Genomic DNA, 144,179 nt, shown 5'->3' on the forward strand with positions numbered 1-144,179 from the left:
GCCAGGAGCCTGCTTCTCTCTCTCCCTCTGCCCCTCCTCCTGCTCCTGATTTCTCCCTCTCTCTCTAATAAATAAAATCTTAAAAAAAAAAAAAAAAAAAGACTAGAGTGGGGTGCCTGAGTGGCTCAGACAGTTAAGCATCTGCCTTTGGCTCAGGTCATGACCCCGGAGTCCTGAGATTGAGCACCACATCAGGCTCCCTGCTCAGTGCAGAGCCTGCTTCTCACTCTGACCCACTTTTGCTTGTCTTTCTCTCACTCTCTCTCTCTCTCTCAAATAAATATATTACAAAAAATAATAAAAATAAAAAAGACTAGAGAAACAATAGAAAATATCTATAAAACTAAGTTGGCTTTTTGAAAAAATAAAATTGATAAATATTTATCTAGATTGAGAAAAAAAGATGACTCAATAAAAATAAATGAAAGAAGAGACATCACAACTGATACCACACAAATTCTAAAGATCATAAGAGACAACTGTGGTCCATTATATGCCAACAAATTAGATAATTTAGGAGAAATTGATAAATTCCTAGAAACACATTACCTACCAAGACTGAATTATGAAGTAACAGAAAATTTGAGGAGACCAATAACAAGCAAAGAGGTTGAATTAGTGATCAAAAATCTCCCAACAGATAAAAGCTCAGGACCAGATGCCTTCACAGGTGAACTCTACCAAACATTTAAAAATTAATACCAATCAATTTCAAACTCTTCGAAAAAATTGCAGAATAAGGAACACTTCCAAACTCATTTTATGAAGCCAGCCTGATACTGAAGGCAGACAAGGATACCACAAGCAAAGAAAATTACAGGCAATTATCCCTGATGAACCCAAATGCAAAAATCCTCAACAAATACTAGCAAACCAAATTCAGAAACGCATTAAATGATCACACACCATGATCAAGAGGGATTCATCCATGGGATGCAAGGGTTGTTGAACACAAGCAAATCAATAAATGTGATACACCGTATTAACAAAACAAAGGATAACAATCATGTGATTTTAATAGATGCAGAAAAAGCACCTGACAAAAATTCAATATCCTTTCATAATAAAAAAATTCTCAATAAATTAGGTATAGGAGAAATGTTCCTCAGCATAATAGAAGTCATATATGACAAGCTGACAGCTACATCATATACAATGGTGAAAAGTTAAAAGCCTTTCCTCTAAGATCAGGAATAAGACGGGGATGCCCACTCTCACCATTTCCATTCAACATTGTACTGGAAGTCCTAGCCACAGCTATTAGAGAAGAAAAAGAAATAAAGACATCCAAATCAGAAAGGAAGATGTAAATTACTTGTTTACAGATTACATGATCTTATACACAGAAAACCCCAAAGACTCTACCAAAAATATGTTAGCACTAATCAATAAGTTCAGTAAAGAAGCAGAATACAAAATAAACATACAGAAATCCATTCCGTATCTATATATTAATAACAAAATGCCTGAAAGACAAATAAGAAAGTAATCCCACTTAAAACAACATCAAAAACAATAAAATACATAGGAATAAATTTAACCAAGTAGATGAAGGACCTGTACACTGAAAACTATGACACTGATCAAAGAGACTAAAGAAGACACAAATAAAGAAGACACAAATAAAGATATTCAATGTTTATGGATTTAAAAAATTAATACTGTGAAGAGGCTCATACTACCCAAAGTGATCTATAGATTCAAACCCTATCAAAATATGACTAGCATCTTTCACAGAAATAGAAGAAGAAAAAAAACTAAAAAATTGTATGGAATCACAAAATCCCAAATAGCTAAAGTGGTCCTCTAAAAAAGGAACAAAGTTGGAGGCATGGCACTTCCTGATTTCAAGCTATACTACAAAGCTAGAGTAATCAGAATAGTATGGTACTCGCCTAAAAACCATCACATGGAAGAGAACAGAGATCCCAGACATAAATCCACACATACATGTTCAACTAAATTTTGACAAGGCCACCAAGAACACACAAAGGGGTCTCTTCAATAAATGGTGCAAGGAAAACTAGATATCCACATGCAAAACAGTAAAACTGGACCCCTATCTTATACCATTCACAAAAATTAACTCAAAACAGAAAAAAGATTCAAATGTAAGACCTGAAACCATAAAACTCCTAGAAGAAAACATAGGAAAAAAGATCCTTGACATGGGTCTTACCAATGATTTCTTGGATAAGACATCAAAAGTACAGGTAACAACTCTTGTTCAACATAGTATTAGAAGTCCTAGCAACAGGGGCACCTGGGTGGCTCAGTGGATTAAGCCGCTGCCTTCGGCTCGGGTCGTGATCTCGGGGTCCTGGGATCGAGCCCCGCATCGGGCTCTCTGCTCCGCGGGGAGCCTGCTTCCTCCTCTCTCTCTGCCTGCCTCTCTGCCTACTTGTGATCTCTCTCTCTGTCAAATAAATAAATAAAATCTTTAAAAAAAAAAAAAAAAAAGAAGTCCTAGCAACAGCAATCAGACAACAAAGAGAAATAAAAGGTTTCCAAATTGGCAATGAAGAAGTCAACCTCTCTCTCCTCACAGATGACATGATTCTTTATATGGAAAACCCAAAAGATTCCACCCCCAAACTACTAGAACCCATACAGCAATTCAGTAATGTGGCAGGATACAAAGTCAATGTACAGAAATCAGTGGCTTTCTTATACACTAACCACGAAAATACAGAAAGGGAAATTAGAGAATCGATTCCATTTACTATAGCACCAAGAACCATAAGATACCTGGGAATAAACCTAACCAAAGAGGTAAAGGATCTATACTTGAGGAACTACAGAACACTCATGAAAGAAATTGAAGAAGACAGAAAAAGATGGAAGATCATCCCATGCTCTTGGATCAGAAGAATAAACATTGTTAAAATGTCTATACTGCCTACAGCAATCTTGTAATGCCTTTCTGATCAAAATTCACTGGAATTTTTCAAAGAGCTGGAGCAAATAATCCTAAAATTTGTATGGAATCAGAAGAGACCCCGAATTGCTAAGGAAATGTTGAAAAACAAAAATAAAACTGGCGGCATCACATTGCCTGATTTTAAGCTTTACGACAAAGCTGTGATCACCAAGACAGCATGGTACTGGAATTAAAACAGACACATAGACCAGTGGAACAGAGTAGAGGACCCAGACATGGACCCTCAACCCTATGGTCAAATAATCTTCGACAAATCAGGAAAAAATGTACAGTGGAAAAAAGACAGTCTCTTCAATAAATGGTGCTGGGAAAATTGGATAGCTATATACAGAAGAATGAAACTTGACCATTCTCTTATACCGTACACAAAGATAAACTTGAAATGGATAAAAGACCTCAACGTGAGACAGGAATCCATCAGAATCCTAGAGGTTACATAGGCAGTAACCTCTTTGATATCAGCCACAGCAACTTCTTTCAAGATATGTCTCCAAAGGTAAAGGAAAAAAAAGTGAAAATGAACTTTTGGGACTTCATCAAGATCAAAAGCTTCTGCACAGCAAAGGAAATAGTCAACAAAACAAAGAGGCAACCCATGGAATGGGAGAAGATATTTGCAAATGACAGTACAGACAAAAGGTTGATATCCAGGATCTACAAAGAACTTCTCAAACTCAACACACAAAAAGCAGATAATCATATCAAAAAATGGGCAGAAGATATCAGACACTTCTCCAATGAAGACATACAAATGGCTATCAGACACATGAAAAAATGCTCATCATCACTAGCCATCAGGGAGATTCAAATTAAAACCACATTGAGATACCACCTCACATCAGTTAGAATGGCCAAAATTAGCAAGACAGGAAACAACATGTGTTGGAGAGGATGTGGAGAAAGGGGGACCCTCTTGCACTGTTGGTGGGAATGCAGGTTGGTGCAGCCACTTTGGAGAACAGTGTGGAGGAGCTAGGTGGTGGGTATTAAGGAGGGCACGTATTGCATGGAGCACTGGGTGTTGTACAAAAACAATGAATTCTGTTATGCTGAAAAGAAAAAAAATAAAAATAAAAACAAACAAAAAATAGTACAGGTAACAAAAGCTAAAATAAACAAGTGGGACTGCTTCAAACTACAGAGATTCTGTACAACAAGAAACAATCGATGAATTGAAAAAACAGCCTGTAGAATGTGTAAAAACATTTGCAAACTGTGTTATGATAACAGGTTAATATCCAAAATATACAAAGAACTCATACAATTCAATAGCAAGAAAAGCAAATAATAAGATTTTAAAATGGGCATAGGACCTGAATAGACGGTTTTCAAAAAAAAAAAAAAAAGACATACAAAAGATATATGAAAAGATGCTTAACATCACTAATCATCAGGAAAATACAAATCAAAACCACAATAAGATAACATCTAGTAGGATGCCTATTACCAAAAAGACCAGAGATCTTGATGTTGGTGAGGATGTGGAGAAAAAGGACACTTGGACACTGTTGGTGGTAGTATACTGGTATGACCACTACGGAAAGCAGTATTAACAGTTCCACAAAAAATTTAAAATTGAATTACCATATGATCCAGCAATCCCACTTCTGGGCATATATCCAAAGGAATTGAAGTCAGTATCTCAAAGAGATATCTGCACACCCACATTCATTACAGCATTATTCAAAATAGTCAAGATACTGGCACAATGTAAAGTGTGCTTCAACCAATGAATGGGTAAAGAAAATGTGGTACATATATACAATGGAATATTATTCAGCCATTAAAAAAGGAAATCCTGCCACATGCAACTACATGGATCAGTCTGGAAGGCATTTTGCTAAGAGAAATAAGCCAGACTGAGAAAGACAAATACTGTATGATATTACCTATGTGGAATATTAAGTCGGGGGGAGCTAGTTTCATACAAATGGAGAATAGAATAGGTTGCCAGGGGCTGGAAGGATGGGAAAATGGAGCTGCATTGATCAAAGGGTACAGTTTTTCAGCTGTAAGAAGAGTAAGTTCAGAGGAACTCATGCACAGCATGGTGACTAGTTAATGCTACGGTACTATTTACTTGAAAGTCACTGAGAGCAAACCATAAGCACTCCCACCACAGAAAGAAAATAAAAGTTAACTACGTTAACTTTGTGAGCTGATGAATATGTTCGTCATCTTGATCTCAGTAATCATTCTATAATGTGTATGTGTATCAAATCATCATGTGTACATTTTAAGTTTATACAAATATATTTGTCAATTATTCCTCAATAAAGTTTTTTAAAATGCATCACATGTGGTTCCCATGAACAGCTAAGGCTTGGCATGGCTGCTGCTACCCTTACTATCTGAGGCTTGGGAGGACCCTGGAAGCAAAGATCTAAACTGCCTGCAACAAACACACCCTTACACTTGACCCCCATCGTGAGTGACATCCTGAATTCCCTTTTATTGCAAACCTTTTGAAGTTTCCCTGCATGACAAGGGAAAACTTAGAACTGGAATTTATTACTAACCTAATAACTACTGGACTACTGTACTAATAACTACTGCAAAGTCCTGGTTTTTGCCTTATCTTCTGACTCTAGGCACCAGCAGAAGGCTTTTAAGTGCCCATCGCCAGAGCTGCGTCACCAGACAGGGACCCCTGAGATCAAAAGGAGAGCCTGCCACCATCAGGACAAATTCCTATGCAATGGGAGAAGGCTGCCTTTCAGGATCACTCACCCTTTCTCACTCCTCTGCCCTTTGCGGGATGTGGGTGTCACAGTGACAGGGAAAGGGTTTGTAAAACTGAAAACCACGAGGAGAGGGCTTGGCCCCCAGGGACGCCAGGGCAGGCTCTCCTCCTCGCACCTGGGTGCTGCTTGTTCCCTTTTGCCAGTCTGCCCAATGAGGTTGTTTTGTCTCATGATGAGACAAAATGAGACAATGAGACAAACTAATGAGACAAAACAAACTGATGTAAGGGGGTCTACCCCCACCATACACTGTAGGCTGCCTATTTTGGAAACAGAAATAGCTATAGACTGGCAAGTGATAGACTTGAATTCAGGGACTCCTGGGTTCGAATCCCAACTGTATGATGTGGATGGGTCCCATGACCCCTCTGTCCCTCAGTTTCTTCATCTCCGGTAAAACATGGAATACTTGCCCCACAGAGCTACTGTGAAATGAGATGGGAAAATCGGATGAGAACGTGAAGGCCAGTGCAGGGAGGGGCTCTGCTCCTGTTAGTCCCTTCCTGAGCTGGAGCTACCACTTCCCTTTCTCCTCCCACTGCCTCACTTCCACTGATTCTTCTATAGAAGAATGCAGTTTGGGGAGTCCATTGGGGAGACCGTCTAGGTCTCACACTATGGAAGGAGAATGCAGGCCAGGGTGATGTCTGCTAGAATCACAAAGAAAACATGGATTCTGATAGGCCAAATCCGGGGTCTGGAGAAAGCTCCTCAGCCTTTCAAGGCTTCCACCACAAAATGAGGGGGTCTGAGTGGATCATCTCAAGGCCCTCTGTCACCCCAACCCTCTGGCGGGACCTGTATTCAGAGGCCCAGCCTCGGAGTCACAGAATCTGGGGTGTGCCTAATATTTCACACATTAAGAGTCATGAGATGACCAACTAAAATCCGGGGGCCAGCACCTCAGAGGGCACTCCTCCATCAGAATCTCTAGATCAGTGGTTCACAAAGGGCACTGACATCACCTGGGGCCTCAGTGAAAATACATATTCCTGGACCTACCCTCAGAGATTCTGTGGGTCTGGGATGGGCTCGTAGAACCTGGCAGTATCTGATGCCACGGTCAGGGGCCCACATCCTGACAAGCAATAATAAAAGTTTCAACTTCCTGTGACTCAGGTAGCTCCACTCCCACCCATTGCAGCTCTGGGCTCACACTGAATACCCTTGGCCCCAGTACTTCCCTTCTCTGAGCCGGTTTGCTCTTCTGGAAAATGTGGCTGGTAACACCCTCTCTCAGGGACTGGGGTATCGTTTTTGAAGATGAGTTCCCTGGGCCATGAGTCTGCTCTTCAACATATTAAGGGGTCTCTTTGCTTATCAAAAGTGCCAGGAGAGGGGCGCCTGGGTGGCTCAGTTGTTATTAAGTGTCGTTATTAAGCGTCTGCCTTCCACTCAGGTCATGATCCCAGGGTCTTGGAATCGAGCCCCGCATTGGACTCCCTGCTCCCTCTCTCACTCCTCCTGCTTGTGTTCCCTCTCTTGCTGTGCCTCTGCCAAATACATAAATACGATCTTAAAAAAACAAAAAGTGCCAAGAGTACAGATTTAAACAGGTAAGACTGTAGCATTTCAACCCTCCAAATGTTCTTCCAAGAATGACCAATCCAGCTACAGAGCCCTGATCAGGTGAGATCAGGAGCCTCCGTACACCTGTGTGTGCCGCCTTCCACAAACACAATCTTTGCTGTATGAACATCACAAGCATGGCGTCTGGAGGCTGACTGAGGTTTGAATCCCAGCTCTGCCCCTCAGCAGCTGTGTGACCTCAGCAATAACTTAACATTTACGTTTACAAAAAGCAGGAAAACACTTCCTCATCAGATCACGGTAAGGATTAACAAGATGACAAATGCAATGCCTGGGTATTTACTGACATTGTCAGACTGACAGCCTCTGGCCTTCCTGGAAAAAGTGTTAGCTGCAGGTGAGAAGAGGGGTAGAATCCTAATTAGGCACTAACCCTATTTGTTTAAAAAAACAGGTATACTGACATCTAGCTCATAGGCCATGTCACTGACCCATTTAAAATGTACAATCTGGGGCGCCTGGGTGGCTCAGTGAGTCCCAGGGTCCTGGGATCGAGCCCCACGTCGGGCTGTCTGCTCCACAGGGAGCCTGCTTCCATTCCTCTCTCTCTGCCTACTTGTGATCTCTGTCAAATAAATAAATAAAATCTTTAAAAAAGTAAAATAAAATAAAATGTACAATCCAATGGGCCTCAGAATTCCTGCTGAACCCCGCAGCCATCACAACTCGAGAGCACTTCTGCCACTGCAGAGGGAGACCCTGCACTCTAGCCCTTGCCACCCAATCCCGGCAGTGCCCCAGCCTGCCCCAGGGAACCACTAATCTACTTCCCATTGCTCTAGACTTGCCAATTCTGCACATTTCATATAAATACTATTACATGTGGTTTTTGTGATTGGGTTCTTTCATTTAGCATGTCTTTAAGGCTCATCCGTGTTGTGCCATGTATGAGTATTTTGCTCCTTTCCGTGCCTGAATAATATTCCATTTTATGGAAAAAATCTCATTTTATGTATCCATTCATCCACAGATGAACCTTTGGATTGGGGCTGTTATGAACAAGTGCTATACAAACTACTATGAACATTCATGTTCAAGCTTTTGTTTTTGGGTGGACGTGTTTTCAGATCTTGGGTATATATACCTAGGAGGGGAATTGCTGGGTCATAAACTCTGGACCACACCTTTGGAGGAACTGCCAGACTGTTGTTCAAAGCAGCTACACCGCTGGACTTCTCTCTCAGCAGTGTAAGAGGATATTCCAATTTCTCTACATCCTCAACGTTTGTCCTTTTTATAGCTGTCCTCGTGGGTGTGAAGTGGTAACCTTGCATTTTTATTAAGTTCTACTGCACTTCTGTGAGTTTTTTTTTAATTGATTTTTTTAAATATTTTTAAGATTTTATTTATTTGACCAGAGGGAGAGAGAAAGCGCGCACGTACAAGTAGGCAGAGCGGCAGGCAGAGAGAGAGGAATAAGAATCCCACCAAGCAGAGAGCCCAATGTGGGGCTCGATCCCAGGACCCTGGGACCATGACCCCAGCTGAAGGCAGCCGCTTAACTGACTGAGCCACCCAGGTGCCCCCTTCTGTGAGTTTTTAAAGAATTTACTCGCAGACTCATGTTAAAACTTAACTATAGAATAGGAGGAAATTAAACAAGAAAATATCCCCTCAGGGAAAGGTTACAACAGAATGATGAAGGCAGAAAGGTGCCCTCTGAAAGGTGAGACAGAACAGCACGAGAGAGCGTACACGGCATTGTGGTGTGTGGTGGCTGGCACGTTTCATATTGGCTTGTTGTATGTGGTGCACTGGCAGGGTTAAAGAAAAATGCTTCAGGCCTATTTCTTCCCCCCTACTGTAACGTTCCCCTTAATTCACAAATGACTTTCTGGATCTGTTAAAAACAAATAAATAAATAAAAATAAAAAATCCAAGATGGCAGAGAAGTAGCAGGCTGAGACTACATCAGGTAGCAGGAGATCAGCTCAATAGCTTATCTAAACATTGCAAACACCTACAAATCCAACGGGAGATCGAAGAGAAGAACAGCAATTCTAGAAACAGAAAATCAACCACTTTCTGAAAGGTAGGACTGGCGGAGAAGTGAATCTAAAACGACGGGAAGATAGACCGCGGGGGAGGGGCCGGCTCCCGGCAAGCGGCGGAGGAACGGAGCACAAAATCAGGACTTTTAAAAGTCTGTTCCACTGAGGGACATTGCTCCAGAGACTAAACCAGGGTGAAGCCCATGCGGAGTCAGCGTGGCCCCAGGTCCCGCAGGGTCATAGAAGGATCGGGGGTGTCAGAGTGTCGCAGAGCTCGCAGGTATTAGAACGGAGAAGCCAGCTACAGAGACAGAGCCGAGGACTGAACTCTCAGCTCGGGGTTACCTTGAACTGGTCGTGGGCTGGGTGAGCTCGGAGCGCGGCTGGAGACTGGGGATACGGGAGTGATTGGGTGCTGTCCTCTGGGGGCGCACTGAGGAGTGGGGCCCCGGGCTCTCGGCTCCTCCGGGCCGGAGACTAGGAGGCCGCCATTTTCATTCCCGTCCTCCGGAACTCTACGGAAAGCGTTCAGGGAACAGAAGCTCCCAAAAGCGAACCCGAGCCGATTACTTCGTCCGGCCCCCGGTAAGGGCGGTGCAATCCCGCCTCGGGCAAAGACACTTGAGAGTCACTACAACAGGCCCCTCCCCCAGAAGATCAACAAAATATCCAGCCAGGACAAAGTTCATCTATCAAGGAAAGCAGGTTCAATTCCTAAGACAGTAGTGGAATTCCAGAGGAGGAGAAAGCAAAGCACGGAACTCATGGCTTTCTCCCCATGATTCATTAGTCTTGCGGTTAATTCAATTTTTTTTTTCTTTTATCAATTTTTTTTCTTTCTTTTTTCTTCTTCTGTTAAATTTTTTAAAACTTTACCCTTTTCTTTTTTAACGTTTTTTGACTAGTTTATCTAAATATATATATTTTTTCTTTTTATATTTTTTCTTTGTTTTCTTTTTTTTATTTTTTTTTTCTGAACCTCTTTTTATCCCTCCCCCCCCCCCCACAATTTGGGGTCTCTTCTCATTTGGTTACAGCGCATTTTTCTGGGGTCTTTGCCATCCTTTTAGTATTTTATTTGATTCTTCATATCCTCTTATCTGGACAAAATGACAAGGCGGAAAAATCACCACAAACAAAAGAACAAGAGGCAGTACCGAAGGCTAGGGACCTAATCAACACAGACATTGGTAATATGTCAGATCAAGAGGTCAGAATGACGATTCTGAATGTTCTAGCCGGGCTCGAAAAAGGCATGGAAGATATTAGAGAAACCCTCTCTGGAGATATTAAAGCCCTTTCTGGAGAAATTAAAGAACTAAAATCTAACCAAGTTGAAATCAAAAAAGCTATTAATGAGGTGCAATCAAAAATGGAGGCTCTCACTGCTAGGATAAATGAAGCAGAAGAAAGAATTAGTGATATAGAAGACCAAATGACAGAGAATAAAGAAGCCAAGCAAAAGAGGGACAAACAGCTACTGGACCACGAGGGGAGAATTCGAGAGATAAGTGACACAATAAGACAAAACAATATTAGAATAATTGGGATTCCAGAAGAAGAAGAGAGAGGGGAGCAGAAGGTCTATTGGAGAGAATTATTGGAGAGAATTTCCCTAATATGGCAAAGGAAACAAGCATCAAAGTCCAGGAGATGCAGAGAACCCCCCCTCAAAGTCAACAAAAATAGGTCCACACCCCGTCACCTAATAGGAAAATTTACAAGTCTTAGTGACAAAGAGAAAATCCTGAAAGCAGCCCGGGAAAAGAAGTCTATAACATACAATGGTAAAAATATTAGATTGGCAGCAGACTTATCCACAGAGACCTGGCAGGCCAGAAAGAGCTGGCATGATATATTCAGAGCATTGAACAAATGCTACCAGGGCAAACCCAAGCAGATTGCTTAGCCTGGCCCCTGGCAAGGGTGGTGCAATTTCACCTAGGGCAAAGACATTTGCGAATCACTGCAACAGGCCCCTCCCCAAGAAGATCAGCAAGAACATCCAGCCAGGACCAAGCTCACCAATCAAGAAGAACAGCAGAAATCCAGAGCTAGGGGAAAGCAACACATAGAATTCATGGCTTTTATCCCATGATCCTTTAATCTTTGAAAGTTAAATTTTTTTAATTTTATTTCTTTCTTATTCTATTTTAGTTTTTCCTCTTTCCTATTCTAATGTTTCTTAACTATTTTATCTCATCAATATCTTCTTAAAAATCCTCTTTAACTTCATTTAGTCATATTTTATCCCTTCATTGTAAATGCCCTTATTATTTGTATACATATAGGGTTTTTTTTTTCCTTTAAAACTGTGGCATACAATTTCTTCTAATAGATCAAAATACACCCTGAATCTAGTGCATAGCTTTATTCTAGTCTCCAGCCTCATCACAGTCTTTCCCTTTTTTTTTCAACCAACTGCTTATCAATTCCTTTTTTAGAATCCTTTTTAATTTTCATCTTTAGAGTCATATTCCATACCTTCATTATGTTCACCCTTATTTTTATATATATATGTTTTTCTACCTTTGAAATTTTGGAAGGTAGCTTCTTCTAACAGACCAAAATACAACCAAAATCAAGTGTGTGGCTCTGTTCTATTCCCCAGTTTTTATATGTGTGTATATTATATATTATATAATATCTATAAATATCTATATATCTATTATATAGATATATCGATATCTAGATACATAATATCTAGATATATATCAATATATATTATATATATAATAGATATATGATATATATGTATCTAGAAATCGATATATCTATATATTGATATACATCTATATATTATAGATATATCTAGATATATATCTCTAGATATATAGATATATATAAATTATATATGTAATATATATAAAATATATATTATATATAAGATATACAATATATATAATATATATTATAATAGATATATATCGATATATCTAGATATATAGATATCTATTATATAATAGATACACAATATATAATTATATATATTATATAATATATATCTAGATATATAATAGCTATGTAATAGATGTATTATATAATAGATCTATTATATAGCTATTATATATCTAGGTATATTATATTATATAATATAATGTATATTATATTATATAATATAATTTATATTATATAAAAGTGTGTGTGTTTTATATTATATATTATGGATATATAATAGACCTATAATATAGATCTATTATATGATTATATTTATTCTATTATTGATAATATATATTTATATTATATATAATATATACAATATATAATACCAATATAATATGATATGTATAATATTTATATTATATTATATTATTATATTTATTCTATTATATAATTTATATCTATTATATAATTATATCTATTATATAATTATATAATCTATATTATATATAGATCTATTTATATAATAGATCTATATAATAGATCTATTTATATAATAGATCTATATAATAGATCTATTATATATCTATTATATAATATGTAATACACACACACACACACACACACACACACACACACTTTTTTTTATTTCCCCCCTTTTTTCTCCCCCCCAGTTTCAGGTCTCTTCTGATTTGATTAGTGGTTATTTTTCTAAGGTTGCTGCTACTCTTTTAGCATTTTGTTCTCATTCATATATTTTATCTGGATAAAATGACAAGGCAGAAAAACTCAACACAAGAAAAAGAACAAGAGGCATTACCAACAACTAGGGACCTAATCAATATGGACATTAATAATATGTCAGAACTAGAGTTGAGAATGACGATTACCAAGGTGCTAGCTGGGCTTGGTAAAAGCAAGGAAGATATTAGAGAATCCCTTTCTGGAGAAATAAAAGAACTAAAATCTAACTAAACTGAAATCAAAAATGCTATTAATGAGATGCAATAAAAATAGAGGCTCTTACTGCTAGGATACATGAGGCAGAAGAGAAAACTGATAGAGGGTAGAGAAGCTGAGCAAAAGAGACACAACTACTGGACAACAAGGGGAGAATTCAAGAGATAAGTGACACCATAAGATGAAACAATATTAGAATAATTGGGATCTCAGAAGGAGAGAGAGAGAGAGGGAGCAGAAGGTATAATGGAAAAAATTATAGCAGAGAATTTCACTAATATGGCAAAGGGAACAAGCATCAAAATCCAGAAGGCAAAGAGAATCCCCCTCAAACTCAGTAAAAATAGGTCCACACCCCCATCATCTAATAGTAAAACTTACAAGTCTCAGTGACAAAATGAAAATCCTGAAAGCAGCTCGGGACAAGAGGTCTGTAACATCCAACAGTAGAAATATTAGACGGGCAGCAGACCTATCCACAGAGACCTGGCAGGCCAGAAAGGACTGCCATGATATATTCAGAACACTAAACAAGAAAAATATGCAGCCAATACTATATATGTCCGGCTAGACTGTCACTGAAAATAGAAGGAAAGATAAAGGGCTTCCAGGACAAACAAAAATTAAAAGAATTTTCAACCACCAAAGCAGCCCTACAGGAAATATTGAAAGGGGTCCTCTAAGCAAAGAGAGACCCTAAAAGTAGTAGACCAGAAAGGAACAGAGACAATATACAGTAACAGTCACCTTACAGGCAATACAATGGCACTAAATTCATATCTCTCAATAGTTACCCTGAATGTAAATGGGCTGAGTGCCCCAATCAAAAGACACAGGGTATCAGAATGGATAAAAAAAACCAAGACCCATTGATATGCTGTCTACAAGAAACTCACTTTAGACCCAAAGACACCTCCAGATTGAAAGTGAGGGGGTGGGAAACAATTTACCATGCTAATGGACATCAAAAGAAAGCTGGGGTGGCAATCATTATAAAAGATAAATGAGATTTTAAGCCAAAGACTATAATAAGAGATAAAGAAGGACACTATATCCTACTTACAGGGTCTGTCCAACAAGAAGATCTAAAAATTTTAAATATCTATGCCCCTAACATGGAAGCAGCCAATTACATAAACCAATTAATGACAAAATTAAAGAAACACACCGGCAATAATACAATAATAGTAGGGGACTTTAACACCCCCCCCCACACTGAAATGGACAAATCATCTAAGCAAATGATCAACAAGGAAATAAAAGTGTTAAATGACACACTGGACCAATGGACATCGTGTAGATATATTAAGAACATTCCATCCAAAAAACAATAGAATACACATTCTTCTCTAGTGCCCATGGAACATTCTCCAGAATAGATCACATCCTGGGTCACAAATCAAAAGATTGGGATCATTCCCTGCATATTTTCAGACCACAATGCTCTGAAGCTAGAACTCAATCACAAGAGAAACATTGGAAAGAACTCAAATACATGGAAGCTAAAGAGCATCCTACTAAAGAATGAATGAGTCAACCAGGAAATTAAAGAAGAATTTAAAAAAATTCATGGAAACAGGTGAAAATGAAAACACAACTGTTCAAAATCTGTGCGGGCACATCAAAGGCAGTTCTGAGAGGAAAGTATATAGCAATATAAGCCTTTCTCAAGAAACAAGAAAGGTCTCAAGTACACAACCTATGCCTAAACACCTACACAACCCTACACCTAAAGAAGCTGGAGAAGGAACAGCAGAGAAAGCTTAAACCCAGCAGGAAAAGAGAAATAATAAAGATCGGAGCAGAAATCAATGAAATAGAAACCAAAAGAACAGTAGAACATATCAATGAAACTAGGAGCTGGTTCTTTGAAAGAATTAATAAATGATAAACCCCTGGCCAGACTTATCAAAAAGAAGAGAAAGTACCCAAATTAATTAAAATCATGAATGAAGAGGAGAGATCACAACCAACACCAAAGAAATATAAACAATTATAAGAACATACTATGGGCAACTATATGCCAGCAAATCTGACAATCTGGAAGCAATGGATACATTCCTAGAGACATAGAAACTACCAAAACTGAACCAGGAAGAAATAGAAAACCTGAACAGACCCATAACCAGTAAGGAGATTGAAGCAGCTACCAAAAATCTCCCAACAAACAAGAGCCCAGGGCCAGACGGCTTCCCAGGCAATTCTACCAAACATTTAAAGAAGAATTAATACCTAGCCTCCTGAAACTGTTCCAAAAAATAGAAATGGAAGGAAAAATTGCTAACTCATTTGATGAGGCCAGCATTACCTTGATCCCAAAACCAGACAAAGACCCCATCAAAAAGGAGAATTACAGACCAATATCATTCATGAACATGAATGCAAAAATTCTCACCAAAATACTAACCAATAGGATCCAACAGTACATTAAAAGGATTATTCACCATGACTAAGTGGGATTTCTTCCCGGGCTGCAAGGTTGGTTCAACATCCACAAATCAATTGATGTGACACAATACATTAGTAAAAGAAATAACAAGAACCGTATGATACTCTCAATAGATGCAAAAATGTATTTGACAAAGTACAGCATCCTTTCTTGATCAAAACTCTTCACGGTGTAGGCATACAGGGTATATACCTCAGCATCATAAAAGCCATCCATGAAAAACCCACAGAGAATATCACTCTCAAGGGGCAAAAACTGAAAGCTTTCCCCTAAGGTCAGGAACATGGCAGGGATGTCCACTATCACCACTGTTATTCAACATAGTACTAGAAGTCCTAGCCTCAGCAATCAGACAACAAAAAGAAATTAAAGGCATCTGAATCAGCAAAGAAGAAGTCAAACTCTAGCTCTTTGTGGATGATATGATACTTTATGTGGAAAACCCAAAAGACTCCACTCCAAAACTGCTAGAACTCATACAGGAATTCAGTAAAGTGTCAGGATATAAAATCAATACACAGAAATCAGTTGTGTTTCTATACATAAACAGCAAGACAGAAGAAAGAGAAATTAAGGAATCAATCCCATTCACAATTGCACCCAAAACCATAAGATACCGAGGAATAAACCTAACCAAAGAGGCAAAGATCTATACTCATAAAACTATAAAGTACTCATGAAAGAAACTGAGGAAAACACAAAGAAATGGAAAAACGTTCCATGCTCATGGATTGGAAGAACAAATATTGTGAAAATGTCTATGCTACCTAAAGCAATCTACACATTTAATGCAATCCTATCAAAATACCGTCAATTTAAAAACAAAAAACTTTTAGGGTCTAATAGAATATTCCAAGGGTGAAAAACAAAACTAAACAAAATACCATCAATTTTTTTCAAAGAAATGGAACAAATAATCCTAAAATTCACATGAAACCAGAAAAGACCCCAAATAGTCAGAGGAATGCTGAAAAAGAAAACCAAAGTTGGTGGCATCAAAATTCCAGACTTTAGGCTCTATTACAAAGCTGTCATCATCAAGACAGCAGGGTACTGGCACTAAAACAGACACATAGATCAATGGAATAGGCTAGAGAGCTAATCTTCGACAAAGCAGGAAAGAATGTCCAATGGAAAAAAGACAGCCTCTTCAACAAATGATACGGGGAAAATTGGACAGCCACATCCAGAAGAATGAAACTGGACCATTTCTTTACACCAGACACAAAAATAGGCTCAAAATGGATGAAAGACCTCAATGTGAGACAGGAATTCATCAAAATCCTTGAGGAAAACACAGGCAGCAACCTCTCCGACCTCAGCCACAGCAAATTCTTCCTAGAAATATCACCAAAGGCAGGGAAACAAGGGCAAAAATGAACTATTGGGACTTCATCAAGATCAAAAGCTTTTGCACAGCAAAGGACACAGTCAACAAAGCCAAAAGACAACTGACAGAATGGAAGAAAATATTTGCAAATGACATATCGGATAAAGAGCTAGTATCCAAGACCTATAAAGAACTTATCAAACTCAACACCCAAAGAACAAATAATCCAATCAAGAAATGGGCAGAAGACATCCAAATGGCCAAAAGACACACGAAAGTGCTCAACATCACTTGGCATCAGAGAAATACAAATCAAAACCACAATGAGGTACCACCTCATACCAGTCAGAATGGCTAAAATTAAGAAGTCGGAAATGTTGGCAAGGATGCGGAGAAAGGGGAACCCTCCTACGCTGTTGGTGGGAATGCAAGCTGGGGCAGCCACTCTGGAAAACAGTATGGGGCTCCTCAAAAAGTTGAAAATAGAGCTACCCTATGACCCAGCAATCGCACTACTATTAACCCTAAAGATACAAATGTGGTGATCCAAAGGGGACATGTGCACCTGAATGTTTATAACAGCAATGTCCACAATAGCCAAACTATGGAAAGAACCTTGATTCCATCAACAGATGAATGGATAAAGAAGATGTGGTATGTATATACAATGGAATACTATGCAGCCATCAAAAGAAATGAAATCCTGCCATTTACAACAACATGGATAGAACTAGAGCGTATCATGCTGAGCAAAGTAAGTCAATCAGAGAAAGACAATCATCATGTGATCTCTGTGATATGAGGAATGTGAGAGGCAGAATGAGGGATTTGGTGGTAGGGAAGGAAAAAATAAAAGAAGATGGGATCAAGAGGGAGACAAACCATAAGAGACTCTTAATCTCATGAAACAAACTGAGGTTTGCTGGGGGTAGAGGGTAGGGGGTAGGGATAGGGTGGCTGGGTGATGGACACTGGGGAGGGTATGTACTATGATGAGTGCTGTGAAATGTGTAAGCCTGATGATTCACAGATCTGTACCCCTGGAGTAAATAATACATGTTAATTAAAAAAAAAAAAAAGACAAGATTAAGGATGGAAGTTCACATATAACCACGGCTGTAAGGCAGTTTACCTACACAGAAGCCCAGAATCAAGCACACTTCCCCACTGAGGTGGAGCTGTGCCAGGCTCCCCGACTGGTACACTGATGCCCACTGAAATGGAGGTGACAGGCCCATAGGTGTAAACCAGATCCCCATGTCAGGACAGCACGGTACACCCTGGACAAAAACACACCAACCTGTGGACCCTGGTCCCTCTGAGGGCAGGGTGTGTGGGCATTTTCACTGTAGCACACACTAGACATAGCATCTTAGGCAATTTCTTCAGGATAACTATGAGGCTTAAATAAAACACTGCACACCAAGGCCTGAGCACATCGCCTCACATCCAGCAATGCTAGTATTTAATAAATGTTATTGTCTTATGTTTCAATCGTAGTCCAGTTTTATGACAGGTACGTATTTGCTTCTGTGATATATAACACCAGCTGACTTCCTCACAGTGGTCCTGAATGTTCACTGACAGACATGAGAACACTAGGAAAAGTGTAAATACTAAGCCAAGATCTAAAAAGTACTATTTAGTACACGTTTCTATATCAAAACCATTCTTGGAGGGAAGTTGATAGCCTAAAATTTTTTTTTTTTAAAGATTTATTTATTTGACAGATAGAGATTACAAGTAGGCAGAGAGGCAGGCAGAGAGAGAGAGAGGAGGAAGCAGGTTCTGCGCTAAGCAGAGAGCCCGATGCGGGGCTCGATCCCAGGACCCTGGGATCATGACCTGAGCTGAAGGCAGAGGCTTTAACCCGCTGAGCCACCCAGGCGCCCCAGCCTAAAATATTTTTAAAGGAAATAAAGGGCGGGGTAAAGACTCTTAATTAAAAATGACCAACTGAGCCCAAAAATTCATCTCCTATTCCTCCCAAACTCCCAATAAAATGACAGAAAAGCAGCAGAATAAGCGTTAAACACCCACAAGAAAGAGAGTGGATACGGGACATACCTAATAAGAGATTCGAACACATACTGGAAAACTGCCAACAGAGGGAGGTCTGTTAAGGCAGGCCCCACTCTCTCCAGTATTTAATGACTGAACTTTCATTTTGTAAAAAATCAGAGATAGTGCCCCAACTGTCCCTCCCACTACTGACTCCCTGGTTCCTAGTAAGTGAGGCCAACAAGGGGAAAGGCAGCATCTCCTGGGGCCCTGCGGACATGTGTCCCAGCCCCTTAGCCCTTCCACTGGGTCGGGGGTCAGGGCTGATACGCAGGGCGTCCACCCCCATTCGTGCCCAACAATCTCCTTTCCAGACTGGAAATCAGAACCGAAAAACATGGTGTGGTTTGCTCCCGCTCAGTGCAGCTGGGGGTAAAGCCCAGCTGAGACCCAGGCCAGCCCTGAATTCCCCTTATTCCTCATCCAAAGCCACCCACCGCCAGCTGATAAACCTGATTGTATCAGAACATAATAAACATACAATTTCTTGCCCTTTTACAGGTGCTGAGGCAGAGGGGAAGTAGGACACCGAGTGAAAGGCCACACACAGAGCCCCTCACAGGCCCCTCTCTCCTCACAGTGCAGTGTCTTCCTCCTCCTTCTTCCTGCAGGACTGTGGTCCGCTTTGAGCATATCAGAGGTGCTGCAAGTACGGCACATCCATCTCCACGTACAGCTCCAGAATCCGCAGAGCCTGCCCTGGCCCCCAACTCCCCCCAGGCCCTCCCAACCCCTCCCCAGATACCCTTTAATGCCTGAGGAGCAGCCACCGCTCCACCCCACAAAGAAAGAAAGCAAAAGGAGTAGGATTCAGTAAACAATTGTTTAATAGAAACCATTCACTGACTATAAATGATTCTATACAAAATAAATCTTTGTTTGAACTGTTTAAGAAGTCACACCCACCACAGGAGGTGACCAAATGCATTAGGTGAAGTTACCTAAAAGGCGTTTGCAAACTGTTTAGAATCTCAGCAGAGGCCTGCAGAATCTTTAGCTCTTCTGTCCACAATGTTTCTACCAAAGTTAGTTGGTTTATCAAAGCCACCTCTTCATCTTTCATATGAGAAACCTGGAAAGTATTTTAAAATTAAATTTCTTTCTACTGTAGTAAAATACAAACAAACACAGGATTTACCATTATGACCACTTTTCCGTGTACAGTTCAATGGCATTAAATACGCTCTAAGTGTCATGTAACTGTCACCACTAAGTGTCCCCAGGATTCCTTCATCATCTCTAACAGAAACTTTGCACCCATTATACACAAACTCCCCACTTCCCTCATCCTCAGCCCCTGATAACCTCTACTCCACTTTCTGTCTCTCTGAGTTTGCCTATGCTGGACAGTGGAATCATACAACACTCGTCTTCTTGTATTCTGGTTTATTTTACTTAGCCTTATGTCTTGAAGGTTCATTAAAATTATTTTTCAATCCCAGTAATGTTTTCATTAAAATGAGCTGGTTTCTCAGGGCACCTGGGTGGCTCAGTTGGTTAAACATCTGCCTGCCTTCAGCTTTGATCATGATCCCAGAGTCCTGGGATCAAGCTCCACTAGGGCTCCCTGCTCAGCAGGGAGTCTGCTTCTCCCTCTGCTCCTCCCCCTGTTCATTCTCTCTCTCCCTATCTCAAATAAATAAAATCTTTTTTAAAAAAGGTTTTTAGGGGCGCCTGGGTGGCTCAGTGGGTTGAGCCGCTGCCTTCGGCTCGGGTCATGATCTCAGGGTCCTGGGATCAAGTCCCGCATCGGGCTCTCTGCTCAGCAGCGAGCCTGCTTCCCTCTCTCTCTCTCTGCCTGCCTCTCTACTTGTGATCTCTCTCTGGCAAATAAATAAATAAAATCTTTAAAAATAAATAAATAAATAAAAAAGGTTTTTAAAAATATTTTAAAATTAAAATTAATTTAAATTTAAATATAAATTAACTCTTTTTGAAAAAAATATTTCCCATTTAATGAAAACAACTACTAAATAGAAATATTTTAAAAAGTACTTGAAAATTCATGCAACAATTTTACCTACTGAATCTATAAGCACAATGTTAACAGTCAAAAAACCCAGAAATTACATCAACATTCATCTATTTAAGGCATCAAAAGAATCCAATGTTCTAGAAACATACCTTTTGCAGCATAGCATTGGTTTCCTCTATGAAATAATGGCATATTTTCTGGGCTATGACCAAACTTTTCTTCTCATTTGTATCTGAAATGATTTCCCCAAGAAGTATTTTTTTCCAGCATGTACTAAAACCAAATTGTTCAGTAAGATAATGTCAGCAGGCTCTCAAAAGGTAGAGAAGGCTTTTTACACTTCAACATAACCCTTCTCCTGTTTTTCCAGAAGCCTAATAAACTCATTCCATTAGCACATTCCCTAAAAGCTCCTACCACATGCAGCTCCTGTCGCAGCAGACAAGGTACAGAAGAAGGAGAAACAACTGATAATAAGAATCAAGGGGACTGACGCTCTCTGTAGGGAGGGACTGAATCTGATTATCACTGCAATTCTGTGTCCGGCACGTAAGTGAGTGCTGTCATGTCCGCCAGGCATGGAAACAGAGCAGAAGACGGACAGCAAGGTGACTCCCAGGCAAAAGGACTAAGGGCTGAGGAGCAAAGACAGTAGAACTTTCCTTCTCTTCAAGTGACAGTCGTTTCTAAACTATGGCAAACTGAAGAGAACACGTTTCACAAGGTAAAAGTCTCTGGAGATGGAAAGAAGAATCGACGGGGAAGGCCTTCTGTGCATGCAGGTCATTCCCACGTTACACTGTGAAAACAGGCAGGACGTGGGGTTCCGGGGCACGTGGAGCCAACTCCCTTCAGGCAGAGGAGTAGAAGTGTTGCAGGGTAAGCGAGAGGGAGCCACAGCAAGATGCTGGGCCAGACGGGGGCAGAGCCAAAACCACGTGCTGGCAAGAAGCACGAAGCAGAGAAGAGGGTGAAGGACTAAATTCTGGATGCCAAGAATCCAAAGCAGATGGCTTAGGAGGGGAAAGATAAGGTAAAAACTGCCACATTAGAGTGGAAGTATACAGATGCCACTTAGAAATTCAGGACCGCTCACATGCCATGGAAAAGTGTTACAAGCCTTCAGCTTCAGAAGCAACCACGAAAACCTCAGGAATAGCTAAGTTCTCAGGGAAGAAAAGAAGGAAATCACAATACGCTAGGCACAGTGTTTCATATAAAACAATTATCTACTTAAATCTTCATAATTACCTAGTAAAGAAAGCATTTAGTATTCCTATGCTAGACACAAACTAAGAGCTGGGAATGGTAAAGAACTCGCCCCAGGTGACAAAGCTAAGGAGAGGTAGAAACCGCATGCAAACAACATTCGGCCAATCTGCACCTATTCTGCCACATCACTCCAGACCGTTAGGGGTAACTCAGAGGGAGGAAAAGAGGCGTCGGGGTGTCCTCTAAGACCTTTTGCCATGAAGGATTTACAGAAGCTTACGAGGGGACACGCAAGATGAAATACAAGGTTAAGATGAATGGACAGTGAAAACAAGACAAAAGGAAAGGTGAAAGGAGGAAGGATAAGATACAACCAGGATAAACTGTGTGCCTTAAAATCCTGCACATTTGGACAGGCCACAAATCTGCCAGAGTTTTCTAGCAAACAATAAAGAAAGCGTATCAGATACAGAACCGACAACGGCTGTAAGATAAAAACACGCCATCTGCTGAGAATAAACACAACCATTTCTGGGGTTGAAATGAGGAAGTAATTTTTACTCTGAGTCCTTACAGAAGAAGAGGTAAGCATTATCCCGACAGGAGTCACTCAATGAGCACCAAATACTTCGAGGCACTGTATCAAGGGCTATCTCTATGCATTAGCTCCTTCAGTCCTCCCAACTGCTGGAGGACGGGGTCAGTATCCTCAGCAAGTCCTCCCTTCCTATGGTTCCTCTCATGTGAGCCTTTGCTAAGCAATGCACCCAGGCTGAAGGAAGTCCCAGCACTGGGCAGTGGACAGTCCTTTCCATGCTGGGGGAGGGACCAGCAGCCTCAAGGTAACATTAAGGAGCCTAACCAAGACATTGTCTCCACCAGGGGTTCCCCTCTACCTGCCTTCCCCATGGAAATTTCCAGGCCTCTCCTTTAGCAGGGGGCTGGATCTGCACACTGGGGCAGAACCAGAGGGGAGGAACTGTTTGCCCCAAGGAAAAAACCACCTACTCCGGACTTTCCTTTGAACAGTGCCAAGACTCACATTTTTTAAATATTTACTCTAGGATATAAATATACATATATTTACTCTAGGGATGCCTGGGAGGTTCGGTCAGTTGGACATCTGACTGTTAATTTCAGCTCAGGTCATGAATGATCTCAGCATCTTGAGCTGAAGCTTGCGTCGAGCTCCACGCTGAGCACAGAGCCTCCTTGAGATTCTCTTTCTCCCTCTCCTTCCTCTCCTCCCCCACTCGCGCGTCACATGAGCATTCTCCCTCTCAAATAAATAAAATCTTTAAAAAAAAAAATTTACTCTAAACAACTAGTTGCAGGTCACCAGAGAAAAAAATTACCTGAAAATAAAAAGTTCTCAGGGTCATGTACTCCAATTTCGACTCTAAAACCAGATTCCAGAAATGGTCAAAACTTAGAAGTGAAACGCTCAGGGCATGGGCAAGTTCCATAAAGAATAAGCCTCCCATAAAAAGAGACACATAGACCAGTGGAACAGAGTAGAGAGCTCAGATAAGGACCCTCAACTCTATGGTCAAATAATCTTCGACAAAACGGGAAAAAATATACAGTGGGAAAAAGACAGTTTCTTCAATAAATGGTGTGGGAAAACTGGACAGCTATATGTAGAAGAATGAAACTCGACCATTCTCTTACACCATACACAAAGATAAACTCGAAATGGATAAAAGACCTCAACGTGAGGCAGGAATCCATCAGAATCCTAGAGGAGAACATAGGCAGTAACCTCTTCGATATCAGCCACAGCAACTTCTTTCAAGATATGTCTCCAAAGAGAAATTAAAGAACTAAAATCTAACCAAGTTGAAATAAAAAAAGCTATTAATGAGGTGCAATCAAAAATGGAGGCTCTCACTGCTAGGATAAATGAGACAGAAGAAAGAATTAGTGATATAGAAGACCAAATGACAGAGAATAAGGAAGCCGAGCAAAAGAGGGACAAACAGCTACTGGACCATGAGGGGAGAATTCGAGAGATAAGTGACACCATAAGACGAAACAACATTAGAATAATTGGGATTCCAGAAGAAGAAGAAACAGAGAGGGGAGCAGAAGGTCTATTGGAGAGAATCATTGGAGAGAATTTCCCTAATATGGCAAAGGGAACAAGCATCAAAATCCAGGAGATGCAGAGAACCCCCCTCAAAGTCAACAAGAATAGGTCCACACCCCGTCACCTAATAGTAAAATTGACAAGTCTTAGTGACAAAGAGAAAATCCTAAAAGCAGTCCGAGAAAAGAAGTCTGTAACATACAATGGTAAAAATATTAGATTGGCGGCAGACTTATCCACAGAGACCTGGCAGGCCAGAAAGAGCTGGCATGATATATTCAGAGCACTCAACGAGAAAAACATGCAGCCAAGAATACTCTATCCAGCTAGGCTATCATTGAAAATAGAAGGAGAGATCAAAAGCTTCCAGGACAAACAAAAACTGAAAGAATTTGCAAACACCAAACCAGCTCTACAGGAAATATTGAAAGGGGTCCTCTAAGCAAAGAGAGAGCCTAAAAGTAGTAGATCAGAAAGGTACAGAGACAATATACAGTAACAGTCACCTACAGGCTAATAATGGCACTAAATTCATATCTCTCAATAGTTACCCTGAATGTTAATGGGCTAAATGCCCCAATCAAAAGACACAGGGTATCAGAATGGATAAAAAAACAAAACCCATCAGTATGTTGCCTACAAGAAACTCATTTTAGACACGAAGACACCTCCAGATTTAAAGTGAGGGGGTGGAAAACAATTTACCATGCTAATGGGCATCAGAAGAAAGCTGGGGTGGCAATCCTTATATCAGATCAATTAGATTTTAAGCCAAAGACTATAATAAGAGATGAGGAAGGACACTATATCCTACTCAAAGGGTCTGTCCAACAAGAAGAACTAACAATTTTAAATATCTATGCCCCTAACGTGGGAGCAGCCAACTATATCAACCAATTAATAACAAAATCAAAGAAACACATCAATAATAATACAATAAGATCAACAAGGAAATAAAGGCCTTAAATGACACACTGGACCAGATGGACATCACAGATATATTCAGAACATTTCATCCCAAAGCAACAGAATACACATTCTTCTCTAGTGCACATGGAACATTCTCCAGAATAGATCACATCCTGGGTCACAAATCAGGTCTCAACCGGTATCAAAAGATTAGGATTATTCCCTGCATATTTTCAGACCACAATGTTCTGAAGCTAGAACTCAATCACAAGAGGAAAGCTGGAAAGAACCCAAATACATGGAGACTAGACAGCATCCTTCTAAAGAATGAATGGGTTAACCAGGAAATTAAAGAAGAATTGAAAAAATTCATGGAAACAAATGATAATGAAAACACAACAGTTCAAAATCTGTGGGACACAGCAAAGGCAGTCCTGAGAGGAAAATATATAGCGGTACAAGCCTTTCTCAAGAAACAAGAAAGGTCTCAAGTACACAACCTAACCCTACGCGTAAAGGAGCTGGAGAATGAACAAGAAGGAAACCCTAAACCCAGCAGGAGAAGAGAAATCATAAAGATCAGAGCAGAAATCAATGAAATAGAAACCAAAAAAACAATAGAAAAAATCAATGAAACTAGGAGCTGGTTCTTTGAAAGAATCAATAAGATTGATAAACCCCTGGCCAGACTCATCAAAAAGAAAAGAGAAAGGACCCAAATCAATAAAATCATGAATGAAAGAGGAGAGATCACAACGAACACCAAAGAAATACAGACAATTATAAGAACATACTATGAGCAACTCTACGCCAACAAATTGGACAATCTGGAAGAAATGGATGCATTCCTAGAGACATATAAACTACCACAACTGAACCAGGAAGAAATAGGAAACCTGAACAGGCCCATAACCAGTAAGGAGATTGAAACAGTCATCAAAAATCTCCAAACAAACAAAAGCCCTGGGCCAGACGGCTTCCCAGGGGAATTCTACCAAACATTTAAAGAAGAACTAATTCCTATTCTCCTGAAACTGTTCCAAAAAATAGAAACGGAAGGAAAACTTCCAAACTCATTTTATGAGGCCAGCATCACCTTGATCCCCAAACCAGACAAGGATCCCACCAAAAAAGAGAACTACAGACCAATATCCTTGATGAACACAGACACAAAAATTCTCGCCAAAATACTAGCCAATAGGATTCAACAGTACATTAAAAGGATTATTCACCACGATCAAGTGGGATTTATTCCAGGGCTGCAGGGTTGGTTCAACATCCGCAAATCAATCAATGTGATACAACACATTAATAAAAGAAAGAACAAGAACCATATGATACTCTCAATAGATGCTGAAAAAGCATTTGACAAAGTACAGCATCCCTTCCTGACCAAACTCTTCAAAGTGTAGGGATAGAGGGCACATACCTCAATATTATCAAAGCCATCTATGAAAAACCCACCGCAAATATCATTCTCAATGGAGAAAAACTGAAAGCTTTTCCATTAAGGTGAGGAACACAGCAGGGATGTCCATGATCACCACTGCTATTCAACATAGTACTAGAAGTCCTAGCCTCAGCAATCAGACAACAAAAAGAAATTAAAGGCATCCAAATTGGTAAAGAAGAAGTCAAACTATCACTCTTCGCAGATGATATGATACTATATGTGGAAAATCCAAAAGACTCCACTCCAAAACTGCTAGAACTTGTACAGGAATTCAGTAAAGTGTCAGGATATAAAATCAATGCACAGAAATCAGTTGCATTTCTGTACACCAACAACAAGACTGAAGAAAGAGAAATTAAGGAGTCAATCCCATTTACAATTGTACCCAAAACTATAAGATACCTAGGAATAAACCTAACCAAAGAGACTAAGAATCTATACACAGAAAATTATAAAGTACTCATGAAAGAAATTGAGGAAGACACAAAGAAATGGAAAAATGTTCCATGCTCCTGGATTGGAAGAATAAATATTGTGAAAATGTCTATGCTACCTAAAGCAATCTACACATTTAATGCAATCCCTATCAAAATACCATCCATTTTTTTCAAAGAAATGGAACAAATAATCCTAAAATTTATATGGAACCAGAAAAGACCTCGAATAGCCAAAGGAATACTGAAGAACAAAGCCAAAGTTGGTGGCATCACAATTCCGGACTTCAAGCTCTATTACAAAGCTGTCATCATCAAGACAGCATGGTACTGGCACAAAAACAGACACATAGATCAGTGGAACAGAATAGAGAGCCCAGAAATAGACCCTCAACTCTATGGTCAACTAATCTTCGACAAAGCAGGAAAGAATGTCCAATGGAAAAAAGACAGCCTCTTCAATAAATGGTGCTGGGAAAATTGGACAGCCACATGCAGAAAAATGAAATTGGACCACTTCCTTACACCACACACGAAAATAGACTCCAAATGGATGAAGGACCTCAATGGGAGAAAGGAATCCATCAAAATCCTTGAGGAGAATGCAGGCAGCAACCTCTTCGACCTCAGCCGTAGCAACATCTTCCTAGGAACAACGGCAAAGGCAAGGGAAGCAAGGGCAAAAATGAACTATCGAGATTTCATCAAGATCAAAAGCTTTTGTACAGCAAAGGAAACAGTTAACAAAACCAAAAGACAACTGACAGAATGGGAGAAGATATTTGCAAACGACATATCAGATAAAGGGCTAGTATCCAAAATCTATAAGGAACTTAGCAAACTCAACACCCAAAGAACAAACAATCCAATCAAGAAATGGGCAGAGGACATGAACAGACATTTCTGCAAAGAAGACATCCAGATGGCCAACAGACACATGAAAAGTGCTCCACGTCACTCGGCATCAGGGAAATACAAATCAAAACCACAATGAGATATCACCTCACACCAGTCAGAATGGCTAAAATGAACAAGTCAGGAAATGACAGATGCTGGAGAGGATGTGGAGAAAGGGGAACCCTCCTCCACTGTTGGTGGGAATGCAAGCTGGTCCAACCACTCTGGAAAACAGCATGGAGGTTCCTCAAAATGTTGAAAATAGAACTACCCTATGACCCAGCAATTGCACTACTGGGTATTTACCCTAAAGATACAAACATAGTGATCCGAAGGGGCACGTGTACCCGAATGTTTATAGCAGCAATGTCTACAATAGCCAGACTATGGAAAGAACCTAGATGTCCATCAACAGATGAATGGATAAAGAAGAGGTGGTATATATACACAATGGAATACTATGCAGCCATCAAAAGAAATGAAATCTTGCCATTTGCGACGACGTGGATGGAGCTAGAGCGTATCATGCTTAGTGAAATAAGTCAATCGGAGAAAGACAACTATCATATGATCTCCCTGATATGAGGACATGGAGAAGCAACATGGGGGGGTAGGGGGATAGGAGAAGAATAAATGAAACAAGATGGGATTGGGAGGGAGACAAACCATAAATGACTCTTAATCTCACAAAACAAACTGGGGGTTGCTGGGGGGAGGTGGGATTGGGAGAGGGGGAGCGGGCTATGGACATTGGGGAGGCGAGGCGAACCATAAGAGACTATGGACTCTGAAAAACAACCTGAGGGTTTTGAAGGGTCAGGGGTGGGAGGTTGGGGCAACCTGAGGGTTTTGAAGGGTCAGGGGTGGGAGGTTGGGGGAACAGGTGGTGGGTAATGGGGAGGGCACGTTTTGCATGGAGCACTGGGTGTTGTGCAAAAAGAATGAATACTGTTACGCTGAAAAAATAAATAAAATGGAAAGATATGTCTCCAAAGGCCAAGGAAACAAGAGCGAAAATGAACTTTTGGGACTTCATCAAGATCAAAAGCTTCCGCACAGCAAAGGAAACAGTCAATAAAACAAAAAGGCAACCCACTGAATGGGAGAAGATATTTGCAAATGACAGTACAGACAAAAGGCTGATATCTAGGATCTACAAAGAACTCCTCAAACTCAACACACACAAAACAGATAATCATATCAAAAAATGGGCAGAAGATATGAACAAACGCTTTTCCAACGAAGACATACAAATGGCTATCAGACACATGAAAAAATGGTCATCATCACTAGCCATCAGGGAGATTCAAATTAAAACCACATTGAGATACCACCTGACACCAGTTAGAATGGCCAAAATTAGCAAGACAGGAAACAACGTGTGTTGGAGAGGATGTGGAGAAAGGGGAACCCTCTTACACTATTGGTGGGAATGCAAGCTAGTACAGCCGCTTTGGAGAACAGTGTGGAGATTCCTGAAGAAATTAAAAATAGAGCTTCCCTATGACCCTGCAATTGCACTACTGGGTATTTACTCCAAAGATACAGATGTAGTGAAAAGAAGGGCCATCTGTACCCCAATGTTCATAGCAGCAATGGCCACGGTCGCCAAACTGTGGAAAGAACCAAGATGCCCTTCAACGGATGAATGGATAAGGAAGATGTGGTACATATACACGATGGAGTATTATGCCTCCATCAGAAAGGATGAACACCCAACTTTTGTAGCAACATGGACGGGACTGGAAGAGATTATGCTGAGCGAAATAAGTCAAGCAGAGAGAGTCAAGTATCATATGGTCTCACTTATTTGTGGAGCATAACAAAGAACATGGAGGACATGGGGAGATGGAGAGGAGAAGGGAGTTGAGGGAAACTGGAAGGGGAGGTGAACCATGAGAGACTATGGACTCTGAAAAACAACCTGAGGGTCTAGAAGGGGCGGTGGGGGGAGGTTGGGGGAAAAAGGTGGTGGGTATTAGTGAGAGCAGGTGTTGCATGGAGCACTGCCTGTGGTGCAAAAACAATGAACACTGTTATGCTGAAAAGAAATTAAAAAAAAAAAAAAAGAGAATAAGCCTCCCGTTACACAACAACATTCCTTTCTCCTCCCAGGCTGGGCATTTGAATGTAAGCCAAGAGAAGCCCCAGGGTTATACACAGGTTGTAACTACAGCTCACTACCAACACACACGACACTTACAATTCTTCGGCTTCCAGACATAGCAACTTAAGAGCTGTGAGTAACCTCCAAGATGGTCCATCCCATCCAAATGTTAAATTTCTAAAGCATAAAAACAAAGAACAACACACCGGTCATTTCAGTACTTCATGACACCATGGCAAATGGCTGAAGAGCCAAACACTTTCTGAAGGGCTAAACATTAGTAACTTGTGTCTTGGTCACAAAGGCAAAAGAGAAAAGTCAGTCGGCAAATACTTAAGAATAAAGCCAGAGCAGGGAAAAAAAAAATTATTTCTGTTTAAAAAGAAAATGTAGGGGCACCTGGGTGGCTCAGTGGGTTAAGCCTCTACCTTCGGCTCAGGTCATGATCTCAGGGTCCTGGGATCGAGCCCCGCATCAGGCTTTCTGCTCAGCAGGAAGCCTACTTCCCCCCCCCCGCTGCTCTGCCTACTTGTGATCTCTGTGTATCAAATAAATAAATAAAATCTTAAAAAAAAATATGTAAAAGGGGCGCTGGGGTGGCTCAGGTGATTAAGGGTCTGCCTTCAGCCCAGGTCATGATCCTGGGGAGTCCTGGGATTGAGCCTCCCATCGGCAGGCTCCCTGCTCAGTGGAGAGCCTGCCCCTCCCTCTGCGCCCTCTCCCTCTCTCTCTCTCAAATAAATAAGTCTTTAAATTTAAAAAAGGCGGGGGAGGGGGATAAAAAAACAACTTTCCCACTAATTTCGGTAAGGAGCTAAATCTGTTTGAGGAAGCCAGAGGAAGAGGGCCAGTGTCACAGGTCCCAGTGAGATGAAAGATGAAGCATCAAAGCTCCCTGAGCATCAAACAAATGGCAGCCACCACAACCAGAGTGCCCTCACACTGCTGCTGGACCATGTAAAACTTAAGAAGAAAATCTGAGAGAGCCTCCACTTGGCATGGAATCACACAGCCAGCAACCCCAGTCCCACACCCTGAGTGCCTACACCATGTTGCTGAGTGACTGACAGACAGCCAGCCTGGCCTGCAGGGGCCCAACGCCCTCCCACTGACCACGTGTTGGAGACAAACACTGGGCTACCAATCCATACAAACAGGGCTTTCTTTTAGTACAGTAATACTTCAAGTTTGTATCTTATGTCCCCAAGTAAGTTTCTTGAAAAGTATCGTACACCCTCTGTGTGCCCCACATGAAGCACAATTTACTACACATAGTAAATGCTCAATAAATACCTACCTGTCAACTGGTACAAGTCAGGAGTATCTCGTATCTCTAGAAATGCTACCTCAATTTTCTCACTAGTTTCCTGAAGAAATAATTTTAAGAGACAGAGAAAATACTTACTCTATAAAGTCATGTTCCTTCAAAATGGAAATCTTCTTGTTCATTTGTTTATCTGTTGATGGCAGATATTTAACAAGTAGATCTACAAAAAGAAAAAAAAAAGAAAGAAATTTAGGGTGTCATCAGACAAAAGTGTGGGCCTTCTACAATTACTGTCCCTTCCATCAACAATCAAGACATGCAATGGGTGCTGTGCATAACTGATGAACCACTGAACACTACATTAAAAACTAATGATGTGTTACACAGTGGCTAACTGAACATAATTTAAAAAAAAGAGTAAATAAAAATTTAAAAAAAAAAGACATGTGTAAACAGTTTCACCTAATTCACACCAAAAAGCTCCAATCAAGTCCAATTCAAGAAGATCTTTATTAGCCCCTGGAAAGCTACAGAATTTCAGGGCAGGGAAGAAAACATCCATAACCTCAACACACGTTCCCACTAAGCAAATTAATCCACAAAACCTGGTAATTAAGACAGTGACAGGATGCGGAAAGTTAAACCCACTACCCACTACAAACATGAAGAATTGTTTATAATGATGTTTCCAAGAGTCAGAATTCAAAACTGGGTATTAGTGATTATAATCATAAGCAATTGAAAGTGAACATGTAAAAATTAACAAAGCTTGCTGAAACAGCAGGGTAATGACTGATTTTTCTGTTTTTAAAATCTTTTATATATCTATGTTTTGTTTATAAATATAAAAATAACTAAAATGTAAATTTTGTCCAAACTTTGCAAATCAGTATTTTATGGTCAATAATATTAAAATTATTCTGATAACAGGAGGCTAATCTTAAAGCTAGTTGTCAAGAGACCCAGCAAGGCCCAGTTTTTGCTTTTAATTTCTACTTTGAGAAATAACATTATTATTCTGCCTATAGGACGGAGTAGTTTCACCTTGAACAAGTTTCTATTTCATACAGCTTATATTATACAGCCAGTAAATCTCTGGCCATATTTCTTGATGGCCTACAAACTACTCCTCTCCTACTTTAGGAGAAGGGGGAAAGAAACATTTTTCTATACTGTTATTAATACTATATTTGGAATTTCCACAGCATGAATTTAATAGCTGAATTCTTATTTTTAAAAATAGTAATACTGATGATGGCTAATTAGTAGGTCACATAAAAACGTAAATGAAATCAGTATTTCATCATGACATTAACCTCCAAGACAATAACTATGTAATATATTTATCCCTGTCACAGCACTTCACACAGTAAATGCTTAAACTGATAAGAAGATACTACACATGATCTTAGCCAAAAGGCCGAGAAGCGATCACACAGTAAATGCTTAAATTTAATTTTTCAGTTTTTTGTTTCTCCAATCTATCCTGTACTTAGTTACAGTGATAATGTCTCAGAACAAAAATTACCATTTCTTCCCATCTTTTTAATTAAAATATTATATTACTATGTTAATTGATTAGTAATATTAATATATCATATATTAAATGTTATATTATATTCATTTCCTCAGTGGTCTTTTCTCCCATCCTACTGTCTGACCTAATGCAACAACTTTTCTCAGTTCTTCCTTTCCTCAATAGTGACCAGAGCCTTGTTTTCACTTCAACATTCAAATCACATGGTCAGTGAGTGTCGTCCCCTACCTAGGGGAAAATAAATGATACACATTTTAAGGTTTTGCCATTTTTACTAAAACAAAAAACCCACATCCCCAGATGAGGTAAAAAAAAGAACTGTATTTTCTTTGTAAGAACAAAGCTGATTCCAACCTGCTGAGACATAAACACAAGCGTGAGGATTCTGGATGGACACGAATCCGTATTCCAGGAGCAGCCGCTGGTTATCATGAGGGCCATAGCAGATGAACACCTGTTCATGTTTCCTGCAGCCTGAAGCCGTTCTGACTTCATAACAGCGAGTTTCCTCATTAAATGCTGCTTTTACCTAGGCAGAAAAATCGTTAAAGATCTTTTTAAAGCCAAGCACAAAACTGAAAATATTAAGTTTACTGTATTAAAGTCAGATGCAGCTTTCAAACACTCATCATAGTGTAAATTCAACCACATGTGGGAACATGCCGGCCCTGCAATTGGGGCTCCTGGGTGCCTCCACGTCCCCACTTGGTGAGGGGGGCGTCCTGCCCAAGGGCTCTCAGGATGGCCAAATACAGGACACCTGAAAGCGGACAGGTACGCCAGAGAGTGGTTCACTAGTCACATATACAGCCTAGGTAAGGACACCCCAGCCACAACAGGGCTACACTTGGGAACTGTGGGACCTGCAGGAGCCACAGGAAGCAGGCTTGGGAGTAACAGGAAGTGACCCCGTCTCCTCGGGGAGATGTGAGCACTCGCATGAAGAGGCAAGCAGGAAGGAGAAACCGTTAGGCTGAGGGCGGGGTGATGGGGCCTTTCCTTCTGGGTGGGGGACATATCCAGGGAGAGCAGAGGAACTCACAGTCAGACCCCTGGGGCCCTGTGACGCCCAAAGATGTCAAGGCAACACATGAATTTCAGGCCTCACAATACACAGCAGGATACTGGTTGACACATGATACGGATTTTGCGACAGTTCTGTTAACAGATTAGAGAGGAAAGAACCAAGATAACCCACCTGCCCTCCACACTGAGGAGCGCGTACAAGAGCCGAGGCCGCCACACTACACAGTGAACCCCAGTGAGGACAAGGAGGAGGAACGGGGCTGAAGTTCTCAGCTTGCAGCATCAACAGATTAGGGCCACGGTTTCCAGTTACATGCCCAAAGCCAGCAGTAATGCGCTTTAGACCAAGGGTCAACAATCTTTTTTCCATAAAGAGGTAGCGAGCAAGTATTTTAGGTTCTGCCAGAGCCACTGGGCCACATACCCACAGGCTGCAGTTTGTGGGGCCCCTACAAAAGCCGTCAAATCACTGGCTTGGAGCACAAATGCACTAACAGCCCAATAAAAACAAAGTCACCCCAGTGAGGACTGACTCAGTCCTGTGTCCAGCACCCCTTTACAGGTATGGCCCCCGACATTAATTCATCAACATCAGCCACAGAAACAGCCATCAAACCTCCATCTCCTTTGCTGAATATTGTCAGAAACGCATCTTTCTACAACAGTAGCAAGCAGACAGGCAAGGAGATTGCCTCTGCCTGAGAAAGCACAGTAGGGGCCTCCCTATGCTCGCCTCGCACCAGTACGTGGGCTAGCCAGGGGCCATCCATCTTCTCCAGGTGGGGTGCAGTACGAGGAGAAGAGTGTGAGCAAGGGCCGAGCCACAGACCCTGTGTCTAAACAGTCTAAACAGACCCTGAACAGGTTACAGATGAGCTGACATAGGGACACCTTTGCCCTCAAAGCCAGGCACCTACCTCAGCGTGCCTACACATAAATAGTCACCTTTATGTGCCATAGCGGGAAAGGGCTGGAGACGAGATCTAGGACTATCTCCCAAAGAGGGATTCTTTAATTCCCAGACTCCTTTTCCCCCACAAATATTCATCCATTCAGTAAAGGTTTAATCAAGTCCTTACTAGGTGCCTGACCCTGCACTGGGTTACAAGGAGAAAAAAGGCATAGTCCCTCCCCATCCTTATACAGCTCAGAGACGGAGACAGCAAGTCAATCAGTGATCACAGCAAAGATAAATACTGACAGCGATACCACCAGGTGTAAAAAGGAAGGGGCAGGATAGCAGTCAGGACCCTAGTCCCCATACTAGCCAAGAGGAAAGAGAACTTTGCACCAAATCTGGTGGATGGGGGGGTGCTGCTGGTTAAGGCCTTATCAGGGCATACAGCACTGAGCTCTGCTGGCCTGGAAAGCAGAGCGGGAAAACAAAAGGACGGGATGCCAGAAAGGAAAAGGGGGCTGGGACAAAAGACAGAAAAATACCTGGCGGAGGTAGATTGACCTAAAGCCGGCAACACCTCCCTTTATGGTTTCAAGGTCAGGTTTGACATGTCAGAGTCCTTCCTATCAAACAGAACGTGTTTGTCTTGTGTCTCACCTGGACGTCTGGGCTGTGATTCAGCAGATCCAAGTACGGGGCGAGCGCGTAGGTGTCCGGCTCCATAGAAAAGCATTTCCTCTGCCCATGCTTCATGTACACAGCTCTGGTGTTGACCGTGCACCAAGCCCACAGGAGGGCACTGTAGCTAAAAATGTTCTCAACAGCCTCAGAAAACAGAGGCTGCAGGGAAGAGAAAAAGTCTCTGGAGGAAGAAAAGAACCCCCGTACACGGGCTCTCTGCTCTTCAGCCTTCGCCTTCAAAGGTTCAGGAAAAAGATTCACCACTTTTGGCTCCAAACACACTGGGCAGGTGTAGGCCTTCGGTAAAATCTCCAGGTAAGGCTTCCAGAGAGACTGGTCCCCAGCGTGCTTTTCTGAAACTAAAAAGGTGCACAGAGCCAGAAGAGGAGATGGAGGAGGCTGGCACCTTTTAAAAAAACACAAGCCAGATTAAAAAAATTACTTTTATTCAAAATATGGAATCAGCTAGAGACACAGATATCCTAGTAGTTCGTTCTGCTCCCAGAGGGACTGTGGCCAAACTGTCAGCGCACGCCAAGCTTACTCCGTGCACCAAGAGAGGGTTTTGCTTCCTCAAGACTTTCCAGAGCGCATCCCACTGTAAATGCCCTAAACAAGTCACACTGATAGTGACAAGAACTGTCTCACTACCCCCCAAGTTCCAGCTTTGTTTGCAAGAGAATCGTTTCTGCAAGCAACCCCTTTGTTTCCAACTTGGTTCTCCAATTTTAAAGCTTCTGCTCCAAGTTCACTTATTTCGCTTGGATAAAGGTATCAAACTTGGTGGGGGAAAAAACCGGTGGAAAAAGAACCTAGACCGGCCCCATCCAATACAGTAACCACTGGGTACATGTAGTTATTTCAGTTTTAGTTACTCAAAATTAAGTAATATTTAAAATTCAATTCCTCAGTCATGTAGGTCACTTTTCAAGGCTCAACAGGCGTATGTGGCTAACGGCCACCACAGTGGACAATGCAGAGTGAAACATTTCTACTGGGAAAGTTCTACTGTGTGACACTAACCTACACAGAAAACCGAATCACCTCACTATATATTTGCTACAGTTCTAAAGTTTTAACTCTTAAATTCACCCACTCTTGGGGCACCTGGGTGGCTCAGCGGGTTAAAGCCTCTGCCTTCAGCTCAGGTCATGATCCCAGGGTCCTGGGATTGAGCCCTACATCGGGCTCTCTGCTTGGCTGGGAGCCTGCTTCCTCCTCTCTCTCTCTCTCTCTGCCTACTTGTAATCTCTGTCAAATAAATAAATCTTTAAAAAAAAAATTTACCCACTCTATTAAAAATTACACACTGCAGTATTTTTATTTGTTACCAGTAAAAAGATCTCATGTTGCAGGAATCTTTTAGAAAAGTTTTCTTTAAACCTTCGAAGTCCAGATTCCTATACTGCGAAAATAGCCTGCTCAAAATTTCAGAATGACATAGAAAATGTTAATACTAAGAGCAACGCTGCTTTTACTCGAGCCAATAAAGATACAGCTGCCTTGGGGCGCCTGGGTGGCTCAGTGGGTTAAGCCGCTGCCTTCGGCCCAGGTCATGATCTCAGGGTCCTGGGATCGAGCCCCACATCGGGCTCTCTGCTCAGCGGTGAGCCTGTTTCCCTCTCTCTCTCTCTGCCTGCCTCTCTGTCTACTTGTGATCTCTCTTTCTGGCAAAAAAAAAAAAAAAAAAAAAAAGATACAGCTGCCTTCATAAAAACACGCCAAGGAGATTAAAAGTCCAGAACTTAGACTCTGAGAAGAAACAATACAATCTTACAACCCTCATAATTTAGAAACCTCTTCTGCTACGGACCCCATTCACGCTATCTTCAGAAAGTTCTGCAGAACAAAGGCCCACTATAACAAAAGCCAGAAAATAGTTCTCCTATTTTGGCCTCCTTTCTTCTACACTAAACAAAACTACACTCTCATAACATCAACAGCTCTTCATAGTGGAGGGAGAGTTCAAGCAAATACACTAGGGGTGTAAGAGTAACGTGTGGAGAACAGGCTAGGAGGAGTCAGGGCACTCAGAAGGATGGCCATCTATTCTCTCACTTTATCTTCATTTCCTAGTAAGGGAGAGATGAGGATTCAAACCCACACCCCAGGCAACCTATTAAAACCCTTAAAAATGCAGCTTAAAATGAATTAAGAACACAACTTCAAGAACAGAGTAAACCTGAATCATTTCAAACATGTATGAGGTATACAAAGGGGCTCATCCTAACAAACTATGCCTTACTTAGAGGACTTTACCTGTCAATGCTGCAGACTTTACAAGACAAGCACTTGTACAACATGAGCATGTGTATGTTCACTTACTTAGCAATGTACGTCCCTAAGTAGCTTCTAATCACTGTGTCCGTGGTGAGCAGGCAACTCTCAGGCAACGAAATAATCATCTGTCCCTCCTTACCAAAAAGAAAGTAAAGTTTAGAACACCTGCGCTTTGAGAAGGACCTGTGTCCTGCAGTCCACGATTATCTACTAAGAACCCAGGATAACCCAACCATAGACACCAAAGAGCCCACCAACCGTCTGGCTCCCAAGCCCGAGTCAACGGATGCAGGCAAGTCTGCTCCAACAGCAGGTACTACAACCCCAACAAGAATGAAAGGCTCTTTAGATGACTGACATCCACCTTCACCAGAAAGGAACATGGAAACACTCTTGACAGATCCTATCACTCCTTCACTTTCTTATACTAGGAAATAGTGTTATAGGAAATAGGCAGAAACCACTCAAAGTAACTATTTGGTGAAATCCATGTGTCCAGTGACTATTCCCAGCAAAGGCCTACTCTCCATACGACCTGTGCCAACTGGATAAGAAAAGGGCAGCCCAGCCAGCACAAGGGTCTCATTTTACCACCTGCAGAAGTAGAGTTTTCAGTTCCTCCCACTGAGAGAGAAACACAAAGAAAAATTAAGACGTCAAATCACAGACACCAGAAACAAACAGAGCATTAAGAAGCCTGGCCTCAATTAAGATCCCAGTTTCCATTATAACTGGCATCTAAGTTGGTTAAAAAATCTCAGCCAAAAATCTTCTGGGTTCAATTTCTGGTTTCCTCATGTGTGAATCAAGATCAAGCTGGACAATCACTACAGTCCCTTCCTGCTCCAACATTGCACAATTTTCTGATTTTAATAAAGCCACTTAATAAAATGTTCTATATCCTGACTACAGTAAATCTCTTGATCAACACTTACTAAACCAGATGCTTAAAATCTGAGCATTTCACCAGGCATAAAATATGTCCCAGTTTTCAAAAAGTTTAACCAAAGATCCTATTTGAAAGATATGAAGCTAACTGCCAGTTATCATTTCATAATCTAAACAAAGACTACCTACGCTTACTGCCATATACATGAGAAATATATCTCCCCTCCCGAACAGAACACGATTATACGTTCCCTCAAAAAATAAAATGCTTACATGACAGAACTTAATATTATTAGTTAGAGTATAGAACTGTACACTCTAAAATAGCTAAGATAGTAAATTTCATCATGTATGTTTTAAAATTATAAAGTTTTAGGGGTGCCTGGCTGGCTCAGTCGATAAAGCGGCTGCCTTCATGATTCCCGGGTCCTGGGATGGAGCCCTGCGGCTCCCTGCTCAGCAGAGAGCCTGCTTCCCTCTCTTCCTCTGCTTGCCGCTCTGCTTACTTGTGCTCTCTATCCCTCTGTCAAATTAATAAATAAAATCTTAAAAATAAATAATAAAGATTTAAATTTAAAAAGTAGCCTAAGAGAACTGCAACATTAAAAAGGACCATTCTTTAGGCTAAATGTGTATGTGCATAGATGGATTCCGAAGTTAAGAAACTAAAGGGGCAACTGGGTGGCTCAGTGGGTTAAAGCCTCTTCCTTCAGCTCAGGTCACGGTCCCAGGGTCCTGAGATGGAGCCCCGCATGGGGCTCTATGCTCAGCGGGGAGCCTGCTTCCCTGCGCCCCACCCCCACCCCGCTTCTCTGCCTACTTGTGATCTCTGTCAAATAAATAAATAAAATCTTTAAAAAAAAAAAGTTAAGGAACTAAAAATAAATTAAGGAATTCTAGCTTCACAGAAAATTTGCATTAGATATCCTTTAAATATCATAGAAAGAACTAAAATGGCCCTCGGAGATCATCTATGTCATTTACCTCCTCGTTTTCCAGGTGAGGAAACAAGCCGAGGGTTGGGGCTGGGGGTCCCCACCACCAGCTGAAGATAATCCTGGGACAGGCTCTGAGGCTCTGCCCACTGCTTACTCAGGCTTAAGCTTATTCAGGGCCTGTACTTGACATACCAAGCACACCCTCTCAGATGACAGCCGCTCCCTCCCCTGGCTCGTTTAAAATATGGTCTGTTTTATACAATTTGCCATGACAGAGGCGGCTAGTTGCCAACCCAACATGCCTTCTCTCCTGCCGTTAGTACAATTCTATCGGGAGGTCCCTGTGCAAGGAACCTCTCTCACAGCCAGGGGGACTGTGTACCCAGTCACTGGCAGATGTGATAGGACTGGAACTTTCTTAAAAGGAAACCTGCCCTTCCTCACCCCCTTGCTCCATCTTGCTGTTCAAGCTCCAGGAGCTATTTCCCTGGACCTGAGTATAAGGGACTTTCTTTAGAATGTGGACAGAGAGCTGGAAGGAGTCTGGGCCTCCCACGACCATGGATCACCACAGCAGCCCAAGTCTGCCCATCCAGGCTTGTTCACTTGAGAACAAAATTAACCTCCACTCTGTTACTTTGGGTTTGTCTCCTTTATGCAGCAAACTTAAAGCTAACTGACAAAATTATATTCAAACCTATCATTAGGTAAAAAATGGCTGTGTATCTGAAATATTTGTAATTTACTTGATTTTTATTTTTAAAGACTGTATTTATTTGCCAGAGAGAGAGAGAGAGAGAGAGAGAGAACACACAAGCAGGCAGAGATGCAGGCAGAGGCAGCAAGAGAAGCGGGCTCCCTGCCGAGCAAGGAGCCTGATGCTGGACTTGCTTCCAAGACCCTGGGATCATGACCTGAGCTGAAGGCAGTGGCTTAACCAACTGAGCCACCGAGGCATCCCAATTTACTTGATTTGAATCAAGAAAACACAAAGCAGCAAAATCTACATCAGGTTTCAAGGATTAGAGAAATTCTCACCTGCAGGGATGTTTTGCTCATCAGCCCTCTTCCTGTACCTAAGACACAAAGACAAAAAAAAAAAAAAAAAGGTAAAAATCCTACAATGTCCAAAAAATGAAAAACAAAAAAACTTATAATATCTTCAAGATCTTAAGGATATCATTTGAAATAAAAAATGCAACTGAACCGGGGTGCTCCGTGACTCAGTCAGTTAAGCCTCTGACTCCTGGTTTCAGCTCAGGTCATGATTTCATGATCATGGGATTGAGCCCCGCATCAGGCTCTGAGCTCAGTGGGGAGTCTGCTTGAAGATTCTCTCCCTCTGTACTCCCCCATCCTGCTCTGGCTCTCTCTCTCTCTCTTTCAAATAAGTAAATAAATCATTTTAAAAAATGCAACTGAACCTCAAAATTACACCAAGCTGAAGCTGGATCTCTCATCCTTCGACTCCCAGGGGAAAGAGAAGATCAAGAAGCTGTTCTAGAAAATGTCCTGACCTCTTTTCGGGTTTAGAACCCTTGAAGGGCAAAGAGTCAAGACCAAGAAGTCATCAACTTTATACACATCTGCTACTGGGAGTGTTCCCCAGTAGGACTGGGTGTCCTTCAAGCTGGACCCTCTCCCCCGGGGCCAGCCCACTGTGCTGGGGGCCTACTCCCCATGCCCACCCAACCTGAGAGGCTAAACCCTCAAACCACTTTTACCCACTACCAGAGACAGCTTTCCCAGTGATGATCTTGAGGCCTCTTTGACTGGCTGACCAGTAAACCCACCCATTTCCCACAAAGCTGAGAGGACTACACCCTCCCTTCCCTGACCATGAAAGCCACTGGACACTCCTTGACTGGGTGAGCTCAACAGGGGCGATCCAAGACCAGCCCTTCCCTGTGAGCCCACGCCTCGGCCAGAGCAGTCACAGCACATAACTTCACCAGCTACACTGTCAACACCACTACTGCCCAGAAATTTACCCTTCTAAGCCCAAGGCTCCTTTCCTGTAACAGTCAGCGCTCATCTGGCAGGCCTAGGTACACTATGACCTATAATTATACGGGGTACAGAATATTCACCTTTTCAAATTCATAGTCATTGATCTTTTTCTTTCTCTCTCAACTAGGAGGGAATATAATTCAGCAAACGTCAAGCCCTGCAGGACTACTGGGAGCTCCTAGTTCATGGAGGGAGCTCCTAGTTCATGGAGGGATCTCCTGCCTTGATCCTGGATCAGGTGTCTGGCAAGTCTGATTTGATGAGTCCTAACTCATCTATCCACCCAGAAGCATACTATCTGCTCAGACACATGGTTTTGGTTTCAAAAACCTATTTAATTTCTTCCATGTGTACCATAGTAGAGTTAATCATTCCTGTGGGCCAGACCCTTCCTGGAACGAGTTACTAATAGGAGGATTTTATTTCTATGGGGTCATTCTTTAAAAGACTCATGTGCTAAATTAAGTAGAAATTTCTCTTCAAACACATATATGAACAGAATGTGGCATGTGGAATAAATCTGGTAGATACTTCACCTGTATTTCTACATTACAGCATCCAGTATCAGAAAACAAATCACAGTAACCTGCACTTACCAAGGCAAGGTAGTAAGTGGCCATTAGGATCTTATAAAAGGAAAACTTATTATAGACTTTCCTGCACCTGAAAATTTCTACTATCGTAAGTCCACCTCGGAGACCCAGATTTGGCCAGTTCTTCTGGTGGCAAAAACAAATACTGGGGTCAATTCCCAAAGCATAAATCCTGCTTGCAACTTAGAAATCTTGCCTTGTCCCTCCACAAACGAAGATTAATTCCCCAGAATTTTGTACATTTTGAGATTCCCATAAATCCTCCCTCCTAACAGATTAAAGCTAAAGGTACATAAAGCATTTAGGAAAAATATGTTGAAATTCCAACCCACAATGTGATGACATTAGGAGGTAGGAACGTTTGGTAAATGTTTAGGTCATAAGGATAGAGCCTCATGAATGGGATTGAGTGCTTACTACAGCAGTAAGAGACCAGAAAGCTTGTCCAGCTCCCAGCTCTGTGTCATGTGAGGACCCAACTTGAAGATGGTAATTTGCAAATCTGTAATCAGTCCTCACCAGACCCTGAACTTGCCCGGCCCCCAACTGTGAGGAAGGAATTGGTCAAGTCACCCAGTCTATGGTAATTCGTTATAGCAGCCAAAACTGAGTAAGACAGAAGGTTCCCTGAGCCCAGAACTGTAACTAGTGGACTGTGATCATTACCAAACCATTGTACTTTAGCTGTTCTGTGACCATGAATCTGGAGGTGGGCCTGGAAAGAGTTGTTCCATTAAAAATGGTTAAGTCTTCATTGCTCCAAATTATAGATAGATAATCTCTTTTCAGGCATTCCACTTAAACATATGCCAGTCCCTGCCTGATAATTTTAATCCTATCCTTCTTAAGTCAAAGTGACACCTGAGGCATAAATCAGCCAAAGGCATAAGTCCACTCCTGACACGTGGCTTTTCCCGTTTTTGTGCTTCTTGGCACATAAAAACAGAAAGTTAAATATTCTGTTAGAGGCTGACAAAAATAGTTCACCATTTTAAAAAGGAGCAGCCCTAACAAGTAATGCCCTGAAGCAAGCGTTTTGGGCCAAAGTCCTCATAATGCGTACGGAACAACTTTAGACACATCACCTCACTCAACCACGGCCACACATGGTAAATCATTTATCCTGACAATGTATAATGAAGTTAACCTGCTCAAAACTAAATTACCTAATGGGTATTTAATCCTTTCAGTCTCGAAAAGGAGCAGAGAGGCGTAGGATTTAATTTTCTTTTTATTTTTTTTTTTTACTTGTCAGAGAGAGAGGGAGAGAGGGATCACAGGCAGACAGAGTGGCAGGCAGAGTCAGAGGGAGAAGCAGGCTCCCCGCCGAGCAAGGAGCCCGACGTGGGACTCGATCCCAGGACGCTGGTATCATGACCCGAGCCGAAGGCAGCCGCTTAACCAACTGAGCCACCCAGGCGTCCCTGGTTAGTACTTGGATGGGAGGATTTAATTTTCTATAGAAGATCCGCACCTGCCCTGTGCTGTAGAACTTCGAGGCTCTGACTGCACAACTGTCTAGGCTACAGCAGACCCGGAATCCCTTTGAAGGTCCTCCCCATGGTGACCTCAAGCCCACATCTGGACAGAACTGGGTGGTGCTGAATGCAGGCCCACACCCAGAGAATGTTCCAGAAGAAAATGCTAACCCGAACTCCAATGACAAGCTCCTCAATTCCAGAAAATTATGTTAATCTACCTCTGTTTAGGTGACTGCTTAAGCTAGGGCCACACAGAGGGCTCCTCTTCTAACACCTGGGGGGCACACCCGCAAACCGGCGGAGGGAGCAGTATCTGCTCAGGCCTCCCTAACGACATCTGTCCTCCAGCCACACCAGCAGAGAAAAGCACCTCCTTCCCTTGGAAAACAATTTTGACTCACCTGAGCTATGGGATAATCCCATCAGCCTGCAGGACTTGAAAAGACCACGAAATCACTATGAGTAGGACGATAAGGGTGTCACATTACAGAAGGGTCTTCCCTAAGAACACCCAATGAAGACATTTCCCTCAGGTCTAAGTCCCAGGAATACCTGCACTTCTGTGGAGTAAACAACTTAGTTTTGTTTATAGAATACAAAGACTCGGGGAACCGATCATATAAATGGACTTGCTATTGGAAAGGTAAGTTATAATTTGTGGTTGATCTTTGACAAGCATGCAAGATCTTAGAATCATGGCTTTTATATATTATCCTTATTCCTGCCTTCCTCTTATTTTTCTATTCTCATTTCCCTTTTTTTAATTTTTAGTATTATTTTACCATTTTGGAATTTCTCCCCAAAAGCCATTCAATTTATTTTTAGAACAAAGTAAGGTGTAAATCAATACTAGAGCTACCAAGGAGGCAGTCTGACACACAACAGAAGATGTGCTCCCAAAGAGAATACTGCCCACCTTCAAGAACTACCCCTGCTTTCCGATCACCGGAGCCCACATGTCTCTCGTATGACAAAGTCCTGAGAGTTTTTTTTTTTTTTTTTTTTTTTTTTCCCCCTTTTATTAATTTTTTCAGCGTAACAGTATTCATTCTTTTTGCACAACACCCAGTGCTCCATGCAAAACGTGCCCTCCCCATCACCCACCACCTGTTTCCCCAACCTCCCACCCCTGACCCTTCAAAACCCTCAGGTTGTTTTTCAGAGTCCATAGTCTCTTATGGTTCGCCTCCCCTCCCCAATGTCCATAGCCCGCTCCCCCTCTCCCAATCCCACCTCCCCCCAGCAACCCCCAGTTTGTTTTGTGAGATTAAGAGTCATTTATGGTTTGTCTCCCTCCCAATCCCATCTTGTTTCATTTATTCTTCTCCTATCTCCTACCCCCCCATGTTGCTTCTCCATGTCCTCATATCAGGGAGATCATATGATAGTTGTCTTTCTCCGATTGACTTATTTCACTAAGCATGATACGCTCTAGTTCCATCCACGTCGTCGCAAATGGCAAGATTTCATTTCTTTTGATGGCTGCATAGTATTCCATTGTGTATATATACCACATCTTCTTGATCCATTCATCTGTTGATGGACATCTAGGTTCTTTCCATAGTCTGGCTATTGTAGACATTGCTGCTATAAACATTCGGGTACACGTGCCCCTTCGGATCACTATGTTTGTATCTTTAGGGTAAATACCCAGTAGTGCAATTGCTGGGTCATAGGGTAGTTCTATTTTCAACATTTTGAGGAACCTCCATGCTGTTTTCCAGAGTGGTTGGACCAGCTTGCATTCCCACCAACAGTGGAGGAGGGTTCCCCTTTCTCCACATCCTCTCCAGCATCTGTCATTTCCTGACTTGTTAATTTTAGCCATTCTGACTGGTGTGAGGTGATATCTCATTGTGGTTTTGATTTGTATTTCCCTGATGCCGAGTGACGTGTTGATGCCAGACCTTACCTGGAAAACAAGCAGGTATTAAGTTTGTATCTTCAAACTTCCTGTCTTTCAGCCACTTCTTAAGCTCTATAAATTCAGGCTTGTAGCTCTCATTCACTAATCAAGAGAAGAAAGAAAAAATGGTGATTAAAATCACTACATAATCAGAGCACCATATATAAAAAGTAACTGTCTCAGGGGCACATGGGTGGCTCAGTCAGTTAAGCATCTGACTCTTGATTTCAGCTCAGGTCAGGATCTCAGAGTCGTGAGATCAAGCCCCACATCATGCTCCATGCTCGGCATGAAGCCTGCTTAAGATTCTCTCCCCCCACTCCCTCTGCTCCTCCCTATACCCCGCTTATGCTATCTCAAAAAAATTAAATAAATAACGAGTAAATATAAAGTAACTGTCTCGGACAGATGGTCATATCATAAAAGAGAATAAATAACATCTAAATAATGTAAAATGAAAGTGAAAAACCATGCAATCATCTCAAAGAAGCAGGAAAAGCATCTGATAAAATCTAATATTCATTCCTGATAAATAATGCCAACAAGCAAGGAAAGAAAAGAATTTCCTCAACCTGATAACGACTAGCTAACAAAAAATCTACAGCTGACATAATGATGAAAAATTGAGTGCTTTCCCCTTAAGATCAGAAACAAGCCAAGGAACAAGATGCTTCCAGTCACCACTGTACTAGTGGTTCTAGCCAGTATAAATGAAAGAAAAATAAATAAAAGGCATCAATTATGGATTGAAGTTTATACCCTCAAAATTCTGTGCTGAAGTCCTAATCACCAGTACTTCAGAATATGACTTTAGAGATACAGGGTCTTTATAAAAGTAATCAAGTTAAAATGTAGTCATTAGGGTGGCCCCTATTCCAATATGACTAGTGTCATTATAAAAAGGAAAAATTTGGACACAGGCATGCAAAGAGGGAAGATGATAGAAGAAATACGGGAAGACAATGTCTACAAGCCAAGGAGAGAGGCCTAGAACAGATGCTTCCCTCACAGCCCTGAAAAGAAACCATACCTGCTGACACCTTAATTTTGGACTTCTAGCCTTCAGAACTGTGAAACAGGGAAATATACAGTTATAAAGGCTTATTAGAGAAAAGAAGACCCAATTTAAAAAAAAAGGCAAAGAAAAAAAATTAAAATTAAAAATAAAAAAAAACAAGCAAAGGACTTGAAGAGACATTTCTCCAATGATAGTATACAAATGGTGAGTAAGTACATAAAAAAAGTTCAATATCATTAATCACTCGGGAAATGCAAATCAAAACTACAATATGTATCACCCCATATCCATTAGGATGGCTACCACCAAAAAAAAAACAACACAAAAAGTGCTGGCAAAGATGTGGAAAACCTGAAACTCTTGAGCACTGTTGGTGAGAATGTAAAATGGTATAGCTGCTATGGTGATTGCTCAAAAAATTAGTAGAAGTGACCCAGGAACCAATTCTGGGTATATATCCAGAATAGAAAGCAGGATCTTAAAGAGATAGCTGCCCATGTTCATAGCAGCATTATTCAAAAATAGCCAAGAGGTAGGAAAAAAAACAAGTATCTATCAACAGATAGATGGATAAAGAAAACGTGGTATATATACAATAGAATATTATTCAGCCTTAAAAAGGAAGGAAATTCTGACACATGCTACAACACAGATGAATCTTGAAGGCATTACGTTACATGAAATAAGCCAGTCACAAAAAGACAAATACTGTAAGATTCCACGTATATAAGCTATCCAGAATAAATTCACTGAAACAAAAGGTAGAATGGTAGCTGCTTGGGGCTAGGGAAAAGAAGGGAATGAGGAGTTACTATTTAATGGATATACAATCCCAGTTCTGCAAGATGAAAACAGTTCTGGAGATTCACTGGACAACAATGTGAATGTGCTTAACACTACTGGATTACACTTAAAAATAATTAAAATGGCATATTTTACATTATGTGTATTTTACCACAATTAAAATAAAAATTTTTTTAAAAGATCTCAAGTCGGGGGGCGCCTGGGTGGCTCAGTGGGTTAAAGCCTCTGCCTTTCGCTTGGGTCATGATCCCAGGGTCCTGGGATCGAGCCCCGCATCGGGCTCTCTGCTTGGCAGGGAGCCTGCTTCCTCCTCTCTCTCTCTCTCTCTGCCTGCCTCTCTCCTTACTTGTGATCTCTATCTGTCAAATAAATAAATATAAAATCTTTAAAAAAAAAAAAAAGATCTCAAGTCAGGACACCTGGTTGGCTTAGTGGGTTAAAGCCTCTGTCTTCAGCTCGGGTCATGATCTCGGGGTCCTGGGATCGAGCCCTGCGTTGGGCTCTCTGCTCGGCGGGAAGCCTGCTTCCTCCTCTCTCTGCCTGCCCCTCTGCCTACTCGTGATCTTTCTCTCTCTGTCAAATAAATAAATAAAATCTTTAAAAAAATTTTTAAAAAATAAATAAAAGATCTCAAGTCAATAACCTTAATAAATGGAGAAATAGACCTTCTTTATGGGTTGGAAAATTCTCCTCAAAGGTAGAAATAAGTTCAATATGATCCAAATAAATTTAAAGCAGGCTTTTTTGTTAAAAAATGACAAAATGATTCTAAAATCCATATGGAAATGCAAAGGGCCTACAATAGTCAAAAACACCTTGAAATACTGATTTCAAAACTTATTATAAAGCTATAGTAACTAAGATTATGTGACACTGTCATCAAGACTAACAAAGATGGGCACCTGGCTGTCAATCGGTTAAGTGACTCCCTTCAGCTCAGGTCATGATCCTGGAGTCCCAGGATCAAGTCCTCCATCAGGCTCCCTGCTCAGCAGGGAGTCTGCTTCTCCCTTTGACCCTCCCCCATCTCATGCTTGCTCTCTCTCTTTCTCTCTCTCAAATAAATTTTTAAAATCTTTAAAAAAAAAAAAAAAAGACTAACAAAGGAATCAATGAAACGGAACAGAAAGTCCAAAACAGACAGACATATACGAATAGTTGATTTTTTACAAAAGGACAGAAGTAATTCAATGGAAAAGGGATAGTTTTTTCAATAATTGCTGAAACAAGTGGACCTACCTAAGGAAAAAAAAATAATGATAATAATAATAATGAACTGGGGTTCCTGGGTAGCTCAGTGGGTTAAGCCTCTGCCTTTGGCTCAGGTCATGATCTCGGGGTCTTGGGATCGAGCCTTACATCGGGTTCTCTGCTCAACAGGGAGACTGCTTCCCTCTCTCTCTGCCTAATTGCGATCTCTATCAAATAAATAAATAAAATTTAAAAAAATGATAATAATAATGAACTATTCCTATCTTGTAGAATATATAATATTAATTCAAAATTAATCACAGACTTAAATGTAAAGCCTTAAACTATCAAACTGCTAGAAGAAAACATAGTAGAAAGTCTTTGCTACCTTGGGTTATGCAAATTTCTTAGGTACAACACAAAAGGAAGATCCTAAAACAACAAATTGATAAACAAGATTTTACCAAAATTTCAAATTTCTGTTCCTCAAAAGAAAGACACTGTTAAGGGCATTTAAAAAAAGCCAAAGAATGATTAAAAATACTTGCAAAACACCTATCTGATAAAATACATGTATCCACAATATCTAAAGAACTCTTGATAGTCAAGAAAAATAAAGGAGTCAAGAAAAATAAAACAAGAGGGGCATCGAGGTGGCTCAGTCGTTAAGCATCTGCCTTCCGCTCAGGTCATGATCCCAGGGTCCTGGGATCGAGCCCTGCATCGGGCTCCCTGCTCAGCCAGAAGCCTGCTTCTCACTCTCCCACTACCCCAGCTGTGTTCTCTCTCTCACTGCGTCTCTCTCTGTCAAAAAAAAATGAACAAAATCTTTAAAAAGAAAAAGAACAGACATTTTTCCAAAGAAGGCACACAGATGGCCAACAGACACATGAAAAGATGCTCAACATCAGTCATCATCAGGGAAATGCAAGTCAAAACCACAATGAGCTATTACTTCACACCTGTGAGAATGGCTAAAATCAAAAACACAAGAAACAACAAGTGCTGGAGAAGATGTGGAGAAAAAGAAACGCTTGCACACAGTTGGTAGGAATGCAAACTGGTACAGCCACTGCGGAAAACAGTTAAGGAGCTTCCTTAAAACATTAAAAATAGAATTATCATATCTTCCAGTAATTCCACTACTGGGTATTTACCCAAAGAATACAAAAACACAGGGCACCTGGCTGAATCGTTGGATGTCTGCCTTCAGCTCAAGTCCTGATCCCAGGGTCTTGGGATCGAGCCCTGCATTGGGCTCCCTGCTTGGCGGGGAGCCTGCTTCTCCATCTCCCACTCCCCCTGCTTGTGTTCCCACTCTCACTGTCTCTGTCAAATAAATAAAAATCTTTCAAAAAAATAAAAAATAAAGATATGTACACCCCTGTGTTTACTGCAGCATTATTTACAATAGCCAAGATATGAATGCTACCTGTTTCATCGAGAGATGAATGGAAGATTACTCAGCCAAAAAAAGAAAGAAATCTTGCCATTTACAACAATAGGGATGGATCCAGAGGGCATAATACTAAGTGAACTAAGTCAGTAAGAGAAAGACAAATACCCTATGATTTCACTCCTATGTGGAATTTAAGAAACAAACGAACAAAGAAAAAAGATTAAAATAAAACACAAACGCTCAGGGGCGCCTGGGTGGCTCAGCGGGTTAAAGCCTCCACCTTCGGCTCAGGTCACGATCCCAGGGTCCTGGCATCAAGTCCTGCATTGGGCTCTCTGCTTTGCAGGGAGCCTGCTTCCTCCTTTCTCTCTCTGCCTGCCCCTCTGCCTACTTGTAATCTCTGTCTGTCAAATAAAATAAAAAAATCTTAAAAAAAAAAAACACACAAACCCTCAAATTCAGAGAGCAAACCATGGTTGCCAAATGTGAAGTGTGTGAGGGGATGGGTAAAAGAGGTGAAGGAGATGAACAGTACGCTTATCCTGATGAGCACTGAGTAAGGCACAGAATTGTTCAATCACTATATTGCACACCCGAAACTAGTATAATACTGTACGTTAATTATACTGGAATTTTCAAAACTAAATGTCATAAATAAATAAAAATTAGCATTTTCAGCTCAAAATATAAAAGAATGAAGGTGCAAAAAATATATAGAAGAGAATTTATGCTAAGATAGTACAGTAAAAAACCAATGTGTAGAAATCAATAGCCACCACAAGTACAAACCTGAGCCAGTAAGAAGACGTAATGGAAAGTAATGCCTTACTTACCATGACCACAAAACAAAATTTTTAAAAAGAAAAAAATAAAAAATAAATAAAAAGGAAAAGGAAGAAAAAGAAAACCAGCTAATAGAAAATATAGGCAAAAGATGGAACTCTCATAAACTGTTGAAAGAAATGTGAAGTTATACAACCACTCTGAAAAACAGCTGGGTAGTTTCTTTAAAAGATAAACCTACGCCCACCATATATGATCCAGTCTTTCTAGTCCTAGGTATTTACCCAAGAGAAAAGAAGTCATGCATCCATGCAAAGACTTGTATGCAAATGCTCATAACAGCTAAAAATGAAAACAAGCCAAACGTCCATCAACAGAATAAACAAATCATGGAATATATTCAGCAATTTAAAAAACAAGGAGCAAAAAAATAAATAAAATAAAAAATAAAAAACAAGGAGCCATTGATACACACAATTATCTCAAAGTAAATATGCTAAGTACAAGAAGCCAAGTACTGTGTTATTATAATATCATTTGATATACTATATGATCATATAAACTATAAAATGCAAATAAATTGATAGTGACAGAAAGCAGATCAGTTGTAGCCTAGGTGCATGGGATAACAGCTAAAGAGGGACAAAAGGATTACAAGGGGAAACAAGGTAACTTCTTGAGATGGATGGATATGTTCATTATCTTGATTGTGGTGATAGTTTCCTGTGTGAACATACATGTCAAAATCTATCAAATTATACACCTTAATACTACATTCATTGTATGTCAATTATACCTCAATAAAACATTTTTAAAAACACGATTTTAAAAAATCCAAGATAAAAGCCTTCTAAAATACCCTACCATAAACTAGAGAAGAGATCTTACAGTAACAGCATTTAATCAGTGAGCATTTAATCAACAACTACTATAGACACAGCACCATGTTAACCACAGTAGGGAATGTTCAACATGTTCTTCAAATACAAAAGCTGACAACTTAGGTGGGAAATAAGACTTCCATAAGAAACAACTAAAAAACCAAGGGTCCTTAAGAATAACACCCAATAAGCATCGTAACAAAGGGTGATGTCAGTGAAAACTGAAAATGACATTACCAAAAATATAAGATCTCAGCTCAGTCTTAAAAGTTGGAGAAAGCCACACTAATCCAAAAGAAAAGAGCGAAAGCCCAAATTAATAAAATTATGAATGAAAAGGGAGAGATCACAACTAACACCAAGGAAATAGAAACAATCATCAGAAATTATTACCAACAGTTATATGCCAATAAGCTAAGCAACCTAGATGAAATGGATGCATTCCTGGAAAGCTACAAACTCCCAAAATTGAACCAGGAAGAAATTGACAACCTGAATAGACCGATATCTAGTAATGAGATTGAAGCAGTGATCAAAAACCTCCCAAAAAACAAGAGCCCAGGACCTGACGGATTCCCTGGGGAATTCTACCAAACTTTCAAAGAAGAAATAACACCAATTCTCCTGAAGCTGTTCCAAAAAATTGAAGCAGAAGGAAAACTTCCAGACTCTTTTTATGAAGCCAGCATTACCCTGATCCCCAAACCAGGCAAAGACCCTACCAAAAAGGAGAATTTCAGACCAATATCACTGATGAATATGGATGCAAAGATTCTCAACAAGATCCTAGCAAACAGGATCCAGCAGCACATTAAAAAGATTATCCACCATGACCAGGAGGGATTCATCCCTGGGTTGCAAGGTTGGTTCAACATTCGCAAATCAATCAGTGTGATAGAACACATCAATAAGAGAAGAGAGAAGAACCACATGGTCCTCTCAATTGATGCAGAAAAAGCATTTGACAAAATCCAGCATCCGTTCCTGATGAAAACGCTTCAAAGTATAGGGATAGAGGGAACATTCCTGAACTTCATAAAATCTATCTATGAAAGACCCACAACAAATATCATCTTCAATGGGAAAAAGCTTGCAGCCTTCCCGTTGAGATCAGGAACACGACAAGGATGCCCACTCTCACCACTCTTGTTCAACATAGTATTAGAAGTTCTAGCAACGGCAATCAGACAACAAAGAGAAATCAAAGGTATCCAAATTGGCAAGGAAGAAGTCAAACTCTCTCTCTTCGCAGATGATATGATTCTTTATATGGAAAACCCCAAAGACTCCACCCCCAAACTACTAGAACTCATACAGCAATTCAGTAACGTGGCAGGATACAAAGTCAATGTACAGAAATCAGTGGCTTTCTTATACACCAACAATGAAAATACAGAAAGGGAAATTAGAGAATCGATTCCATTTACTATAGCACCAAGAACCATAAGATACCTGGGCATAAACCTAACCAAAGAAGTAAAGGACCTGTACTCGAGGAACTACAGAACACTCATGAAAGAAATTGAAGAAGACACAAAAAGATGGAAGACTGTTCCATGCTCTTGGATTGGAAGAATAAACATTGTTAAAATGTCTATACTGCCTAGAGCAATCTATACTTTTAATGCCATTCCGATCAAAATTCCACCGATATTTTTCAAAGAGCTGGAGCAAATAATCCTAAAATTTGTATGGAGCAAGAAGAGACCCCGAATTGCTAAGGAAATGTTGAAAAACAAAAATAAAACTGGCGGCATCACGTTACCCGATTTCAAGCTTTACTACAAAGCTGTGATCACCAAGACAGTGTGGTACTGGCATAAAAACAGACACATAGACCAGTGGAACAGAGTGGAAAGCTCAGATATGGACCCTCAACTCTATGGTCAAATAATCTTCGACAAAACAGGAAAAAATATTCAATGGAAAAAAGACAGTCTCTTCAATAAATGGTGCTGGGAAAACTGGACAGCGATATGTAGAAGAATGAAACTTGACCATTCTCTTACACCGTACACAAAGATAAACTATAAAAGACCTCAACGTGAGACAGGAATCTATCAGAATCCTAGAGGAGAACATAGGCAGTAACCTCTTCGATATCAGCCACAGCAACTTCTTTCAAGATATGTCTCCAAAGGCCAAGGAAACAAAAGTAAAAATGAACTTTTGGGACTTCATCAAGATCAAAAGCTTCTGCACAGCAAAGGAAACAGTCAACAAAACAAAGAGGCAACCCACGGAATGGGAGAAGATATTTGCAAATGACAGTACAGACAAAAGGTTGATATTTGCAAATGACAGTACAGACAAAAGGTTGATATCCAGGATCTATAAAGAACTTCTCAAACTCAACACACACAAAACAGATAATCATATCAAAAAATGGGCAGAAGATATGAACAGACACTTCTCCAATGAAGACATACAAATGGCTATCAGACACATGAAAAAATGTTCATCATCACTAGCCATCAGGGAGATTCAAATTAAAACAACATTGAGATACCACCTAACACCAGTTAGAATGGCCAAAATTAGCAAGACAGGAAACAACGTGTGTTGGAGAGGATGTGGAGAAAGGGGAACCCTCTTACACTGTTGGTGGGAATGCAAGTTAGTGCAGCCACTTTGGAGAACAGTGTGGAGATTCCTCAAGAAATTAAAAATAGAGCTTCCCTATGACCCTGCAATTGCACTGCTGGGTATTTACCCCAAAGATACAGATGTAGTGAAAAGAGGGGCCATTTGTACCCCAATGTTTATTGCAGCAATGGCTATGGTCGCCAAACTGTGGAAAGAACCAAGATGCCCTTCAACGGACGAATGGATAAGGAAGATGTGGTCCATATACACAATGGAGTATTATGCCTCCATCAGAAAGGTCGAATACCCAACTTTTGTAGCAACATGGACGGGACTGGAAGAAATTATGCTGAGCGAAATAAGTCAAGCAGAGAGAGTCAAGTATCATATGGTCTCACTTATTTGTGGAGCATAACAAATAACATGGAGGACATGGGGAGCTGGAGAGGAGAGGGAGTTGAGGGAAACTGGAAGGGGAGATGAACCATGAGAGACTATGGACTCTGAAAAACAACCAGAGGGTTATGAAGGGGTGGCGGGGGGGGGGGGGGGGGGGTGGGAGGTTGAGGAACCAGGTGGTGGGTAATAGGGAGGACACGTACTGCATGGAGAACTGGGTGTGATGCCAAAACAATGAACACTGTTATGCTGTAAATAAACAAATAAAAATAAATTAATTAATTAATTAATTAATTTTAAAAAAAAAAGTTGGAGAAAAACCGAATAAGCAGGGAGAAGGAAAACAGGTGCTCTAGACTAAAGGATTATGAGGAATGGCATGGCAGAGGTAGACATGTGTGGTTTGTGCCCAGGGAGACGTTTGGAGAGAACATACTTCTGGTACAGGAGGGGCAGGATGGAGCCCACAGATACCATGTAAAAGGGAATGAAAATCCCTGGCTTTTAACCCAAAAAAGGCAACATATGAGTAGTTCCTTAGGAAAGTGAGACTCACGGCAACATATGGATACAAGCAAGGAAGAAAAACAAGGGCTTAAGTAAACCAGCAAAGAGTCACCTCAAATCATCTGCCAGTAGTGAAACAGAGAGGGAGAAGTTAACCTAAGAAAAACTAGATGATATTTAGTAGGACCTTGGCCACAGAGAGCAAAGGAGGAAATAGTAAAAAGACTCCGTCAGATGGTGCTGACAGGCTTGGGGTCAACTAGGAGTTTTACTAATTTTTCTGATAGGCTTGGAGTCATCTAGGAGGACTTTTATTAATTTTTATTAAAAATAACTGCATTTATATAGTACTTTCCAGCTCGCCAAGCATTTCCACATGCAATGTCTTGTTCATACTCCATTACACTGAATCTGAAATGACGAATTTATATCCAAACACTGATATTCTATGGATAGCTGGAGGTCAGAAGAAAGGTCAGGACTAGAAATAGAAACCTGGGAGTCATCCCTAGAGAAGACATAGTTGAAAGCAATGAGAAACGTATTCACAGTCCCACTAGGGTTTAAAAGTACATAACGGCACTATTAAAAAGAGTATTCTTTTAAGAAATATTCTCTTTGAACATTGCCCATGTGCCTTTGAAAAAAACTATGTGTATCGGTCAACACCACTCAACCTTCTTTGCACCACTGGCACCAAAAGATCAATACTGTACCTCCTCTTGATACAGAACTTCTGAAGAGTTTCTGTCTTCTGATCCGGCTTGTTCTTCCTCTTCCCCTCTTCATCCTAAAATTGCAAATTCTGTTCAGTTGTCCAATCTAAAACAAAAAGCACCTTCTTTACCTTCCTTTCCAATTGTATGACAAACACTATTCTTTGTACCTACAAGGATTTAAATACACAAACTTATATTATTTGGTAAACCATTTCTCTAAAAAGTGTTTTAGTACACAAACATTTATACTGTCAGCTAAATCATGATTCTTTGTGCAGTAAGGGAATGCCTAGTATAGCAGTCCTTCCAAAATGGTTTTATCTTGAGGTCCTACTAAATGCTGATTAATCATCAAAATCCTGGAAACTCATTTCCCAACTGCATGCTTTGGTGACTTACATACCTCCATTCTAATCAACATCTACTGAGCACCAACCCAACACACTTTTTGTTTGTTTTTAATTTTATTTATTTTTGTTTATTTACAGCATAACAGTGTTCATTGTTTTGGCATCACACCCAGTGCTCCATGCAGTACGTGCCCTCCCTATTACCCACCACCTGGTTCCTCAACCTCCCACCCCCCCCACCCTACCCCACCCCCCGCCGCCCCTTCATAACCCTCTGGTTGTTTTTCAGAGTCCATAGTCTCTCGTGGTTCATCTCCCCTTCCAGTTTCCCTCAACTCCCTCTCCTCTCCAGCTCCCCATGTCCTCCATGTTCTTTGTTATGCTCCACAAATAAGTGAGACCATATGATACTTGACTCTCTCTGCTTGACTTATTTCGCTCAGCATAATTTCTTCCAGTCCCGTCCATGTTGCTACAAAAGTTGGGTATTCGACCTTTCTGATGGAGGCATAATACTCCATTGTGTATATGGACCACATCTTCCTTATCCATTCGTCCGTTGAAGGGCATCTTGGTTCTTTCCACAGTTTGGCGACCATAGCCATTGCTGCAATAAACATTGGGGTACAAATGGCCCCTCTTTTCACTACATCTGTATCTTTGGGGTAAATACCCAGCAGTGCAATTGCAGGGTCATAGGGAAGCTCTATTTTTAATTTCTTGAGGAATCTCCACACTGTTCTCCAAAGTGGCTGCACTAACTTGCATTCCCACCAACAGTGTAAGAGGGTTCCCCTTTCTCCACATCCTCTCCAACACACGTTGTTTCCTGTCTTGCTAATTTTGGCCATTCTAACTGGTGTTAGGTGGTATCTCAATGTTGTTTTAATTTGAATCTCCCTGATGGCTAGTGATGATGAACATTTTTTCATGTGTCTGATAGCCATTTGTATGTCTTCGTTGGAGAAGTGTCTGTTCATATCTTCTGCCCATTTTTTGATATGATTATCTGTTTTGTGTGAACCCAACACACTTTTTAAAAAACAGTAGCCATGAAGCCCTCATCAGCCAGGAAGTCTTGGGGGGCGGGGAATCTTCTTTTAAAAAGATCCTCTTTTAATACGAAGGAAATAATGATTTGTTCTTAGAACGAGGATACTGAAATCAATCTAAGTAAGGGGGGGTTGCAACAGATTGGGGAGGGAATGGGGGCCATGAAAGCAGACAGAACAAAGGAATGATCATAAAATCTAAAATTACTATTTTAGTTTCTACATGCTACTTCTTTGGAAGCATAAAAAATGAAATACATTAACCACAGTAGAATGATACAGTCAATGGAGTGGAGTATTATGCAACCATTAATAGGAAAAAGGTATGTGCTAAAGCGTCCGAATGTTCAAGATACAGTAAATGAAAAAGATGCAGAACATTTAAAGATCCCTTTTGGGTTTGCTTTTGACACATTCAGTATGTTCATAAAACAAGAGAATTTAAGGAAGGATATTCAAAAACGTGCCTGAGGAGGGAGCTTTTACTATCACTTCTGTATCGTCCCATGCTGTGACTTATCTACGTATGAGCACATAAATCACATAACGTGAATACTACTGGTGTGCATATATGTGCATTTTAACCACACAACTGGTTTCAAAGTCTACTACTAATAAATAACGGGCAGAAATGAGTAACGGGCACCATCAACATCTCATGGCGGCAGTGGAAGGCTACCCAAAGGCTCGAGCTGGGTCCCGGAGCTAACCGCGACTCGCCCCCTCCGGTGTCCAGAACTTCGCCAGTACTAGGACGCCCGGTGACAGCACGGCTAACCCCCCGGCCTCGCTCCCACCAGCCTTGGGCTCGCACTTGAGGCTGAGCCTCCGGCCCTGGAGGGACCAACTCCCGGCCGCAGGCTCCTAAGCATCCCCCAGCGCGTCTCAACCGCGGCTTCTGGGGCGACGTCCGCTGAAGGACGCTCAGATGCCGGGGGAGTGGGCGGGGATTACTGCAGGGCGCAGCCGAACGCCAGGCCTGGTGGGCGTGGGCGAGCTGAGCGGCTCTTTTCACAACAAACAATGAAAACAGAAGGAAAGCTCCAGCACCACCCGCTCCGGGACCCGAGCACCCCGCGTCACCCCGCAAGTCCTTCCGGCTCACCTCGCGGCGAGGCGGCGGGCCCAGCGGCGTAGAAACCCAAAGAGGACCCCAGATGAACTCGAGTTAAAGAACGGGGGCAAGCAGAAGTGGTAAACGCCAAGCCCAGGAACGCCCGCCTCCAGTCTTCACCTCCCAAGTCCTCAGTCTCCACCCGGAAGTCACGCTACACTGTGCCACTGCCCCCGGGCGTGCGCGTGCGCCTGCGCCTAGTTTCCCGGAAGTGCCGCGGCCGCCCCTCCCAGCTAAGTACGGAGTAAATAAACCCCGGGGCACGGAGGCGGGGAAACTGCGTTCTGTAACGTCCGCCTGCCCAGTGTTATTTTTAGAAGAGAAGAGGGTCCTCCTGGGCGCGCAGCCTCACAAGGCCGGGCGGGTAAAGCAATCGGCTCCCCTCCTTCTCCTTCCGTATTTCGACCTCCGCCTCGCCCTGGGGCTCAAAGTCGGGCCCTCCCCGGCCGCCTTTGCCTCCGCCCCGCCCCTTCCTCGGTCGGCCGGGGCCTGGCGTCGCCCCAAGTGAGTTACTTGAGTCTCGCTACGCCAGTCCCAGCCTTGAAGAGTTCCTGGATATGGAGCTCAATTTCTGCCCACCGGCTCCGCACTGTACTTGGTGACTTGCTTCCCGGGAGTACAGTATGAAGACGGAAGAAAGTTAACTCCAGTGGAGAAACCTGGCAGACAGTGCCTTGGTCAGGTGATGAGAATTAACGGTGATAAATCATGTTGAAAGCGTGCTCCCCAAATATAGGAAGGGTACTTCACCTCTATGGTATTCCTCCCCAAAACCCATAACCCCAGTTCTTCTTGAGAAAAATATCAGACAAACCCAAAAACACCCAACCACGTACTTTGACAAAATCATGAAAAACAAGCAAACGCAGAATCTCTCATAAACAAACAAAAAAACTAAGGAGACATGACAGTTACATGTAATGGTGGTATTCTGGAGGGCGTCCTGGAATAGAAGAAAGATATTAGAGGGAAAGGTAGTAAAATCCAAATAAAGCACGCAACTTAGTTAATACTACTGTTGAATGTTGCTTTTTCACTTGTGACAAATAATAGATGTTAATTATAAGGCTAATATGATGAGGTATTCTCTACTACATATGCAAATTTTCAACAAATATATTCTGAAATTAAGTTTATTGAAAAGTAAATGGGGGGATAGGGACCAGCTGGATGGCTCAGTTAACCATCTGACGCTTGATTTTGGTTCAGGTCATGACATCAGGGATGTGAGATGCAGGAGCCCTACATTGGGCTCTGTGCTGAGCAGGGAGCCTGCTTAAGATTCTCTCTCTCCTTCTCCCTCTGCCCACCCCCCACCACTAAAGCACATGGTCTCTCTTTAGAAAAAAAAAAAAAAAAAAAAAAAAAAAACTAAGGAAAGAAAGAAAAATGAAGGGGGAACTGGAAATAGTTGGCTCCAGATTTGGACCTACGATTCAATGCCGTCATCAAGGATCAAGGCTCTAATTTCCCACAATGCCATTCTTGGGAAGTTAGCTCCTCTCCTATTAGTTTGTTTCTTCACAGTGTCAAGACAGTGTTGCTGCAGCTCCAAACCTCACATCCTGGAACAAATGATTTCAAGACAGGAAGAAAAAGATCCAAAGAGGCAATATTTCCTTTGATGAGGGAGGAAAATAATGCATATTCCCATTTCCTAGATAGGAATTGGCAAAAATTCTCTCCTTGAGCAAACTCTAGCCAAACTCTTCTGAGCCTTCCTCTGAACTAGACCTTGGTCTTGACCTATAAAATTTACACAGTACATTGATTTCATCCCCTCCCCCCCCACACACACATTAAAATTATATTTTTAAAAAGCAAACACTAACAGTTTCTGAGAGCTCAAAGCTGCATCCCTAAGATGACCCTAGCCCTCTTTAACTTACTCAAGGCTGCAAAAAAAGAATTTACTATTTGTTTTAGTCAACAACTGATAATAAGCCCTTCACTACCTTTTGTTAGAGCATTTACTTAAAAGGATTTACAATCTGACTCCTACTACTCAGTAGTGTCTTTCTCAAAGGACTTAAAAGCCATTCCTTTGAAATATAATCATCACAAAAGATAGGGCCTCTGTCTCCCAGTCTCTGCATAGCCCACACAGCTGGCTTAACGACATTTGCTCTGACCCACTCTATAATTTTTCATTTCTCCGACTCTACTCAAGCCCCTCCATTTCCCGTCCCTACTCCCTTGTTCTCTCTTAAACACTCAGCCACCTCTGTACAAATCCAAGTTGAGTTCAGTTCATGCTGGAACCACTTCCCTATTTCACTAGTGTATTACTGATGAACTCTGTCCTTACCACCTTAAATAGTATCCAGTGTTATTTATCTTTGACTAAATTAATTGCTGAGAGTTACATATCTACTAAGCATCTCTGCTACAGTTTGATCCTGCAAATCAAAACCATGCTCTACCCTTTTAAGAAGGCTTATTGAACATCCTAAACAAGGAAAATATGTAAGAAGAAAAGCCGGTGCCAGGTGGAGCTCTATCAGTGTAAATGATCACGGGCAAGGGAAGAGCCTGAGAGTTTAATAACTTGTCATTTAACAGTACTGTTTTCCTACATCTTTTATGTTAACAGACACCATAGAACTGGGTACTCGTAACCAAATAAAATGACTGCTTTCAACCAGTGGATGGTAAAGATGTGAGTTTATTCCACAAGTTAAAAGATGTGATAAACATTCCTTCTCCATATAGCAGCCAGGATGATCTCAGAGTTGACTCACAACTAAGCAGTATCTTCCAAGCTAGCTACAGAGATCTGGGGCCTCAACTTTTTTGTTTCATTTCTCAAGTTGTTCAGAAGTCAGACAAGGTGCTATGTATGGAAATTGGTAGGGGCTTCACAAACACAAAGCCAGGGTCAAGACCCAAATTTGACAGGGAGGGAAAAAATTAAATTAAAAGTTATCTGCTTAATTCACTGGCTTTAAATTAGCATGCTTTTCAAAAAAAGTTTCAGAACTTTGCTCAAATCTGTCCTTTCCTTTGTGATTCTTCCCATGTTCTTATGCTTACAAAGTCCTTCTCCCACAAATTTTCGTTATATTTTCTTTTATCTGTTTTATGGTTTCATTTATATAACTGTAAATTGAAAAAGTAAGAAAACACTTTTTTCTCATTTTAGAAATTAACTAACTAATGACTTTATGCAATTATCACTTCCTTTCCCCAGTACCATTTTTGGAATAATTTTTTGTTACTCCCATAGTTGTTAATACCACTTTCATCGTATGCTAAATTCTTACTTCTCCGTGATATTTTATGTGTTGTATTTTCTTAAGTGTCCTGCCTCATTGACCTGTAAAGTCTTGTGGGATCAGTACTAAAAGGATAAACAGATCAGGTAGAAGATATAATTCACGGCCCTTTTGGAATTTGCCTTTTGAAACAGCAGGCCCTCACCATGCCCAGTTTCCTGCATACTATATGCTATCTGTGAATGGCTCTCTTAGTGAATTTAATTCCTCCCACCTCCTTCTAACACTGGCTCAACCCAGCTATAGAAGAAAGCAGCACATAGTGTGGAGAGAGGCCAGCAAATGACCCACCAAGCACACTTTGATAAAAGAAAATCTAAAACAAAGATCTTAGTTATCCCAAGTTAAAAAAAAAAAAAAATCCCCAAAGGTTACCCTGCACAACGCCATCTATCTAACATTTTTAAAACAATTTTTAACATGAGGAAAAGGGGCACCTGACTGGCTCAGTAGATAGGGCATGTAACTCTCGATCTCAGGGGTGTGAGTTCAAGCCCCACATTGGGCACAGAGCTTACTTAAAAATAAATAAGTAAATAAAAATTGGGGGTGCCTGGGTGGCTCAGTGGGTTAAAGCCTCTGCCTTCAGCTCAGGTCATGATCTCAGAGTCCTGGGATCAAGCCCTGCATCGGGCTCTCTGCTCAGTGGGCAGCCTGCTTCCTCCTCTCTCTCTCTCTGTGCCTGCCTCTCTGCCTACTTGTGATCTCTGTCAAATAAATAAAATCTTGAAAAAAATAAAATGAGGAACAGATTACTGGTTCCCAGGCAATGGAGTGGGAGGGTGGGCAAGAGAGATATGTTTGGCTATAAAAAAGCAACACTGGGGGGTCCTTGTGCTGATAGAAATGTTTTATATCTGGACTACAGTGCTGGACAGACAAACCTACATCGATAAAATTGTACAGATCCAAATACACACACTAGTAAGTACAAATAACACTGAGGAAATCTGAACATGATTGGTGGGTTGTTTTGATGTCAGTATCCTCATTAGGATATTGTACTATACTGCTGCAAAACATTACCATAGAGGAAAACTGGGTAAAGTATAAGGAGTCTCTGTATTGTTTTTTACTACTGCAAGTGAATCTGCAATTATCTCAATAGAAATTTAGGTCAAAGAAAGCCAAGGTCTTTCCCAGATTGTTAGTTTTGTTTTGTCAGTTTTGTTTTTTGCAACTGCTTGGAAACCCACCTTGAAATTGCGCATAATTGGAATCTATCTAAAGCATTGCTTGTAACTTTCCGTTGTGATGGAAATACTGTAGATCTGCACTGTCCAATACAGCATCCGCTAACCCATGTGACTGCTCAGCACTTGAAATACAGCTGAGGCGACTAAAGACTGAATTTTAAATTGTATTATTTCGATTAAATTTACATTTAAATAGCCACTAGTGGCTGTGACTCCCTTACAGGGACAGTACAAAAACCAGATTTGATTTTTTTACAGTCCCCTATTCCTCTGGGTAAATAGGATAAAAGAGGAAGAAAAATTATTTCCCACCACTGAACTAATTCTCGAAGTTTCTGAGGATCCATTTCCTTTACTTTAAAACTGGGAAAATAAGATGAACCCTGACAAGTTAGAGTGTGAGAAAGGGCTTCAAACACCCCACCACCACCACCACCACCTATACCCTGCAGGACCTTGTAAGTAATTGGCCAAGTAACTTGATGAGCCTGCAAAGGACTAGGGAGGTAATCCTGTGACTAATCAGTGAACGCTCCCCACTATTATGTAAAAACCATACAAGGATTAACAAGATTTGCTTTCGCGTACTTAAGAAAGAAAACAACACACACAGGATCTCTTGCCATGCTACTCCTAGCTTATTCCATAACTATAATTCAAGACTTCAGTTGAGATTTTCTTTAAACATCAGAAAAAAAAAAAGAAAGAAAGAAAGTCTAGACAAAAACGCTATTTTTTCAAGTGCACACGCAAATAGTTTAATAGTTGGGAGAATACGAGGGAAAACTCATGGAGAACCAAGAACAAAGCTTTAGTTTAAATACAGTGACTCGGCGAAATAGAAGGATTACCCTCACTGCAGGGCGGGGCAACCGCCAGACGAGCCCGGGCACCCACCGCCAGTTTTGCAAATCAACTTAGTAGCCCTACCCATTCTCCACCTGCTTGGGGAAGGTCCCGGGAAGCCACGCCCTAAGGGGGGCGCGTCAGGCCCCGCAGCCCCTAGCAACCCCCGGCTTCGCGCAGGCGCGCCGAAGCCTGCCGGTGAAAGGGGCACCGCGCGGAACGAATTCCTTTTGACGGCTCTGCCGGCCAGTACTTCGTGCGCCCCCCACACAGCCATGTCGTCAGCCAACCGAGTGGCGCTGGTGACCGGGTCCAACAAGGGCATCGGCTTCGCCATCGTGCGTGACCTGTGCCGGCAGTTCTCCGGGGACGTGGTGCTCACCGCGCGAGAGGAGGCGCGGGGTCGCGCCGCCGTGCAGCAGCTGCAGGCGGAGGGCCTGAGTCCCCGCTTCCACCTGCTGGACATCGACGACCTGCAGAGCATCCGCGCCCTGCGCGACTTCGTGCGCAAGGAGTACGGGGGCCTGGACGTGCTGGTCAACAACGCGGGCATTGCTTTCAAGAGTAAGGGGATGCAAAAAAAAAAAAAAAAAAAAAGAGTAAGGGGATGCAGACTAGAAGGGGAGATGGACCCCTGGAGCTCCTCCTACCAGGTGGACTCCATCTGTTGGGGAATCCAGGCGATCTAGCTTTTAATGACTGTGGAATCCAAAATGGCTCCTTAGGGCAGCGGGAGGAATGGAGGGACAGCACTGGGACAGAGGCAAAGTCCAGCAGATATTGCCCCGCTTATCAGCTTATCAGCTGCCCTGCTTATCAGCCGCCTTGCTCATCAGCCTGAGTGACCTTTGTGTTTCGTCTGATTACTGGGGATTTTTTCCAAGTTGTCAGAAAGTTTCTGTCAGATCGGACTTTAGGGCAGTTTGGTTATTTTTACTGTATTTTGTAATAAACAAGAAAACTGCACAAATTGGTAAGGCGATCCTATGCCTTCCCCCAGCCTTCCCCAATGTGCTGTCTTATACCACTACAGCATTATCGAATATGAAAATTGTCAGTGGCAGGATACTGTTAACTCGATGCCAGCTTTACACAATTCGAAATATTTCACATGTACTTTTTTTTTTTTTAAAGATTTTATTTATTTATTTGACAGACAGAGATCACAAGTAGGCAGAGGGGCAGGCAGAGAGAGAGAGGAGGAAGCAGGCTCCCCACAGAGCAGAGAGCCCGATGTGGGGCTCGATCCCAGGACCCTGGGATCATGACCTGAGCCGAAGGCAGAGGCTTTAACCCACTGAGCCACCCAGGCGCCCCTCACATGTACTTTTTTAATATATAACATTTTCTGGAATTTTCCCACCAGGCTCCTACTAACGCTGCTTCTCTCTTTTTTCCCCCCCGGGAAGCTAATGATCCCACACCGTTTCATATTCAAGCAGAAGTGACCATGAAAACAAACTTCTTTGGTACCCGAGATGTGTGCACAGAACTCCTGCCTCTGATGAGACCCCAAGGTGAGCCTGATGAGGGGCCCAAGCTGTGGTGTTTCGGGAATGATCTGGCCCCGGCCTCTCTGACCTCTTGTACAGGACCCTGGCCCCTCTCCTTGCTCAGCCATACCGGCCTCCTTGCTGTGTCTCCAACTGGACTGGTGTCCCTCCGTCTCGGGACCCTTACACACTCAGCCCGCAGTCAGCAGTGGCCTCTGTCCCGCTGGTCCGTCACAACTGGCTCTGTCTTATCCTTCAAGTCTTCCTTCAGATCTCTCCTCACAGAGACCTTTTACTCCCTCAGGGCCACTCACAGTTCCCTAAGGACTCCTTCCTGGACCCATTCTTTCCCCCAGCCCTTTCACCCAGGATTTTACTACGACTGGTGGACTCCTCACTCTCCAAACTTCTCAGGCCCCCCTAACATCGGTCACCTGCCTAGAACATTCCCAGAGCTCCAGACACACGTATTTCTCTTCCTGCCTCTCCTTGTCCTCAGGAACAAGGGCCCTCCCGACCCTGTCCAGCCTGGGTGCAGACCCCTCCCCATGGCCACCAGGAGGCCATGAGGAGGCACACTCACATGTGCAGAGCTAACGATGGCCACAGGCCAGAGGTCGTCTCCGTGCAGGTGGAGCATCTGTGATACTGGATGTCTCTTGTTGCCTAAACCACAGTTCATGCCTTTATCCTCATTCCTCCCCCTCCCACCTGTCTCTTCCACCTGATATCCCATTCCCATTCACCTTTCAAAGAGACATCAAGTTCAGCCTCTGTGCTGGTCCTGACTACCTGCAATGGTACTAGTCCAAGGAGTGCCTTCCCTCCAGTCCGCTCCCATTCCTATAGGAGAAGGCTGCACAGGTCTAGAATGAGTGGATTGTTTCAACCGCGGCACAATGCAGCTATGTTCACTGTCCCTCCAGTTTTCCCAGATGGGGAAGGCACAATCCACTCCATTATGTCCTTAGGGATTCTGACATAGAAATTTAAAGCTACAGTTACATGGTTTCTTGATTAGAAATTATCCCCGCTTTCCATTCCCGTACTTGCACCCCTCGTCCTGGGAACATGGTAAGAGTAGGAAGAAAAGGAAGTTGAGATGATGTGGGGAAGAATGGTGAGGTCAAGTGAGCATCCACCCCTATACCCTCTCCCAGAATCCCCAGTGAAGCAGAAGAATCTGTCCAGTGGGGAATGTCCCTTGGCACCCACCCGCCTCATGTTGAGTGTGAGTACATGTTCATGAATGTGTCTAAGCCCCACACACCTTTATCTCATGTTGAAGACAACCAAGGATTCAGATGCCCGTTCCAGTTCTCTGTGGAACCACTTCTCTGCATGTGAAAATGTATTGCTCGGTCTGCAGAAATGATAACACCTTAGGACAAATTTGTGCAGCATCTTCTGCTCTCATCCTGCTATATTGCTTAAGCATTAGCATCTTCTTCTGGGTTTCTCCAAAGCTTGGTCCAGAAATAGTGCCTTGACTTGTCCAGACCACCTGTTTGGAGCCTCCCAAGCTACTACCTTCAACCTAACTTGCCACCTATGTGGAAGGCCTTCCCCTTGGGCAATCTCTCCCATAACTATCTCCAGTCTTTGTCTCTTTTGCTGAGAAATGGAAGAGTCCTTAGCATTTTGCCAGGGGAGAGTGGGGGGGGGCTCACAGGGAGCAGAGTCTATGTCAACAGTTACCCTAGCTCTGCGTTTCTGCAACTCTCCCATTTCCACTGCTCTCAGGGACCAGATGGCCATTTCATAAAGGCATACTAGGATATCCACTTCCTGGTTCCACTCCCATTCCAGTCCTAGAAGGGGTTCTTCTGAGGGGCACTGACTTGTCCAACTTTATTCTGCCCCCTAAATTGCCATAGGGACTTCCATAGGTCATGCCCTCTACGGGCTTCCTTCAGTCCCCCAGTTTTCCACTGTCCCTCTCCATGACTATATTCTCAGGCCATAACACACGTCCAAGTTCACATAAACTCTATCGTAGACAAATCACCGTGCAAGGCAGGCCACTAAACTAATTTGTTTTACCATCCTCAAACAGAGTAGCAGCCTTAAACCCAGATGGAACTGCCCTCCTTACACAGATCAGCTCCTTATTTGTACAGACCTATTTGAGACCACTCCCCAAGTGACCATGAGATCTTCAGGTGGTCCCAAAGGTGGCCGTAGGGAGAAAGAGGTAATCCACTCTTGAATGCAAGGAGTGTCTCCTTATATCCCCCTTAACCATGTTCTTCGTTACAGGATTTCCATTTTCCTATGGAACATGGGCTCAGTGCCCTCCTCCTAGCATTTCTCAGACTTCATCAGAGATGTTACCGGTATAACAAGTTCCAAGACCATATCATAGTCTTCACACATGCAGGCAGTCTTCATGGATATGCTCATAGCAAATTAATAAAGTCTCAAGTGGAAGTTTTCTGTACAAAATCTTGGTGAAATTGACATTTGTCATTCTTGAGCCTTTCGACATAACGTTGTGTATTGTTATTTCAGGCAGAGTGGTGAACGTGTCCAGCATGGTGAGTCTGCGGGCTCTGAAAAACTGCAGCCCAGAGCTGCAGCGGAAGTTTAGAAGTGAGACCATCACAGAGGAGGAGCTGGTGGGGCTCATGAATAAGTTCGTGGAAGACACGAAGAAAGGTGTGCACAGGAAGGAGGGCTGGCCTGATACTGCCTATGGAGTGACAAAAATCGGCGTCACGGTCCTCTCCAGAATCCATGCCAGGAACCTGAGTAAGCATAGGAAAGGGGACAAGATCCTCCTGAACGCCTGCTGCCCTGGGTGGGTGAGAACAGACATGGCAGGACCTAAAGCCACTAAAAGCCCAGAAGAAGGAGCAGAGACCCCTGTCTACTTGGCCCTTCTGCCCTCAGATGCTGAGGGGCCTCATGGGGCGTTTGTTACAGAGAAGAAAGTTGAACAATGGTGAACTGACTTCACAGCTCTGCGCACGGATGCCCTTAGGATGCCCCTCCTCTGACCAAAAGGACTCTTCCACCGTCAGTGAGATCCCTAACCACAGCCAAACAGGCGTGAAATATCCCTACTAAGTATTCAATTTCAGGAGGCTACTAATTCAGGGAAGGTTCTTTTGGTTTCTGCTGTGATAGAGGCACAATGAAATCAATGAGATAATGAACCACAGAGATGAATAAAGGTTCCTCTATAAATGCTGATTTGTGCAGACTCTTTGTGTGCTGAACCAGCTGAGACGTCGTCTACACTGAATAAGATCAAGAGAAGTTAAGAGTTTCACTCCAGGGTAAGCAAACATCATACAAAGAGGCAGATAGTAGTATGTTTAGCTTTGCAGGTGACACACTCCGGTCAGATCTCAGCTCTGCTGCTGCAGCATGAACGTAACCACAGACAATATACAAACCAATGAGCATGGTTGGCTGTGACGTGAAGCCTATTGTGCCAGCCTCTAGTATAGCATGAAGGGAAGATACCCCCTGTAGTCTCTGAATAGCAAACTCATTGGGGAAAAAACAATTTCCAAGTGTGAAATGACAGAGGGAACTTAGATACATCCATAGGGTGCTCTGAGACAATGAAGAAAATTGAATATGGGTTGGGTATGGACAATGAGTCCCCGGGAGTGAGGCCCAAGACACCAGTAAAACAAGAAGATTCTTACTGCCCCGTCCAAGCCTGGCTGCCTGTGGCCTCACTGAACCTCCACCACATGCCTCCCTTCACAAGAACATGCATGTTGGAAAGGGGCCTCTACTATACTAATTATTTTTCACTCTTCACCAAGGATTTTCAGCCTCACCCAAATGAAAGGTGGGAGACCCTAAAAGCAAGGGTAGGGTCCTTACTTTAAGTTCTTCCCCTCAGAAGGGCTGATAATGACCTCCCTGTTATTTTCCATTTAAGTGTATAAGAAAGCAACCCAATTTCTATGTATGGATTTTGTATCCTGCCACATTACTGAATATATGAGTTCCAGTAATCCGGGGATGGGGTCTTTCGGGTTCTCCACATAAAGTATCATGTCATCTACAAAGAGACAGAGTGTATGACTTCTTCTTTGCCAATTTGAATGTGTTTGTTGTTGTTGTTATCTGATTGCTGTTGCTAGGACTTCAAGTACTATGTTGAACAGTAGTGACCAGGGTGGGCATCCTTGTCATGTTCCTGATCTTAAGAGAAAGGCTCTCAGCTTTTCCCTATTGAGAATGGTATTTGCTGTGGGCTTTTCATAGATGGATTTTATGAAATTGAGGAATGTTCCCTCTATCCCTACACTCTGAAGAGTTTTAATCAGGAAAGGGTACAGTATTTTGTCAAATATCTTTTCTGCATCAGTTGAGAGGACCATGTAGTTCTTCTCTCTTCTCTTATTAATGTGTTCTGTCACATTGGTTGTGATAGAACAAATGTTGAACCACCCTTGCAACTCAGGTAAATCCCACCTGGTCATGATGGATCATCCTTTTATGTTTTTTTTTTGTTTTGTTTTGTTTTGTTTTTTTAAGATTTTTTTATTTTTATTTATTTGACAGAGACATAGAGCACAAGTAGGCAGAGTGGCAGGCAGAGGGAAAGGAAGAAGCAGGCTCTCCACTGAGCAGGGAGTCCGATGTGGGACTAGATCCCAGTATCATGGGATCATGACCTGAGTTGAAGGCAGCTGCTCAACCGACTGAGCCACCCAGGCGCCCCCTGGATCATCCTTTTAATGTACTGTTGGATCCTATTAGCTACTATCTTGTTGAGCATCTTGGCATCCACATTTATCAGGGATATTGGTCTCAAATTCTCCTTTTTGATGGGGTCTTTGCCTGGTTTTGGGATCAAGGTAATGGTGGCCTCAGAAAGAGTCTGGAATTTTTCCTTCTGCTTCTATATTTTGAAACAGCTTCAGGAGAATAGGTATGATTTCTTTTTCGAATGTTTGGTAGAATTCCCCAGGAACTCTTGTTTTTTGGAAGGTTTTTGATCATTGCTTCAATCTGATTACTGGTTATTTATCTACTCAGGTTACCAATTTCTTCCTGTTTCAGTCTTGGAAGTTTAGAGGTTTCTGGGAAGGCATCCATTTCTTCTAGGTTGCTTAACTTATTGGCATAATAGCTGTTTATAATAATTTCTGATGATTATTTCTATTTCCTTGGTGTTAGTCATGGTCTCTCCCCTTTCATTCATAATTTTATTAATTTAAGGCCTTTCTCTTTTCTTTTGGATAGGTCTGCCAGTGGTTTATCAATCTTACTAATTCTCTCAAAGAACCAGCTTCTAGTTTTGTTGATGTATCCTACTGTATTTCTGCTTTCTAATTCATTGATCTCTGCTCTAATCTTAATTATTTCCCTTTTCCTGCATGGGTTAGGTTAATTTGTTGTTGATTCTCCAGTTATTTAAGGTGTAAAGATAGTTTGTGTATCCAGGATTTTTCTTTTTTCTTTTTCTTTCCTTTTTTTTTTTTTTTTTTTTTTTTTTTTTTTTTTTTTGAGTGAGGCTTGGATGGCTATCTATTTCCCCCTTAGGATTGCCTTTGCCATATCCCATTGGTTTTGGACTGACTGTTACCATTCTCATTCGTTTCCATAAATTGTTTAAGTTCTTCTTTGATTTCCTGGTTGACCCAACCAGTCTTGAGCAGGATGGTCTTTAGCTTCCAAGTGTTTGAATTTCTTCCAAACTTTCCTTTTGTTGAGTTCGAGTTTCAAAGCACTGTGGTCTGAGAATATGCAGGGAATAATCTCAGTCTTTTGGTATCAGTTGAACCCTGATTTGCAACCCAGTATGTGGTCTATTCTGGAGAAAGTTCCATGTGTGCTCAAAAAGAATGAGTATTCTGTTGTTTTAGGGTGGAATGTTCTGTATATATCTATGAGGTCCATCAGGTCCAGTGTGTCATTCAATGCTCTTGTTTCTTTGTTGATTTTCTGCTTGGGTGATCTGTCTATTGCTGAGAGTGGAGTTAACATCTTCTACTATTAATGTATTATTATCAATATGTCTCTGTTTTGGTTTACAGTTGGCTTATGTAGTTGGCTACTATCATGTTAGAGGCATAGATATTTACAATTATTAGATCTTCTTATTGGATAGACCCTTTAAGAATGATATAGTGTCCTTCTGTATCTCTGACTACAGTCTTTAGCTTAAAATCTAATTTGTCTTATAAGAGGATTGCTACCCCAGCTTTCTTTTGCAATCCATTGGCATGAAAGATGTTGTCCATCCTTTCGGTTTCAGTCTGAATGTATGTTTAGGTTCAAAGTGAGTCTCTTGTAGACAGCATATGGATGGGTCCTGTCTTCTTATCCAATCTGCAAACCTGTGTTCTTTTATGGGAGAATTTAGGCTGTTCACGTTGAGAGTGATTATTGAAAGATACAATTTTGTTGTCATCATGTTGCCTGTGAAGTCCTTGTTTCTATAGATTATCTCTATATTTTTCTGTCCTATATCACTCTTGGAGTCTTTCTCCTTTTATAGAACCACCCCCCCCCCTTAATATTTCTTACAGTACCAGCTTAGTGGTCACATACTCTTTCAGTATCTGCTGGTACTGGAAGCTCCTTAGCTCTCCATCCATTCTGAATGACACCTTTGCCAGATAAAGAATTCTTGGCTGCATGTTCTTCTTATTTAGTACCATAAATATGTCTTGCCAGCCCATTCTGGCTTGCCATATCTCTGTGGACAGGTTTCACATTATTCTGATGTTCCTCCTTTTGCACATAAGGAATCTCTTCCCCTGACCTGCCCTTAAGATGATATCCTTGGTTCTAAGATTAGTGTTTTACTGCTACATGCCTGGGCATTGGTTTATTCTCCTTGATCTTGGGAAGTGTTCTCTCTGCCTCTAGGACATGAATGCTTATTTCATTCCCCAGATTAGGGAAGTTCTCGGCTAGGATTTGCTCAAATATATCTTCTAGTCCTCTCTCTCCACCCTCTCAGGGATCGCAATAATTCTGATTTTGGAATATTTCATGGCATCATTTATTTCTCTAATTCTGCTTTCATATATTTTAAGCTATTTATTCCAGGCCTTCTCCTGTTCCTTCCTTAATGTCAGTTTGTCTTCTAGATCACTAATTCATTCTTCTGTCTCATTTGCCCTAGCTGTCAGAGTATCTAGATTAGATTGGATCTCATTGATAGCATTTTTAAGTTATGCCAGATCAACTCTCATTTCTACCCTTAGAGAATCTATGTTGTCATTAATGGTTTTCTACATCCTAGCTATTGTCTGTATAACTATTACCCTGAAGTCTATTTCCAACATCTTGCTTATGTCCATATCCAATAGTCCTGTGGCAGAGGTCACAGTCTCTGAGTGTTTTCTATGTTGGGAGTTCCTCCTCTTAGCCAGTTTGTTGAGGGGTTGTTGAGGGAATGTACAGAGTCCAAATTATTGACCACAACCCAAGCAAGATGCACCTTTTTTATAGGGTCCTTAGGGTTGCTGGCTTCTTGTTCTTCCAGCCTGTCTTCTGGGGGAGGGGCCTGCCATGCTGTTATTCAGGCAACCCTGTTTGGGCAGAGTTGCCCTATGCCCTGTGGCGGGGATAGGCTCAGTGAAAATCAGGTTTTGGGGGCTTTTGTTCTCTGGTGACTTTCCCTGGAGGCTTTCCACATCTCTTCTGGGAGAGCAGAAATGACCATATCCAAACCTCTGTCTCAAAAGTCTGTTCTAGGGGCACTTGGGTGGCTCAGTGGGTTAAGCCTCTGCCTTTGACTCAGGTCATGATCTCAGGGTCCTGGGATTGAGCCCCACATCGGGCTCTCTGCTCAGTGGGGAGCCTGCTTCCCCCCTCTCTCTCTCTGCCTGCCTCTTTGCCTACTTGTGATCTCTGTCAAATAAATAAATAAAAATTTTCAAAGAAGTCTGTTCTACAGAGAGCTCTCCAGGCCACACTGTCTCCATTTCTGTCCTCGCTGCCAAAAACCACAGGGACCTGGGTTGTGCATCCCCACAGCAGCACTTCCAGCCCTTGCTTCCAGGTCCAGGCACATCATTCCCCTTTGTGCTTCTAAAAATACCAGCCATCCCCAGTTCACATTAATTTCCCAGAAACTCCAGGTTTCAGTGTTGGGGGTGGGAGGGGGGGCTGTCCTAAAGTACTTTCCCTGCCACTACCAGTCTGCAAGTCTGTGCCCATTCCCCAGCGTGGGAGACTTTTGAACTCCAGCAGCACAGAATTCCAGGGGCTCCCTCCCCCTTCTGTTTATCTTCCCATATCTGCCAGCAGATCACTGATCCCTGCATCACACCTCTAGACCAACTACCTGAGATATTCTGTTTGTAGAGATCAAGATATATCTTCTTACATCACAGGCTGATTTCATAGGTGTTCAGAATGGTCTGGTAGGTATCCAGTTCAATTCAGGATACTGGCTGAAATGGAGTTCCCTACTCCTCTGCCATCTTTGCATCCCCTTATTTGCATTTCTAACCTGACAAATAAGGAATATGGATGTCTACAAGAAGACATAGGATCTCCACTGCAAATTTGCAGAAATACTCTGAGGTCACATAGGTCTTTTTTTCCTTGATATTTTAAAACAACTAATTATATAAAATACTTTTAACTGTGACTTAAACTCAACCAAAAAGTACATACTTTAGCCAGATGGGATTATGTAACCATTAAATTAATCACGCCAATCATACCTTGGTCCATGGTGGCTTCATAAACATCCCCTGCCCACCAAACAAGTCTCAGAACAGTATTGAATGCTCTATTTCCCCCTCTTGAGTCTCTCCTAAGAAAGGAAGGGGACCTGTAGCTTCAGAAGCACTTTCCCTGTGCCAGATATTTCACTGCACTTTGGAAGAACCCAACCATTCCAATTCTGCAGAGGATGAACTCATTCCCAAGACAATCTATCTACTCCTTTTATTCCTTTTGAGGTTTTCCCAAAATTATTTTAGGTCAGCCACTGTGAATCTCTAGTTCCTTATGACCATCACCAACCACCTTTCTTTGGCGAGAATTTTAGTCCAAACCCAACCATTGTTTACCTCAGAGGAGGGACCCTAAGAGGGTAGAGTCTAGGTTGGGTTGAGAGTGCAGCTGCTGGAGGGACAAACCTAGTATTGTGTTATTAGGAAAACTTCTAAAACATTTGGCCGCTCCTTCAATGGGAGGACAGAGGCGGGGCCTTGGACCTACAGTGCTACAGCCTAGAATACACTTCTACTGGCATCTCTGACAGTGATAGACCCACAGCAAACTGACTCACCACACAGGGTACTGCTTACTCTCCATGCAGCCATGTCATTGTCCCCATGAGTGGCACTGGTGAAAGGGGCCAAAAAGGGCATCGGCTTTACCATTGTGCAGGGTCTATGCCAGCAGTTCTCAGGGGATGTGCTCATGGCATGGGATGAGGCACAGGGTCAGGTGGCAGTGAAACAGCCCAGACCAAGAGCCTGAATCCCCGCCTCCACCTTCTGGACATCAACGACCTGCAGAGCATCCACGCCCTGGGTCACTTCTTGATGCAATGGTTGGGGTTGGACTAAAATTCAAGGAGTACAGGGGTCCTAGACATGCTGGTCAACAATGCAGGCATTGCATTCAGGGGTAAGAACACAGGAGCACTTAGGGATGGAAACCTCCCTTATAGGACCTTCCAGTGTGGGCTGAATATGGTCTCTGAATGCTAGTGGAGGGCTTAAAGCTTCAGTAGGATCTATAAGGGACTGCCTAGGGGAAGAATCCAGACTGGAGGCACAGGGAGAGAAGAAGCCTCTGGGGGTGGCAAGACTTTAAAGCCAAAGGACCTTGGCATTGCCATGGATTAATCTCAGGGACCTGACAGAGATTTTTGCAAGTTTCATTCGGTGCGGACCAGAGCATTCGATGCATGTTTAACCTATTTCGTAATAAACACAAATACACAGAAATCCCACTGGGCACACTTCTCTTAGCCTCCTGGAATGATGCCAACTTACCAAGCTACACAGCATTAACACACCAGATACGACACACTGGGAAAACAGAGCTTGCTAACGCAGACATTAATGAGAATTCCCCAGATTGCATGTACAAAAAACAAATGTTACTGTCACTCATGGAATGTTCTCAGATGGCTATTATTTATTAATCCGTTCTCCTCCTCCCCTAACAGCTGGTGATCCCACACCCTTTCATATTCAAGCAGAAGTGATCATGAAAACAAACTTCTTTGGTACCCGAGATGTGTGCACAGAACTCCTGCCTCTGATGAGACCCCAAGGTGAGCCTGATGAGGGCCCCAAGCTGTGGTGTTTCGGGAATGATCTGGCCCCGGCCTCTCTGGCCTCATCTACAGATACTGGCTCCTCTCCAAGCTCAGCCACACCCACCTGATCACTGTGTACACCTGGACAGTGTACCTCTGCCTCAGGACTCTTACAGTCAGCAGTGTCCTCTGTCTCATTGGTCCTTCACAGCTGGCTCTGTCTTATCCTTCCAGTCATCATTCAAAACTCCTCAGAGAGATCTTTTACTCCCTCAGTGCACTCACAAAAGATCCCCGAGGATTCCTTTCTGAACACTTTCTTCTCCCTCTCCCTCTCTCCTAGGGATTTTATCCAGACTAGTGGACTCCACACTCTCCAAACTTCTCAGGCCGTGCTGATATCTGCCACCTACCTAAAACAATCCCAGAGTTCCAGACACACATAGTTCCCTTCCTGCCTCTCCTTCTCCTCAGGGTGCCCTCCGCCCCTCCCCAAATCCCACCCCTCCAGCACCCATCCTACACCGCCATCTAAACATCTCCATTTCCCAAAAAACACTTATCATTTCCCACACACAACCTGGGCGCAAACCCCATCACACACTCAGCTGTCATTTATGGATTATTTCAGCCTTCCTAAGACACTCTGCTTCTTCAGTCTTTTCCTCTCTGAGCATTCTCTGTACTCTCTGAGGGCTCCCTTACTCCCAAAAGATCTTCAGAGGCAAAGCCCAAGCCTGAGCATCACTTGTAGGCATCTCTGTCATCAGATCTGCCAAACTCCAGGCCCATCGACTCCCCTTCCCCTTGTTCAATGCTCTGCACAAAACAAACTGCCATAATTCCTTGGTTGTCAACTATTATAATACTTAACCCCATGAGAACGTGATGGGGGAAGCACAACCCTTTTACTATGCTCATTAAGAGGGAATTTGATTCTTTTAGGAAGATTAAGATTCTGGCTTGAATTAAAAACATGCGGGTACAGTTGACTCTCGGTTCTGCCCCCAATTCCTCTTCTGTCCTGGGAAGTTCTACAACTTCTTCTAACACTCACTGGCTTCACTGACACCTCAAAGGGCAGCTCTCAGATGCCACCTGACTCCTTTACTCACCACAACACTTGAGTGGGACGGAGTTCCTTGTGCCACCACACATCCTACAGGTATTCCCCTAGAAGGCAAAAGTGACTTCTGGCTGAGAAATTCTTCTCACCTACCGAGCAGTGTTGGTGCTTGCTGTGTGTTGACCTTGGACCAGAATGAGGAGGGAGTGCTCTTCTGTGTTTGCTAAGGCAGGCTCTAATCAAACAATTCTTGCCTCAGGGAAACTGGACTTCATGGACAGGGCAATGCAAGCTGCATTCTCAGTGTGAACGTAGGGTTTTCTTTGCTTTTTGAAACAGGGGAGTTCTTCCATTAGCTGGAAGATGCCAGCCACTGCAGTCATGTTACCAGGACTTTACCCTCTTTGGCGACACTATCTGGGAGAAATCCTAGCTAGGATAACCAAAAGCAAATACTGTCCCTTCTCTCCCATACTTCACAACCTAAGACATGAAGGACAATCTTGAATGACTTCCCCAGTTCTCTTTCGGTGCAGAACACATTCCAGAGCCCTGTGTTTGCTCTGTTTTTTTGGCATGGAAGGACAAAATGAAAGAGAATTGTGAGCCTAAGGACTATGCAGGATAGCAGATATTGATTCTTCTTCTTTTTAAATTCTTTCTTCAAAAAAGAAAGTTTTACTGGAATAATTGAGCCACAAAAAAGGAATAGTCAACAACAATGTGCCCACCATTGATCGTAACCAGACAATCAATATCTAGGCCATATATATATTCCATCTCACATTCCATGGATTTTCCTTCTCTTTCCCCTAAATTCATAATCTAGAATTTAAAGGATACATTCTCTAAAGTGATAAACTATTGTCCTTAAAATTATACTATAGATTTAAATTATTAAATTAATTAAATTAAATTATTAAATTAAATTATACTATAGATTTATAGATATACTATAGCATAAATTATACTATAGATTTATTTTGAAAAAGATATTAAAAATATGTACCTATTTAAATATAAAGACTATAAACAATTACTCATACATGTCAATATAAGTTCATTTCTATCAATACTAACTATATTTTCAAAAAAGAGCATATTTTCCAAAAAAGTGAGAACTGTGTCAATGCTTTACACTCTTAACAGCTTTGTTGAGATACAATTCACACATCCTACACTTCACCCATACAGGTATCCAGCTCGGTGGATTTTAGTAAGGGGCCGGGTTGTGGAACCATTATTGCTTTAAGATTAGCAGCACACTGTCATCAGCCCAGGGAGATCCTGGGCCCTTAGCTACCAGCCCTCTGTGCCCTCATTCCCCCTACCCCAAGCAACCATCAATCTATACTCTCTCCCTACATTTCCTTTTCCGGGCAGAGAATCACATAATGAGTGGTCTTTTGTGACTGGCTTTTTAATTTTGAATATTGCTGTCAGGGCTCATGCATGTTGTAGCACCAGTATCATTCCTTTAATAGCATGCATTTAACAGATTCGTTTTCCATGGCTCCATTCCATGACCATATTGCCAGGACATTAGTCACTCCTTCTGAGCCAGTAAAAACCCCAACAGGGAGAAAACCTGTATGCAATTCAGCCCACTGAGGTGACTCATTGTTACCTACCCAGAGCATACCAAACCTGATGCAGTCTGTACACCTTCAAGGGGCCCTCAGTTAAGTGATCAGCTCTTTGTTGTTCAGTAGACACTGGTTCATAGAGCACTGCCCAAGTAATCATAAGATCATCAGTTGTCCCAAAGACAACCAATGAGGAAAAGTTGCTTTCTACTCATGACTACAGAGTGCCTCCTATCACTCTGCTTAGCATGTTCCTCTATAAGGCACATTCTTATCTTTATGGAATATCTGGGCACTTCTCAGTCCCATTAAATCATTTCTCTGACATCATCTGAGACATTATGGGTAAAACAAAGTTCAAAACTGTATCATGTCCTTCAGTTACAGAGGCAGTCATCATTAATAGTGATAGCAAACTGATAATTGTCTCCCAAATGGACGAAATACAGAATTGCTACAGAATAGCAATTTTGGATTTCATCATCCTTATGCATGCCATTCTTTGTGACTCTTTGTGTTCTATTTTAGATAGAGTGGTGAATGTGTCTAGCATAATAAGCCTCATAGCCCTTAAAAAGTGCAGCCCAGACCTGCAGCAGAAGTTTAGAAGTGAGACCATCACAGAGGAGGAGCTGGTGGGGCTCATGAACAAGTTCGTCAAAGACACGAAGAAAGGTGTGCACAGGAAGGAGGGCTGGCCTGATATCGCCTGTTGAGTGACAAAAATCGTGTCACGGTCCTCTCGAGAATCCATGCCAGGAAACCGTGTGAGCAGAGGAAAGGGGACAAGATCCTCCTGAACACCTGCTGCCCTAGGTGGGTGAGAACAGACATTACCGAGCCTAAAGCCATCAAAAGCCCAGAAGAAGGAGGAGAGACCCTTGACTTCTTGGCCCTTTTTCCCTCGGATTCTGAGGAGCCTCATGGGGCGTTTGTTATGGAGAAGAAAGTTGAACAATGAGGACCTCTCTATCAGTTACCTTCATGGCTCCCATCTCAAATCCCACCATGACTGACCAAAGCAACTGTTATACTGTCAACAATATCCTTATCAAAAAAACAAAAACACTGCTTTCATTGTTTACCTGAAGCCTATTTTAGTGTGTACATCATTCACTGATCTTGTTCTATCTTCTTTTTATATTTTGTTGCCTCATTCCCTTAATCCTATCATATACAGCTTAAGAAACAAGGCCATGAAGACAAGTCTGGGGAAGCTGATCACCAGAAGACTCTTGATAAAGGAGAATATCCTTATTTTTCCCAAGACTTAGAGTGTTGTCTTTTTAATATCTGTTTAAATATAAGATTAATCTTCCTAGTTTGTTGTGAATCTGTACTTATCTCCAGAGTTACCTGGAACTATAGTAGTATTCCTTGACGAAATGGAGTTAAAAACACTGACTCATTAATGAAGCTGCATTTGGGTCTGAGAGAGCTTTGGAGCACTGTTAGAGAAAATGTGCATGTTCCGGTGCCCGGGTGGTCAGTGGGTTAAAGTCTCTGCCTTTGGCTCAGGTCATGATCCCAAAGTCCAGGGATTGAGCCCCGCATCAGGCTCTCTGCTCAGCCAGGAGCCTGCTTTCCCCCTTTCTCTCTGTCTGCCTCTCTGCCTACTTGTGATTTCTGTATGTCAAATAAATAAATAAAATCTTTTTTAAAATGAAAAAAAAAGAAACAAAAAAAGAATCACTATCCCTACCGAGTATTCACATTGAATTGGCTACTAATTCTGTGAAGTTTCTTGTGATTTCTTCTGTGATATGAGAGGAGAAAAAGTAGAATTGATGACAATAATTAATGGACATTACAGAACAAATAAACAATTCTAAGTAAATGTTCATGTCTGCAGAGTATACATGGCAACCATCCCAAAACTCATGATTTAGTACACTAAGTTCAAGGAACAGACCCTGAGATGGTCAAGAAAAGGACAGTTTAACTCAGAGGTTGCTAAACATTAGTGAAAGAGCCATATAGTAAGTATTTTCACCTTTGTAGGTCAATGGTCTCTGCAGACATACTCAAATCTGCTGCTGTAGCTTGAAAGTCAACACAGATAATATATTAACCCATGAATGGGGCTGGATTTCCCTGGCTAGCATACTTTATCAGTCTCTACTATGACATGGCAACCCCATGAAGAATAGATAGCCTCTGTCTATCCTTCTCATTGATATGCTTAAGTATCCTTAACATGTCCTTAAAAATCAAACTCACTGAGGAAAAAGCAATTGCAAGGTGTGAAATGGAACTGGGTGCCCAAGATATATCCATAAGACAAGTTGAGACAAGAGGGAAACAAAAGTGGACGTGGATTGGTACCAAGGGATATGAAAGAATGATTGTCAAATCTCCTCAAGGTGAATGTGTTCTTGAAGTAGGGATAAAGGGTCACCAAGTATGTAACATTAACTTGGATCAGCAAAATATCAACAGAAGGTGAACACATAAAGAGAAGAAAATATTCATGATTGTTGAGGCTACTTTGCTGAATCCATGGGTGTCCACAATACTATTCTTTCCACTGTCCTCTTGGAAAGCTGTGAACACAAACATCTGGAAACTAAAAGGTCCTGGCTCTGCCACCTTATTGGGTGACCTTGAGCAAAATGCCACATGTTGCTGTATGTCAATCTCCTCAAGTGTATAATGGGGGATACCTCATAGCACTGCTGTGAGGAGTAAGTGAGCTGATACAGATGGACAGGCTGAAAACAATGGCTGTGCAAAGTGTCCATCATCAGGAGTCCCTGTAGTAGGGCCTGACACATCCATGGCCCTGAGGAGAAGTTCTTACTGCCCTGCACCAAGCCTGGCTCCCTGTGGGCTCAGCAAATGCTCACCACCTCCCTCTCCTCACAGAAGCATTCATGTGCTACAGAATCCTCTCCTCTCATGATTATTTTCACTCTTTACAAGGGCCTTTCAGGTGATAGAAATGAAAACTGAGGGCCCATGCAAGCAAGGGTTAGTTTTTTATTTTGAAAGTGAGGTTTCCTTTGGGGCACCCAGCTGGCTCAAATGGTTTATCATGGGACTCTTCATCTCAGGGTTGTAACTTTGAGCCCAAGTTGGGTGCAGAGATTACTTAAAAATAAAATCTTTAAAAAAAAAATAACATAAAATCGGGGCACCTGGGTGGCTCAGTGGGTTAAGTCTCTGCCTTCAGCTCAGGTCATGATCTCAGAGGGTCCTGGGATCGATCCCCACATCGGGCTCTCTGCTCAGCAGGGAGCCTGCTTCCCCCTCTCTCTCTGCCTGCCTCTCTGCCTACTTGTGATCTTCTTCTCTCTGTGTAAAATAAATAAAAAAATAATCTTTTAAAAAATAACATAAAATAGTGGGGAGGAGCAAGATGGCAGAGGAGTAGGAGACCTAAATTTCATCTGGTGCCAGGAATTTGGCTAGTTATCAAACCATTCTGAACACCTATAAACTCAACAGGGAATCAAAGAAAAGAAGAGCCACCTTTCTATGAACAGAAAAGCAACCACTTTCTAGAAGTTAGGATGTGTGGAAACATGAATCTGAGGTGATATATGGGAAAATAGACTTCAGGGGAGGAGGGAGCCTTCATCAGAAAGCTCCTGGCAAGTGACAGAGTAGCAGAGCACAAAATCAAAACTTTAGAAGTCTGCTCTAATGAGGGACATCACTCCAGTGGCTAAGAGGAGGACAGAACCCTTACTGGGACAGTGTGGTCCCAGGACCCACAGGGTCACAGAAAGACTGGGGGTGCCTGAGTGTGGTAGAGTGTGGCAGGTATTGGAACAGGGAAGCCAGCTGCAGAGATAGAGCCAAGGAGTGGGCTCTCAGCTCAGGGTTACCTTAAACTGTGATCCAAGGCATAATCGGACCACTGCTGTTCAAGCAGGGACCCCAAAAGTGGCAGATCTGGGGAGACCCCTTTCTTCCTCCACTGGGAGGAGCAGCACAGGAGCATGCTGCAGGAATCTTTTGGGTTTAGAGACTCCAAATGGGGCTGTGCACCAGAGATAGAAATTCTCATCCATAGGCCAGGTGAGCTCAGAGTGCAGCTGGACAACAGAAGGACAGGAGTGATTGACTGCTTTGCTCTGAGGGCTCAGTGAAGACGGGGCCCAAGCTATCAGCTCCTCCAGGACAGAGATTGGGAGGCCACCATTTTCATTCTTATCCTCCAAAGCTGTAGGGGAAGCTTTCAGGGAACAAAAGCTCCCAGGAGCAAAGTCAAGCAGATGATTTAGCCTGGCCCTTCAAGGGAGGTGCAGTTCCACCTCAAGCAAAGACAGTTGAGAATCACTGCAACAGACCCTCCTCCAGAAGATCAGCAAGACCATCCAGCCAAGACCAAGTTTACCAATCAATGAGAACGCAAAACTCCAGCACTAGGGGAATACAGCACATAGAATTCATGGCTTTTTTCCGATGATATTTTAGTCTTTCAAAGTGAATGTTTTAAAATTTTCTTTATTTTTTCTTTTTCTATTTTTAAAATTTTTCCTCTTTCTTATTTTAACCACCATCTTATCAATACCTTTTCAAAAATCTTTTTTACTTTTCATTTTTATAATCATATTCTATCCCTTCATTGTAATTACCCTTATTTTTTGTACACATATAAGTTTCTCTTTCTTTAAAATTATGGGATACAGTTTCTTCTAACAAACTAAAATATATCCTAAATCTAGTCTATGGCTTTGCTCTACTCTTCCACCTGACCACATTGTCTCCTTTTTACTTTTAATTTTTTCTTTCTTTTATTAACCAACTTCTTATCTTATCAATTTCTTTTCTAAAATCGCTTTTAATTTCATCTTTACAATCATATAACATCCCTTCATCGGATTTACCCTTATTTCTTTCTTCAAAATTTTGGGAGGAAGTTTCTTCCAACAGTCCAAAATATACCCAAAATCAAGTGTGCGGCTCTGTTATGTTCACCAGCCAGATGATATATTTTTTCTTTCCTTTCTCATCTCCCCCAGGTTCAGGTCTCTTCTGATTTGGTTAGTACATATTTTTCTGGGGTCGTTGTTACCCTTTTAGAATTTTGTACTCTCATTCATATATTCTTGTCTGGATGAAATGACAAGGCAGATAAACTCACCTCAAAAAAAATAAAAAGAACAAGAGGAAGTACCAACTGCTAGGGACCTAATCACTACAGACATTAGTAAGATGGCCGGACTAGAATTCAGAATGACAATTATAAAGATACTATCTGGTCTTACCGCAAATATCATTCTCAATGGAGAAAAACTGAAAGCTTTTCCGTTAAGGTCAGGAACACGGCAGGGATGTCCATTATCACCACTGCTATTCAACATAGTACTAGAAGTCCTAGCCTCAGCAATCAGACAACAAAAAGAAATTAAAGGCATCCAAATTGGTAAAGAAGAAGTCAAACTATCACTCTTCGCAGATGATATGATACTATATGTGGAAAACCCAAAAGACTCCACTCCAAAACTGCTAGAACTTGTACAGGAATTCAGTAAAGTGTCAGGATATAAAATCAATGCACAGAAATCAGTTGCATTTCTGTACACCAACAACAAGACTGAAGAAAGAGAAATTAAGGAGTCAATCCCATTTACAATTGTACCCAAAACTATAAGATACCTAGGAATAAACCTAACCAAAGAGACTAAGAATCTATACACAGAAAATTATAAAGTACTCATGAAAGAAATTGAGGAAGACACAAAAAAATGGAAAAATGTTCCATGCTCCTGGATTGGAAGAATAAATATTGTGAAAATGTCTATGCTACCTAAAGCAATCTACACATTTAATGCAATCCCTATCAAAATACCATCCATTTTTTTCAAAGAAATGGAACAAATAATCCTAAAATTTATATGGAACCAGAAAAGATCTCGAATAGCCAAAGGAATATTGAAGAACAAAGCCAAAGTAGGTGGCATTACAATTCCGGACTTCAAGCTCTATTACAAAGCTGTCATCATCAAGACAGCATGGTACTGGCACAAAAACAGACACATAGATCAGTGGAACAGAATAGAGAGCCCAGAAATCGACCCTCAACTCTATGGTCAACTAATCTTCGACAAAGCAGGAAAGAATGTCCAATGGAAAAAAGACAGCCTCTTCAATAAATGGTGCTGGGAAAATTGGACAGCCACATGCAGAAAAATGAAATTGGACCACTTCCTTACACCACACACGAAAATAGACTCCAAATGGATGAAGGACCTCAATGTGAGAAAGGAATCCATCAAAATCCTTGAGGAGAATGCAGGCAGCAACCTCTTCGACCTCAGCCGTAGCAACATCTTCCTAGGAACAACAGCAAAGGCAAGGGAAGCAAGGGCAAAAATGAACTGTTGGGATTTCATCAAGATCAAAAGCTTTTGCACAGCAAAGGAAACAGTTAACAAAACCAAAAGACAACTGGTAGAATGGGAGAAGATATTTGCAAACGACATATCAGATAAAGGGCTAGTATCCAAAATCTATAAGGAACTTAGCAAACTCAACACCCAAAGAACAAACAATCCAATCAAGAAATGGGCAGAGGACATGAACAGACATTTCTGCAAAGAAGACATCCAGATGGCCAACAGACACATGAAAAAGTGCTCCACGTCACTCGCCATCAGGGAAATACAAATCAAAACCACAATGAGATATCACCTCACACCAGTCAGAATGGCTAAAATGAACAAGTCAGGAAATGACAGATGCTGGAGAGGATGTGGAGAAAGGGGAACCCTCCTCCACTGTTGGTGGGAATGCAAGCTGGTGCAACCACTCTGGAAAACAGCATGGAGGTTCCTCAAAATGTTGAAAATAGAACTACCCTATGACCCAGCAATTGCACTACTGGGTATTTACCCTAAAGATACAAACATAGTGATCCGAAGGGGCACGTGTACCCGAATGTTTATAGCAGCAATGTCTACAATAGCCAGACTATGGAAAGAACCTAGATGTCCATCAACAGATGAATGGATCAAGAAGATGTGGTATATATACACAATGGAATACTATGCAGCCATCAAAAGAAATGAAATCTTGCCATTTGCGACGACGTGGATGGAACTAGAGCGTATCATGCTTAGTGAAATAAGTCAATCGGAGAAAGACAACTATCATATGATCTCCCTGATATGAGGACATGGAGAAGCAACATGGGGGGGTAGGAGATAGGAGAAGAATAAATGAAACAAGATGGGATTGGGAGGGAGACAAACCATAAATGACTCTTAATCTCACAAAACAAACTGGGGGTTGCTGCGGGGAGGTGGGATTGGGGGAGGGGGAGCGGGCTATGGACACTGGGGAGGGGAAGCGAACCATAAGAGACTATGGACTCTGAAAAACAACCTGAGGGTTTTGAAGGGTCAGGGGTGGGAGGTTGGGGCAACCTGAGGGTTTTGAAGGGTCAGGGGTGGGAGGTTGGGGGAACAGGTGGTGGGTAATGGAGAGGGCACGTTTTGCATGGAGCACTGGGTGTTGTGCAAAAAGAATGAATACTGTTACGCTGAAAAAATAAATAAAATGAGAAAAAAAAAAAGATACTATCTGGTCTTGAAAAAAGCACATGAAATACTAGAGAATCCCTTTCAGGAGAAATAAAAGAACTAAAATCTAACCAAGCTAAAATTTAAAAAGCTATTAATGAGATGCCATCAAAAATGGAGGCTCTTACTAATAGGATACATGAGGCAGAAGAGAGAATTAGTGAAATAGAAGACCAAATGATGGAGAATAAAGAAGCTGAGAAAAGAGATATAAACAACTACTGGACCATGAGGGGAGAATTTGAGAGAAAAGTGATACCATAAGATGAAACAATCTTGGAATAATTGGGATCCAGAAGAAGAAAGAAAGAGAGGGGCAGGAGGTATACTGGAGCAAAGTATAGAGGAGAACTTCCCTAATTTGAGGAAGGAAAAACACATCAAAATCCAGAAGGAACAGATAACCCCCCCAAAATCAATAAAAATAGGTCCACATCCAATCATCTAATAGTAAAACTTACAAGTCTCAGAGACAAAGGGAAAATCCTGAAAGCAGCTCAGGAAAAGAGGTCTGCAACACAATGGTAGAAATACTAGACTGGCAGCAGACCTATCCACAGAGATCTGGCTGGCCTGAAAAGACTGGCATGATATATTCAGAGCACTAAATAAGAAAAATATGCAGCCAAGAATACTATATCCAGCTAGGCTGTCATTGAAAATAGAAGGAGAAATAAAAAGCTTCCAGGACAAACAAGAATTGAAAGAATTTCCAACCATGAAACCACCCCTACAGGAAATATTGAAAGGGGTCCTTAAGGCAAAGAGAGAGCCTAAAAGTAACATAGACCAGAAAGAACAGCGACAATATACAGTAACAGTCACCTTACAGGGAATACAGCGGCACTAAATTCATATCTTTCAATAGTTACCCTGAATATAAATGGGCTAAGTGCCCCCAATCAAAAGACACAGGGTATCAGGATGGATTTTTTTAAAAATACCTATCAATATGTTGTCTGCAAAAGACTCATTTTAGACCCAAAGACACCTCCACATTGAAAGTGAGGGGATGGAAAATGATTTATCATGCTAATGAACATCAAAAGAAAGCTGGGGTGCAATCCTTATATCAGATAAATTAGCTTTCAAGCCAAAGACTATAATAAGAGATGAGAAAGGACACTATATCCTACTTAAAGGATCTGTCCAACAAGAAGATCTAAAACTTTTAAATATCTATGTCCCTAACACAGGAGCAGCCGATTATATAAACCATTAATAACAAAATCAAAGAAACATATTAACAATAATACAATAATAACAGGGGACTTTAACACCCCCTCTTACTGAAATGGATACATTATCTAAGCAAAAGATCAACATGGAAATAATAGCTTTAAATGACACACTGGGCCAGATGGACATCACAAATATATTCAGAACATTCCATCCCAAAGCAACAGACTACACATTCTTCTCTAGTGCACATGGAACATTCTCCAGAATAGATCACATCCTGGGTCACAAATCAGGTCTCAACCAGTACCAAAAGATTGGGATCATTCTGCATATTTTCAGACCAGAATGCTCTGAAACTAGAAGTGAACTGTAAGAGGAAGGTTGGAAAGAACTCAAATACCTGGGGCTAAAGGGCATCCTACTAAAGAATGAATGGGTCAACCAGGAAATTAAAGAAGAATTTAAAAAAATCACGGAAACAAATGAAAATGAACACACAACTGTTCAAAATCTCTGGGATGCAGCAAAGGCACTCTTACAAGGGAAGTATATTACTATACAAGCTTTACTCTTATTCTCAAGAAGTAAGAAAGATCTCACATATACAACCTAACCCTACACCTAAAGTAGTTGGTGAAAGAACAGCAAAGAAAGCCTAAACCCAGCAGGAGAAGAGATAGAATAAAGATCAGAGCAGAAATCAATGAAATAGAAACCAAAAGAACAGTAGAACAAATCAATGAAACTAGGAGCTGATTCTTTGAAAGAATTAATAAGATTGATAAACCCCTGGCCAGACTTATCAAAAAGAAAAGAGAAAGGACCCAAATTAATTAAAATCATGAATGAAAGAGGAGAGATCACAACTAGCACCAAAGAAATATAAATAATTATAGGAACATATTATGAGCAACTATACACCGGCAAATGTGACAATCTGGAAGAAATGGATGCATTCCTAGAGACAAAGAAACTACCAAAACTGAACCAGGAAGAAATACAAAACCTGAACAGACCCATAACCAGTGGGGAGATTGAAGCAGTCATCAAAAATCTCCCAAAAAACAACAGCCCGGGGCCACACAGCTTCCCAGGGAATTCTACTGAATTCTACTGAATTTAAATAAGAATTAATACCTATTCTCCTGAAACTGTTTCAAAAAATAGAAATGGAAGGAAAACTTGCAAATACATTTGATGAGGCCAGCATTACCTTGATCCCAAAACCAGACAAAGACCTCATCAAAAAGTAGAATTACAGACCAATATCCTTGCTGAACATGGATGCAAAAATTCTCACCAAAATACTAGCCAATAGGATCCAACAGTACATTAAAAGGATTATTCATCATGACCAAGTGGAATTTCTTCCTGGGCTGCAAGTTTGGTTCAACATCCGCAAATCAATCAATGTGATACAATACATTAATAAAAGAAAGAACAAGAACATATGATACTCTCAATAGATGCTAAAAAGCATTTGACAAAGTACAGCATCCTTTCTTTTTTTTTTTTAAAGATTTTATTTATTTACTTGACAGAGAGAGATCACGAGTAGACAGAGAGGCAGACAGAGAGAGAGGAAGGGAAACAGGCTCCCTGCCGAGCAGTGAGCCCGATGCGGGGCTTGATCCCAGGACCCTGAGATCATGACCTGAGCCAAAGGCAGCGGCTTAACCCACTGAGCCACCCAGGCGCCCCCAGCATCCTTTCTTGATCAAAACTCTTCATAGTGTAGGCATAGAGGGTACATACCTCAGCGTCATCAAAGCCATCTATGAAAAACCCACAGCGAGTATCACTCTCAGTGGGGAAAAATTGAGAGCTTTACCCTAAGGTTAGGAACATGGCAGGGATGTCCACTATCACCACTGCTATTCAACATAGTACTAGAAGTCCTAGCCTCAGCAATTAGACAACAAAAAGAAATAAAAGGCATCTGAATTGGCAAAGAAGTCAGACTCTCACTCTTTGCCGATGATATGATACTTTGTGTGGAAAACCCAAAAGACTCCACTCCAAAACTGCTAGAACTCATACAGGAATTCAGTAAAGTGTCAGGATATAAAATCAACACACAGAAATCGGTTGCATTTCTATACACCAACAACAAAACAGAAGAAAGAGAAATTAAGGAGTCGATCCCATTTACAATTGCACCCATAAGATACCTAGGAATAAACCTAACCAAAGAGGAAAATCTGTACTCTGAATACTATGGGGTACTCATAAAAGATATAGAGGAAGATATAAAGAAATGGGAAAATGTTCCATGCTCATGGATTGGAAGTAAAAATATTGTGAAAATGTCTATGCTATCTAAAGCAATCCACACATTTAACGCAATCCCTATCAAAATACCATCAATTTTTTTTCAAAGAAATGGAACAAATTTATAAATTTATATGGAACCAGAAAAGACCCCAAATAGCCAGAGGAATGTTGAAAAAGAAAACCAAAGTTGGCAACATCACAATTCCAGACTTCAAGCTCTATTACAAAGCTGTCATCATCAAAACAGTATGGTACTGGCACAAAAACTGACACATAAATCAATGGAACAGAATAGAGAGCCCAGAAATGGACCCTCAACTCTATGGTTAATTAATCTTCAACAAAGCAGTAAAGAATGTCCAATGGAAAATGGACATACCCTCTTCAACAAATGGTGTTGAGAAAATTGGACAGCCACATGCAGAAGGATGAAGCTGGACCATTTCCTTACACCACACACAAAAATGGGCTCAAATGGATGAAGAACCTCAGTGTGAGAAAGGAATCCATCAAAATCCTTGAGGAGAATGCAGGCAGCAACCTCTTCGACCTCAGCCACACCAACGTCCTCCTAGGAACATCGCCAAAGGCAAGGGAAGCAAGGGCAAAAATGAACTATTGGGATTTCATCAAGATCAAAAGCTTTTGCAAAGCAAAGGAAACAGTTAACAAAACCAAAAGACAACTGACAGAATGGGAGAAGATATTTGCAAATGACATATCAGATAAAGGGCTAGTGTCCATAATTTATAAAGAGCTTAGCAAACTCAACACCCAAAGAACAAATAATCCAATCAAGAAATGGGCAGAAGATATGAACAGACATTTCTGCAAAGAAGACATCCAGATGGCCAACAGACACATGAAAAAAAACAGACACAAAAAAAAAAGTGCTCCACACTTTTTCGGCATCAGGGAAATACAAATCAAAACCACAATGAGATACCACCTCACACCAGTCAGAATGGCTAAAATTAACAAGTCAGGAAATGACAGATGCTGGCGAGGGTGTGGAGAAAGGGGAATCCTCCTACACTGTTGGTGGGAATGCAAGCTGGTGCAACCACTCTGGAAAACAGCATGGAGGTTCCTTAAAAAGTTTAAAATAGAGTTACCCTATGACCCTGCAATTGCCCTACTGGGTATTTACCCTAATGATACAAATGTAGTGATCTGAAGGGGCACATGCACCCAAGTGTTTATAGCAGCAATGTCCACAACAGCCAAACTATGGAAAGAACCTAGATGTCCATCAATAGATGAATGAATAAAGAAGATGTGGTATATATACATAAAGGAATACTATGAAGCCATCAATAGAAACAAAATACTGCCATTTGCAACAACATGGATGGAACTAGAGGGTATCATGCTAAGTGAAATAAGCCAATCAGAGAAAGACAATTATCATTTGATCTCTCTGAAATGAGGAGTTTAAGAAGCAAGGCAGGGGGTCATGGGGGTTTGGGTGGGAATAAATGAAACAAGATAGGATCGGGAGGTCTCCCATCCAAGTACTAACCAGGCTTAGCTTCCAAGGTCAGAGAATATCAGGTGCATTCTGAGAGGGGAGGGGTTGAGGGGCTTGGGTGAGCCTGGTGGTGGGTATTAAGGAGGGCACATATTACATGAAGTACTGGGTGTGGTGCATGAAAAATGAATCTTGGAATACTGAAAAAATTAAAATAATTTTAAAAAAAGAAATTTAAAATAGAGCTACACCATGATCCTGCAATTGCACTACTGGGTATTCACCCCAAAGATACAGATGCAATGAAAAGAACAACCATCTGTACCCCAGTGTTCATAGCAGCAATGGCCACAGTCGCCAAACTGGAAAGATCCAAGATGCCCTTCAACAGATGAATGGATAAAGAAGATATGGTCCATATATGCAATGGAATATTACGCCTCCATCAGAAAGGATGAATACCCAACTTTTGTACCAACATGGATGGGTCTGGAGGAGATTAGGCTGAGTGAAATATGTCAAGCAGAGAAAGTCAATTATCATATGATTTTGCTTACTTTTGGAGCATAAGGAATAACACAGAGGACATGGGAAGATGGAAAGGAAAAAGGAGTTGGAGGAAATTGGAGGGGGAGATGGACCATGAGAGACTGTGGACTCTGAGGAACTAGTTAAGGGTTTTGGCGGGAGGGGAGTGGGAGGTTGGGTGAGCCTGGTGGTGGATATTGTGGAGGGCACGTATTGTATGGAGCACTGGGTGTGGTGCATAAACAATGAATCTTGGAACACTGAAAAAAATTAAATTTCTTAAAAACTAAATTAAATTTTTTAAAAAAAGATGGAATCGGGAGGGAGAAAAACCATAAGAGACTCTTGATCTCATGAAACAAACTGAGGTTTGCTGGGGGTTGGTGGGTAGGAATGGGGTGGCTGGGTTACAGACACTGGGGAGGGTATGTGCTATGGTGAGTGCTGTGAAATGTGTAAGACTGATGATTCACAGACCTATACCCCGGGGGCAAATAATACATTTTATGTTAATAAAAATAAGTTTTTCACTTCAAAAAGGATGAAAACTTCGTCCCTGTTATTTTGCATTTGATTTTTTCTTTGCATTTCAGAATTGATACATGAGGAATATTAATGTCTAGGACAACACAGTGGATCTTCACCATAAATTTGCAAAAGTACTCTGAGGTCTCATAGGTCTTTTTCCCTCGATATTCTGTTTTTTTTTAAGATTTTATTTATTTATTTGACAGAGAGAGAGTGAGAGAAAGAATACAAGCAGGGGAGTGGGAGAGGGAGAAGCAGGCTCCCGCTGAACAGGGAGCCAGGGAGCCTGATGTGGGGCTCCATCCCAGGACCCTTGGCTCAGGACCTGAACTGGAGGCAGATGCTTAATGCCTGAGCCACCCAGGTGCCCCTCCTTGATATTTTAAAACACCTAATTATATAAAATACTTTTTAACTGTGACCTTAAACTGCACTCAAAATGTGGGCAGTTGAGAGGCACCTGGGTGGCTCAGTGGGTTAAAGCCTTTGGCTCAGGTCATGGTCCCAGTGTCCTGGGATTGAGCCCCGCATCGGGCTCTCTGCTCATCAGGGAGCCTGCTTCCTCCTCTCTCTCTCTCTGCCTGCCTCTCCATGTACTTGAGATCTCTGTCTAATAAATAAATAAAATCTTAAAAAAAAAAGTGGGCAGTTGAGGCAAATGGGATATGCAACCATTAAATCAAACATTCCAATCAATACCTTGTCCCATAGCGGCTTCATATACATCCCCTTACACTCAGAGACCTTTGGAATCATGCAGAGGGATAGCCTGGCCCACAGCCAAGGCTCAAGACAGGACCAAATTCTCTATTCCTCCTTCTTGAATTTCTCCTAAGAACAGAATGGGACCTATAGCCTCAGAAGTACTTTCCCTATGCCAGAAATTTCACCGCCCCTTGGAAGAAACCAACCATTTCCATCTGCCGAAGAAGGACACATTCCCAAGACAATCTATCAACTCCTTTTATTCCTTTTGAGGTTTTCTCAAAATTATTTTGGGTCAACTACCATGAATCTCAGCCCCCTATAACCCATCACCAACCACCTTTCTTTTGGTGAGCATTTCATTGTAACCTAAAGCACCGTTTGCCTTAGAGGAGGGATCCTAATAGGGTGGAGTCTAGGTTGGGCTCAGGGTGCTGCTACTGGAGGGACAGACCTGGGATAGTGTTATTAGGAAACCTTCTAGGACATTTGGCCCCTCCTTCTGTGAGGGACTGAGGCGGGGCCTTGGGCACTAAAAGCCACAATGCTGAAGACTAGAACACACATCTACTGGCATCTCTGACTGCGCTAGACCTCTGCACCACCAGCCCTCCGTGTGCCCCACAGCACATTCGCTCACCACAGAGGGTACTGCTTGCTCTCCTAACAGCCATGTCATTCTCCCCGCGAGTGGCACTGGTGACCGGATCCAACAAGGGCCTCGGCTTCGCCATCGTGCATGACCTGTGCCGGCAGTTCCCAGGGGACGTGGTGCTCACCGCGCGGGACGAGGCGCGGGGTCGTGCGGCCGTGCAGCAGCTCCAGGCCAAGGGCTTGAATCCCCGCTTCCACCTGCTGGACATCGACGACCTGCAGAGCATCCGCGCCCTGCGTGACTTCCTGCGCAAGGAGTACGGGGGCCTGGACGTGCTGGTCAACAACGCGGGCATCATATTCAACCGTAAGGACACAGGAACACTTAGGACAGCATCCTCCCTTAGGGGACCACCAAGGATGGGTTGGGGCTGGTTCCTGAACCAATACTGTGGGGGCCACAGCTCCAATAAGATCTAGAAGGGTCTCCCTACAGAAGGAGGTCATACTGGAGGCCGAGGGAGAGCAGAAGCCTCCGCGGGTTGCAAGCCTTTCCAACCAGAGCACCTTGGTTTAGCCATGAATCAATCTCAGGGACCTGACAGAGATTTTTGTATGTTTCATTTGGTTTGGATCACAGCCCTTCAGTTAATGTTTTTCTTTGGTTGTTAGGTTGGGTTTTTAGTTAGTTTGTTTTAAGATTTTTTTATTTATTCATTTGAGATAGATAGAAAGAGAGAGACTACAAGTAGGGGTAGTGGCAGAGGGAGAGGGAGAAGCAGACTCCCTGCTGAGCTGGGATTCTGACATGGGGCTCCAGCCCAGAACCTGGAAATCATGACTTGAACCAAAGGCAGACGCTTAACCATCTGAGCCACCCATGTGCCCCCTCAGTTAATGTTTAACTTAAATGTAATAAGCAACAAATTGCAAAGAGATACACACAGAAATTCCCCTGGGCACACTTCTCTTAGCCTCCTGGAATGATGCCAACTTACCAAGCTACACAGCATTAACACACCAGATACGACACACTGGGAAAACAGAGCTTGCTAACGCAGACATTAATGAGAATTCCCCAGATTGCATGTACAAAAAACAAATGTTACTGTCACTCATGGAATGTTCTCAGATGGCTATTATTTATTAATCCGTTCTCCTCCTCCCCTAACAGCTGGTGATCCCACACCCTTTCATATTCAAGCAGAAGTGATCATGAAAACAAACTTCTTTGGTACCCGAGATGTGTGCACAGAACTCCTGCCTCTGATGAGACCCCAAGGTGAGCCTGATGAGGGCCCCAAGCTGTGGTGTTTCGGGAATGATCTGGCCCCGGCCTCTCTGGCCTCATCTACAGATACTGGCTCCTCTCCAAGCTCAGCCACACCCACCTGATCACTGTGTACACCTGGACAGTGTACCTCTGCCTCAGGACTCTTACAGTCAGCAGTGTCCTCTGTCTCATTGGTCCTTCACAGCTGGCTCTGTCTTATCCTTCCAGTCATCATTCAAAACTCCTCAGAGAGATCTTTTACTCCCTCAGTGCACTCACAAAAGATCCCCGAGGATTCCTTTCTGAACACTTTCTTCTCCCTCTCCCTCTCTCCTAGGGATTTTATCCAGACTAGTGGACTCCACACTCTCCAAACTTCTCAGGCCGTGCTGATATCTGCCACCTACCTAAAACAATCCCAGAGTTCCAGACACACATAGTTCCCTTCCTGCCTCTCCTTCTCCTCAGGGTGCCCTCCGCCCCTCCCCAAATCCCACCCCTCCAGCACCCATCCTACACCGCCATCTAAACATCTCCATTTCCCAAAAAACACTTATCATTTCCCACACACAACCTGGGCGCAAACCCCATCACACACTCAGCTGTCATTTATGGATTATTTCAGCCTTCCTAAGACACTCTGCTTCTTCAGTCTTTTCCTCTCTGAGCATTCTCTGTACTCTCTGAGGGCTCCCTTACTCCCAAAAGATCTTCAGAGGCAAAGCCCAAGCCTGAGCATCACTTGTAGGCATCTCTGTCATCAGATCTGCCAAACTCCAGGCCCATCGACTCCCCTTCCCCTTGTTCAATGCTCTGCACAAAACAAACTGCCATAATTCCTTGGTTGTCAACTATTATAATACTTAACCCCATGAGAACGTGATGGGGGAAGCACAACCCTTTTACTATGCTCATTAAGAGGGAATTTGATTCTTTTAGGAAGATTAAGATTCTGGCTTGAATTAAAAACATGCGGGTACAGTTGACTCTCGGTTCTGCCCCCAATTCCTCTTCTGTCCTGGGAAGTTCTACAACTTCTTCTAACACTCACTGGCTTCACTGACACCTCAAAGGGCAGCTCTCAGATGCCACCTGACTCCTTTACTCACCACAACACTTGAGTGGGACGGAGTTCCTTGTGCCACCACACATCCTACAGGTATTCCCCTAGAAGGCAAAAATGACTTCTGGCTGAGAAATTCTTCTCACCTACCGAGCAGTGTTGGTGCTTGCTGTGTGTTGACCTTGGACCAGAATGAGGAGGGAGTGCTCTTCTGTGTTTGCTAAGGCAGGCTCTAATCAAACAATTCTTGCCTCAGGGAAACTGGACTTCATGGACAGGGCAATGCAAGCTGCATTCTCAGTGTGAACGTAGGGTTTTCTTTGCTTTTTGAAACAGGGGAGTTCTTCCATTAGCTGGAAGATGCCAGCCACTGCAGCCATGTTACCAGGACTTTACCCTCTTTGGCGACACTATCTGGGAGAAATCCTAGCTAGGATAACCAAAAGCAAATACTGTCCCTTCTCTCCCATACTTCACAACCTAAGACATGAAGGACAATCTTGAATGACTTCCCCAGTTCTCTTTCGGTGCAGAACACATTCCAGAGCCCTGTGTTTGCTCTGTTTTTTTGGCATGGAAGGACAAAATGAAAGAGAACTGTGACCCTAAGGACTATGCGGGGTAGCAGATGTTGATTTTTCTTCTTTTTAAATCCTTCCTTCAAAAAAGAGTTTTCCTGAAATAACTGAGCCCAAAAAAAATAACAATAATAATAAGAGGTTCCCACCACCTTTTTGATTGCCACCACCAGGCAATCAGTATCTAGGCCATGTACATCCCATCCCACATTCCATGGCTTTCCCAACCCATCCTCCAAATTCATATTCCTGAATTTGAAAGTCATTAACTGCTGCCTTCCCTTTTCTCTTTAAATTAAAATATGCGCTTATTTAAGACTACTGTCTTTCCCTTTTCTCTTTAAATTATACTACGCATTTATTTCAAAAAGATATTAAGGTGTACTCATGTCTAGGGAATCAAGCAAATGTTTGAAATCTGAATATTCTTGTTCATCAGATATTAGCTAAAGTACTAGGAGGAAATACAGACTTGTCAATGCTACACTTACAAAGGAAACCTTAAAGAAGATGTTCTCAACTGTCTTTTGGAAATGTGCTTTGCTACATCTAGTACTCTGAAAAACCACTAGAGGAATTGGGTGGAAAATTACAGTATTAAAGGTCTCTCTCTCCTTCTCTCTCTCTCTCTCTCTCTCTCTCTCACACACACACACACACACACACACACACTGCCATATTGTGATTCTAGAAGGGACAAGAGGCTGGACATTTCTAAATGTGATGTGCTAGGCATTTTCTATCTTGTCCCCATTCCAAACATGAAGGAATAATGGATCTCAAGATCCACTAATGGCAGACTGAGGTCATGTGCCATCCAAATTAATGGTTCTTCTCACTACTCAAGGTCCTCAAGTTTTACCCAATCAGGGAAGAGAAACAGAAAATAAAAGGACATGGCTTGTTTGGAGCCAATGTCTTCCTCATTGCAGGGCCCCCAGGCACCTCAGGGAAAACCACAAGAGGCACAGTTTAAAACCACGAAGTGTTTTGTGAAAATCTCTCATCATCCAGACACTAAACAACTGCTACCCTTGATATTAGAAAAGATGAAACTTCCAGGGAAGGTGATTAATGTTGGATCATCAAAGGTCATGAGAACTAGCTGTGGACTTACTGCCTGTGAATGGCCTTGAGAATCAAGTAATGCGCTTGAAGTTGTTACCCCTGAGGAGATGATGTTTAAAATATCCAGATCACTATGGCTTTGCTTTAGAACAGTGAGATTTGGAGACTGGGAGATTTCCTAAAAATACATCCCTGGTCACATACAGAGTAATAATGGTCTGGATAAACTGCAAGCCTGACATACACCCCAGCCCCATCAGGGCAAGGGTCCTTTCTAACTAGGGGGATGTGCCTTCCACAGTGACTATGAAAGGGCAATGGTTTTATACACTACCTCACACACAGTGTCACACATTCACTCAGAGTCACTCACACTCACATACAGTCAAACACACACACACACACACACACACACACACACACACATCTCACACAACACATGCCCTCGCACACCCTTATCACAAGGACATCAAGATGGCCCACACAGTTCTTAGAGCACAGGTGTGTGCATTCTAGTTCAGAGTCCCTGAAATGACTCTTGAAAGCCATAAGTAGACTAGAAGACAAAATTGTCTGGATCAAGGGAAGCTCCACAAGTTATTTCTGTTTCCTGCCCCTCTGCTTCATGTCCTGAGCTATCAGTCCTGAAGGGTCTATAGTCTCACCCAGCTCTACAGAGAAGCCCCAGGTGGCCACTCTGCCCCCTTGGGAAATGGGGTAATTGGGTGGGACAGGCTTGGGGAAGAGGGACTGGTTCTAGCATCCACATCTAGGAATTCACCTACAACAACCTTTGACTCCCCATCAGGTTTCACTCATAACACAGGCCAATATTTTCACAGTTGATTCTAGGCTTCCTGAGATAGACAATATGGAATAGAAAAGAAGGCATCACTTAATTACGAACAGTCTACAGAAAGTTTAAATAGAGTTTTTCCATCTACTGTCTCCACTACAGGTACATGAGAAAATAGTCCTGAGCCCCTGTGAGAAAAGGCAGCTGCCTTTCTGATATACCAGTTACCCAGTGTGGGTTCCTCTGTCCCATTTTGTCTTATTTTTGCACTTTTGAATCATGAATATGTATTTTTCCTATTGTGAGACAGGCAGACAATATTTTTGAAAATAAATCTAGTGGTAAGTAATATATATCTGAGAAGAACTCACTAAAAAATTTTTTTATTTAAATTATAGTTAACATATACTGTAGTATTGGTTTGAGGAATGGAATTTAGTGACTCATCACTCACATATAACACTCAGTGCTCATGCCAACAAGTGCCCTCCTTAATGCCCATCACCCATTTAGTCCATCCCCCAACCACCCCCCCATCAACCCTCAGTTTGTTCTTTATACTTAAGAGTCTCTTATGCTTAGCCTCCTCTGTTTTTATCTTATTTTATTTTTCCTTTCCTTCCCCTTTGTTCATCTGTCTGTTTGTTTTTTTTGTATGAGTGAAATCATATGACACTTGTCTTTCTCTGACTGACTAATTTGGCTTAACATAATACACACTACTTCCAATCATGTTGTTACAAATGGCAGGATTTCATTCTTTTTGATTGCTGAGTAACATTGCTTTCTATATATATGTATACTACATCTTCTTTATCCATTCATCAATTGATGGACATTTGGACTATTTCTGTAATCTGGCTACTGTTAATAGTGCTGCTATAAACACTGGGGTGCGTGTATCCCTAAGAATCAGCATTTTTGTATCCTTTGGATAAGCACATTTAGTAGTGCAATTGCTGGGTCATAGGGTAGTTCTATTTTTAACTTTTTGAGGAACCTCCGGACTGCTTTCCAGGGTGTCTGCACCAGTTTGCATTCCCACCAACAGTGCAAAAGTGTTCCCCACTCTCCCTATCCACTCCAACATCTGTTCTTTCTTGAGTGGATAATTTCAGCCATTCTGACTGTGTGAAGTGGTATCTCATTGTGATTTGGAGTTGTAGTTCCCAGATGATTAGTAATGTTGAGTATCTTTTCAAATGTCTGTTAGACATCTGGATGTCTTCTTGGGAAAAGCATCTATTCTTATCCTCTGCACATTTCTTATGGGCATATTTATTTTTGCCATGTTGAGTTTGAGAAGTTCTTTATTGATTTTAGATACTAACCCTAGGAATCAGATATGTCGTTTGCAAATTTCTTCTCCCATTCCATTGGTCACCTTTCCATTTTGTTGATTCTTTCCATCTCTCTGCAGAAACTTTTTATCTTGATGAGGTCCCAATAGTTCATTTGTGCTTTGTGTCCCTTGCCTCTGGAGATGTGTCTAGTTAGAATTTGCTGTGGCTGAGGTCAAAGAGGTTGCTGCCTGCTTTCTCCTCTAGGATTTGGATAGGTTCCTGTCTACATCCAGGTCCTTCATCCATTGAATTTATTTTTGTGTATAGTGTAAGAAAGTGTTCCAGTTTCATTCTTCCACATGTGGCTGTACAGTTTTCTAACACCATTTGTTGAAGAGACTCCTTTATTTCCATAGGATATTATTTCCCAGTTTGTTGAAGATTAGTTGACCATAGAGTTGAGGGTCCATTTCTGGGTTCTCTATTCTGTTCCAATGATCTATGTGTCTCTTTTTGCGCCAGTACCATACTGTTGATGACTACAGCTTTATAATATAGCTTGAAGCCCAGAATTGTGATGCCTCCCACTTGGCTTTTCTTTTCCAACATTCATTTGGCTATCTGGGGTCTTCTCTGGTTCCATACAAATTTAGAATTGTTTGTTCTAGCTCTCTGAAAAATCTGGTGTTATTTTGATAGTGATTGCATTGAATATGTAGAGTGCTTGAATAGTATAGACATTTTAACAATCTATGTTGTTCCAATCCATGAACATAAACCGTTTTTCCATTTCCTTCTGTCTTCTTCAATTTCTTCCATAGTGTTCAATAGTTTACAGCAGTACTCATTAAAACATTTGAGAAATAGGTTCCATGAACCTCACACTTAACATCTTGTAGGTGAAACAAAGGACTAGAGTAAAGGACCCCTTTCTTAAAGGTGTTCATCTTAGAAGGCTGTTACATTAAGACAGTTTCTATCATTCATTTTCATTCTCTATAAACACCACTTCATGAGAGTCAGAGTGCCAGTCATTCTCTCTTCCACTGAACTTTCCTGGCACTGCCATTCCCTAGTGCGAGGGAGCTTAGAGTTAAGTGACAATGACTGTCTTTCCTGGATATTTACATTAAAAAGGAGAGCTTTCTAATTTTCTTGACTCTTTACTGTTGGCATGATCTCATAACCTTTCTCTTTTTAATTTTCTTTATTTATTTGTCAGAGAGACCACAAGCAGAAGAATCAGGCTCCCTAATGAGCAAGAAGCACAATGTGGGACTTGATCTCAGAACCCTGAGATCATGACCTGAGATAAAGGCAGACACTTAACCGAATGAGTCACCCAGGTGTCCCATCTCATAACCTTTCTATAATGCTGAAAATACTCATTTAAACATAAAAATAGGAACACCTGCGTGGCTCAGTGGGACTAGTCACCAACTCTTAGTATCATCAGCTCAGGTCATGATCTCAGGTTTGTGGAATTGAGTCCCAGGTCAGTCTCTATGCTCTGCAGAGACTCTTCTTGGGATTCTCTCTCTCCATCTTCCATTGACCAACCCCACCTGTTATGCCAGTGCTCTCTCTCACTCATGCTCTCCCTAAAATAAATAAGTAAATCTGTAAATAATTAAATAAATATATAAAAATAGTAAACCATTTGCTTATACATGTCGATATAAGTTCATTGTTATAATTACTAATGATATTCTCAAAAAAGAGTTAGTAAGAAGTATGTCATTGCTTTATACTTTTAACAGTTTTATTGAGATACAGTCCACGTATTGCACACCTCACCCATCTCAGATATCCAACTCGGGATTTTTAGTAATGGGCAGAGTTGTGGAACCATCACTACTTCAAGACTAGCAGCACACTGTCATGAGCCCAGCCTATTCCCCACCCCAAGCAACCACAAATATATTTTCTGTCTATATATTTCCTTTTTGAATACATATATGTACTCAAATACATATATGTATTCTATATACATATGTGTACATATATGTACATATATATACATATAGATATGTATAGATACATATATGTATCTATGTATATGTGTATATGTATATGTATATATGTATACATATAGATATGTATAGATACATATATGTATCTGTATATATGTGTATATGTATAGTACATATAGATATGTAGGATGGTCTTTTGTGACTGCCCTCTTTATTTCAGATAATGTTCTCAAGGTTTACCTATGCTAGCATGGGCTTCATTTCTTTTTATACCATCTCCTTAACATGTCACTTTCCACTGCCTCTATCCATGACCATAGATCTGTCACTGCTCTCAAGATATGTAATCCCAAACCTAGAGAAAAAAGCATGCAACTCAGCCCACCGAGGTGATTTGTTTTTACCTGGTCACCCCAGAGTGACAGCCTCCCTAACCCAATGCAGTCTGCTCACCTTCAAATGCCATCAGTAAACGGATCAGCCATTTCTTGGTTAATAGACACTTGTTAATAGAGGACTATACAAGTGACCACAAGATCTTCAGGTGGTCCAAGGAGGACCTATAAGGAAAAGCGGTTCTCTAGTTATAACTTCAGGGAGTGCCTCCTTACACCTCTGCTTGTCATGTTCCTATACAAGGCATGATCTTTTCTTTATGGAACATCTGGGCACTGCCCAGTCCCAGGAGGTCATTTTCTGACATCCTCTGAGACATTATGGGTAAAACAAGGTTCAAGACTGTATCATGTCCTTCATTTACAGAGGCAGCCTTCATTAACACTGATAGCTGGTAATTGGCTCCCAAATGAACAAAATACTATCAATTTTGGTACTTATCACTCTCAGGCATGCCATTCTTCATGACTCTTTGTGTTATATTTTAGGCAGGGTGGTGAATGTGTCTAGCATACTGTGCTTCGTAGCCCTTAAAAATTGCAGTCCAGAACTCCAGCAGAAGTTTATGAGTGAGACCATCACAGAAGAGGAGCTGGGGGTGCTCATGAACAAGTTTGTGGAAGACGTAAAGAATGGGGTGCACAAGGAGGAGGGCTGGCCTGATACACAAGAAGTCCTATATGGAGTGTCCAAAATGGGCATCACGGTCCTCTCCAGAATCCACGCCAGGAAACTGAGTGAGCAGAGGAAAGGAGACAAGATACTCCTGAATGCCTGCTGCCCTGGGTGGATGAGAACAGACATGGGTGGACCAAAAGCCATCAAAAGCCCAGAAGAAGGAGCAGAGACCCCTGTCTACTTGGCCCTTTTGCCCTCAGATGCTGAGAAACCTCAGGGAGAGATTCTTATAGAGAAGAAAGTTGAAAAATGGGGAATCCTCTCTCAGTTCCCTCCATGGGTCCCAATTTGATATCTGCCATGATTTGACCAAAACAACTCTTACACCATCAACAATATCCTTACAAAAAAAAAAAAAAATCACCATCCCTATCGGGTACTCACATTGAATTGGCTACTAATTCTGTAGTCGTCTGAGATTTATTCTGTGATATTAAAGAAAAAGAATGACTCTGGGAAACAAACTGAGGGTTTCAGAGGGGAAGGGGGTGTGGGGATGGGGTAGCCAGTGATGGATATTAAGGACGGCATATGTTGTGATGAGCACTGAGTGTTATATGCAACTAATGAATCACTGAACACTATGAAATAAATAAATAAATAAACAAACTTTAAAAAAAGAGAAAAAGTAGAATTGATGTCAATAATGGATGAACATCATAGATGAATAAACAATCTAAGTGCCCATGTGTACAAATTGTTTCATGCCAACAAGTCCAAAACTCCAACAGACCCTAAACCATGTCAAGAGAAGGGACAATTTAACTCAAGGCTTTGTAAACATCAGTGAAAGAGCCAGATAGTAAGTATTTTTGCCTTTACAGGCCAATGGTTTCTGTTGGACCTAACTCAAACCTGCTGTTGTAGCTTGAGAGTCACCACAGATGATATATTAATTCATGAATGGGGCTGAATTTCCCTGCCCAGCATACTTTATCAGACTCCACTATGACATGGACAACCCCATGAAGGATAGACATCCCCTGTTGTCTCTTTAAATATCAAACTCACTGGGGGAAAAATAATTAAGAAGTGTGATGGAAGTGGGCGTTTCTCAAACTCAACACCCAAAAAACAAATAATCAAGTCAAAAAGTGGGCAGAAGACATGAACAGACACTTCTCCAAAGAAGACATACAAATGGCTAACAGACACATGAAACAATGGTCATCTTCATTAGCCATCAGGGCAATTCAAATCAAAACCACATTGAGGGGAGCAGTCAAGATGGTGGAGAAGTAGCAGGCCGAGACTACATCAGGTAGCATGAGATCAGCTAGATAGCTTATCTAAACATTGCAAACACCTAAAAATCCAATGGTCAAAGAGAAGAAGAACAGAAATTCTAGAAACAGAAAATCAACCACTTCCTGAAAGGTGGGACTGGCGGAGAAGTGAATCCAAAGCGATGGGAAGATAGACCGTGGGGGGAGGTTCCAGCTCCTGGCAAGTGGCAGAGAAACGGAGCACAAAATCAGGACTTTTAAAAGTCTGCTCTATTGAGGGACATCACTCCAGAGGCTAAACCAGGGTGAAGCCCACACAGGGTCCCGCAGGGTCACAGAAGGATCGGGGGTGTTGAGTGTCACAGAGCTTGCAGGTATTAGACCAGGGAAGCCGGCTATGGAGACAGAGCCAAGGAGTGAGCTCTCAGCTCGGGTTACCTTGAACCGGTCGCAGGCTGGATGAGCTCAGAGCACTGCTGGAGGCCGGGGATACGGGAGTGATTGGGCGCTGCTCTCTGGGGGCGCACTGAGGAGTGGAGCCCCAGGCTCTTGGCTCCTCCAGGCCAGAGACTGGGAGGCCACCGTTTTCATTCCTGTCCTCCGGAACTCTACCAAAAGCATTCGGGGAACAAAAGCTCCCGAAAGCAAACCCAAGCAGATTACTTAGCCTAGCCCCTGGTAAGGGTGGTGCAATTCTGCTTCAGCAAACACGCTTGAGAGTCACTACAACAGGCACTTCCCCCAGAAGATCAACAAGAAATTCAGCCAGGACCAAATTCACTTACCAAGGAGAGCAGGTTCAATACCAAGGAGAACAGCGGAATTCCAGAGGCGGAGAAAGCAAAGCACGGAACTAAAGGCTTTCTCCCCATGATTCTTTAGTCTTTCAGTTAATTTAATTTTTTTTCAATTTTTTTTCTTCTTCTGCTAATTTTTTTTTAACTTTTATCCTTTTATTTTTTAACGTTTTTTAACTAGTTTAGCTAATATATATATATTTTTCTTTTTTATATTTGTTCTTTATTTGTTTTCTTTTTTTTAATCTTTTCTTTTTTCCTAAACCACTTTTTATCCCCTTTCTCCCCCCCCCCCCCCCACGATTTGGGGTCTTTTCTGATTTGGTTAAAGCGCATTTTCCTGGGGTCTTTGCCACCATTTTAGTACTTTACTTGCTCCTTCATATATTCTTATCTGGACAAAATGACAAGATGGAAAAATTCACCACAAAAAAAGAACAAGAGGCAGTACTGAAGGCTAGGACCTAATCAGTACAGACATTGGTAATATGTCAGATCTAGAGTTCAGAATGATGATTCTCAAGGTTCTAGCCAGGCTCGAAAAAGGCATGGAAGATATTAGAGAAACCCTCTCTGGAGAGATAAAAGCCCTTTCTGGAGAAACAAAAGAACTAAAATCTAACCAAGACGAAATAAAAAAAAGCTATTAATGAGGTGCAATCAAAAATGGAGGCTCTCACTGCTAGGATCAATGAGGCAGAAGAAAGAATTAGTGATATAGAAGACCAAATGACAGAGAATAAAGAAGCTGAGCAAAAGAGGGACAAACAGCTACTGGACCACGAGGGGAGAATTTGAGAGATAAGTGACACCATAAGACAAAACAACATTAGAATAACTGGGATTCCAGAAGAAGAAGAAAGAGAGAGGGGAGCAGAAGGTCTATTGGAGAGAATTATTGGAGAGAATATCCCTAATATGGAAAAGGGAACAAGCATCAAAATCCAGGAGGTGCAGAAAATCCCCCTCAAAATCAACAAGAATAGGTCCACACCCCGTCACCTAATAGTAAAATTTACAAGTCTTAGTGACAAAGAGAAAATCCTGAAAGCAGCCTGGGAAAAGAAGTCTGTAACATACAATGGTAAAAATATTAGATTGGCAGCAGACTTATCCACAGAGACCTGGCAGGCCAGAAAGAGCTGGCAAGATATATTCAGAGCACTAAATGAGAAAAACATGCAGCCAAGAAAACTATATCCAGCTAGGCTATCATTGAAAATAGAAGGAGAGATAAAAAGCTTCCAGGACAAACAAAAACTGAAAGACTTTGCAAACACCAAACCAGCTCTACAGGAAATATTGAAAGGGGTCCTCTAAGCAAAGAGAGAGCCTAAAAGTAGTAGATCAGAAAGGTACAGAGACAATATACAGTAACAGTCACCTTACAGGCTAATAATGGCACTAAATTCATATCTCTCAATAGTTATCCTGAATGTTAATGGGCTAAATGCCCCAATCAAAAGACACAGGGTTTCAGAATGGATAAAAAAACAAAACCCATCAATATGTTGCCTACAAGAAACTCATTTTAGACACGAAGACACCTCCAGATTTAAAGTGAGGGGGTGGAAAACAATTTACCATGTTAATGGGCATCAGAAGAAAGCTGGGGTGGCAATCCTTATATCAGATCAATTAGATTTTAAGCCAAAGACTATAATAAGAGATGAGGAAGGACACTGTATCATACTCAAAGGGTCTGTCCAACAAGAAGATCTAACCATTTTAAATATCTATGCCCCTAACGTGGGAGCAGCCAACTATATAAACCAATTAATAACAAAATCAAAGAAACACATCAACAATAATACAATAACAGTAGGGGACTTTAACACTCCCCTCACTGAAATGGACAGATCATCCAAGCCAAAGATCAACAAGGAAATAAAGGCCTTAAATGACACACTGGACCAGATGGACATCACAGATATATTCAGAACATTTCATCCCAAAGCAACAGAATACACATTCTTCTCTAGTGCACATGGAACATTCTCCAGAATAGATCACATCCTGGGTCCTAAATCAGGTCTCAACCTGCACCAAAAGATTGGGATCATTCCCTGCATATTTTCAGACCACAATGCTCTGTAGCTAGAACTCAATTACAAGAGGAAAGCTGGAAAGAACCCAAATACATGGAGACTAAACAGCATCCTTCTAAAGAATGAATGGGTCAACCAGGAAACTAAAGAAGAATTGAAAAAATTCATGGAAACAAATGATAATGAAAACACAACAGTTCAAAATCTGTGAGACACAGCAAAGGCAGTCCTGAGAGGAAAATATATAGCAGTACAAGCCTTTCTCAAGAAACAAGAAAGGTCTCAAGTACACAACCTAACCCTACACGTAAAGGAGCTGGAGAAAGAACAAGAAAGAAACCCTAAACCCAGCAGGAGAAGAGAAATCATAAAGATCAGAGCATAAATCAATGAAATAGAAACCAAAAAAACAACAGAACATATCAACGAAACTAGGAGCTGGTTCTTTGAAAGAATGCATAAGCTTGATAAACCCCTGGCCAGACTTATCAAAAAGAAAAGAGAAAGGACCCAAATCAATAAAATCATGAATGAAAGAGGAGAGATCACAACTAACACCAAAGAAATACAGACAATTATAAGAACATACTATGAGCAACTCTACGCCAACAAATTTGACAATCTGGAAGAAATGGATGCATTCCTAAAGACATAGAAACTACCACAACTGAACCAGGAAGAAATAGAAAACCTGAACAGGCCCATAACCAGTTAGGAGATTGAAACAGTCATCAAAAATCTCCAAACAAACAAAAGCCCAGGGCCAGACAGCTTCCCAGGGGAATTCTACCAAACATTTAAAGAAGAACTCATTCCTATTCTCCTGAAACTGTTCCATAAAATAGAAATGGAAGGAAAACTTCCAAACTCATTTGATGAGGCCAGCATCACCTTGATCCCAAAACCAGACAAGGATCCCACCAAAAAAGAGAACTACAGACCAATATCCTTGATGAACACAGATGCAAAAATTCCCACCAAAATACTAGCCAATAAGATTCAATAGTACATTAAAAGGATTATTCAACAAGATCAAGTGTGATTTATTCCAGGGCTGCAGGGTTGGTTCAACATCCGCAAATCAATCAATGTGATAGAACACATTAATAAAAGAAAGAACAAGAACCATATGATACTCTCAATAGATGCTGAAAACGCATTTGACAAAGTACAACATCCCTTCCTGATCAAAACTCTTCAAAGTGTAGGGATACAGGGCTCATACCTCAATATTATCAAAGCCATCTATGAAAAACCCACCGCAAATATCATTCTCAATGGAGAAAAACTGAAAGCTTTTCTGCTAAGGTCAGGAACACGGCAGGGATGTCCATTATCACCACTGCTATTCAACATAGTACTAGAAGTCCTAGCCTCAGCAATCAGACAACAAAAAGAAATTAAAGACATCTAAATCGGCAAAGAAGAAGTCAAACTATCACTCTTCGCAGATGATATGATACTATATGTGGAAAACCCAAAAGACTCCACTCCAGAACTGCTAGAATTTGTACAGGAATTCAGTAAAGTGTCAGGATATAAAATCAATGCACAGAAATCAGTTGCATTTCTGTACACCAACAACAAGACTGAAGAAAGAGAAATTAAGGAGTCAATCCCATTTACAATTGCACCAAAAACTATAAGATACCTAGGAATAAACCTAACCAAAGAGACTAAGAATCTATACGTAGAAAACTATAAAGTACTCATGAAAGAAATTGAGGAAGACACAAAAAAATGGAAAAATGTTCCATGCTCCTGGATTGCAAAAACAAATATTGTGAAAATGTCTATGCTACCTAAAGCAATCTGCACATTTAATGCAATCCCTATCAAAATACCATCCATTTTTTTCAATGAAATGGAACAAATAATCCTAAAATTTATATGGAACCAGAAAAGACCTCGAATAGCCAAAGGAATGTTGAAAAAGAAAGCCAAAGTTGGTGGCATCACAATTCTGGACTTCAAGCTCTATTTCAAAGCTGTCATCATCAAGACAGCACAGTACTGGCACAAAAACAGACACATAGATCAATGGAACAGAATAGAGAGCCCAGAAATAGACCCTCAACTCTATGGTCAGCTAATCTTTGACAAAGCAGAAAGGAATGTCCAATGGAAAAAAGACAGCCTCTTCAATAAATTGTGTTAGGAAAATTGGACAGCCACATGCAGAAGAATGAAGCTGGACCATTTCCTTACACCACATACAAAAATAGACTCAAAATGGATGAAGGACCTCAATGTAAGAAATGAATCCATCAAAATCCTTGAGGAGAACACAGGCAGCAACCTCTTCAACCTCAGCCACAGCAACGTCTTCCTAGGAACATCGCCAAAGGCAAGGGAAGCAAGGGCAAAATTGAACTATTGGGATTTCATCAAGATCAAAAGCTTTTGCACAGCAAAGGAAACAGTTAACAAAACCAAAAGACAACTGGCAGAATGGGAGAAGATATTTGCAAACGACATATCAGATAAAGGGCTAGTGTCCAAAATCTATAAGGAACTTAGCAAACTCAACACCCAAAGAACAAATAATCCAACCAAGAAATGGGCAGAAGACATGAACAGACATTTCTGCAAAGAAGACATCCAGATGGTCAGCAGACACATGAAAAAGTGCTCCACATCACTCGGCATCAGGGAAATACAAATCAAAACCACAATGAGATACCACCTCACACCAGTCAGAATGGCTAAAATTAACAAGTCAGGAAATGACAGATGTTGACGAGGGTGCGGAGAAAACCCTCCCACACTATTGGTGGGAATGCAAGCTGGTGCAACCGCTCTGGCAAACAGCATGGAGGTTCCACAAAATGTTGAAAATAGAACTACCCTATGACCCAGCAATTGCACTACTGGGTGTTTACCATAAAGATGCAAACTTAGTGATCTGAAGGGGCACGTGCACCCAAATGTTTATAGCAGCAATGTCTACAATAGCCAAACTATGGAAAGAACCTTGATTTCCATCAACAGATGAATGGATAAAGAAGATGTAGTATATATACACAATGGAATACTATGCAGCCGCAAAAGAAATGAAATCTTGCCATTTGCGACGACGTGGATGAAATAGAGGGTATCATGCTTAGTAAAATAAGTCAGTCGGAGAAAGACAATTATCATATGATCTCCCTGATATGAGGAAGTGGAGATGCAACATGGGGGGAGGGGTTAGGGGGGTAGGAGAAGAATAAATGAAACAAGATGGGATTGGGAGGGAGACAAACCATAAGTGACAAGTGACTCTTAATCTCACAAAACAAACTGAGGGTTGCTGGGGGGGAGGGGGTTGGGAGAGAGGGGTGGGGTTATGGACATTGGGAGGGTATGTGCTATGGTGAGTGCTGTGAAGTGTGTAAACCTGGTGATTCACAGACCTGTACCCCTGGGGATAAAAATACATTATATGTTTATTTTAAAAATTTAAAAATTAAAATTTTTTTTAAAAAATTAAAAAAAAAACATGTAAAGTGTGTTTGATAAAACATACCAAAACAATCTTACAGGATATTTTATAATATTAAATGCTTTTATTAGAAAATAAGAAAGACAAATCATGAGAGACTCTGGACTTCAGGAAAACTGAAAAACTGTTATGATGAGCACTGGGTGTTATATCAACTATTGAATTGTTGAACACTCCATCGGGGGGGGGGGGCGGGGAACCACATTGAGATACCAGTTAGAACGGCAAAGATTAACAAGGCAGGAAACAAAAAATGTTGGAGAGGATGTGGAGAAAGGGGAACCCTCCTACACTGTTGGTGGGATTGCAAGCTGGTACAGACACTTGGAAACAGTGTGGCAGTTCCTCAAAAAATTAAAAATAGAGCTACGCTATGACCCAGCAATTGCACTACTGGATATTTATCCCCAAAGATACAGATGTAGTGAAAAGAATGCACTCCAATGTTCATAGCAGCAATGTCCAAAATAGCCAAACTGTGGAAGGAGCTGAGATGCCTTTCAACAGATGAATGGATAAAGAAGATGTGGTGCATATTTATAATGGAGTATTGCTTAACCATCAGAAAGGATGAATACCCACCATTTTCACTGAAATTGGTGGAACTGGAGGGGATTATGCTAAGTGAAATAGGTCAAGCAGAGAAAGACAATTATCATATGGTTTCACTTATTTGTGGAACGTAAGGAATAGCATGGAGGACATTAGGAGAAGGGAGGGAAAAATGAAGGGGGGGGGAATCAGAGGAGGAGAGGAACCATGGGAGACTATGGACTCTGGGAAATAAATTGATGGTTTCAGAGGGTAGGGGGACCAGATGTGTTAGCCTGTTGATGAGTACTAAGGAGGGCATGTACTGCAAAGAGCACTGGGTGTTATTCGCAAACAATGAATCATGGAACACTACATCAAAAACAAATGAAGTACTATATGGTGACTAACATAACATAACATAAAAAAAAAGAAAGAAATGGGAGTGGGTGCTTAAGAGACATCCATAAGACAAGCTGAGACAAGGGGGAAAGTGAATGTGGATTGGTTTCAATGGATATGAAAGAATGATTGTCAGATCTCAAGGTGAATGTGTTATTGAAGTAGGGATATAGGGTCACCAAGTTTGTAACATTAATATGGATCAGCAAAATACGAACAGAAGGTGAATACATGACAGGGGGAAATATTCATCATTGTTGAGGTTACTTTGGTGAATCCATGGGTGTCCACGATACTATTCTGTCCTCTTGGAAAGCTGTGAACACAAACATCTGGAAACTAAAGATCCTGGCTCTGCCACCTTACTGGGTGACCTTATGGCAAAATGCCACATGTTGCTGTATGTCAGTCTCCCCAAGTGTACAATGGGGGATACCTCATAGCACCGCTGTGAGGAGTAAGTGAACTGATACAGATGGACAGGCTGAAAACAATGGCTGTGCAAAGTGTCCACCACCAGGAGTCCCTGTAGTGGGACCTGACACAGCCATGGCTCTGCACCAAGCCTGGCTCACCAAGGGCTCAGTGAATGCCCACGATCTCCCTCCCCTCACAGAAGCATTCATGTGCTACAAACACCTCTCCTTTCATGATTATTTTTCACACTTTACAAGGGCTCTTCAGCTGTTGGCAATGAAAGCTGATGGCCCTGACATAAGGGAAGGCTCTTTATTTGAAGATGGAGTTTTCTTTACAAGTTTTGCCATTTAATAGGGCTGTTAATTTTCCCTTTTTGCTTGTAATACTTTTTTTATTATGTTTTGTTAGCCACTATATAGTACATCATTAGTTTTTGATGTAGTGTTCAGTGATTCATTATATGTGTGTAACACCCAGTGCACATCACAACACCTGCCTTCCTTAATACACATCACCCTGTTACCCCCTCCCCCACCTTTCTCCCCTCTGAGACCCTCAGTTTATTTCCTTGTGTCCATAGTCTCTCATGCCTCATCTCTCTCTGTGATTTCTCCCCCTTCAGATTACCTCTCTTCCCTATGGTCATCCATGCTATTGCTTATGTTCCACATACAACTGAAACCATATGATAATTGACTTTCTCTGCTTAACTTATTTCACTTAGCATAATCACCTCCAGTTCCATCCATGTTGATGCAAACAGTGGGTATTCATCCTTTCTAATGGCTGAGTAATACTCCATTATAAATATGGACCACATCTTCTTTATCCATTCATCTGTTGAAGGGCATCTCAGCTCCTTCCACAGTTTGGCTATTGTGGACATTGCTGCTATGAACATTAGAGCATATGTGCCCCTTCTTTTCACTATGTCTGTATCTTTGTGGGTAAATACCTAGTAGTGCAATTGCTGGGTAGTAGGGTAGCTCTATTTTTAACATCTTGAGGAACCTTCATACTGTTTCCAAAGTGTCTGTACCAGCTTGCAATCCCACCAACAGTGTAAGAGGGCTTCCCTTCCTCCACATCTCCAAAGTCAAGGGTAACAAAAGCAATAATGAACTGTTTGGGACTTCATCAAGATAAAAATCTTCTGCACAGTAAAGGAAATAGTCAACAAAACTAACAGGCAGCCCATAAATGGGAGAAGATATTTGCAAATAACATTATAGATAAAGGCTTATATCCAAGATCTATAAAGAACTTCTCAAACTCAACACTCAAAAAACAAATAACCCAGTTGAAAACGGGCAGTAGACATGAACAGACACTTCTCCAAGGAAGACATACAAATGGCTAACAGACACGTGAAAAAAATATTCAGCATCATTGTCCATCAGGGAAATACAAATCAAAACCACAAAGAGATACCACCTTACACTTATTTGCTTATAATTCTAAACTGACCCATGAGGAATGTCAATGTAGACAGTAACATCTCTACTGCTAGTTTGGAAATGTATCCTTCAATAACACATTTCCTCAAGTATTTCCTCAATACTTCAAAAATAACACCTAACTATATATTACATTATTAATTGTGACCTTAAATAAAACCAAAATGTAGGAACTTTAGGCATACAGGGGATTTTGTAACCATTAAATCAAACATTCCAATCAATACCTTGGCCCACAATGAGCTTCATAATGCTCCACTCCAATTTGGTGGCCCCTGGAATCATGCAGAGGGAGAGCCCTGCCCACAGCCAAGTTGCAGCCCAGGACCTAATTCTCTATTTCCTCCTCTTGAGTTTCTTCTAAGAAAGCAAGGGTATCTCTATCCTTGGAAGTACTTGCCCTGTGCAAGCAATTTCACTGCATCTTAGAAGGAAGCAACCATTCCCATTCTGCAGAGGAAGGACACATTCCCAAGGCAATCTCTATGCACCTTTTTTTTTTCTGTTGAGGTTTTCCAAAAATAAATTTCATTCAGTTTCATTCAACTACCATCAGTCTCTAACCCCCTATTAATCATGACCAACCACCTCTGTTGGGGGAGCGAATCAACCTGATTCCAACCTGAACATTGCTTGGCTCAGAGGTAAGATCCTAAGAGGATAGAGTCCTGCTTGTGGTCAAGGTACATCCATGGTAAAGACAGACTTCACGTAGGGTCACTAGGACACCTTCTGGAACATTTGGAACATTTGAGGGGGGACAGAGGTGGAGTCTTGGGTTTTCAGAGTCACTGCACTAGATTCTAGAACACAGTTCTACTGGCACCCGACAGTGGTCAGGCCCCCACAGCATGCACCCCCAATGACCCACCATGTCAGCTCTACACATCCATCATCTCACTCAGCCTAGCAGGCGGGCCACCATGTGGCACTGGTGACTGGGCCCAACTAGGCACTACTTTACCATCACATGTCCTCTGTGAGTTCTCTAGAGACATGGTGATCACATCGATGCTTCCACCTGCTGAACATCGACACCCTGCAGAGCATCGATGCCTTGCTTGATTTCCTGTTTGATTTCCACGAGGTCCTGGACATGCTAGTCTAGAATATAGGTATTCCTTTCTCCTTCTCTCTGAGTGATCTAGTCAGGCTAGTGGAAACTTCACTACCTCCAATTCATAAGGCGCCCCAAAAATCTGTCATCTACCTAGAATATTCCAAGATCTCCAGGCACACATATTTATCTTCCTGCCTCTCCACTTGCACCTGATGCCCTCCCTTCCTACCTCAAGTCCCTCCAACCATACATTTCCAGAGGACACTCATTTCTCCATTTGCTAATTTCACTGTAGTTCCTCTTAGTTTTGTGCTCATCTGGAGGACTTCAGAGTATTAACTAGATTCTGGACCTCAGCCAAATTGGTGTTTCTGTGGGAAAACCAGGGATGGGACTTCCTACTCTTCCATCTTGCTACTGTTACTCTTTAGATTGTTTTTGACATAAAGCTGCAATATCCACTCTTCCCTAGGTCTCCAGCCTGCTGGTCTACCCTGCTGATTTTGGACTTGCCAGTCTCCATAATTGTGAGAAATTCCTTAAAGTTCCTTAAAATAAATCTCACACACACTTTCCCTCTCTTCTTTTATGTATGTACACACACACACACACACCGTATCAGTTCATTTTTCTCTCGATATTCTGAATTAATTGATTAATACTTATGGCAAAAGAATAAATAATATTCTATATCGCAAAAGATGTTTAAGTTAGGATTTTGAGCAAAGGAACTATCCTGGATTATCTTGCTGGACTCTAATTGTCATCAGGTATACTGTTATAGACAGAGGCAGAGGAAGTTTTGAGGAAGAAGAGGAAGCATGTGACCATGGATGCAGTAAGCAGACTGATGTAGCCACAAGGAAAGAAATACCTGCAGTCACAAGGTAGAAGAGTCAAGGAAGGGTTCTACTTTTCTGGGACTACCATAATGAATGATTACAAACTGGGTAGTTTAAAACAACAGCCATCTATTCTCTCAAAGTTCTGGAGGCTGGAGGTCTGAAATCAAGGTGCTTCCAGTACTGTGCACTCTCCAGTTTCTAGAGAAGATACACATGTTCTTTGTTTATTTGGCAGTTTGGCCACATTTGTGACGCAATATAAGTTCTGGCAGATTACCCTAAAGGGCCTTCAGGTAAAAACTGCTTGCATTTCTTTCTGGCATCTCTCCTTTGGATTACAGGTGTACCCAAGGATTGCTAGTGAAGAACAAAGAGTTCAGAAAGTTCCTTGCCTTCAGGAAAGGAACACACACAATCAGCAGTTATGTCTCTTCTGTGAATGTTCTTGGTCCCTGTCATAGGATTACTACCTCTCCCTACAGACAGAACATGTTATCAAGTGGTACAGGACACTGCTACCTCTTCAGGCAGGTCAAGAAAGGAGAGGCTACCACATGGACCTCAGTCCCAGAGCAGGTGACCTTGAAACAACTACCGGAGGACTAATTGATTCTTGGCCATCAGTGACCCATGTAGTTTCCTTAATGCAGGACCTAAACAAATGTCCATCAGCTGGAAAGAGATCAGGGGGAAAGAAGTGGGAACAAGAGAGGTTTTGTGCTATACAGGTTGAGTATTGTAATTCACAGTAAAAAGGTTGGTGGTTCACAAACGTGTACCTCTGGGGATAAAAATACATTATATGTTTATAAAAAAAAAAATTGGAAGGGGAGGCGAACCATAAGAGACTATGGACTCTGAAAAACAACCTGAGGGTTTTGAAGGGTCGGGGGTGGGAGGTTGGGGGAACACGTGGTGGGTAATAGGGAGGGCACGTATTGCATGGAACACTGGGTGTTGTGCAAAAACAATGAACACTGTTACACTGAAAAAAATAAATAATTTTTTTTTAAAAAGGTTGGTGGTAGAACCATGCATTCAATGTGGTGATATGACAAAAGCAATTTACAAAATTGTTCTGTAAGTTGTTCTGGAATTTTGAAAAAAAGACAGAATATCTCTAACTTCTGTTTGAGTTCTGTCATCAGAGCCCCAAGTTTCTTCCCACTGGGCTCAGCAACAGCTTGCTTGGCTTTCTGTTCCAGGAAGATAAGACTATAAACAGTAAGCTGTTTAAACACAGACTATTTCAGCAACTGATCTAATTTACAAATGCTTATCAATCTCTGCCCAGATCCCAGTCTTAGTAGCTCTTGCCTTAAAACTCCCCATGACTGATTCCTTACTAAAAACAAAAAAACAAAACAAAACAAAAAAAGATCATTATAAAACCCAAGTGCTCAAATTATTGACGAAATAATTTGATGAATTCATTTGGTCAGTGGAATTTTTCCCGGCAATTTCTAATAAATACAGCTTGTGAGGTTTTGGCGGGGTGGGGGGGGGGGGTATTCTGTTTTGTTTTTTTTAATCGCAAAAGTTTCTCCTGGTGTTTTTATGGGGAGCTTTAACAGACATGGAGGTCCAGTGATATCTGGCCAAAATCCCCTCATTTTGGCCCAAGACCCACATCAGTAACAACATACATCCTAACACCCCCTGAGTACCCTGATCTGAGGTCCTCAGCTGTCACAGTCAGTGAGTTTTCAACATTAAGTCTGAGTTCCCATTCCTTTTCCTTGAACTCCCTAGCTGAGATTATTTTTTTTTAAGATTTTATTTATTTATTTGACAGAGAGAGAGATCACAAGTAGGCAGAGAGGCAGGCAGAGAGAGGGGAGGAAGCAGGTCCCTGCGGAGCAGAGATCCCGATGCGGGGCTCAATCCCAGGACCCTGGGACCATGACCTGAGCTGAAGGCAGAGGCTTTAACCCACTGAGCCACCTAGGTGCCCCTAGCTGAGATTATTTTAAATTCAATCATTATCCTTCAGGAATTATTCAACTTCCAGTACATTTCTATTCAAATTCCTTGTTGGAAATCTGACAAAGCATTTATTTACCATTTTTTGTTCTTTTTGCCTGTCATATTTTCTGTCTGTAAGAGGAAGCTCTTAGAGTAGGGGGCACACATAGGTCTGATAAGTCTACCTCTAAACTGGCCCTGAGGATAAATGAATAAAAGGTCTTATTAGTCTGGCTTCCTTTCTTAGACACTCTGCCTTGAATCACCCACCAAAACTTTATGACAGCTTTCTTTAGTCTGGTCTACATGTAAGAAATTGCTTCTAGAAGGATCTTCTCTCACCATACTCCATCTTCCAGGGCCATTGATTTATCATTTCAATGACAGGAAATGACTCAGCTTCAGGTGGAGGGGCCCAAGTCATGGGTTACAGAAACAGCACTTCCTGCTGACTGCTAGCCAGTTCCACATGGATTCACCTGCTAACTAATATACCTACAATTCTTCCTGGAAGAGAGCTGGATGGCTACATAGATGCTCATTTAATCCCAATTTCTGCTTCTGTGCTATATGTCATAATTCCACCAAAGGTCATATGAATTTGCAGTGGCTACTTTGGTGAATTTTTGATATGACAAAAATTGATCATCTAAGAGGTACATTAAAAGAGAGACAAAACAAAACCCCTAAAATTCTTGGTCAACACTTTGGATTGGTATGAGTAAGTTCAAGAAGAAATTGAGATTCAAAATTGGACCTTTACAATATAACTTAGCCAAAGCTAATAAAAAAGGTGAAAAGCTTAAAACTGTGTGATTAGATTTATTATGGGCAAGCACATGTATAAATCTACTTTTTTCCCCTCTTCACACACACATGTCTTCTCTCCCTTCTGCTCTCAACCTGGCTCTGACTCCCTTTATTGCCCTGCTGGTCTACCTGAATCACCTTAGGTTCAATAGACCCTTAAAGTCAGACAACTGGAAACCTTAAAGCAGACTTGAAACCACTGTCTGGGTCAGAATTCAGAGCTATCAATGACTATCTTAACGTTTTACTGAGAAACTCAAAATAGTCATATGCACACTGGTGGACTCCTTAGATGTCAAATCTCAGATGAAAAAGACTCACTACGGTAAGACCACAGAGAATTTTAGGAACCCTGAGTTCCTTACGACAGCCAATGGGGGCAGCAAGTCTATCAGAACCTCTCCTAAAGAGAGATACTCTCCTAAAGTTCACATCAGACACATTCCCTATAAAGATTGACTAGGTAGGCTCTTCCTCAGTTTTACAAACAAGACAAGATGAAAGTAGGGTCAATTCAAAGACAGGTTATTAAGCAACACTTAGCATAAATGCTGGGGTCAGTTTCAGTGTAATCCTATTTTTATTGTTTGTCAATGAATGAAAAGCTTAATAGGCTATTTGACTAGCACAAGTTAGAGTGGAAAATAACTCCCTTCCCTCAACTATAGCATTCAGAAAAATACTTATAGAGTGGAAGAAATCAAACCCAGAATAAAACTCAGAATAAACTTAAGGTTTTCTGACTTAAACAAGGACATGTCTCAGGCACCTGTGTGGCTCAGCCAGTTAAGCATTTACTTTCAGCTCAGGTCATGATCCCAGCATCCTGGGATCAAGCCTCCATTGGACTCGCTGGTCGGTGAGGAGCCTGCTTCTCCCTCTCCCTCTGCCCAAACCATTCCCCACTCATGCATACAATCTCTCTCTCTGCACTCTTTTTTTCTCAAATAAATAAATAAAATCTTTTAAAAAATAAAAATAAGCAATGACATGTTTCCCATGGAAATAAATGTTGGGACCATAAACAAGGAGATTCCCAGGAAAGTGCACTTGCAGATACTGTAAACAAAAGGTGGGGTGGGAAAAATAATTATCCTGTATTAGCCATGAAATAAAAAGAGAAAATTAAGATACCAAAACAGAAAAACAAGCATTCAACTCCCTGTCGTACCTTTAAGTTCACATGGAAACATTTATCTAAATATAAAGGACAAACACACAAATTCATGATTGATGTGGGTATTAGGTTCAATAGGTGTCCTCAAAAAATTCATATCTACCCTGAGCTTGTGAATGTGGTCTTGTTTGGAAACCGAGACATTGTAATGAAGTAAACATGAGGTCATGCTGGAATAGAGTGGGCCCTATAAAATCTGGTACCTTTGTAAGAAGGCCATATGAAGACACTGAGGATATCCGGGGAGAATCCCATGTAACGGCAGAGTCAGATATTAGGGTGGTGCTTCCACAAACCAAAGGGATGCCAAGAATGGCTGACAGCCACCAAAGCCTAGGAAGAGGCAAGAAAGGATTCGTCTCCAGAGTCTTCATGGCCCTGTCAGTGCCCTGCTCTTAAACTTTAAGCCTCCAGAACTGAAAGATTATTTTGTTTGTTTGCTTTAAGCCACCTAGTCTACGGCAATTTATTATGGCAAACACAGGAAATGACTACAATATGGATACAACAGACAGAACCAAACAACAGTGAACCTACCACTAACATACAACCTCCGCTTCAGAGGGAGGGGCCAGCCAACCAACCCCCAAATCCTACGTCCAAACACATGTTTATCACTTTTGGAGTTTAACAGAAGGACATTCCTCTCCTTTCTTTGTGGTACCTCATCTCCTCATTTAAGAGAGAAACACTATGCCAGTGGAATTGCCAGATGAAGTGAATTTTCAGAGATTTCCTCTTGAAATTCCTGAAGATCCTTCTATTTATAATCAGGTCAAAGGCAATTTAGACATTAACTTAACACTGCCCTTAATGTTTAAATTAACTCCAAATTGAGGAACTCTGGACTGCTTTAGGACAAAGAATTCCACTGACATTAGCAGAATTATTGGAGCTGAACTCATTAAGTTACAGATTGATCCGTGTAGCTTGAAATTTCAAGGTACCCTCACAGACCAGAAATTAAAGACATAAAAGCCTGTAATGCAAACTGCGATAGAAAGAAAATTTATCATGCCTTACAGGAATCTGATAGAGAAATCCAACAGATAAAGCTATTGATTCATCCAGGACTTTGGAGGTATAAACACAGTCATACCTTATTTTTCTGTGGTATTAAATCCCAATACCATCCTATTCTTAATGCTACCTAAAATCACTTTCTTTAGTCATAGACCTGTCCGCTGCCTTCTTTAACACCCTCCAGATCAAAACACCAATGTCTGTTTATAGAGCTTGCTAAGAGATAAAGTAAGAGACAAATTATGCAAATAGAAGATTCCTCTCTTATAGAGTCCCTAGAAGGAAGAGCTGGTCTCCTTAACTATGAATCTACATGCTGACTTCGACTGTGTATTTCACTGTCTGCTGCTCAGCTACACTTTTTGACTTGTGTCAAAGCTGGAGGACACAATCAGACAACCTCATAGGGGTATTTGGGCCAACAGTGGGTCACTGGATGGCCCCCAATGACTGATAATGGATTTGTCCTATGAAAAGAAAAGAAAAAAAGAAAGAAAAGAGAAAGAAAGAAAGAAAGAGGAAAGGAAGAGAAGAGAGAAAAGAAAAGAGAAAAGAAACGGAAAGAAAAAAAAAAGAAAAGAAAGGAATTTGTTTGGCTCCTGTTCACAAATTACACAGGGACTTCCCATCTCAATAAACTGATGCTCACTGTGAGGAAATTCCCTGATATTCCTCTGGGTCCACTTGGCCCTCTGATTTACCCTCTTAAGAAAAAGCAGTCTTGGGGCGCCTGGGTGGCTCAGTGGGTTAAAGCCTCTGCCTTCAGCTCAGGTCATGATCCCAGGGTCCTGGGATCGCAAGGGTGCCTTTTACCAAGTATCTGGAAGTCTTATCTCCATGGGCTTTAGAATCCTAGAATTTGAAAGCTGCACAGTATTAAAGAAACCTTACATTCCTAGGTCTTCATTTTACAGAGAAGGAAATTGAGACACAAAGATGTGAACACAAGGGGCGCCCAGGTGGCTCAGTGGGTTAAGCCTCTGCCTTCAGCTCAGGGTCCTGGGATCGAGCCCTGCATTGGGCTCTCTGTACAGCAGGGAGCCTGCTTCCCCCTCTCTCTCTGCCTACTTGTGATCTCTCTCTTTCTCCATAAATAAATAAATAAAATCTTTTTTAAGAAAAGAAAAAGAAAAAGCAGTCCTAGGTGGCTCAGTCGATTGGGCATCTGCTTTTGCTCAGGTCATGATCTTGGAGTCCTGGGATCAAGTCCTGCACTGGACTCCCTGCTCAGTTGGGAGCCTGCTTCTCCCTCTCCCTGCCCACTACTCAGTTTCAATCTCTCTCTCTTTCTCTCTCAGATGAATGGGTAAAATCATTTTTTTTAAGTTTTTAAAAAATGGTCTTTAGACCTCTTGATTCAAGGTGAAAATATGAGCCTTAATTTGAAACCTCAAATTTTGACCTCTAAGGAAAAATTCTAGGTTGTTTTATGCAGTCCTCAGGAATATCCATTTCAACTTTAAAAGAAGGTCCCCAAAGTCCTGCCAAAAACCCCACATGCTGTGGTTCAAGGAATGACAGCAAAACCAGACAGTGCCACTAAGGCTAAAGTTCTCCTTGCCTGAAAAATTCATAAGACTGGACAGAGAGTGGGTTAAAACAGATTCATCCTAGACATATCATAGCCTTCTCAAGGCAGAACACGTGCCATCTTAAAGAAAGAATGTTGTTCTTCCGTCTCTATGGAAGCCTTTTTTGATCTTTAAAGTTAATTAAAGATATCTAGAAAACAAAGATATTAGAAAATTCAGTAATCTGGATAGTATCCCATATCTGGTTCAACGAGCTCTTCAAATTGGGGTAAAATCTGTTTTCTTGGCTTAAATTGCACATACTTGGTTTAGAAGTAGACTACCAGCAAAGTATTTCTCAGTGTCCCATAGTCAAATACATGACTCCATAGAACATTAAATATTGCCACACAGCTGCTGTTTTATCAAACGATCTTGTTGACAGAAGCAAAGTATAATATCTACTGAAACTCAAGTGATTTCCATCATGACTAAGTACTTAAGCCAGTGATATAGTGCTAGCTTGATCACGTGGTCCAGGATGTGGCCTGTCCCATAGACGTGGTGGAGAAAGAATCCAAAAAGTATGACTGCAAAGAAGATGAAGCACTTCTGTCTCGCCAACCAGATAAACCACACAGAAACCACAAACCAAATATAGGAAGACTTTAAGCTGAAACAGCTTGAGCAATCGTTTGCTTGGTGAGCTCGTGTTTCCAAAGAATATGCTCAGAGAAAAACTACTCAGCTACAAACTATTTCCACAACTCTCCTAGTTTATAAATTCTGACCAACCCCAGTTTAGAGCTCAACTTCTAATTTCTTCCTTTGACTAAGAATCTAAACAAAACCTTATAAAACTCAATAGTTCAAGACCCTAGGGGAGGCTATTAGATGAAATTCATTCAACCTGTGGCTCCCTTGCCTGGCAAGTTTCTGATAAACTAAAGCTTTTATTTTTTTTTTTTTTTAGTAACTGCAGATTTTTCTGATGGTTTCATATGAGCTCTTTGACAGCTCCTTGGGCAATAACCAGGAAAAAGTAAATAAGACTTTTTATTCCCTTGAACTTGTTTTCCTCCACACTGCTTATTGCCAACAATTCTGGGATGGGGAGTATAAGAATGAAGAAGTGGTTTTCTCAGGTTGCATATCCCATTACCTTTCCCATTCTCTAGCAAGACCTGATATGCAACTCAAAACTGAAAAGCACAACTGCAGTAAACCAGTCAGTAACGGAGGCATGATACATCCCCCAGCAGTGCTGGAGAAAAAAAAACTATTGAAACTATAAGATTATAAATCACCACTGAAAACTTGCGTAAGTAGAAGATATGACAATAAATTACTATAATAGATTTTTTTAAAGCTATGATTTCAAAAAGTACCTCTCCAGGTCACTGTTCTTATCTCTCTCTCTCGCATGTGATATTTCCTGCTTCCTGGGCAGGTGATGTGTGTGTGTGTGTGTGTGTGTGTGTGTGTGTGTGTGTGTGTGTGTGTGTGTTGGTAGGAGGACACAAGGGGGAAACACAGGGGAGAAGCATCAGAGGTAGCAAGTTCACTGGAGCTGGTGTGAGGCAACATGTTGTGGGGTCTGAAACTGCCATCACTCTTCACATTTTTTTTGCTGCTAGCGTATTTCCCACCCCAATCCCATGCCCTAAGGACTACTGACCTTCATGCACATCCATTTCACACTAAAAGTCTTGAAGGACAGCTACTACTACAAATACAACCAAGACCTTGGCAAGGTTTGTCTTTAATGATAATTGCGAAGGATAGAGAAGCAGACAGCTTCTAAGAAAGTATTGGTTCTGTATTCACAGAGGGCAAGGAGAGATCAAAGAAAGAGGCAGACCATTCCAGATTGACAGGTGGCAAGTTTAATAAGCAAGGGATCTTACTTACAATGTTTGACTTGGGTGGCTGTTAAGATGTGTAGATCTCTGCACCTGCCCACCACTTAGAAGTTTTTAGAGGCCTTCACTGGGTTCAGACACATGCACAGCCCAGATGGTCCCTACAACATTTTACTCTCTCAAGGCTATGTCCTTGAAAATAGTTGCCACTATAGGGACGGTGGGACAGAGCATACCAGGACAGGTGAGGAATAAGGGGACTTCAACAGCCCAGGTCTGGCTAGAGTGGTCACACCATCTCAATTACCTTCTCCAACAAAAACCTGAGATTTCTCAAATCCTTAGCATCTATGCATTGACTTACATCTCCTCCAAGATAGAGAAGATGACCAAGCATGGGGAAACCATTCTGCTGTTCAGGAGGAAAATCAAAATTTTCAAACAGAAGACACAAATGCAGGAGGCAGTTTGCAAGAACATACATCCTGCAGGATTCAAGTTGCTGATTTTGGAGAACACAGTTCTTAATCCAGCTTACGATGTCTACCTAAAGGTATAGACACCCATTCACTACAAGGTGCAGAAAACCTGGCAAGGAAGAATATAGAACTCTTCATGCTTTTGACCAATATGAACTGCAGGTTCAGAATAATGCTGTGGGCCCCAAAGGACTCCTGACCCAGCCTGTTGCCGTTTTGGTCCAAAAAAAAATCATAATTATAGCATTGCATTTGAAACAGTGTAACATCCTCCAAATCAGGACCATCTACTCTCAAGATCTTCAATGCAGGTACCCCAATAACAAAATTCAGGTAGTTGATCTGAATTCCAAGGGCCACTTTAGGTGGGTGCTGTCAAGACCACCTTTTGGGATGTCTCAGCCTCTCAAGCAACTGTCCCCTACAAGAAGCTCCACACTGAGAGCACGGTGCTCCCCACCCAGAGAACTTTCAGGCAGAGGCCACCAGTGGCCAGCTTTAGCTGGAGCAAGAAGTCTTTGATTTCCCAGCAGGTGGGATCTCACCACAGAACTGCGGTGTGCTGCTACTCTAAGCCAGCTCTTCTGCCCATCAAGATGCACAGGCTAACCTGGGAATAAAGATGACCATTCTTAAGTTCCCTGGCTCTATCTCCAGCCCTTAATTCCCCACAGACTAGAGCACCAAGGAGTCCTTCTGCCCAGGTCTCCATGCCAAGCAAGCTCATGTTTTCAGCACTAGTTGGAGATCAGGATCTTTGGTACCAAGAAGATTCTAGGAATGAAACCCAGAAATAAAGTGCAGGTCCCAGCTGTGCTGGCCATTGTGAAGGGTCTTTCAGGTTCCCTCACTTCCCCACATGCATACTCAGAGTCTCCAACCCTGCAACCAGCAATCAGGGGCCTCTGCCCACTGCTCTGGTCTTACCTGCCCTCATGACCACCAGACAATCACCAACCCAGGCACAGTGACCTTTGCAGTCAGAGTCAGCCTCCTTCTTGGAGTCTCCAGGTCTCCTTCTTCAAGCTCTTTGTGCTGCTGGCTCAGACTCTGTTCTAACTGCCCCAGGAGTTTGCCACCCACCAGGAATTTGCCCCCATAACCAGCCTGCAGCACAACCAGAACCTTCTCCTACAGCATTTCTAACATCACTGCACATTCTTCTTCTAGGGTGCTGTGAAGCCCAGCCTACCCTCCTATGTATCAGCTTAAAGAGTCAAACAGAACAGGTAGCCAAGTCCTCCCAGGGACAGCCTCAGAGACTGGAATGCCTCTAAAAATAGTGACACCCATGAGGCACCTGGATGGCTCAGTCCATTGAGGGTCCTACTCTTGGTTTTGGCTCAGGTCATGATCTCCAGGTCCTGGGATCAAAACCTGCATCAGGCTCAGTGGGGAGTCTGCTTGAGGTTCTTTCTCTCCCTCTCCCTCTACCCCTGAACCTGCTTACTTTCACTCTCTCCCAAATAAGTACATAAAAATCTTTCAAAAAAAATTAAAAATAGTGACACCCTATGTCCACACAAGACCTATCCCCAGGAGACCCCCTTTCTTGATGCAGATTTCACTGCCCTTCTAGGGATATGTGACAGTGAATATTCCAAAGATACCTTTGGTCATGGCTCTTAAATCCATAAAATCTCTTTCAATATATCTGTTTCTATACTTAGCATACAGCCCCTCCCATTTAACAGCATTATCTTGAGCCTTCTCAACATAAGAGGCTCGGGTGGGAGAACAACAGCAACCGTCCCACAGGACAGGGTGGAGTAGCATTTTTTGAGCACCTACTATGTGCTTTACCTTTGCTTTTGCCTTCAATTTGGGATCTTAATAGAGCTCTTTAGGTTTTTTAAAATTTTATTTTCTGATTGGAAAATAGGGAGCCACATTCGAGAACACATCCTTTTAATGTGTGTGGTGCTAGTTTGGGTTTCATAAAAGATGAGTTTACTAATTTCTGCTAATTGTATCATAACCCTTAAGGTATTCACTGAGAGATCAGTTTACAAGAGTCATAGATTTCTGGTATACCTTAACTTTATTTGATATGCATCTTGGGCTTGTGGAGTTGGCCGTGTTTGAGGAAATCGGTGTGATTCTAGAATAAGGTATTTCACAAAAAGTTAAATGCAAGATACAATTCTTTCTTACCTGGAACAAGCATTGCAGGCATCCATAGACTAGTAAACTGAGGCACGGTTAGGAAAGTTGTTGAGGAAACTCACTAACCAGGGAGGTGGATAATGTTAATAGCTAACAGTTATCCAGTGCTTACTAGGTGTGCCTTTTGAGAAATGTTTATGCATTTTAGAGATATTCCTGTATAGTCCTCATAATACTTCTATGAGCTGGTATTATAACTCCATTTCACAGTGGGGAGGAAACAGGCTTCAAATTTAATGGAACTGTAAAGAAATCAGTGAAACTAGATGCAACTAGTCTGTGTGCTGAAGCCTTATCAAATTCATCTCTATGGGGGATCAAGATGAACACACAAACAAGGTGAAAACCCTGTGTGTGACCAGGTCAGACCAGGAAGAGTGAGAAGGCGCCATCTAGTGACACTCCTAGTGATGAGAAGCTATTGGATTTTTTTTTCTTCTTTTCTTTTCTTTCTAAGTAAATTCTATGCCCAAGTTGATCAACACGGACAGGACTGGAGGAGATTGTGCTAAGTGAAAAAAGCAGAGAAAGTCAGTTATCATATGGTTTCGCTTACTTTTGGAGCATAAGGAATAACACGGAGGACATGAGGAGATGGAGAGGAGAAAGGAGTTGGAGGAAATTGGAGGGGGAGACAAACCATGAGAGACTGTGGACTCTGAGGAACTAGCTGAGGGTTTTAGGGGGGAGGGGAGTGGGAGGTTGGGTGAGCCTGGTAGTGAGTATTGTGGAGGCATGTATTGCATGGAGCACTGGGTGTGGTGCATAAACAATGAATTCTGGAACACTGAAAAGAAATTTAAAAAATAAATAAAAATTAAAAGAAAAAATTCTATGCCCAACACAGGCTTGAACTCACAACCCTGAGATCAAGAGCTGCATGATCTCCAGACTGAGCCAGCCAGGTGCCCTGAATTTTTTTCTTTAGTAGTATTTAAGATATGTACAGAAGACAAACAATACAATATTGATGAACCACCATGCAGTTTAAGACCTTTAAATTTGAAGGGGGGTTAAGATGGCAGAGGAGTAGGGACCCTTCTTCAACTGACCCCTGAATTGAGCTAGATGTCTCCCAGACCACTCTGAACACCCACAAAATCAGCCTGTAAGAAGAGTGTCTGGATCTATACCAACAGAATATCTCAGGCAGTTGGTCAAGGTATGAAGTGGGGAACTGAGATTCTGCTGGCAGATAGGGAAAGATAAACAGAAGAGGGGAGCCCCCAGGATCCTGTCTGCCAGAGCTCAAAAGCCTCCTGCGCTGGGAACTAAGCATAGAGTCACAGACTGGTAATGGCAGGGAAAGGACTTTAGGGCAGTCCCCCAGACTGAAACCTGGAGCTGCAGGGGCACATGTGTGAACTGGGGTGGCTAGTGATTTTAGAAGTACAAAGGTCAGAGATATGTCTGGTCCTGGAAGCAAGGGCTGGAAGTGCTTCTGTGGGTCACACAACCCAGGATGCTGTGTTTTTTAGCAGCACAGACAGAAATAGAGACATTGTGGCCTGGAGAGCTCACTGTAGAACAGACTGTGATCTCTCCATTCTGAGACAGAGGTTTGGATATGGTCACTTCTGCTCTGATTCTCAGAAGTGATGCAGAAAGCCACCAGGGAAAGCTGCCAGAGAACAAAGGCCCCCCAAAACGGTTTTCACTGAGCCCATCTCCCCCCACAGGGGACAGGGCAACTCTGCCCAAACAGGGTTGCCTGAATAACAGCATGGCAGGCACCTCCCCATGAAGACAGGCTGGAAGAATAAGATGCTAACAACCCTAAGAACCCTATAAAACAGGTGCATCTTGCTTGGGTTGTGGTCAATAATCTGGTCTCTGTACATTCCCTCAACCACCACTCAACAGAATGACTAGAGAAGGAACCCCCAACACAAGAAAAATTCGGACACTGTGACCTCTGCCACAGAACTAATGGATAAGGATATAAGCAAGATGTTGAAAATAGACTTCAGGGTAACAGTTATGCAGGCAATAGCTAGGTTGGAGAAAACCACTAATGGCAACATAGATTCTCTAAGGGTGGAAGTGAGATCTAATCTGGCATAACTTTAAAATGCTATCAATGAGAGCCAATTTAAACTAGATACTCTGACAGCTAGGGTAAACAAGGCAGAAGAACAAATTAGTGATCTAGAAGACAAACTGATAGAAAAGAAGGAACAGGAGGAGGCCTGGAACAAACAGCTTAGAATCCACAAAAACAAAATTAGAAAAATAAATAATGCCATGAAACATTGCAATGTCAGAATCATTGGGATCCCTGAGAGGGTGGAGAGAGAGAGAGAGAGGACTGGAAGATATATTTGAGCAAATCCTAGCTGAGAACTTCCCTAATCTGGGGAATGAAACAAGCATTCATGTCCTAGAGGCATAAAAAACACCTCCCAAGATCAAAGAGAATAAACCAACACCCAGGCATATAATAGTAAAACCTGTAAATCTTAAAACCAAGGAAACCATCTTAAGGGCAGGTCAGGGGAAGAGATTCCTTACAAACAGAGGGGGGAACATCAGAATAATGTCAGACCTGTCCATAGAGACTTGGCAATCCAGAAAGGGCTGGCAAGACATATTCAGGGTACTAAATGAGAAGAACATGCAGCCAAGAATTCTTTATCTGGCAAGGCTGTCATTCAGAATGGATGGAGAGGTAAGGAGCTTCCAGGACCAACAGAACCTTAAAGAATATATGACCACTAAGCCAGCCATGCAAGAAATATTAAGGAGGGTCCTGTAAAAGGAGGAAGACCCCAAGAGTGATATAGAACAGAAATATAGAGATAATCTATAGAAACAAGGACTTCACAGGCAACATGATGACAATAAAATCATATCTTTCAATAATCACTCTCAATGTGAACAGCCTAAATGCTCCCATAAAAGAGCATAGGGTTGAAGACTGGACAAAAATACAGGACCTATACATATTCTGTCTATAAGAGTCTCATTTTGAACCTAAACATACATCCAGACTGAAACTGAAAGGATGGACAATCATCTTTCATGCAATGGACCACAAAAGAAAGCTGGGGTAGCAATTCTCATATAAAACAAATTAGATTTTAAGCTAAAGATTGTAATCAGAGATACAGAAGGACACGGTAGCATTCTTAAAGGGTTTGCCCAATAGGAAGATCTAACTATTGTAAACATTTATGCCCCCAATGTGGGAGCAGCCAAACACATAAGCCACTTGTTAACCAAAATAAAGAGACATATTAATAATAACACATTAATTGTAGGAGACTTTAACACTCCATTCTCAGCAACAGACAGGTTACCTAAGCAGAAAATCAACAAAGAAACAAGAGCTTTGAATGACACATTAGACCAGATGGGTCTCATATATATATACAGAACATTCCACCCTACAACAACAGAATAGTCACTCTTTTCGAGCACAAATGGAACTTTCTCCAGATTAGACCACATACTGGGTCACAAATCAGATCTCAACTGATACCAAAAGATTGAGATGATTCTCTGAATATTCTCAGACCACAATGCTTTGAAACTCAATTGAACTCAATGACAAGAAAAAGGTTGGAAGAAATTCAAACACTTGGAAGCTTAAGACCATCCTGCTCAAGAATGTTTGGGTCAACCAGGGAATCAAAGAGGAACTTAAACAATTCATGGAAACCAATGAGAATGAAAACACATCAGTCCAAAACCTATGGGCTATGGCAAAGGCAGTCCTAAAGGGGAAATACATAGCCATCCAAGCCTCACTCAAAAAAAAAAAAAAAAAAAAGAAAGAAAGAAAGAAAGAAAAATCCCGAATATACAAATTATCTTTACACCTTAAAGAACTGAGAATCAACAACAAATTAAGCCTAACCCATGCACAAGAAGGGAAATAATTAAGATTAGAGCAGAGATCAATGAATTAGAAACCAGAAATATAATAGAACACATCAACAAAACTAGAAGCTCGTTCTTTGAAAGAATTAATAAGATTGATAAACCACTGGCCAGACTTACCCAAAAGAAAAGAGAAAGAACCCAAATTAATAAAAAATACAAATGAAAGGGGAGAGATCACGACTAACATGAAGGAAATAGTAACAATCATCAGAAATTATTATCGGGGAGGAGTCAAGATGGCGGAGAAGTAGCAGCCTGAGACTACATCAGGTAACAGGAGATCAGCTCGATAGCTTATCTAAACATAGCAAACACCTACAAATCCAACGGGAGAGCGAAGAGAAGAAGAACAGCAACTCTAGAAACAGAAAATCAACCACTTTCTGAAAGGTAGGACTGGCAGAGAAGTGAATCTAAAACGACGGGAAGATAGACCGCGGGGGGAGGGGCCGGCTCCCGGCAAGCGGCGGAGGAACGGAGCACAAAATCAGGATTTTTAAAAGTCTGTTCCACTGAGGGACATTGCTCCAGGGGCTAAACCGGGGTGAAGCCCACGCGGGGCCAGCGTGGCCCCAGGCCCCGCAAGGTCACAGAAGGATCGGGGGTGTCAGAGTGTCGGAGAGCTCGCAGGTATTAGAACGGAGAAACCGGCTGCAAAGACAGAGCCGAGGACTGAACTCTCAGCTCGGGGTTACCTTGAACTGGTCGCGGGCGGGGTGAGCTCGGAGCGCGGCTAGAGGCTGGGGATACGGGAGTGATTGGGTGCTGTCCTCTGGGGGCGCACTGAGGAGTGGGGCCCCAGGCTCTCGGCTCCTCCGGGCCGGAGACTGGGAGGCCGCCATTTTCATTCCCGTCCTCCGGAACTCTACGGAAAGCATTCAGGGAACAGAAGCTCCCAAAAGCGAACCCGAGCCGATTACTTAGTCCGGCTGCCGGTAAGGGCGGTGCAATCCCGCCTCGGGCAAAGACACTTGAGAGTCACTACAACAGGCCCCTCCCCCAGAAGATCAACAAAATATCCAGCCAGGACGAAGTTCATCTATCAAGGAGAAAGCAGATTCAATTCCTAAGACAGCAGAGCAATTCCAGAGGAGGAGAAAGCAAAGCACGGAACTCATGGCTTTCTCCCCATGATTCTTTAGTCTTGCGGCTACTTCAATTTTTTTTTCTTTTTTCAATTTTTTTTTTCTTTTTTCAATTTTTTTTTCTTTTTTCATTTTTCTTCTTCTGCTAAATTTTTTTAAAAACTTTTACCCTTTTTTTTTAACGTTTTTTGACTAGTTCATCTAAATATATATATTTTTTCTTTCTTTTTTATATTTTTTTATTTGTTTTATTTTTTAAATTTTTTTCTTTTTTTTTTTTTTTCCTTTTTTTTTCAGAACCTGTTTTTTATCCCCTTCCCCCCCCCCCCCACAATTTGGGGTCTCTTCTGATTTGGTTACAGCGCATTTTTCCGGGGTCTTTGCCACCCTATTAGTAGTTTATTTGCTCCTTCATATCCTCTTATCTGGACAAAATGACAAGGCGGAAAAAATCACCACAAACAAAAGAACAAGAGACAGTACCGAAGGCTAGGGACCTAATCAACACAGACATTGGTACTATGTCAGATCAAGAGTTCAGAATGACGATTCTGAACATTCTAGCCGGGCTCGAAAAAGGCATGGAAGATATTAGAGAAACCCTCTCTGGAGATATTAAAGCCCTTTCTGGAGAAATTAAAGAACTAAAGTCTAACCAAGTTGAAATCAAAAAAGCTATTAATGAGGTGCAATCAAAAATGGAGGCTCTCACTGCTAGGATCAATGAGGCAGAAGAAAGAATTAGTGATATAGAAGACCAAATGACAGAGAATAAGGAAGCCGAGCAAAAGAGGGACAAACAGCTACTGGACCATGAGGGGAGAATTCGAGAGATAAGTGACACCATAAGACGAAACAACATTAGAATAATTGGGATTCCAGAAGAAGAAGAAACAGAGAGGGGAGCAGAGGGTCTATTGGAGAGAATCATTGGAGAGAATTTCCCTAATATGGCAAAGGGAACAAGCATTAAAATCCAGGAGATGCAGAGAACCCCCCTCAAAGTCAACAAGAATAGGTCCACACCCCGTCACCTAATAGTAAAATTTACAAGTCTTAGTGACAAAGAGAAAATCCTGAAAGCAGCCCGAGAAAAGAAATCAGTAACATACAATGGTAAAAATATTAGATTGGCGTCAGACTTATCCACAGAGACCTGGCAGGCCAGAAAGAGCTGGCATGATATATTCAGAGCACTCAACGAGAAAAACATGCAGCCAAGAATACTCTATCCAGCTAGGCTATCATTGAAAATAGAAGGAGAGATAAAAAGCTTCCAGGACAAACAAAAACTGAAAGAATTTGCAAACACCAAACCAGCTCTCCAGGAAATATTGAAAGGGGTCCTCTAAGCAAAGAGAGAGCCTAAAAGTAGTAGATCAGAAAGGTACAGAGACAATATACAGTAACAGTCACCTTACAGGCTACTAATGGCACTAAATTCATATCTCTCAATAGTTACCCTGAATGTTAATGGGCTAAATGCCCCAATCAAAAGACACAGGGTATCAGAATGGATAAAAAAACAAAACCCATCAGTATGTTGCATACAAGAAACTCATTTTAGACGCGAAGACACCTCCAGATTTAAAGTGAGGGGGTGGAAAACAATTTACCATGCTAATGGGCATCAGAAGAAAGCTGGGGTGGCAATCCTTATATCAGATCAATTAGATTTTAAGCCAAAGACTATAATAAGAGATGAGGAAGGACACTATATCCTACTCAAAGGGTCTGTCCAACAAGAAGATCTAACAATTTTAAATATCTATGCCCCTAACGTGGGAGCAGCCAACTATATCAACCAATTAATAACAAAATCAAAGAAACACATCAATAATAATACAACAATAGTAGGGGACTTTAACACTCCCCTCACTGAAATGGACAGATCATCCAAGCAAAAGATCAACAAGGAAATAAAGGCCTTAAATGACACACTGGACCAGATGGACATCACAGATATATTCAGAACATTTCATCCCAAAGCAACAGAATACACATTCTTCTCTAGTGCACATGGAACCTTCTCCAGAATAGATCACATCCTGGGTCACAAATCAGGTCTCAACCGGTATCAAAAGATTAGGATTATTCCCTGCATATTTTCAGACCACAATGCTCTGAAGCTAGAACTCAATCACAAGACGAAAGCTGGAAAGAACCCAAATACATGGAGACTAAACAGCATCCTTCTAAAGAATGAATGGGTCAACCAGGAAATTAAAGAAGAATTGAAAAAATTCATGGAAACAAATGATAATGAAAACACAACAGTTCAAAATCTGTGGGACACAGCAAAGGCAGTCCTGAGAGGAAAATATATAGCGGTACAAGCCTTTCTCAAGAAACAAGAAAGGTCTCAAGTACACAACCTAACCCTACGCGTAAAGGAGCTGGAGAAAGAACAAGAAAGAAACCCTAAACCCAGCAGGAGAAGAGAAATCATAAAGATCAGAGCAGAAATCAATGAAATAGAAACCAAAAAAACAATAGAAAAAATCAATGAAACTAGGAGCTGGTTCTTTGAAAGAATCAATAGGATTGATAAACCCCTGGCCAGACTCATCAAAAAGAAAAGAGAAAGGACCCAAATCAATAAAATCATGAATGAAAGAGGAGAGATCACAACTAACACCAAAGAAATACAGACAATTATAAGAACATACTATGAGCAACTCTACGCCAACAAATTGGCCAATCTGGAAGAAATGGATGCATTCCTAGAGACATATAAACTACCACAACTGAACCAGGAAGAAATAGAAAACCTGAACAGGCCCATAACCAGTAAGGAGATTGAAACAGTCATCAAAAATCTCCAAACAAACAAAAGCCCAGGGCCAGACGGCTTCCCAGGGGAATTCTACCAAACATTTAAAGAAGAACTCATTCCTATTCTCCTGAAACTGTTCCAAAAAATAGAAATGGAAGGAAAACTTCCAAACTCATTCTATGAGGCCAGCATCACCTTGATCCCAAAACCAGACAAGGATCCCACCAAAAAAGAGAACTACAGACCAATATCCTTGATGAACACAGACGCAAAAATTCTCGCCAAAATACTAGCCAATAGGATTCAACAGTACATTAAAAGGATTATTCACCACGATCAAGTGGGATTTATTCCAGGGCTGCAGGGTTGGTTCAACATCCGCAAATCAATCAATGTGATAGAACACATTAATAAAAGAAAGAACAAGAACCATATGATACTCTCAATAGATGCTGAAAAAGCATTTGACAAAGTACAGCATCCCTTCCTGATCAAAACTCTTCAAAGTGTAGGGATAGAGGGCACATACCTCAATATTATCAAAGCCATCTATGAAAAACCCACCGCAAATATCATTCTCAATGGAGAAAAACTGAAAGCTTTTCCATTAAGGTCAGGAACACGGCAGGGATGTCCATTATCACCACTGCTATTCAACATAGTATTAGAAGTCCTAGCCTCAGCAATCAGACAACAAAAAGAAATTAAAGGCATCCAAATCGGCAAAGAAGAAGTCAAACTATCACTCTTCGCAGATGATATGATACTATATGTGGAAAACCCAAAAGACTCCACTCCAAAACTGCTAGAACTTGTACAGGAATTCAGTAAAGTGTCAGGATATAAAATCAATGCACAGAAATCAGTTGCATTTCTGTACACCAACAACAAGACTGAAGAAAGAGAAATTAAGGAGTCAATCCCATTCACAATTGTACCCAAAACTATAAGATACCTAGGAATAAACCTAACCAAAGAGACTAAGAATCTATACACAGAAAATTATAAAGTACTCATGAAAGAAATTGAGGAAGACACAAAAAAATGGAAAAATGTTCCATGCTCCTGGATTGGAAGAATAAATATTGTGAAAATGTCTATGCTACCTAAAGCAATCTACACATTTAATGCAATCCCTATCAAAATACCATCCATTTTTTCAAAGAAATGGAACAAATAATCCTAAAATTTATATGGAACCAGAAAAGACCTCAAATAGCCAAAGGAATATTGAAGAACAAAGCCAAAGTTGGTGGCATCACAATTCCAGACTTCAAGCTCTATTACAAAGCTGTCATCATCAAGACAGCATGGTACTGGCACAAAAACAGACACATAGACCAGTGGAACAGAATAGAGAGCCCAGAAATCGACCCTCAACTCTATGGTCAACTAATCTTCGACAAAGCAGGAAAGAATGTCCAATGGAAAAAAGACAGCCTCTTCAATAAATGGTGCTGGGAAAATTGGACAGCCACATGCAGAAAAATGAAATTGGACCACTTCCTTACACCACACACGAAAATAGACTCCAAATGGATGAAGGACCTCAATGTGAGAAAGGAATCCATCAAAATCCTTGAGGAGAACGCAGGCAGCAACCTCTTCGACCTCAGCCGCAGCAACATCTTCCTAGGAACAACGGCAAAGGCAAGGGAAGCAAGGGCGAAAATGAACTATTGGGATTTCATCAAGATCAAAAGCTTTTGCACAGCAAAGGAAACAGTTAACAAAACCAAAAGACAGCTGACAGAATGGGAGAAGATATTTGCAAACGACATATCAGATAAAGGGCTAGTATCCAAAATCTATAAGGAACTTAGCAAACTCAACACCCAAAGAACAAACAATCCAATCAAGAAATGGGCAGAGGACATGAACAGACATTTCTGCAAAGAAGACATCCAGATGGCCAACAGACACATGAAAAAGTGCTCCACGTCACTCGGCATCAGGGAAATACAAATCAAAACCACAATGAGATATCACCTCACACCAGTCAGAATGGCTAAAATTAACAAGTCAGGAAATGACAGATGCTGGAGAGGATGTGGAGAAAGGGGAACCCTCCTCCACTGTTGGTGGGAATGCAAGCTGGTGCAACCACTCTGGAAAACAGCATGGAGGTTCCTCAAAATGTTGAAAATAGAACTACCCTATGACCCAGCAATTGCACTACTGGGTATTTACCCTAAAGATACAGACGTAGTGATCCGAAGGGGCACGTGTACCCGAATGTTTATAGCAGCAATGTCTACAATAGCCAGACTATGGAAAGAACCTAGATGTCCATCAACAGATGAATGGATCAAGAAGATGTGGTATATATACACAATGGAATACTATGCAGCCATCAAAAGAAATGAAATCTTGCCATTTGCGACGACGTGGATGGAACTAGAGCGTATCATGCTTAGTGAAATAAGTCAATCGGAGAAAGACAACTATCATATGATCTCCCTGATATGAGGACATGGAGAAGCAACATGGGGGGGTAGGGGGATAGGAGAAGAATAAATGAAACAAGATGGGATTGGGAGGGAGACAAACCATAAATGACTCTTAATCTCACAAAACAAACTGGGGGTTGCTGGGGGGAGGTGGGATTGGGAGAGGGGGAGCGGGCTATGGACATTGGGGAGGGGAGGCGAACCATAAGAGACTATGGACTCTGAAAAACAACCTGAGGGTTTTGAAGGGTCAGGGGTGGGAGGTTGGGGGAACAGGTGGTGGGTGATGGGGGGGTACGTTTTGCATGGAGCACTGGGTGTTGTGCAAAAAGAATGAATACTGTTACGCTGAAAAAATTAATAAAAAGGGAAAAAAAAGAAATTATTATCAACAGCTATATACCAATAAATCAAGCAACGTAGAAGAAATGGATGCCTTCCTGGAAACCTATAAACTTCCAAGACTGAAACAGGAAGAAATTGACAACCTGATTAGACCAAATAACCAGTAACGAGATTGAAGCAGTGATCAAAAGCCTCCCAAAAAAACAAGAGTCCAAGACCTGATGGATTCTCTAGGGGACTCTACCAAACATTAAAGGAAGAAATAATACCTATTCTCCTGAAGCTGTTTCAAATAAATAAATAAATACATACATACATAAACAAATAAACAAACAAACAAACAGGAGGAAAACTTCCAGATTCATTCTATGAGGCCAACATTACCTTGATCCCCAAACCAGGCAAAGTCACCACCAAAAAGGAAAATTTCAGACCAATATCCCTGATGAATAAGGATGCTAAGATTCTCAACAAGATCCTAGATAACAATATCCAACAGTACATTAAAAGGATTATCCACCCCAACTATGTGGGATTTATCCCTAAAATGCAAGTGTGGTTCAACATTCACAAATCGATCAATGTGATAGAACACAGTCATAGGAGAACCACATGGTCCTCTCAACTGATGCAGAAAAAGCAACTGACAAAATACAACATTCTTTCCTGATTAAAACTCCTCAGAGTATAGAGATAGAGGGCACATTCCTCAATTTCATAAAATCCATCTATAGAAAAACCCACAGCAAATATCATTCTCAATGGGGAAAAGCTGAGAGCCTTTCCCTTAAGGTCAGGAATACGATAAGGATGCCCACTCTCACCACTACTGTTCAACATAGTACTAGAAGTCCTAGCAACAGCAATCAGACAACAAAAAGAAATAAAATATTCAAATTGGCAAAGAAGCCAAACTCTCTCTCTTCACAGATGACATGATACTTAATGTGGAAAACCCAAAGACTCCACCCATATACTACTAGAACTCATACAGCAATTCAGTAATGTGGCAGGATACAAAATCAATGCACAAAAAACAGTTGCTTTCTTATACACTAATAATGAAAGTGTAGAAAGAGAAATTAGATAATCAATTCCATTTACAATAGCACCAAAAACCATAAGATACCTTGGAATAAACCTAACTAAAGAGGTAAAGGATATATTCTCTAGCAAATACAGAAAGAAACTGAAGAAGATACAAAAAGATAGAAAAACATCCCATGGTCATGGATTAAAAGAATACACGTTGTTAAAATGTATAAGCTCTTTTGGATTAGTGTGGCCAATGGTTTATCCAAAAGAGCTTATACATTCTATACTGCCTAGAGCAATCTATACTTTTAATGCCATTCCAATCAAAATTCCACCGATATTTTTCAAAGAGCTGGAGCAAATAATCCTAAAATTTGTATGGAATCAGAAGAGACCCAGAATTGCTAAGGAAATGTTGAAAAACAAAAACAAAACTGGCGGCATCACGTTACCCAATTTCAAGCTTTACTACAAAGCTGTGATCACCAAGACAGCGTGGTACTGGCATAAAAACAGACACATAGACCAGTGGAACAGAGTCGAGAGCCCAGATATGGAACCTCAACTCTATGGTGAAATAATCTTCGACAAAACAGGAAAAAATATTCAATGGAAAAAAGACAGTCTCTTCAATAAATGGTGCTGGGGAAACTGGACAGCGATATGTAGAAGAATGAAACTCGACCATTCTCTTACACCGTACACAAAGATAAACTCGAAATGGATAAAAGACCTCAACATGAGACAGGAATCTATCAGAATCCTAGAGGAGAACATAGGCAGTAACCTCTTCGATATCAGCCACAGCAACTTCTTTCAAGATATGTCTCCAAAGGCCAAGGAAACAAAAGCAAAAATGAACTTTTGGGATTTCATCAAGATCAAAAGCTTCTGCACAGCAAAGAAAACAGTCAACAAAACAAAAAGGCAACCCACGGAATGGGAGAAGATATTTGCAAATGACAGTACAGACAAAAGGTTGATATCCAGGATCTATAAAGAACTTCTCAAACTCAACACACACAAAACAGATAATCATATCAAAAAATGGGCAGAAGATATGAACAGACACTTCTCCAACGAAGACACACAAATGGCTATCAGACACATGAAAAAAATGTTCATCATCACTAGCCATCAGGGAGATTCAAATTAAAACCACATTGAGATACCACCTTACACCAGTTAGAATGGCCAAAATTAGCAAGACAGGAAACAACGTGTGTTGGAGAGGATGTGGAGAAAGGGGAACCCTCTTACACTGTTGGTGGGAATGCAAGTTGGTGCACAGCCACTTTGGAGAACAGTGTGGAGATTCCTGAAGAAATTAAGAATAGAGCTTCCCTATGACCCTGCAATTGCACTGCTGGGTATTTACCCCAAAGATACAGATGTAGTGAAAAGAAGGGCCATCTGTACCCCAATGTTTATTGCAGCAATGGCCACGGTCGCCAAACTGTGGAAAGAACCAAGATGCCCTTCAACGGATGAATGGATAAGGAAGATGTGGTCCATATACACAATAGAGTATTATGCCTCCATCAGAAAGCATGAATACCCAACTTTTGTAGCAACATGGATGGAACTGGAAGAGATTATGCTGAGCGAAATAAGTCAAGCAGAGAGAGTCAAGTATCATATGGTCTCACTTATTTGTGGAGCATAACAAATAACATGGAGGACATGAGGAGATGGAGAGGAGAGGGAGTTGAGGGAAACTGGAAGGGGAGATGAACCATGAGAGACTATGGACTCTGAAAAACAACCAGAGGGTTTTGAAGGGGCGGGGGGGGTGGGAGGTTGAGGAACAAGGTGGTGGGTAATAGGGAGGGCACGTACTGCATGGAGCACTGGGTGTGATGCCAAAACAATGAACACTGTTATGCTGTAAATAAACAAATAAAAAAGAAAAAAAAAGCTATAAAAAATGTATAAGCTCCCCAGAGCAATCTATACTTTCAATACCATCCTGATCAAAATACCAGTGACATTTTTCAAAGTGTTGGAACAAACAATCCTAAAATTTGTATGGAACCAGAAAAGACCACAAACCACAAAGGAAATGTTGAAAAAGAAAAACAAAGCTGGGGACATCACATTGCATGATTTCAAGCTATATTATAAAGCTGTGATCACCGAGACAGCATGGTACTGGCATAAAAACAGACACATAGACCAATGGAACAGAATCGAGAGCCCCAATATAGACCCTCAACTCTATGATTAAATAATCTTCAACAAATCAAGAAAAAATATCTAATGGAAGAAAGATAGTCTCTTCAAGAAATGGTGCTGGGAAAATTGGGCAACTGTATACAGAAAAATGAAACTCAACCATTCACTTACACCATACACAAAGATAAACTCGAAATGGATAAAAGACCTCAACATGGATAGGAATCCATCAAAATCCTAGAGTCTCCTCTAGAGCTTACATAGGCAGTAACCTCTTTGACACCGGGCACAGCAACTTCTTTCAAGACACATCTCCAAAGGCAAGGGAAACAAAAGTAAAAATGAACTTTAGGGATTTCATTAAGATAAGAAGCTTCTGCACAGCAAAGGAAACAGTCACAAAACAAAGAGGAACCCATGAAATGGGAGAAGATATTTGCAAATGACACGACAAAGGGCTAATATCCAAGATCTGTAAAGAACTTCTCAAACTCAACACCTGAAAAATAATCAAGTCCAAAAATGGGCATAAGACATAAGACATAAACTAACACTTCCCAAAAGAAGACCTACAAATGGCTAACAGACACATGAAAAAATGTTCAGCATCGTTAGCCATCAGGAAATTCAAATCAAAACCACATTGAAATACCAATTTACACCAGTTAGAATGGCAAAAAATGACAAGGCAAAAAACAACAAGTGTTAGAGAGGCTGTGGAGAAAGGGGAACCTCTAACACTATTGGTGGGAATGCAAGTTGGTGCAGCCATTTTGGAAAACGGTGTGGCAGTTCCTCAAAAAATTAAAAATAGAGCTACTATGACCCTTGTAATTGCACTACTGGCTATTTACCCCAAAGATACAGAGGTAGTGAACAGAAGGGCCATATGCACCCCAATGTTCCTAGCAGCAATGTCCACAATAGCCAGATTGGAAGGAGTCAATATAGCCTCTTAGATGCCCATTTAGATGTGGTCCATATATACAGTGGAATATTACTGAGCCATCAGAAAGGAATACTCAGCTTTTGCATCAGCATGGATGGGACTGGAGGAGATATGCTAAGTGAAATAAGTCAAGCAGAGAAAGACAATTATGATATGGTTTCACTGTTTGTGGAACATAATGAATAGCATGGAGGACATTAGGAGAAGGAAGGGAAAAATGAAGGGGGGGGTGGAAATCGGAGGGGAAGGTGAACCATGAGAGACTATGGACTCCAGCAAACAAACTGAGGGTTTTAGATGGGAGGGAGATGCGGGATGAGTTGGCCTGGTGATGAGTATTAATAAGGGCATATATTTTTTCATGTGTCTGATAGCCATTTGTATGTCTTCATTGGAGAAGTGTCTGTTCATGTCTTCTGCCCATTTTCTTTTAATTTATTTCTTTTCAGCATAACAGAATTCATTGTTTATGTACCACACCCAGTGCTCCATGCAATACATGCCCTCCATAATACCCACCACCTGGCTCCCCCAACCTCCCACCCCCCCCCGCCCCTTCAAGACCCTCAGATTGGTCTTCACAGTCCATAGTCTCTCATGGCTCATCTCCCCTTCCAATTTCCCTCAACTCCCTTCTCCTCTCCATCTCCCTGTGTCCTCCATGTTATTTGTTATGCTCCACAAATAAGTGAAACCATATGATACTTGACTCTCTCTGCTTGACTTATTTCACTCAGCATAATCTCTTCCAGTCCCGTCCATGTTGCTACAAAAGTTGGGTATTCATCCTTTCTGATGGAGGCATAATACTCCATTGTGTATATGGACCACATCTTCCTTATCCATTCATCCGTTGAAAGGCATCTTGGTTCTTTCTACAGTTTGGCGACCGTGGCCATTGCTGCTATGAACATTTGGGGTACAGATGGCCCTTCTTTTCACTACATCTGTATCTTTGGGGTAAATACCCAGCAGTGCAATTGCAGGGTCATAGGGAAGCTCTATTCTTAATTTCTTCAGGAATCTCCACACTGTTCTCCAAAGTGGCTGTGCACCAACTTGCATTCCCACCAACAGTGTAAGAGGGTTCCCCTTTCTCCACATCCTCTCCAACACACGCTGTTACCTGTCTTGCTAATTTTGGCCTTTCTAACTGGTGTAAGGTGGTATCTCAATGTGGTTTTAACTTGAATCTCCCTGATGGCTAGTGATGATGAACATTTTTTCATAGCCATTTGTATGTCTTCATTGGAGATGACAGCCATTTGTATGTCTTCATTTGAGAAGTGTCTGTTCATGTCTTCTGCTCATTTTTTGACATGATTATCTGTTTTGTGTGTGTTGAGTTTGAGGAGTTCTTTATAGATCCTGGATATCAGCCTTTGTCTGTACTGTCATTTGCAAATATCTTCTCCCACTCCGTGGGTTGCCTCTTTGTTTCCTTTGCTGTGCAGAAGCTTTTGATCTTGATGAAGTCCCGAAAGTTCATTTTCGCTTTTGTTTCCTTTGCCTCTGGAGACATATCTTGAAAGAAGTTGCTGTGGCTGATATCGACTGCCTATGTTCTCCTCTAGGATTCTGATAGATTCCTGTCTCACGTTGAGGTCTTTTATCCACTTTGAGTTTATCTTTGTGTACCGTGTAAGAGAATGGTCGAGTTTCATTCTTCTACATATAGCTGTCCAGTTTTCCCAGCACCATTTATTGAAGAAACTGTCTTTTTTCCACTGTATATTTTTTCCTACTTTGTCGAAGATTATTTGACCATAGAGTTGAGGGTCCATGTCTGGACTCTCTGCTCTATGTGTCTGCTTTTATGCCAGTACCATGCTGTCTTGGTGATCACAGCTTTGTAGTAAAGTTTGAAATCAGGTAACATGATGCTGCCAGTTTTGTTTTTCTTTTTCAACATTTCCTTTGCAATTCGAGATCTCTTCTGATTCCATACAAATTTTAGGATTATTTGCTCCAGCTCTTTGAAAAATACCAGTGGGATTTTGATTGGAATGGCATTAAAAGTATAGATTGCTCTAGGCAGTATAGACATTTTAGCAATGTTTATTCTTCTGATCCAAGAACATGGAATGGTCTTCCATCTTTTTGTGTCTTCTTTAATTTCTTTCATGAGTGTTCTGTTGTTCTTTGAGTACAGATCCTTTACCTCTTTGGTTAGGTTTATCCCTAGATATCTTATGGTTCTTGGTGCTATAGTAAATGGAATCGATTCTCTAATTTCCCTTTTTGTGTTTTCATTGTTAGTGTATAAGAAAGCAACTGATTCCTGTACATTGACTTTGTATCCTGCCACATTACTGAATTGCTGTATGAGTTCTAGTATTTTGGGGGTGGAATCTTTTGGGTTTTCCATATAAATTATCATGTCATCTGCGAAGAGAGAGAATTCATCATCACTAGCCATCAGGGAGATTCAAGTTAAAACCACATTGAGATACCACCTTACACCAGTTAGAAAGGCCAAAATTAGCAAGACAGGTAACAGCGTGTGTTGGAGAGGATGTGGAGAAAGGGGAACCCTCTTACACTGTTGGTGGGAATGCAAGTTGGTGCACAGCCACTTTGGAGAACAGTGTGGAGATTCCTGAAGAAATTAAGAATAGAGCTTCCCTATGACCCTGCAATTGCACTGCTGGGTATTTACCCCAAAGATACAGATGTAGTGAAAAGAAGGGCCATCTGTACCCCAAATGTTCATAGCAGCAATGGCCACGGTCGCCAAACTGTAGAAAGAACCAAGATGCCTTTCAACGGATGAATGGATAAGGAAGATGTGGTCCATATACACAATGGAGTATTATGCCTCCATCAGAAAGGATGAATACCCAACTTTTGTAGCAACATGGACGGGACTGGAAGAGATTATGCTGAGTGAAATAAGTCAAGCAGAGAGAGTCAAGTATCATATGGTTTCACTTATTTGTGGAGCATAACAAATAACATGGAGGACACGGGGAGATGGAGAGGAGAAGGGAGTTGAGGGAAATTGGAAGGGGAGATGAGCCATGAGAGACTATGGACTGTGAAGACCAATCTGAGGGTCTTGAAGGGGCGGGGGGGGGTGGGAGGTTGGGGGAGCCAGGTGGTGGGTATTATGGAGGGCATGTATTGCATGGAGCACTGGGTGTGGTACATAAATAATGAATTGTTACGCTGAAAAGAAATTTTTAAAAAGTTGCAGTTTTGCTTTAAAAATGCAAACTTTTCTAATATACATTCATATATATGTGCACACACATATAAAATATATTTCCACGTGGTCTGTGCAATATTCTTTAAGTTCAAATGTTCAGAGGCCAGCTAATACCCACTCAGAGTTGGGCACCTGAGTGGCTTAGATGGTTAAGTGTCTGCCTTTAGCTGAAGTCATGATCCTGGAGTCCTGGCATCAAGTCCTGCATCTGGCTTCCGGCTCAGCGAGGACCCTACTTCTCCCTCTCCCTCTGCCTCCCCCTGCTTGTCCTCTTTCTCTCTCTTTCTCTCTGTCAAATACATAAATAAAATTTTTTTTAAAAAACCCAACTTTAAAAAAACCACACCCAGAGTTGACCTAATATTTACTGCGTAATGAGCGACTTCAAATCATTTTTGGGCCGTGTCAATCTGGGGAGTCAGATGACTTTTCCAGCACAGCCAGCCAAGACTGTCACATGACATGATCTGGGCCTCTTATTAATATCCTCATGTAGGCTGTTCTCACACTGGATCAGAGTGGATCTGTGTGCCCAGACAACATGTCAAAGTAATGAAATGCAACTTGTGGGGCGCCTGGGTGGCTCAGTGGGTTAAAGCCTCTGCCTTTGGCTCAGATTGTGGTCCCAGGGTCCTGGGATCGAGCCCCGCATCGGGTTCTCTGCTCAGCGGGGAGCCTACTTCCTCCTCTCTCTCTGCCTGCCTCTCTGCCTACTCGTGATCTCTGTCTGTCAAATAAATAAATAAAATCTTAAAAAAAAAAAAAAGAAATGCAACTTGTGAACCTAGACCATAAAAGACATTTTGGCTTCTTTCTCTTCCTGGATCACTCACTGTGGAGGAAGCCAGCCACCAGTGTTGAAGATAATCAAGCTGCCTATGAAGAGTCTGCTTGGCTAAGAACTGAGGCCTCCAACCAAAGGCCCAATGAGTCAGTCATCTTGGAAGGGATCCTCCAGCCCCAGTAAGGCCTTTGCATGACTGCAGCCACCCTTCCCCCGACATCTAACCGCAACCTCATGAGAGACCTTGGACCAGACCCACCCAGTGAGCACATCCAAATTCCATGGGAGTGGCTGGGG

At 41.6% G+C, this 144,179-nt stretch overlaps 3 protein-coding genes and 2 pseudogenes across 5 annotated transcripts; 3 read left to right on the forward strand and 2 right to left on the reverse strand.

Annotated features, from left to right (window-relative positions):
- Window positions 1-19,755: 19,755 nt before the first annotated feature.
- Window positions 19,756-58,666, reverse strand: SETD4 (SET domain containing 4). Of its 3 annotated transcripts, none has more exons than XM_046003745.1 (11): window positions 58,322-58,662; window positions 55,812-55,917; window positions 45,534-45,629; window positions 40,576-40,613; window positions 37,757-37,845; window positions 35,408-35,837; window positions 33,181-33,355; window positions 31,428-31,509; window positions 30,119-30,199; window positions 21,071-21,194; window positions 19,756-20,018 (listed from the first exon to the last, which is right to left on the reverse strand). In XM_046003745.1, the coding sequence occupies exons 2-11, from the start codon at window positions 55,882-55,884 to the stop codon at window positions 19,884-19,886; spliced, it is 1,323 nt and encodes a 440-aa protein (XP_045859701.1). In that variant the 5' UTR covers window positions 55,885-55,917; window positions 58,322-58,662; the 3' UTR covers window positions 19,756-19,883. The 3 variants fall into 3 exon arrangements, 2 of the variants coding, with proteins under 2 accessions (XP_045859701.1, XP_045859700.1); XM_046003744.1 differs by having other exon boundaries at window positions 55,812-55,885; window positions 58,322-58,661; XR_006818096.1 differs by having other exon boundaries at window positions 19,989-20,018; window positions 21,071-21,153; window positions 55,812-55,885; window positions 58,322-58,666.
- LOC123940970 lies at window positions 32,554-32,721 on the reverse strand (annotated as a pseudogene).
- A 5,115-nt stretch (window positions 58,667-63,781) lies between the features above and the next one.
- On the forward strand, window positions 63,782-68,335 carry LOC123940638 (carbonyl reductase [NADPH] 1). The gene is made up of 3 exons (XM_046003599.1): window positions 63,782-64,211; window positions 65,057-65,164; window positions 67,652-68,335. The coding sequence occupies exons 1-3, from the start codon at window positions 63,923-63,925 to the stop codon at window positions 68,086-68,088; spliced, it is 834 nt and encodes a 277-aa protein (XP_045859555.1). The 5' UTR covers window positions 63,782-63,922; the 3' UTR covers window positions 68,089-68,335.
- A 6,066-nt stretch (window positions 68,336-74,401) lies between these two features.
- On the forward strand, window positions 74,402-78,966 carry LOC123940639 (annotated as a pseudogene).
- Window positions 78,967-92,785: 13,819 nt separating this feature from the next.
- LOC123939716 (carbonyl reductase [NADPH] 1-like) lies at window positions 92,786-102,380 on the forward strand. Its single transcript, XM_046001519.1, has 3 exons — window positions 92,786-93,186; window positions 93,994-94,101; window positions 101,738-102,380. Exons 1-3 carry the CDS (start codon window positions 92,898-92,900, stop codon window positions 102,217-102,219), a joined length of 879 nt encoding a protein of 292 aa, XP_045857475.1. The 5' UTR covers window positions 92,786-92,897; the 3' UTR covers window positions 102,220-102,380.
- Window positions 102,381-144,179: the final 41,799 nt, after the last annotated feature.

Source organism: Meles meles, chromosome 4 (genome assembly GCF_922984935.1).
Source record: "Meles meles chromosome 4, mMelMel3.1 paternal haplotype, whole genome shotgun sequence".
Classification (NCBI taxonomy): Eukaryota; Metazoa; Chordata; class Mammalia; order Carnivora; family Mustelidae; genus Meles; species Meles meles.

Bases quoted from the DNA above. Each gene is read 5' to 3' on its own strand.
- LOC123939716 (XM_046001519.1), top strand. From the start codon at position 92,898: ATGTCATTCTCCCCGCGAGTGGCACTGGTGACCGGATCCAACAAGGGC. The intron at 93,187-93,993 runs GTAAGGACACAG...CTCCCCTAACAG, and splicing joins CGCGGGCATCATATTCAACC to CTGGTGATCCCACACCCTTT. The intron at 94,102-101,737 runs GTGAGCCTGATG...GTTATATTTTAG, and splicing joins GCCTCTGATGAGACCCCAAG to GCAGGGTGGTGAATGTGTCT.
- LOC123940638 (XM_046003599.1), top strand. From the start codon at position 63,923: ATGTCGTCAGCCAACCGAGTGGCGCTGGTGACCGGGTCCAACAAGGGC. The intron at 64,212-65,056 runs GTAAGGGGATGC...CCCCCCGGGAAG, and splicing joins CGCGGGCATTGCTTTCAAGA to CTAATGATCCCACACCGTTT. The intron at 65,165-67,651 runs GTGAGCCTGATG...TTGTTATTTCAG, and splicing joins GCCTCTGATGAGACCCCAAG to GCAGAGTGGTGAACGTGTCC.
- SETD4 (XM_046003745.1), bottom strand. From the start codon at position 55,884: ATGAAGAGGGGAAGAGGAAGAACAAGCCGGATCAGAAGACAGAAACTC. The intron at 33,356-35,407 runs GTGAGACACAAG...TTTTCTGCCTAG, and splicing joins ATCACAGCCCAGACGTCCAG to GTAAAAGCAGCATTTAATGA. The intron at 21,195-30,118 runs GTAAGTGTCGTG...ATTTGGTTTTAG, and splicing joins TGTCTGGAAGCCGAAGAATT to TACATGCTGGAAAAAAATAC.